Source organism: Triturus cristatus, chromosome 5_1 (genome assembly GCF_964204655.1).
Source record: "Triturus cristatus chromosome 5_1, aTriCri1.1, whole genome shotgun sequence".
Classification (NCBI taxonomy): Eukaryota; Metazoa; Chordata; class Amphibia; order Caudata; family Salamandridae; genus Triturus; species Triturus cristatus.
In genome coordinates, this window is record NC_140587.1 from 534421292 (window position 1) to 534565470 (window position 144179).

Consider the following 144179-nt stretch of genomic DNA (forward strand, 5'->3'; position numbering starts at 1 on the left):
ATATTGGTTTATTTGAAGTGAAGGGCAGGGGTATAAAGCATACATGCCAACCACCCTTCAGGTTCAGGCAGGAGATTACTGGTTTTAAGGCTAGTTTCCTGCCCAGGCCCGGACTGGCCGTAGCGGGCACCGGGCAATCCCCCGGTGCGCCGCACGGGTGGGGGCCGGGTTTGGGCCTGTAACCAAATCGGCCGAAAACCGGCCCTGGCAAAGAGCTTGGCGGCACCCCCAAGCCAGGGGGGAAGGGGGGGGGAGGGGAGGGGGGAAGGCGGCCGAGCACTTTGCTAGGGCCGGTTTTAGTTCCCAGTCCGGCCCTGTTCCCGCCTCCCTATTTCTGCATGCAAAAACCCTATTCCTCTGCGGGCTTCAGTTGGCATGGGCTAGTCTTGTGTTACTCGGATTATGCACTGCCAGTAACCTGCTCCTGCAAGCAACTGCACAAGATTGTTGTCACGCTTTCTCTGCCTGCCATAGCGATTTCTCTGTGCCCTTGTCAGGTATGGAAAAAACTTTATTTGAATTTCTGATATATGATCCTGCAGCAGCACACTTGCAAGTCCCATATATGCCAATAGACCTGATGCAGGCCCCAATAGAAGTCAATGTGCGAAACAGATTTTCGCTATTAATATTATTTTTTAAATCTCCCACTTTCCTCCTCCAAAATGTTGGCATGTGTTATAAAGGGGAAACAACCTTTACAACGCAACTTTTACAACGCTATGCTATTACAACGCATTTTTTACAACGCAAAAGCTTTTACAACGCATGCATTTACAACGCATGCTGTTATATAGTAAGTACTTTTACAACGCATATACCATTACAACGCATACTTTGCAAAAGCCTTTACAACGCATGCATTTACAACGCATGCATTTACAACGCATGCTGTTATATGGTAAGTACTTTTACAACGTATATACTATTACAACGCTTTTTTTTTTTAATATTGAGTTTTGTATAAAATTTAAAAAATATTGTATAATTTAAAATAATTACTATATTTGTTAAATATGATAGAGTAATTATTGAGTATAATTTATTTTTTAATTTTGAAAAAATTAAAAATGTGAGTAGTTTATCAAAAGATTAATACTTGAGTATTTTTCAAATTTCAAAGAGTATTTTTTAAGGTAAATTAAATAAATATGTGATTAATACTTGAGTATTTTTCTAATTTCAAAGAGTATATTTTAAGTTAAAATAAATAAATATAAGATTAATACTTGAGTATTTTTCTAATTTCAAAGAGTATTTTTTAAGTTAAATTAAAAAAATATAAATGTAATAATAAATGATTTGTCTTATGAGAAATTAATACTTGAGTATTTTTTATTTTATTATAATATGTTAATAATTTAAAAATAGATTTATTATAAATTATTTATACTAGAGCTTTATTAAAAATTAGTATTATGAAAGATTCATACTTGAGTATTTTTAAAAAATCAAAGAGTATTTTTTAAGTTAATTAAAATAAATATAATTTTATTAATAAATGAATTGTATTATGAGAAATTAATAATTGAGTAATTTTAATTTTAATTAAATATGTAATAAAAATAAAAATTAGAATTATTATAAATTATTAATACTAGAGCATTTATTAAAAATTAATATCAATAAAAAAATAAATTAATATTAGTATTATGAAAGATTAATACTTGAGTATTTTTAACCTTTTTATATAAAGTGTAATGTTAGTAAAAAAAAAATAAAAAAAAGTAAGAGTACATTTGGAGTATTATAATATAAAATTAGAGAAATGTTAAAAAAAAAAAAGATAAAAAACTAAAAATATTTATAATATTAAAAGAGTAATTAGAAATGTATTTAAAAAATAATTAAACCGAAAGAAAATAGAGCAAAGAAAATATAACTTACTTTAAAAAAAAGTTCCCACGCTTTTGCATTGAAGTCTATGAGCTTATTTGTCCTTCATTTATTTTGGCAGCTTCAGAATATACAACCCGCGGAACAAGAAAAGAAGGATCAGAAAGAGAAGAATGTGCAAGTTTGGAAGGAAAAAGAAAATAGAGTCGAGGTAAGGAACATATTTAGTAAATTTACATTTAAAAAATAACATTTTACATGATTAAATTACAATTTTTAAAAATAATAACAGTAAACAAATAATGTTTATAAAATATTTCTTTATTGAAACAAACTTTAAAAATAAACCATATTTTTATTGATTTTTGGAAAATAATGTACATTTTTAAGAAAACATATAAATAATTTAATTACATTTTTAAACATTTATTTACAGATTAGTTAAATAAAGTAGTCCGTTATAAACATTGAAGCGCGCGATGACGTAATGACGTGAGCGTCGACGTAATGCGCCATTTTGAAGAGCATCGGAGGAGGAAGCAGCAGGAAGCTGATCTGCGTCCAGGTAGGAAATATTTTCACTTTTAATTATAGATTAAACCTTTAATAGTGATACATATATAGTAAGAAAAGAATAAGGAGAGGTTGCGGAAAAACTAATTGATGTTTTAAATGTTTTAAAACATGTCCACATTTATGTCATTAATGTATGCCTATGTCGGGTCGCCCAAAGGTATTGGTTCATTTCAAAAATGTATGTAACTGTAAAATTATTTAAAGTTACTGTTCACAAAGTTTATTTCTTAACTAAAAATAGTGATTTTGATCTTCATTTCTAAGAGAAAAATAATAGCGTATTCGTAAATTTTGGAAAATAATGATTGAATATAAATTGGTGTTTATGCAGCAATGTGCATTTTGGATAATGGCTTGACATGTACAATTTTGATTAGTTTGTTTTTTGGTGAATTTTTAGGCCGGTAATTAATAAAGAAGTTTTCAGTAATTAAACTAATGGCGTTTGCTTGTTGAAAAATTGGTCCAATACTATGGAACAGTAGATTTGATCACATTGGTAGTTTTGCTAGAAATGAAGATTTGAAAAAAAAAAAAAAAAAGGACCCGACTTGTAAGTTTGAATTTTTTTTTAGAAAAAACATTGTATGCCAATTGTCATTTAAAAATATTTAAATTTGAAGCAAAGCAAGAAAGTAAGTACAAAACTAATTTTAGAAAGAAAGAATGTTAGAAAGATTTTCCAGGTAGTCTATAGCCACACACAACGAAAATTGTTGTACAATAGCCAATAGCCAATAGTCTCTCAGACATTTCCTTTGTTTTGACAGTTACTCGTGGGTTTAGACTACCTGCAAGTGTTTGGGCTATTCTATTCTCATTTCTTGAAAACTTTGCTTCTTCTTCAAAGTTTCCAAGAAAGAGTAGAAGTTTGGATGAGGTTTGCCAATTGTGTGGTTGAAGGAGTTATGCCATCCCTCAATGGCATTGTTTGTTTTTGCTTCTCCCTCTAAACAACTCGTGTAGCAGTTCCACCACTCCACATGGAATCGTGGCTTCCTCCTGCGACCCGATCTGCTTAGGTGTCCAATCCATGTGTCCTCGAAATAATTTAGAATGGGTGCCAATTTTTCTTCGTTACTTGTATAATAAACAGATTCTATAATTGCAGTGTAGTACTCGTCCACACTATCGGGAGCAACAAAACAAAGTGCTGTTAATTTTTTTAGTTCAAATTGTAGTTTGCTATCACGAGAATATTCTGCAACTAGGGATGTTTTCTGTAATTTACGCCAAAATGCCTGGGAAAAATGAAAAAAACATCCCTGAATTTGGGTATCCGTGTACGTTTTATTGATCACATTGATCATGCTCAATTCAAAATCAATAATTATTTTCCTAGGACTTTGAGATGTTTTACTTTTAATCACTGATAAAAGTTCAGTGTATGTTGCAGAAGTCTTATCAGGTAGCAAACTATATACTAAGGGGATTACACTATTGTTAATTTTGGCATGTATAGTGTAAATTTGAGTGAAAGGATGGGGTGTACTTTTAAACGTCCCATCCATCATCCAAATTTCACTACTTTCTAACTTTGCAAGGTTACGTGGGGTACTAAAAATGAGAATTCGTTTCTGAGGGTTTTCGTTGTCATGCAGAAGGAAAGGTTCATCAGAAAAAGAAATAGAAAGATCATGTGGAATTCTAATGTCAGAGAAAGAATGTGGTGTAGATAATTGAATGTTACTTGCCTGCTTTTGTCTTTGAATAATTCTTCTCAAATTAGGAATTATAGGCATGTTACTAGCAACATGACTGGGGACATGCTGTGCAACCTCTCTTAACCCCTTCGGTGCTCATGACGGAACGGTTCCGTCATGAGCGTCGGTTGAGCTGTGCTCATGACGGAACCGTTCCGTCATGACCACGCCCGCGCAAGCAGCGCTCAGCACAGCGGGGGAATCCGCCCCGCATGGAAGGGGTTAAAATGGATCCTGTAGAATCATTGGAGGTGCTTGCAATAGCTTTCATTTCGTTAACTGTTTCTCTTATTTCTACCTCCATTGCAGAGGCAGAGTGGTTATGTTCTGTTGTTTTCACAACTAAATTATCAAGAGTAACCGCTCTGCCACTGCAATGGGTAGTGTAGTATTGCACACACCTCCAATGATTTCTAGTTAAACTTATTCTTTCCTTACTATGGTGCCAATTCCGATCCGGTAAAAAAATTCCCCGTCCGACTCGTATCCGGATTTTTTTCCGTCCGAATCGTCAAAGTAGCGTACAAACTGCCAAGTACGATTCGAACGGAAAAAAGTCCATACGAATCGCATTGGGAAGATTTCCCCACACGTCCTCGGGTCGGGAAAAGTCACCGACACGTCCCCGGTCGAAAAACCCACCGTGCGGAAAAATAAAGTCCGACAGCGCAAGTACGATCCCTCCCGTCCTCCCCATTTCACAACCGTACGCAAAAAACACCGTCCGAACCGAACTCCCATAGCAACCATGGAGACATGTGCCCGCATACGCGCCGAACACCCCACCACCCCCCGCCCGCGTATGTACGCACCGAACCCCCACCCGTGTATGTACGCACCAAACCCCCACCCGTGTATGTACGCACCGAACCCCCCCCCAGCCGTGTATGTATGCACCGAACCCCCCCCAGCCGTGTATGTACGCACCGAACCACCACCCGTGTATGTACGCACCAAACCCCCCCCCAGCCGTGTATGTACGCCCCCGAACCCCCACCCGTGTATGTACGCACCAAACCCCCACCCGTGTATGTACGCCCCGAACCCCCCCCAGCCGTGTATGTACGCACCGAACCACCACCCGTGTATGTACGCACCAAACCCCCCCCAGCCGTGTATGTACGCCCCCGAACCCCCACCCGTGTATGTACGCACCCGAACCCCCACCCGTGTATGTACGCCCCGAACCCCCCCCCCAGCCGTGTATGTACGCCCCGAACCCCCCCCCAGCCGTGTATGTACGCACCGAACCCCCACCCGTGTATGTACGCACCGAACCACCACCCAGCCGTGTATGTACGCCCCGAACCCCCCCCCAGCCGTGTATGTACGCACCAAACCCCCACCGTGTATGTACGCACCGAACCACCACCCGTGTATGTACGCACCGAACCCCCCCAGCCGTGTATGTACGCCCCCGAACCCCCACCCGTGTATGTACGCACCGAACCACCACCCGTGTATGTACGCACCAAACCCCCACCCGTGTATGTACGCACCGAACCCCCCCCAGCCGTGTATGTACGCCCCCGAACCCCCACCCGTGTATGTACGCACCGAACCACCACCCGTGTATGTACGCACCAAACCCCCACCCGTGTATGTACGCACCGAACCCCCCCCAGCCGTGTATGTACGCACTGAACCCCCCCCCCAGCCGTGTATGTACGCACCGAACCACCACCCGTGTATGTACGCACCAAACCCCCCCCAGCTGTGTATGTACGCCCCCGAACCCCCACCCGTGTATGTACGCACCGAACCACCACCCGTGTATGTACGCACCAAACCCCCCCCAGCCGTGTATGTACGCACCGAACCCCCACCCATGTATGTACGCACCCAACCACCACCCGTGTATGTACGCCCCCGAACCCCCACCCGTGTATGTACGCACCGAACCACCACCCGTGTATGTACGCACCAAACCCCCCCCAGCCGTGTATGTACGCACCGAACCCCCACCCGTGTATGTACGGTCATACCCACACCCCACCAGGGAATGTACGGACCGTACCCCCACCAGTGCATGTACGGACCGTACTGACGCCAAAAACACACGTACTGAACCAGGACAAACCATATTTACACAAGGAGAGTCAATTAGAGTTTCCCCACACCACCAAACATGCCCAACAACCCCACAAACATCACATACACTCACCTGCAACTGCCAAACTGCCAAACAGAGGCCCAAAACTCTATCACTCCTCATAACACACCCACACAAATTTCAAACACAGCCACACCCACAAATGGACCAATAAAAATGGACCACACACACAAACCATGAGCCTTTGCAACAGACCCACTGCTGCCAGAGCCCACAGACGACCCACACCACCATACTTGAACCTCACACTTGCATACCTTGACACAACCACCTACACAAACACCCCCTCATCACATTCACACACACACCTCCACTACCACACCCACACACCCACAACCATCCACACCCACACCCCCACAACCATCCACACCCACACCCCCACAACCATCCACACCCACACCCCACGCCATGTCCACCACCAAGAATCCAAAGTTCACAAAGGAGGAGCTGGAGATCCTTGTCGACGAAATCCTCAGAGTCGAGCCACAGCTCTTCGGGACATTGGTCAGACAGACCAGCATATCCGAAAAAACCGCCATGTGGCAGAGGATTGTCGATTCTGTGAATGCTGTTGGGACCACCAGAAGGACCAGGCACGAGTGCCAATCCAGGTGGTACGATCTGCGGAGGACGGTCAAGAGGAAGATGACTGACAATCACAACCAGGGGAACATCACTGGAGGAGGGCCGCCCCCCAGACCGGTACAATACCATCCCTGGGAGGAGAAGGTGATGTCCACGCTGGCGGTGGAGGGACTACACGGACTGCCTGGACTCCCAGACCCTGGTGAGTACACAAACAACTCACCTCACATGGGGGGGATGCCATACACAATCAATCATGCATGCCACCCCCCCAAGCCACCACCGCACACAACAACACTCCACAAACACACACATGCCACTAGCGCCTCCATGCCCCATGCATCAATCAGGGCCATGCCAAGTCACAGGCCACACAAAACACCAACACAACACAGGATGTGGTCGATGCTGGGAGTGGGGGCATCAAAACTAACATTGAGCAACTCACAAGCACAAAACAATGCCCTCAGCCCATATGGCCCAGGGCACAGCCATACAAACTGTGTGTACCCACACAGTACTGTCTTGCCTGCAAATGGTGGCTGCCATGCAGGATGACATGGGTCTGAAGGCACAATTTGCACATTACAGCAGACAATGAAGATGCATCGCTCTGATAGAGTCTCAGCACACACCGCCACAGCAGCAGCCTACACTCAGACACACTGCCCAATGGGTGCCCGGAGAACAGGGACTAACTCACATGAACAAGCCAATGGCCATTCAAAGACCGGCTAACTGTGTGTGCCCAGGAAGCTGGCCTGAGGTGACAGAGAGTGACAAAGAGAGGGAGGGAGAGGGGGAATGAGAGGGAAGGAGACAGAGGGGGACACAGGGAGACAGACAGAGGGAGGGAGTAGGGTGACAGAGGGAGACCGACACAGGGAGGGAGGAGGGTGACAGAGGGAGGGAGGAAGGGAGACACAGGGAGACTAAATCACCCTTGGGTGGTGTGGCCATGTCCACTCGTCAGCCGGTGGACTGTGTGCATGCAGACCAGGTCTGGCAGTGCCTCAAACCCCCCCTTCCGTAGATGAAGACCGGTCCATGTGTCAATCTGTGCACGAGTCCATCCGTGCTGCAGGCACAGACCTAACCACACACCCAGTATACCCACCCACTGTGTCGGTAAGAACCCTGTCACAAATGCTTCAGTCCCCTACCTGCAACATCAAATTGCCTTGGCAAAACAACATTTGGCCACGTACAGTGCAACACGTAAGGCGCCTCTGCATGGCTCGCTACGCCCGCACACCACACTGCTGACTGTGTACCCAAATAGATGCATCAACTAAGATTGTGTCTCACACATGCGTAAAGCCCTGACAGCTGTGGCCAAGGGACATACCCATGCACAAGTGCACTGTGAGAGGAATGCAAGACAGATCCAACTACCCAGAGGAAGAGTGCCAAATCAGAAATGCATGAAACATGGATGCCACATGTGACACTGTTAACATTGTCTCTCTCACACACAGGTCAACGTCGACGAACACCCCCCAACACTGGGGGGGAAGTCTCACAGGACCAGGCTCCGCGGGATGAGGACCCCACCGCCAGCGATGACTCTCACCACTCCGTGGATGACCCAGACCAACCTGGCCCCTCTGGTGTCCAACCACCTGCAGCACCTGCGTCAGGTACAACTGTGCCAACCACCACCCCCATTCCTGCCACATCCCAGGAGACGTCCAGGAGCCCTGCCCGCACACGACCACCCAGCCAGTCTGCCCAGGAGGGACACGGTCCTCCGGGCACCCAGGAGGAGGCAGGCGGCAACGCAGATGCCATCCCTCAGGGGTCCCGGAGACCCGATGCACCCACAACGGCAGGCCAGGTGCATGTGGGCAGGGGTGGTGGGAGTGGAGGACGGCGGAGGCGCGAACCTGACCAGGCAGCTCAGGACCCGGTAGTGTCCCAGGTCAGCAACATCCTGGATACATGCCGGCGTGACACCAGGGGCATGGACCAGATTGCGTCCACCCTCAATGACATCAAGGGGACCCTCCAGGAGATGAAGACCCTGCAGGCCCAGCAACATGCCTGTCAACTGCAACACCAAGGAAGGATGGAGGATAGACAGGCTGAGCTCGTGGCGGTGCAAACCCAAATGACCGGTGTACTCCGTCGGATTGCCGACAACATGGGCAACCCTCCCTGTGGCACCAGGCGAAGGCCATTACCAGACACAGGGAGGGATCAGGAGGAGGAGGATTCATCCGACGGAGCATCACAGACATCGTCACGGCCTGCTTCCGAGGGTCCCCGCAGGAAGGTGGGTCGTCCACGAAAAAGACTGTGAGAGTCAGCAGAACATCACCATCTCCCAGGTCACCTGGCCTGGCACCTGGCCCTCTGGCCCAATAGCAGCACATGACATTCTCTGCCACATGGACTTGCTGGTCACTGTCTGACCTATGTTGACGAAGACTGTGGCATGGACTCTGACATTTTGCAACGGCAAGGATACCAACTCCCCCAGTGAACTTTGGATTCTACACTCCCGCTGTGCACCTCTTGTCATCCCCACAAACCCGTACCCCACCACAAATAAATTAATCACACTTACAAGATGATGCCGTGATTCTGCATTATTACAATACATGTGTGTGTCGTAAAGTCAAAGCATGCCTGATCTCAGAATTAACTCCAACCATCCAAACCGTGGGGTCTCAGTCTTGCCCAGGACACACATGGGTCCCAATGTATCATCTGATACAGACATGGAGTACCATACTCACCTGTGCTGGGCCCAACCAGCTGAGTGGTTCCCGCACAACTGTGGCTACAGACACATTCAGGGGAGCAACAGTCATGCGCAGAGGTCAGGGATCATGTGGAGTGACCTGGCTTGCCGCTCCCAGGTATGTCTAGACATGTGTCCCTACAATGTCCTGCATGCTTGCGTCAGGCGGATGTTGAGAATGGTGGCTAGCCCAAGGTTGGATGCATGGAGATGCCAGAATGCAGTTTTGGATCACAGTGCCACATGGTTGTGTTGGGGTTGTGGGCTGCATCATGAGTGTGGGCGTGGATCGAGAAGGTCATCCTGCAGCTGGCTGTGAAACATTCCCCCCATCCCGTTTGGACGTTGATGTGGCCTGGTTGCCCGACGCAGTAGCAGAGCTGTGCAGATGCACTCCGGATATGGACAAGTATCATGGGAGTCGTAAGGCACATGTCCGTAGACTGCAGGGTAGGATTCGACACGGATGTTGTAGTTGCCCTGGGGGATGGTCTCTCTTGCCTTGAGGTGGATGGAACTGTGCTTCTTGTGCATAATACAGTTCCCACTCCCTGACAAACCCCTAGCATCTTGTCACTCTACACATAGACACATATGCACCACCTCTGAAAACTATGCCAGACATGCCGCACGCACAGTGGCAACAGGCCACCATTGACAGGGAAGAGGCACCTTGGAGACAGAGGGACAAATTTATTAGTCATGTGTGTTGGAATGGCAATGATACTCTGTCAACACATACACAGGTCATGTGGATGAACATGTGGGAGCAACACTGGCACCCCCCATTGCAACACAGATGCTGGTATTCCATTGAACTGGCACACAAGTGACGGATAACAGCTAAACACCCCCTGCTGCCACGGAGAGGCCGCTATACACCATTGAGGCCCTGATGGGGCAATCACACACCATGTCAACCCGGTGCAACCTGTATGTTTCCGAGGTCAGTGTTACACACAATGATGGCCTCATTACAATCCCCAATCCCCTGCCACATGACAGTCACCAAGTCTGACCATGGCTCCAGGTGAAGCCTGCCCCATGTCATGTTCCCCATGTAGGATCAACATGTATGCAAATGGAACACACATGAACCGGAGAAGTGCACACAGACTACAAACAATTCACACACCCAAAACGCCGTGAGGCATCCCTTACCCTAAGGAGATTTCAAAACTTGCCCGTGCATGTGACGCTGAATCAGCACATGTTGCTGTGTTCATGAGGAGTAGCAGGAGCACAACAATGCCACCAGCAGACAGCATGCCCATGGACCTGTGGAAGAGAGACACACAAAGAGTCAGCCCAAAGGAGCACATCCGCAAGCATGTACTCAACACGTATCATGTTGTCAACATGACAGGTGACAATGATGACCCTCAGACAACATCCTTCCATTGCGCCATCACTCGAGTGACACTTCAATACACACCACTGACTCACTTGGCAGACATGCAGATGGACACACACATTGCAACACATGCCACACACAGCCCAATGCGTGCACACTCAGACACTGGAACTCACCACTAAGCAAAGAAGTTGCGTATGAGCCGACTCCGCATGTCCTCCACAGCCTCCTCCTCCTCCACATCACTTGCCCCGTCACCAAGGCCTTCATCCTCCACGGGTGGATGGTCCTGGTCATCTTGATCCAGTATGAGTGGAACAGCTTCCTCCACTGCCATGTTGTGCAGCATGCAGCAGACGATGATGATCTTGCACACCTTCACCGGGGCATATGGGAGTGCTCCGCCGGTCTTGTGGAGGCACCGGAATCGGCTCTTCAGAAGTCCAAACGTCCTCTCAATGACTCTCCTGGTCCGCCCATGGGCGTTGTTGTAGCGGTGCTCGGCAGCCGTGCTGGGGTTGCGGACAGGCGTCATCAGCCATGGCATGTTGGGATAGCCAGCGTCCCCTACAAGGAAACATCATGGACAGAAGTGTGTCAGCACAGGCAGTGAGATTGGAAGATGACGCCAAACACTGAACTGCCAGAGTCTACCCACCAACAATACATGCTCGCTCGTTCCGCAGCTGCAGCATCATTTCAGGCAGCCTGCTACGCCTCATGATGAAGGCATCGTGTGCTGATCCTGGAAAGCGAACACAGACATGTGAAATCACCATGTTGGACAGACACACCACAAGGGCATTAATAGAGTGATAATGTTTGCGATTCCTATACACCACCTCCTGTGCCTGTGGTGGTACCAACGCAACATGTGTCCCATCTATGGAACCAATGACATGGGGCATCCCTCCCAGGGCATAGAACTCACGCTTGACATCTGTCAACTGCTCACGAATTGGGAATTTAATGTACTCATCCAGGTGAACCAACATGGCCTCTAAGAAATCATGCAGAACACGGCTGAACATCGTCTGGGACATGCCCCCGACATCAGCAATGGTATGTTGGAACGTACCCGTGGCAAGGAAATGTAGGGCTGCCATCACCTTCAACTTGGGTGTCAGTGCACTGGGATACCTGTGGCGCGGGAGGAGTTGTGCTTCCAGCCGGCCAGTCAACTCATCAATCAACCGTTGGCTGAATCTGTAGCGGCGTATACAGTCCCGTTCATGCAGGGCAGCCATGTCTGGCATACGTCGAGGGAGAGGCGGAGCCCTGCAGTGAAATGGAAGGAACACCGAAGAGTGAGCACTGTACAACGACATTGTCAATGCACTGAGCACATGTTACACAGCCAATACACATATGCCACATTCTGAGTCAGGTCTGTGCCACATTTCCTGGACATGTACGCCAGTCAGGTGACACTCCTACCAAGGGACAGCCACTAACGGAGGGGGGCAAGATCACGATGACATGGCATGAGACTAGCTGTGGGCCAGTGTAAGTGAACATGCACACGCATCACAGGATTCACAGACATCCACACATGTGCAGAAGTAGTATGCGTATGGTACAGACAGGTTGTTGGATGCGATATGCACTGGTCACATGTCATAGGAATAGGACAGGCCACACACATTGCCTTGGAGGAGTACATGTCGAGACAGAACATACATAGAGAGCATGTGGATATGTACTTGTGTTGATACTCCGTGTAGTTGCATACATACACACCTCATGGCAAATCACATATGTGGGCTGGTGTGCGGAACAGTGTGCCATGGCCATCTACACACAGACACATGTTGGCAGCAGCAACTGCTGATGCATTGGACCACACACCTACAGCAAAATCATGGAAAGACATGCCACACACATGACATGGTTGCAGCGTGCAACGCAGCCATACACATGTCATGTGTAATATTCCGTGTACCTGGCATCAGGGGACAGGTGCGGGTGTCCGTGACTGGGACATGCAAGTGACTCATGGCTCCACTAGTGTGTACGACATGCACACATGTCAAAGGAGTGCAGGGGATGTGTGGTACAATGCGCACCATCACACACGACATGTGTACACAGCTCATTGTACATGTGCTTTGCCCACACCTCAGGGGTAAAGTGCCACATCACATCCTGACACACCTGTGTCACACACATGTGGTATTGCACAGACAATGCATTGGTGTCCACCCTTGGCAATACCTGACCGCTCCATTTCTGTCTGTGTGCCGCCTGTCACCACTGACAGTTGTGAAACGCACCGTACATACGCTCGGAGTGCGTGTATAGGGTCCCTGGGCCAATATTGCCGCTGGCGTATGCGTACGCCACAGTAGTACGGACCGTACGCGCGCTTGTACGGTCCGGATCACAATATGGGCGCTGGCGTATGCGTACGCCACAGTAGTACGGACCGTACACGCGCTTGTACGGTCCGGATCACAATATGGGCGCTGGCGTATGCGTACGCCACAGTAGTACGGACCGTACACGCGCTTGTACGGTCCGGATCACAATATGGGCGCTGGCGTATGCGTACGCCACAGTTGTACGGACCGTACAAGCGCTTGTACAGTCCGTACTACTGTGGCGTACGCATACGCCAGCGCCCATATTGTGATCCGGACCGTACAAGCGCGTGTACGGTCCGTACTACTGTGGCGTACGCATACGCCAGCGCCCATATCGTGATCCGGACCGTACAAGCGCGTGTACGGTCCGTATCACTGCTTGTGGGGTGCCCTAGGGCGTGGAACGCACCGTACCTGTGTGTAAATGTATGAAAACACATAGGGGACACATGAGGGACAAGTATAAGGGCCTAAATGCATGATGGTTGCCATGGAGACTGAGTTAGATTTTTGAATTTGAGCACCAGGTGCCCAGCAGAAGTCAGTTTGAAAGAATCTACATTGTTGCAATGTGGATGTTGACTTGACATCATCATCAAAACTGAAACCATGCAAAGCCACACACTGGGGTAGGTTTGAAGGGATTGGATGAAACGTAGGATGCAAATGTGACTGACCAATCAATCTGTACTCCTATACATGAACAGGCCAGCCAGGCATATATAAGGCAGCCAGGTCCCATGAGAGAGCACTTGCCTGCACATCCATTCATCCATGACCACTGCTGCTGATAGTGATTCCTCTGGCACCATGTCCAGGACTGTGGAGAGGTCACAGCCATTCACCCAGGAGGAGAACCTTGCCCTGATAGATGTGATCCTCCCACAGTTCCAGAGCCTGTATGGTCGACCAGGGGTTCAGGTGAGTGCAGACTCCACTAGCTTAGACTGTGCCCCTTTTGTGTGCCAGTGACTTCTGGCATTGTGTCCATGTGTGACAGACATGCACTGTTGCTTGGAGTGGGTCCCAGGGTGTGGAAGGCCTCATGTCACCCATGCAGAGCATGCTGTGTTTCCTGTGTGCACTCCTCACTTGCATAGTGCCTACTGTGACAATGAATGCAAGGTGCATGCCACATTCTGCCTGCATACTCCTCCTGGGGATGTTGTTTCCACAGTCCTGATGTGATCCTGTGTTCCCCCCAGTGTGACAGGTGTCAGTACCCATGGATGTGTGTTTGTTCAGTGTACCTGTGCTGTGAGTGTCCAAAGGCCGTGTTCGTCCCCTGCACATTGGTGTGTGTGTAAGTTCCCTGTCATGTGGGTGAGTGCATATGGGGAGTGTTGCACACAAGCAGCATGAGGGATGGATATAGCCTGGCCATCCGATGTGAGCAGGGAGCAGTGCTGTGTGCATGCCGTGCTGAGCCAGCCCCACACCTGTGACACCCCCCGTCTACTGGCACATGGGCAGAGTGAGGTGTGTACCCGCAGTTGGCAATGCCATGTGATTGTCCTGTACCTGTGTGTGTCTGTGTACTCTGCTGAGGTAGCAACAGTGTGCTGGGGCAGGTGACTGCTGTGAGGTGCTGTACATAATCCTGGTGTAGCCTGTGAGGCACAGTGTGATCCCTGGTCAGTGAGTGTGTGGTACCCCTCATGCCACCCGTGTACTTTCAATGGCACGTAGTGCATTTGGCCTTCCACAGTGGATAATGTCCCTATGACAAAGGTGCAATTAGTTGCATGCATACCATGGCCTGTTCATAAAGAGGATTGTTCTATATGTGTGTCTCTGTGTCTTTGCTCATGTGGATTAATGTATTCTCACTTTTGCATCCTCACAGGTAGGCGCCATTGCCAAGGGGGAGATCTGGAGGGAAGCCGTCAGTGCCGTGAGGGTTACAGAGGGTCGGAGGCGGAGCCTGTCTCAGGTGACGAAACGCTGGCAGGACATCCGGTGCTGGACGAGGAGGATTGCACGGCTCCTGCTGGGGGACTCACCTGAGAGCCGTAAGAACCGTGGGCGCCGTCGTCTGACCCACATCCAGAAGCGTGTGCTGGCGGTGGTCTTCCCCGATATGGACAGGCGCCTACAGGAGAAGCAGCAGCAGGAAGGGGGTAGGTACATGTGTGTCAGTTGTGTGTCCCCAGCCAATGTAAGTGCGCAGTTGCATGGATACACTGCCAGGGTTTGATTGTGCAGTGCGTCAACTTGTCCCCAAAGTAGCCCGGTGCTGTTCTCACTCCCTCCCTTCCCCTCCTTGCCATGTGTTCCCTGGTCTGTCTGTAGCCACTCTTGCACAAGGTTATTTAGGCAGGCAGTTCATGCAGGTGCCCTATGCCATCAGCATCATGTGTGGGGGTGATGTGCCACAGGTATGGGGACCTTGCGTGTGCCATGGCCAATTTCAGTCATTGTGGTGCCCATGTCACTTGGCACTGATTGTGAATCACGACATAGGGGTGTGTCTCCAAACTGTACAGCCTTCCAGCATGCATGTCCAATTGTGTGCCCTCTGACATGATGTGCCTGAGTGGGAGGCCTGCTAAGTGCAGGGACGGTTGCTTAATTTGCAGTCATGTCCATCCTGGACCATGGAGGAGTGTGGGCAGTACTGTGCCCTGGGGCACCTCTTCCTAGGTCTCATGTGCGTCATCCAACAATATGGCCATTCACTGTGTCTTCGCCATGGATTGGGTAGGGTGGCATTGTACCCTGGGCTCAACTGTTAGGACCTACAGGTTGCTACATGTGTCCACTGTACAGGGGGACCCATTTTGCTTGTGCATACTCACAGTGGGCATTACCTGTGTGTGTTGTTGAGACAATCTGATGATGTTTGCCTGTCAATGATGTGTGGACATGGCCACCAGGGGCTGTGTGTGTACAGTAATTAATTGGTGGAGGCCATGTGTTTTCATCCCAGAGTAAGAGGTGTACATACTTTCTCCGTCTCAATGAGATTGTCTCAGGTGTGGGTGGTTTGTGCGTACAAGGCCTACATGTCAGGAGCTTCATCCTCCTTGCTGGGTTTAGCCTGTGTGTGATGTTTGACTGGACATACGCTCAAGGTGCAGTGACCCAGTCATGTTTTGCCTGGTTTAATGTATTGCCTTTGCAGCATGCGGCAAGGGTAAATGTAGATCATTCATGCTCATCCCTTTTTGACGACGCAGTGTGGTGCAGGTGCTGTGCACATTTGTCCCCAGAGGCTGGCTCCTCTGTAAAATTTCAGGTGCAGTGATTTGCTGTTGTGTCATGCTCTACATTGTGTCTCAGTGGCATGGTGGGTCGAAAAACTGTGTGTTCCATGGCCTACATGTGTACATTGTTTTGTAGGTGTTACTCCTGTTGCTTTTCAGGCTATGCAATGTGACCTATGTATATTTGACTCATGTGACATATGTGTACAGGTGTCTAATTATCTCCTGTCTCTTCACTTTGCCCACAGCATCGCCGGGGGACACGGAAGGAGACACTAGCACGGACCGGGAGGAGGGATTGAGCACCAGTGCCAGCAGTGCTGTCCTGTCTGGCACATGGAGTGGCACGGAGGCCGAAGGGAGTGAGGCAGAGGACCTGTCGACTGCCAACACAGACTATGACGCAGACGGGTCCGAGGCTGAGCTCCAGGAGGTGGCGGAGTCTGCCCCCCCAGCTGATGGCAGCCCTCCACATCCCCCCGCCACCTCAGGTTCCATCACCGGCCTCCCACATGCTCGTGGCCCTTCCCTCCGTGCTCGGTCCCCACATGTCTCCTTCCTGCCAGGCACCGCACCCCCTGCCCCTGTCACCACTGCTGCGGTGAGTGCGGAGTCTGTGGACATCCTGAGGCAGTTGCAGGTTGGTCAGACTGCGATGCTAAATGTCCTCCATGCCCACACCCAGGTGCTGACCCAGATGGAGGCATACATGGAGGGCATGTCGGCTGCGCAGTCTGACCAACGGCAGTTGCTGAGGTCCATAGACTCCACACTGACTGCAGCACTGGATCTCCTGCAGCGCTGCGTACCCCCCCCTACCCCTGCCCCATCCACAATTCCCACTCCCGTGCCTGTCCCACGCACATCCAGACGTCAGCGTGCACGCACCCCAACAGACACAGGCACCACACCACCAGGGAAGTCGAAGCGCACACCTCCTGTCACGCACACACAGGGTGAGGAAGGCACACCCACTGGGTCGGGGGGGAAACGTAGAACACGCAGCCACAGTGGGAGTCCGCATTCCACACAACCCACTCCCTCCAAATCCACTCCCCTTAGCTCTCCTGGCCAACAGTCGGTGACAGCATCATCCACTGCGAGTGTGCCCCCCAGCCCCAGGATGACACCACCCCGCAAGCGGTGGAGGCGGGACCCGGCCAGGGGAGTTGAGTCCCCCACCCTGTCCACACCCTCCCCCAGTGGCGCTGCGACCCATCCCTTTGCCCCCCCCCCTCCTTGGGGCCTGTGGTTGGATTGGGTGCGGGGGAGTCGCTGGGGGAACTTGCCGACGTGTGCAGCGCCATTCTGTCCTCCACCTTTGGCGCTGGCACCCCCCCTGTGGCAGAATCATCCCTCCCTGCACCCACAACACCTACCCTTTCCCCTCCTGTCCCTGCGGTGCCTGTTTCCACCCTCCCCCCTGATGCCCCCTCTTCTGTGGATGAAATGGACTTGTGAACTGTGCAGGAAAGCTAGGGGACACACGTCCCGATTTCCCCCCCCCCCGGACTTTGCTGCTGGGCTGGCCCATGGCCCTTGTACATAGTGGACATTTTCTCAGAGATATTTTCCTGCTGAATAAAGCATTTTCTTTTGGTTTTGCACACTGATGCTTTCCTGGACTTGCTGTTGGTGCTGGTGCTCCCTGCGTTGGGGTGGTGATAATGTGTTAGGGGTCTGTGAAATGTTGGAGTGTGCTGCTCATGGGGTGTACCCTGCCATCTGCGTGCCATCACAAAGGTCTCTGCCAATGGTATTTGGTCATGTTTGCTCTCACTGTATGGTGACATTGTCCCAAGGTGTGTTCCATCCTCTGTGGAGCAGGCCATTTTCCCTACAGGGTGTCTCCCAAATGCTGTGCTGTGCTGTGTCTACATTTCCTGGATGTGTGAGGGTTGCCGTTCAATATAGCCATGCTGGCTCAGCGATGGCTCCGCCTGCATCTGGGGTATCACCCTTGTTGGTCACTGAACTTGTTGATGGGGTATATTGTCCTATGTCTGGGCACTGCTGGGATGACTCTGCACCAACCCCTCCTGTGTCTGGGCACTGCTGGGAGGACTCTGCACCCACCCCTCCTGTGTCTGGGCACTGCTGGGAGGACTCTGCACCAACCCCTCCTGTGTCTGGGCACTGCTGGGAGGACTCTGAACCCACCCCTCCTGTGTCTGGGCACTGCTGGGAGGACTCTGCACCCACCCCTCCTGTGTCTGGGCACTGCTGGGAGGACTCTGCACCCACCCCTCCTGTGTCTGGGCACTGCTGGGAGGACTCTGCACCAACCCCTCCTGTGTCTGGGCACTGCTGGGAGGACTCTGCACTCACCCCTCCTATGTCTGGGCACTGCTGGGGGTGTTTGGCACACACCATTCTTATTGCAGGTTCGGTGCGTACATACACGGGTGGGGGTTCGGTGCGTACATACACGGGTGGGGGTTCGGTGCGTACATACACGGGTGGGGGTTCGGTGCGTACATACACGGGTGGGGGTTTGGTGCGTACATACACGGGTGGGGGTTCGGGGCGTACATACCAGGGTGGGGTGGGGGTTCGGTGCGTACATACACGGCTGGGGGTTCTGTGCGTACATACACGGGTGGGGGTTCGGGGCGTACATACACGGGTGGGGGTTCGGGGCGTACATACCAGGGTGGGGTGGGGGTTCGGTGCGTACATACACGGCTGGGGGTTCGGTGCGTACATACACGGGTGGGGGTTCTGTGCGTACATACACGGGTGGTGGTTCGGTGCGTACATTCACGGCTGGGGGGGGTTCAGTGCGTACATACACGGCTGGGGGGGGGGTTCGGTCCATTCATTCACGGGTGGGGGTTTGGTGCGTACATACACGGGTGGGGGTTTGGTGCATACATACACGGGTGGGGGTTTGATGCGTACATACACGGGTGGGGGTTTGGTGCGTACATACACGGGTGGGGGTTTGGTGCGTACATACACGGGTGGGGGTTTGGGGCGTACATACACGGGTGGGGGTTCGGTGCGTACATACACGGGTGGGGTTTGGTGCGTACATACACGGGTGGGGGTTCGGGGCGTACATACCAGGGTGGGGTGGGGGTTCGGTGCGTACATACACGGCTGGGGGTTCGGTGCGTACATACACGGGTGGGGGTTCGGGGCGTACATACATGGGTGGGGGTTCGGGGCGTACATACCAGGGTGGGGTGGGGGTTCGGTGCGTACATACACGGCTGGGGGTTTGGTGCGTACATACACGGGTGGGGGTTCGGTGCATACATACACGGCTGGGGGTTCGGTGCGTACATACACGGGTGGGGGTTCGGGGCGTACATACACGGGTGGGGGTTCGGGGCGTACATACCAGGGTGGGGTGGGGGTTCGGTGCGTACATACACGGCTGGGGGTTCGGTGCGTACATACACGGGTGGGGGTTCGGGGCGTACATACACGGGTGGGGGTTCGGTGTGTACATACACGGGTGGGGGTTCGGGGCGTACATACACGGGTGGGGGTTCGGGGCATACATACACGGGTGGTGCTTGGGTGCGTACATACACGGGTGGGGGTTCGGGGCGTACATGCACGGGTGGGGGTACGGTCCGTACATACCCCTACCCACGCTCTGCGTGCCTGGGTACGGGCCCTACCCATGCCTTTGGTGGGTGGGTACGGTGCGTCCCCCCATTGTTGCGGTGCCGTTGGGTCCGCACCGTACACAGGCCTTGGGGGCGTGGCTACGGGTCGTACCACGCGTACCCCTACATGACCCCAGCAATGCTGGTACGAGCCGTACCAAGGCATTTCTGACGTGGGTACGGGCCGTACCGCCATTGTTGGAGTGACGTAGGGGGACGCGTGGTACGTTCCGTACCCACGCTCTTGCGGCCTGGGTAGGGTACGTACCGGTTCGCGTGACCATCCACTTCCGTTGTGGCGGACGCTTGCGTTGCTGGCCTCGCCCCCACCCCCTGGAAGTGACCAGGCCCTGATGGTCAGGTATGTCCAGGCCATGTGTGATTTGGTACCATGTGTTGGTGTTGTGTGTCCTGCCCCTGCCCCCCCCTTTGCCCCTGGTTGTTGTGCTGACCTTCTGCGGCGTCTGCGTCGGTTCCTGTACGCCAGGTGGACTGCTAGGAGGGCAGGGATGGCACGTAGGTTCGGGTCCATGTCTGTTCGTCGCGTCCAGCTGCTCCTTGCGTGTGTCGTCCTGATTTCCCGGCAGTTTTTGGCAGCCGGTAAATATTTTCCGTGCGGGATGACGTCGGTTCGAATCGTACTTCCTGGTTCGTGAAACGTAGGCTGGATGCGTACCGACGTCACGTCGGCGCCTTTCAGGATCGGAATTGTGTTTTGTTTCTGTTCGGTCGGTGTTTTGTTCGATTCGTACGGAAATGGTGTTTCCGTATGAATCGTACTTGCATTTTCGGATGGATTTCGCACCGGGTACGAGTCGGACGGAGAAAAGGCTCCGTCCGACGGTTCGTACCCGGTTTTTACCGGATCGGAATTGGCACCTATATATGTATCCTCCATGGTTTAATACATTTTTTCCCTTCCTGGATTTAATGTACTTCGCAGCTTCAAGACTAGACATTATCTGAAAAGAGAAGAGAAGAAAAACAAATTAGGATGAAAAAGTAAATGCAATACCTCAAATGTTACCCTTACACCTTCCCACACTTTCCCTACTGTTGCACCTTCCTGGAGTAAGAATAGTATATTATACCCCAACACCATCCAACACTTTCCCTACTGTGCACCTTCCAGGAGTAAGAATAGTAAATTGTACCCCAACACCATCCAACACTTTCCCTACTGCTGCACCTTCCTGGAGTTGGAATAGTAAATTGTACCCCTACACCATCCAACACTTTCCCTACTGCAGCACCTTCCTGGAGTTAGAATAGTAAATTGCACCCCTACACCATGCAACACTTTCCCTACTGCTGCACCTTCCTGGAGTTGGAATAGTAAATTATACCCCTACACCATCCAACACTTTCCCTACTGCAGCACCTTCCTGGAGTAAGAATAGTAAATTGCACCCCAACACCATCCAACACTTTCCCTACTGCTGCACCTTCCTGGAGTTAGAATAGTAAATTATACCCCTACACCATCCAACACTTTCCCTACTGCAGCACCTTCCTGGAGTTAGAATAGTACATTATACCCCTACACCATCCAACACTTTCCCTACCGCTGCACCAACCTGGAGTTAGAAAAAAAAATTCTTTCAACTGCAACTCTTTTGTTAAATATTTTGGGATTATATTAACAATAAAAATTAAATGGTTTGTCTAACATATTGATGGTTTAAATACAATGCTGTATAACAATACCTTGTTTTTTTGGAATTGCTTTCCTTGGTGAGGCTTCTGAAGTGGAATTGGCCTGTTGGCTGGAGTTGTCACTTATGTGATGGACTGAATCGTACAGCAAAGATACACACAATTGTCTGGGAAAAAAAAAAGAGAAAATAAAATAACTTAACGTTGTTGACAAATGCAAATTTTGAATAACTTTTAAAAATTATGACATTGAATATAACTAATAGTACATAACACTATCCCAACTAATGCACCTTCCTGGAGTTAGAATAGAAAAATGTACCCCTACACCATCCAACACTTTCCCTACTGCTGCACCTTCCTGGAGTTAGAATAGTAAATTGTACCCCTACACTATCCATCACTTACCCTACTTCTGCACTTTACTGGAGTAACAATAGCAAAAGGAATGACTATTACATTGTGGAAATTATAACACTGAAAATATAAAATACCTTTTTCTGTTGTTGTTTGTTTTCGTGGCTTTTTGGTAATGCTGGCTGCAGGAATAAGTTATTTTTTAAATTTATTTAATCCACAAAGTTGCAACCGATTTACTGTGGAAATGAATTTTTTTTTTATAAATTAATGTTACTTAGCCAACGTTGGATAAAACAAAAAAAACAATTTATTGTAAATATGATATTTGACAAATGAGTATGAGTAACAATTGGTACAGCAAAACATAATACACTTTGAATGCATTATTAAATAAGAGTAATAATGGATACACCTACACCATCACTCAATTACTCTACTGCTGAACATTCTGGGACTTACAATAGTAATAGTTACCCCAGTAACATGAAACGCTTTTTCAAATGTAGTACCTAACTGAAGTCATATTAGTAATTGTTACCCCTGCACCATCGCATAATTTCGTTTACGATGTAGTGTGAATGAGTAAAAAATTAATATAATCCACTTTACCATACAACACTTTTGCTAATGCTAAAAATATATTTTTAAAGTAAAATAATTACAATTAAATAACATTTACCTTCACAATAGTAAAGGTGAGTCGATTACGTTGAGGTGATGCAAAATTAGGTACACGAATTCTTGATTTTGAAAAAATAGCAAGTTTCTGTTTTTGGAAAAGAAAGTAGTTGTTTTAAGTTGGTATATATTTTTAGTGATAACAAATTAGAAACAGTACATTTTAAAAGTTAATATAAAAATTTTAAAAACATATTTTGTATGGAAAGCAAACATATTTTACGCTAAAGCAAGGTGTTAAAATATTTTAGTGACTTACTAGTAGTTGCAAACTAATAATGCTTTTCCAAACGAATTCAGTGCTCTCTCAGAGGAGGTCGCAGTGGAGGTGACAGAGGGTCAGGTTTTGACGTCTGGTCTCTCTGGTAGTTGATAATCAACTGATTGCAAAATGGTGTCTTCCTGGTATTTATAATTTTTTTTCTGTCACTATTAATTTTTTTAAAAACTGCGTTTGTTGTGTTTTTTATTATACTTTATTTTACTGTGGAAAATGATAATTTAAAAAAGCATTTAAAAATGTATTGTTTTCATTCATTTGCTCCGTTTTGGCATCCATTTTGGAACATGTCTTTTGCTATTGTTTTCATAGAAAGTGTTGTAGGACAAGTTTTACAAGTGAGATGGATAAAATGGCGCCTATGTGTATGTGTCTTCTGTTTTACTCTGTTTACTTACTTTCCGATGTAATCATGATAAAAATGTGTATGTACTGTTGTTAATTTTTTCGTTATTTGTGTTAAACTTGGAAATGTGTGAAACCGGAATTTTAGGGGGGATTTTGAGTATTATTTTTAATACTCGAGCATTAATTTTAATACTCGAGTATTAATTTTGTAATGCATTTCAGTAGATTTACGTACAGTTTTTCTCCACATTTTAATACACTTCCCCACCCTAAAACCCCTAATTTCCCTGCATCCCGTGCCAGATTTTATTGTACTTTTTAGTAAAAAAAAAAAAATGTTCGCGTTGTAATGGTATGCGTTGTAATAGATTTCGTTGTAACAGCACTTTTAAGTATTTTAATAGGTTTTGCGTTGTAAAAGTATTCGTTGTAAAGTAAAGCGTTGTAGTAGTATTTGCGTTGTAAAAAATGCGTTGTAATGGTATGCGTTGTAATAGCATGCGTTGTAACGTCATACATCCGTTATAAAGTGTACGTCATGCTGTAGTGGAAATAATAAAACATATGGGCACTGGATTTACTCTGTCCGGTGCTGCTGCCTTGCGGGCCTACAGAGCCCAATAATTATTTCAAATTATATCATTGCAGAGTGTACTATCTCTCCATGCTCTTTGGGTATACCTCTGTAGAAACAACCGTTATAATACAGGCATTGGTAACGTCCAAACACTTTCTTTCTTAACCCAGATAAAACAAAACAAAACAGATTCATAAAAAACACAACACCCAATCACAAAGTTGCTGTATTTCTGTGATGGGATTGGATCCGTTTTTAAATTGTAGTGATGGCTTCCCCCACTAAGATTCTGAGACTCACTGGCTGTTGTAGGTAACAGAGTAAAATGTTGCTCGCTTTCCACTTCGTTGTTGGTTGGGCTCTCTGCTGGGACTTCTTCTGACAGTCCAACAAGCAAAACTCCTCTTCCAGCCATCGGTCCTCTGACTGCTGTTCTTCTGAACTATCCTCCACGCCTTCCTCTTGGATGGTTCCTCCTTTAGATCCCTGCCTAGCCAGAGAGCGTCAGAACTTCTTGAAGATTAAAATGTTCTGGGTGACAGTTTCCATTCCCTTCTTGTCAGTTATCATGTTAACTCAGATTTGGGTTACTTGCTATGGAGTAGGCTCAAAAAGTGAGTCAGAACTTGCTTCCCAGGTGTATGTCCTTTACAAGGACCCACTGCCCTACTACTAATTGCTTGGTATGAGCCCTGCACCGTACACTGACGTTCGCTTTCTTGCCTGGTGACTGTGGAGGGACCCGTCTTCTACACAGACCTACGTTTGCCCATTTTGGATAATGGGCAATCACGTCAGCTGCACTGTGACTCTGGTATATTGCAGTTGGGGTGATAGCAGTGTTCACATGAGAGGCTTGCCGATAGACCCCAGTAAGGAGTAGAAGGCCCATTTTAGATTTTGACTAGTAACTTGAGAGATTTGAAGAGTCTTTCCTAGGGTGCTTATAAAACTTTTGAATTCCCGATTTGCTTGTCGCCATCGGGGAATGATCTTGCAATGTTTGATGTCCAGGGATTGTAGATATTCAATCACCTGTTGACTATTGAATGAGGACCATTGTTCTTATAGAGTTTAGCAATGAGGCCATGTGGTGCCATGATTTTCTCCAGGTATTTTGAGCAGTTATCAATGAGAACTAACATGAATCGCCCATTCAGCAGACTCATAAAACTAGTGCTTCCTCAATGCCAAGGGACAAGTACGATCATTTCAGTTACAACAGGTGCTGTAAATTTAGGGTTCCCTGCTGCTTGGCATACTTTCCTAATCCGGTTCTTGGTCTTGACCATTCCTTCGTCTGACCTGTGAGGCAAGCTAACTACCCGCTGGGCTAGACTCTGAGGAATGACCAACCTTGGGTCTCCTTAGATAACTTGAGCTCATGTTTCATGAAGAGAAGCCAACACTTGTTTGGCTATGACAATTTGCCGTGATACGCAGTTGTCCATCTTAGGGGCCTCTCTTATTTCCTCTAGGGATATCAGCAAAAGTTTCAGTCTTTATACTACCATCCTCACATATTCCTTGGTGCCTAGGGTGAACTCTTCCTACTCTAAAGTGGCAGGTTGGGCATGGAAGGAAAGATAATCTTTGGGGTTTTGACTTCCAGGCATCTACTTGACATTGAGGTGGTACTCTTGAAGTTGCAAGATTCACTCCTCTATCCTCAGCGGGGGTTTGATGCTGAACCATGGGTTAGCAGGATTAGGGGCATGTGATCCGTGTGTGCGAATGGATGTCCATAGAGATACATATGGAAATGCCCACAACCTCAGGGAATGGCAATTGCTTCCTTCCTAATGTGAGAATACCGCTGTTTGGTGGGACTGAGGGCACAATTGGTATATCCCACAAAAAATCATAACAACACGGATCTGAGCTGGACCATCCTCGAGGTCATGAAGAAAAGCAAATTCGACCTCACTAGAGCCCTGCATGTTAGAGAGCAACGATGGGTCTACCGCCTACGATCCCATGAGAAAGGCCTCAATGATGACATCCCATGGCTGCAGCGAACGCCATGATAATTATCCACAAGTATGGCACCTGCTGTCTCCAGTACACTCAATACCCATTTTTACCCGAAAAGCATGCTCAGCATATATTGAGCAAAGGTAATAAGACATTGACACCACACGTTCGGAAACCAAATCTAGTTGACACACCTTTAATATTCTTAATTGAACCAGAGGTTTATAAACATACCCCCACAGTATATCCGTCTATTATACACATTCACCCATAGAATTTTCTCAGGACAGGCCTTACAAAGATGGCCAACAACACAAATACAGCGAGTTTTAGTTTCACTCTTCTTTTACTCGCACGGGTGTCAGAGTGTGTGCTGTTCAGAATGTTTTGGAGATCTTGCTCCACCAGTATGTCTGATGGAAACTATGGTTTTATGCTTTCTTTTGCAGAACTGACATAAACCGGATTTCTTTCCTCCCCTCTCCCCATGGGACAAGTAGTCCATAGAATTAGGGTAAGACTGATGGCAGCTTCGGCTGCCATCACCTCCGGAATTCTCACACATGTGTACACAAATAGAGTGTCACGTTGTCACGCACAATTTTTTTTTCACTTTTAGAAACCAATGCATGCATTGTTCTCTTTTCCTTTACAGGTATGGTTAACCCAACATGTTCGAAGTAACTATAATTTCTCAAATATTCTTCTTTTGTTTCAGGCTTCACCGTTGGAAGCCATCTAGGAAGTGGAGTGTGGCCTTTGCCACACCCACGCAGTGGTAACATCTTACCACCGATTGGTAAGAACGGAGCCCCCCTGATATCACTAGGTCCTGATGAATACCTTGGACCCATTTGGGCCGCTTTGGCAGAAACATGTTGACCACTCACAAGACGGTTAGGGGACACTAATTACCCCAATCACCGTCACATATATTTTTAATATCATATAGTTTTCAGTCACATTAAAAAACACTCCTGATTACTATAATGATTTTTAAATCCACTCACAGTATCACGGGCCCTCACTTAGTCATTTAGAAGTGCATCCTTGTCGTCAAGTGTATGCCCGCCCTCTATCAAACGAAGGTTTTAGAGGGCGAGGACTGGTCAATGATGAAGCATGACACCAGGTGGTGTGTGAGACCAGTCCGTAACTTTTTGTGAGATGCCCACACTCACGACGTTCTCGTAACTCGTTTGGGTTATCACACTAGGAGCAGCTCTTTTGTGGTAAACATATCCCACAAGGGGCCACTCCCCACAATCTTTTTTCTGCGATAGTTCTACCCCCAGTCCCGTGGGGCTGGTATCCATGGCTTGTTCGGATTCCTTTCGTGGATCAAAATACACCAGGGTGGTGTCTGCAGAGAAAGCCCTCTTGGTGTCATGGAATGCCCATTTCTAATCTGGTGCTCACGACCAGGTCATTGCTGCTATCGTGAGATCTCCAAGAGGAGGGGTGGTCAAACTAAGTATACAGTACCTGCAGTTATTGACCATACCTAAGTAACTGCAAACCCCAATGGCTAGGTCAGGCTCGGAGCAGATTGTATGTCTTTCTCCTTGGCGGGGTCGGGTGCTGTTCCTGCAGCTGAGAAGGGATAGCGGAACATGCTTTACTCTTCAATAACTCACACTTTTCTTTGCGGAGTGCTAGGCCACTTTCTTGGAGTCTTCAAAACACATCCTCATTACAAGTGCTCTTCCAGAACCGGGGCATGCAGTAGGAAGTAATCACTAATGTTGAGAAGTCCCAAAATCCATACCAATACCTCTCGTATGGTATCTTGAAACACTTCGACAGTGCTGGAGATGCAAAAGTTGAAGTACTTGTACCACTGGAAACCCAAGTAGGTGGAAAACATTCTGATGTAAAGTGACTCTGGGGCTTGTAGAAGTTGGTCATAACACGAGCGGCGGTCCATATTTTAGAGCCTGTTGGATCAAGTCACCTTACTGACAATGTTATCGACTGTTGGGGTCAGATGCCTTTCCCGCTTGCTGGCCAGATTTGGCATGAGCATGTCCACATGTATTCTCACTGCGCCTGGTCGTTTTGTTTTCCTACTTTCTACAATTGTAAATACCCATGGGGTGGGGCCTTCTCCTTTTTCCAGAATATCATCTGCTTCCATTTTCTTGAATTCCTCTTCCACTTTCGGTCAGAGATGAAATGCCACCCTCTGGTGTACAGCGTCACCAGCTGATTGGTCCGGTTGATGTGGAACCACACCATCTTCTGCTTCAGGTACCCAATTCAATGGAACAGAGACTGGAGCTTTTTGAACAGTGAATATAAACTAATTGTGAGTATGCAGAGGGTAAAGAGTATTAGTTGGAGTCTATCAGTTGCCTGATAACTGAGGAACAATCCTTTACCTTCCTTAGTGACATGTATTTTGGTGTGCTCAGAGTGCCCTCCATAACAGATGTGGGTTGCAAACATGCCATTTAGCAGGAAGTGTGTGGTGCTGCTTTATGCATTTACATTCACATGGGAAGCTTAAAGCTTGTGTTTCTTGTACAAAGTTTCGAAAAGCTCTTGCGCCATAATGTTATGGACACCCCAGTGTCAATGATGGCCGTCAGTGGTTGTCCTTTCACTTTTACTCGGCACTTTGGAGTCATCTTCGCTTGAGCCTCAAATGGTTTCACTGTCTGGACTATTTGCAGAGTACATTTTTATCACTGTGTTCTTTGTAGTCATCCTCCAGAGTGCTCAGTGGGGGTTCTATTGCATTTACCACTTTCTTCAAGTTGGATTTCGCTGCTGGGTTTGACTGGCCAAAACACCATCAGTAGGACTTCTCTGTGAGTTGTGCCTTAGCCTTTTCTCTTCTACCACTTGCCCCCTTTGGCGGATTTGCCCGTGCCCAACCCTAATTGACCTGGGCTCTGATTTCATCCATCTCGTCAGGGAGGGTACACGTGCTGGCCAACTCTCTGAGTTATGTCAAGAAGCCATATACCGACTTGTCTTGGTGCAGTAAGAAGCATACTAATTGGGGTTGGCCATAGGGTGAAGTAATTGCTGAGTGCAGTTTTTAGCAAGGCATACATGAAAAGGGGTCCTACCTCAGCAAAGGTTCTGAAAATGTTATAGATTTCCTCACAAACTAGGTGCAGCAGCAAGGGCCTCTTCCGGTCACCCTAATCTCCATGGTCACAAAATACAGTTACATTTGCTCAACCCCCAGCTTTCATCATGGGGCCTGTACTGATGGGGGTCCTGACATGACAAACAGCTCAGATGCTGGGAGCAATGCCGTTGTGACTGATGATACCTATCGCTTGATGAGCCTTTGATGTTTGGGCGCGTCTGTTTCCTCAACAGATGGACAAATGTCTTTGGTAGCCTGGATGGTGTGTGGGAGTCAATTTCCCCACAGTTATAGACTGGGCCACTCTGTTGCAAGCTTGGTTTCCAGGCACTGTGGCAGAGCAGCGCAGCTGGGCCGGGTGAAAGACCCACATGGAAACATAGACGGGCCTGTCCCTGCAAATTGGTCACACAAAGACATTGCACACTGGTTAATGATTTGAGCACTGTCCACTAGAGTCACTGTGTGCTATGCTGGCAGTCAGGCTGGCTGGGATCAAGGGGGTGGATGCTTGTGGCATCAATATAGCCTTGATGATTTACCTCCTTTATGGAGGTAACAGTAGATGTACGTGTTGTGCTGCACTGTAGCATCTTTTCCTGGCAGGTCGGGCAGCGAGCACAGACCAGCTGATGGGCCAGAAAGGTGAGGGCCACCAGAAATACAGGTATGAAATGGGTCACAATCAAGGATGAATTTTCCCTGACAGCACTGGAGCTACAACAGGAAGTATGAGGCCGCCTACCTCGTCGCCATCATGTAATGTGGTGGAAACAATAATACACATGAACACTCAATTTACGCTGTCAGTCACTGCCGCCACATGGGTCAACAGCGACCTCTTATTATTTCTGGGAATGTCACTGGCTAGTGTACTATCCCTCTACGCACCATGGGTATGCCTCTACAGATACACCCATCATAATCCAGGCATTGGAAATGTCCAAACACTGAAGTGTAATTGGGGTGGAGGGGGTAGGCTCTGTCTGAGAGGATCATTTAGTTTGCTCCTAGCAAACACAGACACACATCATGCTAGAAAAGATACAGGCCAAGATTTACCAATATGTCATGCAAGACAGTGAAGCAACAAACTGCTACCCTGCCCTGCATGAAGGTAAGAGAGAAAAAATATGCCATATCTAATAAGATATGGTGCATATTTTTCTCTCATCCGTTTCTGGCATGCTTTTGGCTGCCAAGCACCAATGTGCCATAGTGTGCCTTAGTGCAAGGGTGTTTGCATACTCTAAAGCATAGGTTTACTACTGGAAGGGCATATTTCCAGTAAAAACATGATCCTTTAAGACTTTTCCCACTTTGAGTGTGTGCTGTACTATGCAGCAAGAATGCAAAGTTGGAAGAATAAGTAGAAATGAAAACGTTTCTCCTACTAACACCTGGCTCAAGGAGGAATAAGGGTTTTGCGCAAATTCCTGTCTGTGAATATTAGTAGATAGATATTTGCATCAAAATCCATGGGTGGTTGTATGGGAACACCAATATTCCACCCACAGGAATGCCCATATACCACCCATGAAATGCCTTGAGCCAGTACTAGTTTCTTAGTCAAGAACTCATTACATTTTGGGACTTGTGGCTTAACTTGTAACATTTTATGGATGGGCTCAAACATTTCAACATGCAAAATGGTTTGACTAAAAAGTCAAGGTTGGCTGTAGGTGTCATCAACACCCCTTCTACAGAGATTTCAAACCATAAAGAATGCCTCAGCCAGACTCATCTTTGGCCTTCCCGGATAAACTCACTTCACACCACACCTCACCTCAGGTAACTCCACTGGCACCCCATACAGAAGAGATGCCAATTCAAGCTGCTCACCCATGCACACAAGGCTCTTCACAACCAAGGACCCACCTACATTAACCACTGCCTGTACTTCCACAAACCATCGAGAGGACTCTGCTCCACCTCACTTTCTCTTGCAGAAGTGGAGGACACTGCTTCTTCCACATCACGGCAAAGACCTGGAACTGCCTCCCTATGCACCTCTGGACCATCACCTCACTTACATAATTCTGAATGGCCCTCAAGACCTGGCTGTTCAAATAAGTCTCTGGGGCTTGCAAGTGCCTGGATACCCTATGGGGTGTTTAGCCACGCTTTTTAAATCCTGATTGATTGGTTGATTTATTATCTGAGACCAGCTGCCAGCTATTTATGAAATTGTGAAAAGAGAAAAGCAAGAATGAACATCCCGTTTTTGTCAAAAATTCTTTGATGCTCTCTAAAGTCCAGTATACGTTTTAGCTCTTTTTCTTACAATATTGTTTTCAATTCACATGTGGGATGTATAATAAGAGAAGGAAGATAGAGCATTGCTTTTTGACAATTCTGTTGGTATAACCCTTTTCCCTGCAATTTCACTTGAAAATGTTGGCTTGCTTCCTCTGGTTATTATTTTTACAATTATAACTATAATATTAATAATTATTATTATTATTATTAATTTATTGAGCACACACTTACGCAAAGGTGTCCTGGCGCTGAAGATGGTGAGCTAAAAGTCTGGCTTAGTTATTTAAACAGATGTGTTTTTAGAGCCTTCCAAAAGTTTAAATGGTTTGAGTCCATCCGTAGCACGATAGCCAGTTTATTCCAGGCCTGTGTAGTAACCACAGAGGAGGCACGACCTCCCAATCTAACTTTCCAAAATGTAGGCACAACAGGAAGATTAAGAGAACCAGAACGTAGGATTTTAGCAGGCGTGTATTTTTGTAAACAAATTGGTGATGTAATTAGCATGATGCGTTTAGAAAATGACTTTGTGATAGAGAAACAGGGCTTTAAATTCACATCTTTCCTGGACAGCAAGCCAATGGAGTTTCCTAACGCTCATAGAAATGTTATCAAATTTACCAAGATTACAAATCTGTCTAGCAGCTACATTCTGAATTCATTTCAGTTTTTGAATCAAATACTTTGGAAGACCAACATACAAAGCATTGCAATAGTCCAGTCTGCTCAGGATCATGGCTGGAACACGCGGTCAACTACTTTGATGAGAAATAAAAGGAAGAATCTTTTTTAGCTTCTACATAATTAAAAAGCACCTAGAAGTAAATTTCTTCACCTGAGGTTCTAAAGACAATTTGGAGTCATATACAACCCCAGTTTCCGAGCAGCGGTCATCTCCGTGGGACACAAACCCAATGATTGAGGCCACAAATCCGGAGACCAACAAGAAGCATTACCAAACAATAATATTTCAATGATATCGTAAATCAATAGGGGAGAATTGCTTTTATCCAGGTAGCCACTTGTATGAGACAATTTTTAAATTGATTTTGTAGGTGGTTCAGGTTTCCTTCCATTCTGATTATTATTTGGGTGTCTGGTTCTCCCTGCATATAGCTATTGTGAAACTTGAAAAGCACTATTGCAAGTCAGTTTTCTCTATATTTGTTAGAGTGTGTGCATCAGGCCTATTAACATTATTTAACTAGCTTACAGTATTTTATCATTTATAGAATAACTGCAAGAAAATGTTTGTTATTTTAGCTTGCACCCATATTATTTTACACAAAGTGGGCATGGCATTAAAATGTTTGAAGACCATGTTCTGCTTGGGTTTTCGGATCAGATAGAACCCGCTCATCAGAGCCTCACCAACCCAGCCAGAACGTTACCCCCTCCCTAGGGCCTATTTACAATAGTGCAACCACATATATCTACCACCTAAGGACAGGGAATTCCTACTATACATACCAAGACCTCTTATAATCGGCGGCCTCGCGATCCCATACGGATCCAGACCTCTCTGCCCATACGACAGTATCACAAGTGGCGGCCTCGCGATCCCATACGAATCCAGACCTCTCTACCCAGACGGCAGTCTCAGCACAATCGGCGGCCTCGCGATCCCATACGAATCCAGACCTCTCTGCCCATACGACAGTATCACAAGTGGCGGCCTCGCGATCCCATACGAATCCAGACCTCTCTGCCCAGACGGCAGTCTCAGCACAATCGGCGGCCTCGCGATCCCATACGAATCCAGACCTCTCTGCCCATACGACAGTATCACAAGTGGCGGCCTCGCGATCCCATACGAATCCAGACCTCTCTGCCCATACGACAGTATCACAAGTGGCGGCCTCGCGATCCCATACGAATCCAGACCTCTCTGCCCATACAACAGTATCACAAGTGGCGGCCTCGCGATCCCATACAAATCCAGACCTCTCTACCCAGACGGCAGTCTCAGCACAAGTGGCGGCCTCGCGATCCCATACGAATCCAGACCTCTCTGCCCATACGACAGTACCACAAGTGGCGGCCTCGCGATCCCATACGAATCCAGACCTCTCTGCCCATACGACAGTATCACAAGTGGCGGCCTCGCGATCCCATACGAATCCAGACCTCTCTGCCCATACGACAGTATCACAAGTGGCGGCCTCGCGATCCCATACGATTCCAGACCTCTCTACCCAGACGGCAGTCTCAGCACAATCGGCGGCCTCGCGATCCCATACGGATCCAGACCTCTCTACCCAGACGGCAGTCTCATACGACAGTTCATCCTATGATCACCATAACATACAAAAAGGGAATCAGTCTCACTATTCATCAGATCACACAAGGACTGCCAGTTCGAGCATAGCCTGTTCTCCGGTTCGAGAGGCTCCTCTTTCCCTTATTCAGTTACCACTTACCTGATCAGGGTTAACATCTGTTCATGTAGCCGCAGCTGACTAGAAGAATAGGCTACCCTCTCATACAAGAACACGCAGCACATGTTGATTGACTACAAACTGGGTACTTTATTACTCATTACATACGCAATCACATAACATTACAATATAACACATAACCTGCAAAGAAAAGTGAAAGATTAAGTTGTGTACTCTAATAAGAAAGGGTCGACATCACCTTAGTAGTATGTAGCCTGCACTCAGTGGTCATCTAGGTTCCCTTCTCGTCTGTGCCTCGGCTCGCCTGGAAGTCACACCTCCGCAGTCACGGATACATGTCTGCACCACTATGCGCTGTTCCCTTCACCCTTCTCCGAGTCACTGGGACCTCTTCCTTATCGGCTACTCTCTCCTCTCTGGCTATTCTGCTAGGAGAGTATGTGTCTCTCGGTTCTTCTCCGCCTTCAAGATGGCGTCTGTCTTCCCTGGAATAAGTAGTAGCTTTACTGCTAACGGCTAGATGCCGCCTACGGACTGAACATGTAACTGCCTCAGACTTTCACTAATATAGAGGTGCATTTCCTCATGGAAAATTCCGGCCCGTAACCTGCCGCCCACCAAATTCTTGTACCTCCCCGTACCAAGGACACGTTCCCAGCCGGCCGGCATGATGTAGTGTCTTCGGCATGAAGAAAAATACAATCCTTCGATAAGGGCCGGCCTGAACCGGTTCTCTCCAAGCGAATAACACCTCATAACTAAAACATTACATTTGACCTAGAAGCATCCCAAGCTGCCGGAGCAGAAAGAAAGATGGAGTCTCTCCCGTTTGAGGCCTACCAGGCCTGAATTCAGCACGGCTCCATGAAATACCCTCACTACAGGACAGGTTATCCCTAATACTAACAAATCTATCCCCTAGGCTATGTGTGCAAGCCCTGATCTATGGGGAAGAGCACAGGATCATGTCGAAGTGCCTAGTAAATAGGCTCCATTCACTACTCTAACCCTTAGACTTGAATGGTAAGAGACTGAAGTCACATTCAATCACCTTTCCTCACAAGAAGGCCGGGAAAATCGAGCAGAACATTTCACCCTTGACTTCAGTCTATTATACATTCATTAAACAGAACTAATATCTGTGGAAGAATAATATGAAACAAAACTAACTGATCTATGTCTAGTACCAGGTGTGCAGAATTGAAGTAGTGAAGGAATACACTGAATAAAGCAACAGATAGAAATCAAAATGCTGATAGTAATCAGAATACCTCCTAATATCTGACGTAACATATGCAAATCAGGTAACCAATTAAAGAGCCAGTCAAACCAGCCCTGGTCAATGTGTTTTCTAACTTCTTCTGTCAAGTCATGTAGTTTATCAATGTGAGCTTGAATGGATTTTGTATGATCAGACAAGTTAAAACAACAAAGACCCTCAAAATCAGAACAATCGTGTCCATGTTTAAGCAAAAGATAATCGATGGCCGCTCGATTTTGCAAGATAGCTCTACGTTCACCCTGGGCGTCTAATAGCATGTCAGACAGGAATGTAGAAGTATGATTAATGGATTTTACCATCCAGCAGGCCATTTTCCCAATAGATTTGGCATTATAAACTGCCAAAGCAGGAACACCAACAATTGAAATAGCCAGGCTAAGGTATTCAGACTTGGAATATAAATGCAAAGATGAGTCACAATCCTCCTGTAACCTCACTGTATCTCGAATCACACGAGAGTTGGCATTCGGATGTGATGAAAACATTAACAAGCTCAGTCTAGTAATGGCACAAGGGCCTCCAGAAATATTTGCGGGGATATATGGCCAGGAAGTATTACCACATGAGAAAAGCCATCCGGCAGGTAGTAACATTGTGCGATAATGACTGGGGGTAACTACCAAACTCTTGCAAGTCATGTTATTCTGAACAGAAGTACATGTTTTCGGTGTCCTTTGAAGGCACAAAGTTCGTTCATGAGCGGTGAATGAAGTGGCACCTTTCAATCTTAAACGCATACATTCAGAAATCGCACTAGGATCACAAGTAAGGAAAAAACACAAATCACCCTGTGTGATATTATAGGTAACTATTTGGGACTGGATGGGGGGTATCGGGTCTGACAGTACAGTACACAAGGGGCAATACTCATAGGTAGCAAAATCGCCCAGAAGAACATTGGGGCGAGCATTCGATATATTAAAAATATGAGTCAAAGTCTCCAATGAAGCAGGGACAGCAACTAAACAAGTCGCTAGAATGTCAGTCACCGATCTCATCGGTGTCAAGCAGAAATGAGGGGCTTTAGTCACTCGTTTGGCTAACGTAGTCCAAAAGTTCGACGACGAATCCCACGCAGCGAAGGAACGCGACACTCGGGTTCTCAACTCAGCCCGGGTTGATGGGATCCCTCCTCTCTCGTCGTACCAGCCCAAATGGAGTCCAACGCCAACACATCCTGCAGCAACAGTCCAAAGAATGATCTGAAAGAGAATCAAATACAGGCATTATTCATTCTCGTAAGTAACATTTGTCAGCCGGGACTGCTTCCCAGCTATCTTTCCCTGGTCTCATAACTAAAATGGTGTTGTCTTGACCGGTTGCAATGACTTCTGCTTGTTCAGGGGGATTCTTAGGCGACTGCACCCAAACTCTGGCCCCAGGATTATCTGTGGAGCCAAAACCTTTCTGGCCTCGTACAGTTAGCAACGTTGGGGCAGTGCCTTTTGTGATCTCACCACTGAAAACAGGCATTATTAGCAATTGAGCCACTCGGTCAGTTTGCTGTATCAGTAAGTCAACCTCACTGCTATTCAGCAGGAGCACCTTAATCTCTCCCTGATAATCACTGTCAATGATTCCTCCAAGCACCTGAACGCCTTTTACAGCCAGCCCCGATCTAGGGGCGATTAATCCGAAATTCCCAGTTGGTATATGAACACCAACACCAGTTTCAATGATGACTTGATTCTTACTTTTTATAACGGTGTCATCCATGGCATGCAAGTCTAAACCTGCCGACCCTGGGGTCGCTCGACATGGAGCCAAAGCTCCGGGAGTAATTTCCCAGTACATCACAGTCTCTCTGATTTCATTGGGCTTAGCATCAACATTCGGAGGAAACAAACGCATAAGTGGGGATTCAGCATTTAGAAAAGGACGGTTATTCAAAATCAATAACGCTTGAGGCAAAAAGTCTCGCCAATTCTTATACTTGTCATCTGTTAATTTACGTAACTGATCTTTCAGCAGGCCATTCAACCTCTCCACAAGACCCGAGGCCTGTGGATAATATGGTATATGAAACACCCATTCTATATTGTTTTCCACACAGAATTCCTGTACCAATCTTCCACGAAAATGGGATGCATTATCAGATTGAATTTGGAATGGCACACCATAATACATCATAATCAATTCCAATGTTTTAATAGTATTCAATTGGGTAGCTTGCTTACAGGGAAGGGCCACCAACAGGCCACTGTATGTATCAACAATAGTGCAAACATATTGACAATTCCTACTCATAGGAAGTGGACCGATGTAATCAATCTGCCAAATTTGAGCGGGCAATTTCCCGCGATGTAAATGACCTTTAACAATTTGGGGCACTTTGCGCTGCCTGATATGCTGACAAATGGGACAATGTAGAATAACATTTTTGATTAAATCTAGGGGAATATAAATTCCTCGATCAGCAGCCCACCTGCTAGTTGCTTTCTCTCCAAAGTGTCCTGCTTTCTGGTGGGCCCATTTCGCCAATCCCGCAATATCAGAATCTTGCCTGTCCACCACTGCCTCAGCAATTTTAGATTTCTCATCTGCAATGTTATGAAAGAATTTGTCAAGAGAGTCTATCGGGGTATGAGCATCCACATGGAAGATTGTAACAGTACTCTGTGGGAGCATTTCCCAAATCTCCTGCCATAATTCTTTTCCCCACAGTTCTTTTGAATGGATTTTCCAACTATGGGAATGCCAAGTCGGTAACCAAACTGCCAGTCCATTGGCAGTAGACCAAGAATCGGTGAAAATATGACATGTGCCAGGTAACTCTTGTTTCAGAACTTGATAAACAGCATAGAGTTCAGCAAATTGACTGCTCTTACCCTCACCAGTTGTACTCAGCAATTTTTGAGTGATCGGATTATAGGACACCGCCTTCCAATGCCGGTTCGTCCCTATGAACCTTGCTGAACCATCCGTAAACCAGACATGGTGTCTGTCCTCCGAGGACAAATCATCAAAAGGTCTGCCCCACTTAACAGGAGACTCCTGTACTAAAGGTACGGAACATTCATTCTCAGTCTCAGTCGATGGCGCCCGCGCCACCTGCTCATGCAAAGATGCAACTCCTTTTTGTCCCACACGTGCCCTGTCTTGTATATACCATTTCCATTTAATCACACTCGAATCTTGAGCGTGTCCAATTCGGTGAGTTTTCGGCGAACTCATAACCCACTGCATGATAGGAATTTCAGGTCGCAAGACTATATCATGTCCCAAAGTCAATTGCTCGGTATCCACCAGAGCCCAATAACATGCAAGTAACTGTTTCTCAAAAGGTGTATAACGCTCACCAGCATCAGGTAACTTTTTGGTCCAGAAACCTAACGGTACTCTACTCTTGCCTTGTTTCTGCCACAAACTCCAATTCGCATAAAGGCCTTGTACAGACACATTCAAATCCACATCACCATCACATACAGGCCATAAATCCAGAGCATGCTGAATTGCTTCTTTTGCCAGACTGAACGCATCTTGCTGTGGTTTATGCCATTCAAATGCATTCTTTTTACGAGTGACATGGTACAAAGGGGCCAATATTTGACTCAAATGAGGAATATGCTGGCGCCAAAAACCAAACAAACCAATGAAGCTTTGGGCTTCTTTCCTATTCCTCGGAACTGCAAAATCAAGAATTTTCTGTTTAACCTGAGGGATCACTTCTCGGTGCCCCTCATGCCAATTAATTCCCAAAAATTTCACAGCCTGGGACGGACCTTGTAATTTATCCGGGTTGATTTCCCAACCTTTCTCACGCAAGCACTCAATGACTCTGTCCAATTGGGTCTGAACTTCCTCTTGTGTTTCGCCTTGGATCAAAATATCATCAATATAGTGACATATCTGAATTTGCGGATGAACCGGTACCTCAGCCAAATGCTCTGCCACCAGCCGGTAACATATCGTAGGACTATGCACATAGCCCTGGGGAAGACTTCTAAACGTCATCTGACGCCCGTTCCACGTAAAACTGAATTGTTCCTGACACTCAGGGGCAATCGGAATCGAAAAGAAAGCATTAGCAATATCAATGGACGCATACCATGTACCTGGATGTTTTTGTATTCTTTCAATTAGGGTAATAACATCCGGTACTGCAACAGTCAAAGAGGGTGTGTGTCTATTCAATTCTCGATAATCAACAGTCATGCGCCAAGAATTATCACTCTTACGTACAGGCCAAACAGGATTATTCCAAGCAGAAGTAACTGGGGTTATAACTCCTGCATCCACCAACTCCTGAATAGTGGTACTAATCTCTTCATGACCACCTGGAATACGATACTGCTTCTGACGAACCACTTTTGTCGCCTGGGGAACTTTTATGGGGGGCATTCTTAAATGACCAACCCGTACAGGCCTGGACGATATATAATGTTTAGTTCCAAATCGGTAACATCCATCATCTAAGTGCAAAGTCATTCCTTTCAAAATATCAATTCCAATTATGAATTCTAAGAGTGGTACCACTAATACAGAGTATTCTTTTCTAGGAATTCTACCTATTCTCATTTCAAGTAAAGTTTGAACTGCGGGAGTTTCCTTTCCACCTAATCCGGTAATTGTAAAAGGCTGACCTTTAAACTTCTTTGATTTTCCATGAATAAGAGTGGCCTCCGCTCCTGTATCTACCAATGCTCGGGCCCTTTGGACATTACGATGTCTCCAATAAATATCAATATCTACATAGGGTCTATTATCTCTGTGAGCCCATCTGTGTACTGGAGCTTGACCTATTTCCTAGTCATTTTTACTGCGTTCTGTGTACCAGGATATATCAGGATAAAGACTCTCACGTTTCCCAGGTATCGATACCTCCTGTTCATATCCATCTCTATTACGAAATGGATTCCTGTCCTCTGCATTGTACTGCGGGTTTCGATCGGCCAATCTGTGTCAATCCTCTCTCCTTCTCAACTCAGGGGATTGATCCCTATCATCTCTACGTCTGCTGTTAACATAATCATCTCTCCCCCTTTCTCTTTCCCCCTCTCTCTCTCCGTCTCTCTCACGACGGGGGGACAAATCACGTACATAACGTCGATCATCACGACGATCAGAGCGCCCACGGCGGTCGTCATAACCGCTACCATCAGAAAAACCACGATCACACTTAGTCGTCCGAACACGCCGGGCACCCTCCTTTCGATCCAAGCCACGTTTGCGAAACATTTCCCACAAACGAGAAGTAGTCTCACCGTCAATGTCCTCCTTCCGCACACCATCGGCCATAAGACCAAAAAACATATCACGTCTAGTAAGTTTATTGTCACCAGGAGTACGAGTGTCAGGCCGGGACTGCCGTTCAGGTTTAAACCACTCACCCAACTCACCGAGTTGGCGTACCGATTCCAGCACCATAGATAATATGTTACCAGTCTGATTAATCAATAAAGTCATCATGACCTGCTTATAAGCAACAGGGGAAGAACGAATAATACGATTCCGCACAGAAGATGTCAACAAACCATCAAGCAACCTGTCAGCAGTATTCAGAAAAATTGCCGTTTTCATCACCTCCTCTTTGAGACGTTGTGCAGCATCGCGCAAAGTATACCACGGTTTGTCATTCACAGGCCAGTCAGACTCAGTAGGATATTTTTGATTACAACCCTCAGTCGCCAATTGAAGCAAAGTAATTTGACCACCACCATTAAAGTTACGAAAATGATCCTGTACAGTAGAATCCGAACTCAAGGAACAAAACTTCAAACAATCGCCAGCATCCAACATAATGCCAGCAGCTCCCAGTTCATAAAGGCGCACCATCCATGTGAGTAAGGTCTCACCAGCTCGCTGCCGAAATCGCTGCAAAATATCACTAATTTCTTGTTGAGTAAAATCCTCCAAAGAGTCTAAAGCAATACCATTCGGAGCACCGGGAGCCTGCTGCAACTTCCGCCGAAAAACTGGATGCACCGAGACCGCGGGACGAGCATCACAAGGAGCTCGACCAGTTCACATAGAGGAACAATCAGTGTAAGAAGCATCGACCCCACTCGAAGGACGAGCGCAATCACGGGGTGCACCATCAGAGGCGCAAGAAGCAGACTTACAATCACGGCCGGAGCGAGAGGACTCGCGCTTGGCAGACTCCTCACCCGAGGAAGGAGAATCACTCGAGTTCCAGATATTACCATCCCATTCATCAGGATTCCAATCCAGTCCGGCTTTCGCCACGACCAGACGCACCTTTCGCGTCGAAACCCGACCACGCCGATTCTTGTATTTATAACGAGCAATTCGCACAGCCGCCCTCTCGGCAATAGTTTGGTACGTCTCAAGTTTGTCAGCAAGCAACTTATTTTGACACCGCAACAAAGTATGAGCATTCTGAATCTCAACAAAGTTCGCTTCCACATCCTTATGCAATTTCTGTAACTTCAACAACCTCTCATGCAGAATCCTGTATGCAGACAGAACAATCCAACCTCTGCGCCCCAAAACGGGAAGCTCATCACCCTTAGATACCGGCGCCTTCTGTAAACAAGTAATCACATTAGCCGGCTCCGCCAGCTCCAAAAAAGAATTCCAATTCTCACTCAAACCAGTAGAATCAGCCCACTCACGGGCTAAGGCTTCATAAGGCGTTGAATCCCAGCCGGGAATATCAACGGGCAACTTAAAAGTAGATTTCGACTTTCTAGAAAACATCTCAGAAAAGAAAGAAAAAGAGAAAAAGAGAAAGAAGAAAGAGAAAAAAAAAAAACTACACACACAATTATATACAAATAATATACAAACGAAACTACGCACGCGCCGAAAGCAAACACGATACAACCACAACGCACACAGGTTTCGTAAACGGTTCGTGACGGCAAATGTTCTGCTTGGGTTTTCGGATCAGATAGAACCCGCTCATCAGAGCCTCACTAACCCAGCCAGAACGTGACCCCCTCCCTAGGGCCTATTTACAATAGTGCAACCACATATATCTACCACTTAAGGACAGGGAATTCCTACTATACATACCAAGACCTCTTATAATCGGCGGCCTCGCGATCCCATACGGATCCAGACCTCTCTGCCCATACGACAGTATCACAAGTGGCGGCCTCGCGATCCCATACGAATCCAGACCTCTCTACCCAGACGGCAGTCTCAGCACAATCGGCGGCCTCGCGATCCCATACGAATCCAGACCTCTCTGCCCATACGACAGTATCACAAGTGGCGGCCTCGCGATCCCATACGAATCCAGACCTCTCTGCCCATACAACAGTATCACAAGTGGCGGCCTCGCGATCCCATACGAATCCAGACCTCTCTACCCAGACGGCAGTCTCAGCACAAGTGGCGGCCTCGCGATCCCATACGAATCCAGACCTCTCTGCCCATACGACAGTATCACAAGTGGCGGCCTCGCGATCCCATACGAATCCAGACCTCTCTGCCCATACGACAGTATCACAAGTTGCGGCCTCGCGATCCCATACGAATCCAGACCTCTCTGCCCATACGACAGTATCACAAGTGGCGGCCTCGCGATCCCATACGAATCCAGACCTCTCTACCCAGACGGCAGTCTCAGCACAATCGGCGGCCTCGCGATCCCATACGGATCCAGACCTCTCTACCCAGACGGCAGTCTCATACGACAGTTCATCCTATGATCACCATAACATACAAAAAGGGAATCAGTCTCACTATTCATCAGATCACACAAGGACTGCCAGTTCGAGCATAGCCTGTTTTCCGGTTCGAGGGGCTCCTCTTTCCCTTATTCAGTTACCACTTACCTGATCAGGGTTAACATCTGTTCATGTAGCCGCAGCTGACTAGAAGAATAGGCTACCCTCTCATACAAGAACACGCAGCACATGTTGATTCACTACAAACTGGGTACTTTATTACTCATTACATACGCAATCACATAACATTACAATATAACACATAACCTGCAAAGAAAAGTGAAAGATTAAGTTGTGTACTCTAATAAGAAAGGGTCGACATCACCTTAGTAGTATGTAGCCTGCACTCAGTGGTCATCTAGGTTCCCTTCTCGTCTGTGCCTCGGCTCGCCTGGAAGTCACACCTCCGCAGTCACGGATACATGTCTGCACCACTATGCGCTGTTCCCTTCACCCTTCTCCGAGTCACTGGGACCTCTTCCTTATCGGCTACTCTCTCCTCTCTGGCTATTCTGCTAGGAGAGTATCTGTCTCTCGGTTCTTCTCCGCCTTCAAGATGGCGTCTGTCTTCCCTGGAATAAGTAGTAGCTTTACTGCTAACGGCTAGATGCCGCCTACGGACTGAACATGTAACTGCCTCAGACTTTCACTAATATAGAGGTGCATTTCCTCATGGAAAATTCCGGCCCGTAACCTGCCGCCCACCAAATTCTTGTACCTCCCCGTACCAAGGACACGTTCCCAGCCGGCCGGCCTGATGTAGTGTCTTCGGCATGAAGAAAAATACAATCCTTCGATAAGGGCCGGCCTGAACCGGTTCTCTCCAAGCGAATAACACCTCATAACTAAAACATTACATTTGACCTAGAAGCATCCCAAGCTGCCGGAGCAGAAAGAAAGATGGAGTCTCTCCCGTTTGAGGCGTACCATGCCTGAATTCATCACGGCTCCATGAAATACCCTCACTACAGGACAGGTTATCCCTAATACTAACGAATCTATCCCCTAGGCTATGTGTGCAAGCCCTGATCTATGGGGAAGAGCACAGGATCATGTCGAAGTGCCTAGTAAATAGGCTCCATTCACTACTCTAACCCTTAGACTTGAATGGTAAGAGACTGAAGTCACATTCAATCACCTTTCCTCACAAGAAGGCCGGGAAAATCGAGCAGAACAGACCATTGCTTTTAACTAGTCTGATGGGAACTGACCTCACTGTAATCAGTCCTGAAAAGAACTAGTGAGGGTGACAACATGGAAACTGCCTATAATGACTAAGGAAACCCATCCACTTTGATTTCACATCACGGAAACTCTTTTGACCAAGCAGTCTTGTCCCAGTTTGAGGATTTTATTATCAGAATAATCCACTGACAATCCATTTATTTTGTGGCTATCATGCTGTGAAATTGTTTCATCAGAAGATAATTTTCGAAGTGTAATTGGTGGCCAGCTCACTAAAATTATGGGGATAGTGAAAAATCCAAGTTCTTCTTATAGAGTGCACGAGTGCAGTCCATCGCTAATGGTGAGGGTGTCAGTCCTGCTTTTTGAGAATCATTTTTACAAATAAATGGCTAAAATGTGGTGTGGTATTGTAATATATACAGAGCACATTCTCAAGAGAAATGGCTGCTTTGTATGGTTGTATGTGAACCTGATGAAAATCCAACGTGTAGAAAATGCTTCTGACAAATTTATTATGTCAAACTGTTTTGATGAATTTGTCTTTTAGAATAGCTTTCACCACGTGGAGGAAATCAACCTGCTGAAAGCCATTGTTGAAGAAACTCCTGTTTCTCCATGTTTGGTTTGCATTTTGTGCCATTTGAAGGGGTCCCCCTTAATCTAATATCCATTTTTTTAGAGAACCCTCCTCTTTGCCTTCCCTTCCCTATCCCTCGTAATATATCCCCTTCCCCGCTACTTCTTTTTTAAAGATCTGCTACCTTCCTCTCCCACTTCATTCCTTTTTACAGACCCCTTTCGCCTAATATAATTCCGTTTTTTACATACCCCTTACTTTCCTACCTGCACTACTCCTTTTTTCCAAGCTCCTTACTCCCACTAATATAGTACTTCTTTTTTAAAATCTTACCCCCTCCTGCACTACTCTCATTTTTTTAACCCCTTGCTTCCATTTTGCTCCCTTTTTTCACACCCTTTCATATTTACTCGCTATTTTACAAATCACTTATTTCCTACTTTATTCATTTTTATAAAACCCATTACTTTCCTCCTGCTTTGCTTTTATTTTTTGCAAACATATCACTCCCAGTTTACCTCTTGTTTTTCAAATCAATGTACTGCCTTTACAGCTTTGCTACCTTTTTGCTTACAGACCAGTTACCCACAATCCTGCTTTCCTCCTTTTTATCAAACACATTACTTTGCTTCCAGGATAATACATTTTTCACACCATTTTCTCCCACTCCAGCCTGACTCCTAGTTTGTTTTCAAGCCACTTACTCCCAATCCTGCTGTACTTCATTCATTTTTCAAACACTCTTTCTTTTTCTGCTTTAATTCAGTCCTGTGTTTTCTCTCATTGTCCGTTTCAAACCCTTTTCCCCGTTCCACACTTTTTTCAAACCTGTTACTCCTAATTCCGCTTTCGTCCTCTTTTTACAAAACCCCTATTCTCCTTCCTGCTTTACTCCTATTTATTTATGCAATCCTCTTACTCCCACCCTCTCATCTTTTTTGTTGTATTTATTTTTTCACAAAACCCATACTTCCTTCCCATCTGCGCTACCTCTTGCCAATACACCCACCCCATTCCCTTCTTAGCTCGTAGGCATGCTGTCATATTCCATCTTTACATTTACCTTTTCCACGAAAACATTATATTTTCGTGGACATGTATTTAATCAATTTTGCTTTTGCCATAAAATGAAGTTTTGTCAGCCTGTTTTAATCGGGAAGCCTTTCTTCATTTAGGAAATCGTCAACATGAAATATTACTGTTTTGTACAACTGCACCATTAGAAACAACCACTAAAGAATAAACTCTGTTTTTTTTTTCCTTTGGGGTTTTAAATAGGGCGAACTTGCCTCAATGGTATCAGCTATCAGAGCGCATTACATGAGCACCAGTTGTGTTACACAAGGACACATTCATTTGTGTTTGTTTGTTAGGCACAGTGAGATTAAGTGATTTGCCCAGAATCACAGGATGTTGAGCGTTGCCAAGACTCGAATCCGGTTCCCCAGATTTGAGGTCTATCGCCCTTGCATTAGGTCACAGTTTTGATTGTGAAAGAGCAAGATCCATATGAATATGCATATTTTTTTTTTCATTTAACAATTTCCCAAATGCTCTTCATGTTCTATTCTTTTGCAGGTTCAAAACTTTCAAATGCCCAGTAGAAACATGGTTTGCCCACTTGGTTTAGCTTCAGAAATTGAACCATGCTGAAACATTGAACCACAGCAGAAGTAATGCTCAACAATAATATTGCATCAAATGAAATGACCATCAAGAATCCTGCTCTATTGTAAACTAAAAAGCACACACAGGACTATTGTGCTAGACAAATACTGATACCACAGATGCAGTGTGCCAATAGAAATCATTTCCTTTGTTATTGTGCTGCAACAGGTTAATTCATCTCAATACCACCTCATGAACAATGAAACTTTGGGGTATATTCACAAGAATGTGTGAGAACTACCGCAAGAGTAGCTTAACGCAACTCTCAACATAGCAGCCTATCGCGGAAAAAGTTTGCCGCGCAAACCAAGTATTCACAACACGGTGGTAGCATGCGGTATTCACCAGATAACGCGTCAAATGTCAGTGTAAAAATTAACCCAACGCCGCAAAAATGCAAAACGCGAATGCAAAAAATCATGCGATGAGGCCAATCGCGGTACAAAAATCAGCGAAAGCAGACACGGCCTGCAAATCCCACGTGTCTGGCGGGAAAATGCACTATAAAAGAAAGAAGAAAAAAACCAAAACCAATTCAAACTGTGTAGCACCATGGATACACCCGGACCAAGTGCAGAGGACAAGCCAAACCCCACAAGCCCCACAGAGGGCCAGCCAGGAACACCGTGTTCGGGGAAGGGCAAGGAGAAGACGAAGAGGAAGACGGGGTGCAGTCCGCAGGAAGACCGGATCATCGTCACAGAGGTGACAGAACACCATCAACAACTGTTCGGAACCTCCACTGCGGCACTGGTAACCCAAACGGAAATATGGCAGGCCATCGTCACCAACTTCAATGCAGTCAGAGTGTCGAGGAGGTCAAAGGAGGAGGTCAAGAGGAGCTGGCATGAAGTGCACAGCCAAACCAAAAAGAAACTCGCCGCCAACAGGAAGGCAGCAATGGCGACAGGAGGTGGGAGTCCTGTGACACAGGAGGAGCTGGATGAGTTGGAGGAAATGGTGGCCACAGTCAGCAGTGTGGAGACGGTGGCAGGATTTGGGGTCCTGGACACAGCTCGATTCGACCTGACCCAACAGCAACAGGGTGAGTAATGACCAGAGCCTGGGGGGACAGACGGAAATGGGCAAAATGGCACACATGCACAATTATGTGTAGCACACTGCACACCCACAATGATCGTGGAACATGTCCCTGATAGCCTTGGCACACTGCAGCACACATAGAAACACCAAGCAGGCCCCCGTCCACAATGTGCACTAAGGGCCCCCCCTCCCTATCACCAATATCACAACGGACCCATGCACATGTGCTGAATCCAGCAAAGCAGCGGCGCTGTGACCCACACTGACTATGCAAGTGACACTGCACGCCCGATAGCATGGCAGCAGCCATAAAACATGACATGGCCCACGATTCGACATGGAGGTGACTCAGTGCAGATGACATCCATAAAGGAGCAGGTCACACTCTGACATATCCACGTGCACCCACAACACATGCCATACAATACCTGCAGCAGACGAACAATGCACCAGGCCAAAAAATCTGTCAGAGAGCACATATAACCCAAGTCATAAACAAATCAGCCCTCGAAAAGCACACAATTCAAAGGCACCCAGCCTCAAAGAGAGAAGGTTACATGAAATCAGAGCTGCAGGGGCAACTCCCCCACAATGCAGCACACACACAAAGCAAGCACAGAACATCAGCAATGATGTCAATGTTGCACAAAGTGCAACACCAACACCTCAGGACAGGGCTCACAACAGGTTCTGCTCGTGCATAGTAACCATCCACTCACATCTGGCATTGCCTGACACTGTGTGATGACAAGGTACGGGTACTACCACACATCCGTCATGTAGTCGAAAAACACACTGGCTGCCATCAAATAGCCAGCTTCACCAAAACAATGTACATTGGCATGCAGTCTGAATGTAAACATCTGCAAATCTTCAACATACATGTGTAACTCTGTTAACCTGCATCTCCCCTTTACATTGCAGAGGGACAAATAACACCTCCCGCAGAGCACACCACACTTCCCATCATTGATGATGAAGAGGACGACCTGCACATATGTCAAGACACCCTCCAACGGATAATGGACAGCCTCCGCACCCCATCCCCAGGAGCAGGGCAGGCCAGCTGCCCCAAGGTGACCCCACCACCCGCACAGACCACACAGCAGGCAACACACACCACCACAGCTGTCTCCCAGGACCCCCCGACCAATACATGGAGTTCCAACAGCGTGTGTTGGCTTTCCAGGTGGAGTTGGCTATAAAGCTGCGGATGGGTTTCGAGCTTGTGGCAGCCAAACTCAATGCCATACATGTGTGTCTGAGTCCCATCAGGGACCACGTACAGTCCCTATCGGACAGTCCCTGTACACACCATGCTCCACCACAGACCTTGGCTGACCTCGCTGGGGCCATTAATCAAATACAAGTACTGTCTGGTCAGACAGGCACCAGCGATGACAGCACAGAGTTGGCACAGATGCAGAGATCAATGGAGACCATGGAGCAGATGCTGGGTGGAAGCATGGCTGCCACAGCTGGACACCAGCGAGTAGTAGCTGGGAACTTCAATGCCCTGCGGTTCGTCATATTGCCATTGCTGCCACTGAGCCTGTCCTAGATGACTGAAGCGGGAACATCAACACACATTTCCGACCCCTGAAGTGTCAGTGGCACACAGTGATGCTGCCCCATCACCTTCACAGTCTGATGTGTCAGTGGCACACAGTGATGCAGCCATAACCCCGCCAAACATACCGGACACACCGGACACAGAACCGGTATCAGGGGAGTAAGATGGGGATGGTAATTACTGTGAGAGGAAGGAGGCAGTAGCATCCATCACTGCCAAATGTCCAGTTCCTGCCTGGTTGTGCCCTATGCATCATGCCCTGGGACAATACCTCTCACTGACCCCCAGAACACTCTGCGACATTCCTCCGGACCCTGACACGGACTGCCATATCTTCACTGTTGGACAATTACACAGCAATCCTGCTGTGGACTGCACTCCCCCTCTTCCTAATCACTTTTCAATCCCCAAAGGACTCTGGTTGGCTCACCACTGGGCTTCCATGTAATGTGGGCTTGGATGGCTATATACAGCTCCAGCTCCGTCAATCACCTGTATCTGAATAAAACATTCTAAATCACACAGATGTGTCATGACTATGTTCACTCACGTATGGAAGTATGGCTGGATGTAGGGACAGTGATTGCTCATGAAGGTACACCCTGGTAACTGTGCGCATGTGTATTCCTGAGACACATGGACAATTGGGTGACTGTGAAGGTGAGTAGTAGCTGTGTCCCCATTGCACATCAACAACAATCTCACAACCCCCCAATGTAGGCACACGTCCATGTATTGAATAGGGCTGCATGTAGGAATGACCAAATTGGTAGCAGGCCAGGAGTGGTGTCCTACATCACATGTGACAACAAAACTTCACGTTGCATACCTACTCACACACATCTGTGTGGACACATTCTGTTATGATATATGACATTGCTCCACATGGTCAGAGGTTGGACACCATACTCACATTGTTGAAGTCACGTAAGTGCACAGGTTGGCCAGCTACTTTCCCAAAACAATGTCTGGATCACAGAGGTGGAGCTTGCAAAAGGGTGTCACCCCCATTGCACATGCGTCAGTCAGTTCCTCCCTGTGTAGGGACGATGCTCATTGTGGCACACGAGTGGACAATCTAAGCAACACACATCACAGTTAGACACCAGTGGAGTGGCATAGACTTTATTGGCATGTGCGTGTCAGTACGGCTGAGGCTAAGGCCACAACAGACAGGGACATGCTTAGGACACTTACACGCAGCATGGGAACATGGCGAGGTTCAGAAAATGGTCAAAAGTGGACAACAATCATCACGGATGGCAACGGTCTCAGCCCACCTTGCCTTGCTGGACGAGTCATGTGTTGTTTGACGTCTGCCCATTGCCCCGTGTGAGGGGGCAGGACTCACTGCCCATGAGATCTGCATAGTGCTCTGCCACCAGAATGCGCTGATTGTCTGCTCTGCTGACAGTGATCAGGTGAAAGGGTCCGACAGGTTCACATGTCATGCTACAGTGCCATGTGTGTACTCTCCCCCAGCAGTGTGTCTGAAGTGATAACGTTGCCAAACGATGTTGTGTTGCTCCGACCATGGACCTGCATCACCTTGCACAGGTGTGTGTACACATGCATACTTCCACGCATACCCATCCAGAGCCCTGACGAAGGCAGACAGGTCCTCTGTTGTGGTGGGATATGTCAGCATTCCCCACAATACAACAAGTTGTTGGGACCTGTGCTGTGGGTGACAATCCGATGTGGCTGCAGGAACATAGTTACTCGTCCATGAATGCCCGTGCAGCTTAATGTGCAATGTGTTCCAATAGTACGTTGTTGTCGTGTTCAAGGAACACCAGGGTGAGCCAATCCATTAACTGGTACGGGCAGGTGTGCTCAGCCCACGCCGTTTCACCAATCCGCAACACAGCCCAAAAGGGGAGCGCCTCGATGTGGTCACTGTGCATGAGGAATTGTGCAATCTCCCATGCGCAACTGCCAATACATTCGCAGTATGTCAAGGCATCCCATGCACGGCTGTCTCGGTTACACTCCTGTTCGTGATCCAACAGGGGGCGCAGACACAATTCATAATCAAATTTATCTATGATTGTGTTGGATAGGCACACATCCATGGGACACTCGAAAGTGCATGTTTGGCAGTGGAACCAGGGCTGGACGCAGGTGACGTAGGCAAGGCGGAAGCTCAGCCGGTAACTGATCCGCAGCACTGCCAGTAGCAGTGCACCCAGTAAATGCAGCATACATGCACGGTACTGTTCCACGTGACGGGGGTTGTGCATGTGACCGGGATGGTCTGCCATTGCTTTGGTGCATCTCGTGGAACCGGCACTCTTCTGGACTGCGGCAGTTGTGTGGAGGATATGCCACAGCTCTGAGCAATGATTTGAATGTGTTTGCAACATTGGGGAGAATGGGATGCTGTTTCCGTGAGTGTCAAGGGCATCCCATGCGGGGGTACCTCAGGCAGGGGCAGGGGCTTTTGTGTGTGGGGTGTGGATAAGTCAAATAGTTTATTGGCGCAATGCGTGGTGTGGGAGTCATCCCCATCTACCATGGCATCTCTCTCAGGGTGTTCCAGCGGCGTTCTGGACCAAGATCAGAGGTGCAGGTGTCCTCCCACCTTCTGCATTGGAACAATGGAGCTTTCATCCCAAGAATGTGGTGCAGCCTTGTGTTTCCCCCTACGATGGTGCTAAGTTTAACAACTTAGTGCCAACGCAGGCACCCTTGCACCAGAAGGATGTCTGTGTGCAGGGGAGGATTGGTTATGTGTGGGAAGGTGTCCCTTCCTGCACATAAACAATCCTAGATGCCATTTTGTAACTTTCATGTGTGCTGCTTCATGCAGCACACATGAAAGTTACAAAATGGCATTTTTAAGAAGGTTTGTATATGTATATGGCATTTTGCTTTTTCCATGTGTGCTGCACAAGGCAGCACACATGGAGAAAGCAAAAACAAGGAGAAATAATAAATTTCTCCTCGTTTCGCCACCTTAAGACTAAGGTTTTCCTGGTCTTAATTTTGGCGCTGCCTCCTATCTACGCCACCATTGTACATAGGGGGTAGCATCAAATACAATCAGTGTTGTGGTGGAATGCCCACCACAACACCCACTGCATGCCCCTTTCAACCTAAACATAGCGTGAAAGGGTGCCTTATGTACAAGGCAGCGTTAAGCCACGTGAATTAACGCTGCCTTGTACTTAAGGCAAGGCACCTATCGCCACGGGAACATCACAAAAAGTGACGTTCCCGTGGCCATAGGGGCTTGTACAAATGCCCCTTCATGGGATTGTTTATGGCACGTTCTCTTTGTGAACTGCTTCAGGTTTACCTGGAGGGGCTGCTAGACCTCTCCCACCCATTGTTCCAGCGCCAATGTCTCACTAGGCACCACTGCCATGCTGTATTCATTGGGTGAAACAGACTTACATACAAGTGTTGATATCAGAAGGTACAATGTTTACTTGTCACAAGCCCCATAATCTATGTCACCATCTTCAACAGGTAGGCCAATCTTTTTTTTTTTTATACTTTATTTTTATTGATCATCAAATTCGACATATCCATTATAGTCGTTATTGGTCACTGTAAGACAGACACATTGTTGTCATGTAAACATCACATTGATATAGAAGAAAACAGTAGACACTACCCGGTCTCAAAACAATGATCAAAGAGCATACATATTGGATGCATGAGGTTGGCTAATCATATGCCTGAAGGATCCCTCCAAGTCTATCGATGGAGCAGGCAGTGTCTGCAGGGCAAGTGTTGCCTCGATCCCATAGAAACATAAATATACTGAAGTGGTGTGTGAGCAGAAGGGGTAGATCCTGCAGTGCAAGATGATATCTAATATGACTCGTTTGTATGTGAATCAGTTGATCTATCCTACCTGTGGTTACTACACCCGAACTGGACTGCGAAGTGGTGGAGTTGCGAAGGGTGTCAATGTATATCTTATATGGGCCCCAGATATCCTTGGGGCATGCTGTGCTAGGTAACGTGCTGGAGTATATCTCGCTATTTGTGCTGCAGTGGGCTAAGCTGTTCAACCAATCTAGTAATGTGGGAGAAACCTTGCTGCCCCAGCGTAATGCGATCTCTCGCTTTGCCAACAGGAGGCTAAGGGATGCAAGTTTCCGGACTGCTTTAGGAAAATTCCCCGTGTAACCCAGGAGCACCACTTCTGGAATAGGAACAAGGGTAAGCCCAAGAATGTCCCCCAAAGTTTAGAGTACTAGCTCCCAGTAGGGGCGTATGTAGGGGCAAGTCCAGGTCTGGTGGGCAAAATCAGCGTTCTGGGCGCTGCATTTCCAGCAGGTATGCGGTCTACTGGGGTCGATTTTATGCATCTTGGCTGGCGTCATGTAAATTCTTCGCAGAAACTTGTAGTATAGTAATTTATGGCGACTATTCAATGAGATGTCCTATGTAGCTATACAGCAGACGGCCCACTGGTCATCTGTGATCGGATGTTCCAAATCAGTCTCCCATTCCGTACGAAGCTTGCCATCCAGGATAGGGAGTTGCGCGATGCAGTTTGTTGAGTTTGGAAACAATGTGCACTCCGCTCTCGTTCTCAATAATGAGGAACAGTGGAGCGAATGAGTGAGGTTCTAATGGAAAGCCATTGAGCGTGGCTCGCAACGCTGAGTATAGTCGTTTGAGAATGAATTTTCCCATGAACTTGGCCTCTTGGAAACAAGCCTCCTTGGTGGCCGAAAAGACGTGGCTGCCTGGGTAGAAGTCACCTATCGTTAAAATGTTAAACTTAGTCAACGTGCGTTGCACAAGTTTCTCTCCTGAAATGGAGAGCCAGTGGGCATTAGGAAGCGGAAGGGCTGACAAATTAAAACCGAAGTGCCAGTGTAGCGATGGAGCCTGCTCCATGCCCAGCTTGTGGTCGAGACTGTCTGTATGTCGACAGGATCCCTAGGTTCACCCTTGGGCAAGACGACAGCAAGCAGTTCAGGGAGGTTTTGAAACATACACAACAGCGGCAATAGAACAAATAAATTCTCAGCAATACAGCGGTAGGCATTGCAACAAGAGAAACAGAAGCAGTGCTTAGCACTGAGAGGAGTTAAAGAAGTAGCATGTGTGCAATTGGTGGGGTGCAAAGCAATGTTCGATAGGCCAAAGAGGCCTGTTTATGCTCGGCCACTATGCTAGTAACTTAGGGGAGGCGATATAACTGGGAGGGGAGACGGGAGTGGTGCAGTGGCATTGGCGATGAGTGGAGCTCTGTCTTGAAAGTGATATACGGTATGGGTCGTCGAGTCGTGAAGGTTGCTATCTTGATTGAGGGTGGAGCGCCTGCTGTAGGACTGTGGGGGTGCAAATTAGGTTGGGGAATAGGATGGCAGGGTTTGGAAGGGGGTGGAGAATGCAGATGTAAGCAGGTGCGTAAAATAATGGCCAAGAGTGCTAGCAGTGCAGGCAAGAATGTTATCATAGAGGCATATCATTGTTGCTCACTTTCTGCTGAAAATCCCTGAGGAGGGTGGCCCAATAGGCAAAAATGGGGTGCTTACGAAGGTGCCAGACCTCCTCATAGTGGAGGGTTTCTTCCTTGTCTGTGCCCCACTTGCGCAGTGCGACTTGCCACACCTCCACCGGCAGGGGTGTTGAGCAGTGCCAGTGTAGTGTGAGTGTGCGCTAGGTGAGGAAGAGTGCTAGGGCTGCACAGCGGGTCTCCTCCTGCTCTTGAAGAAACCCAAGAAACATGTCTTCCATGTGTGAATGTCTGTGAGCTCCGTGATCTCTTGGAAGGTAGTGTGTATTCCACGCCAATAACCTCGCAACACTACTCCATAGCATGTGCTGAAGGTCAGCATCTGGGGTGCGACAATGGGGTAGGTAGCATGTGCATCAGGGTAATAGCCATTTAGCTGGTCAGGTGTAAGGTGCGCTCAATGCAACATAAAGAATTGGATGTTCTTGAAGTGAGACTTCGATGAGACCTGCTGGGACTGCTCTAGCGCCTATTCCCACTCCTTATTATGTAGGGTTCTCCAGAAATCATCCACGCATTTACTTCTCAATGCGGTTAGGGGGGCATCCAAGAGGTCACAAAGGCCTTATATAGCCAGGTGATGAGATGTTGGCATGAGCCCATTGTGACTATTGCCTGTAGGACTGAATGGATGGTCGGTTCTGATTTCAAGGTGCCCCAAAAGGGTCCGGTAGGTGTTGCACAGTTGTCTATATATAAGGAACTGACCCAGAGGGAGATCATGATTCGCTGTCAGCTGGTCAAGGGAGAGGAGTTTTCTCTCAGAATAGATGTCGCCGACCAAGGGAAGGTTAGGGGCTCATGCCGGTTTGCCGTAAGATATGTGAAGCATTTGAAGCATACATGAGCGTGCAACCATCACTTGTAGGGGCGAAGGTGAGGGGGGCAATACCTTTGGGAGGAGACTATTACGTACTGTATCAGGTGAAAGAACTCCGCGGGGTCGTTTTTCTTATCCATATGTCACCTTGCAGTCCATCGCCATTGTAATTGTGTGGCTAGATAGTATTATTCAAAGGAGAGGGCACCCAATCCCCCCAGATCCACAGGGAGTTCCAACATCTTAAGAGCCACTGTACCCATTTGGAGCCCCAAACAAGGATACATAGAAAGGAGTCTAGCTTAGTGAAGCCGAGGTAAAATAATTATCTTCACTAAGGCATCTTTGCCAACTGGGGAAATGGGCAGGGATTGCCAGAAGCTGACTTGAGATTGGATGCCTGCCAGGACTCTGCGTAGATTCCCTTCATACATGCAAGAGGAGCGTGATACAGTCCGACTCTCAGGTAGAAGATCGCCTCTTGGCACCAACTAATTTTTGCCTCTCCAAAGTCTATGGTGCGTGGTGGGTGGCTGGGACAAAGCGGATAGATCGCCGTTTTGGTCCAACTAACCCACAGTCCAGAAGCTTTGACAAAGCTGGAGAAAGTGTCATGGAGTGAATTGAGATCCGTTGTCACGTCTTTGAGATATAGTAGCAAGTGGTCCGGAGATAATGATATGGCATGCATATGGTCTGCTAAAGGAATGCCTGATATTTTTGCCTCCCTTCGAAGACGGATGGCCAGCGGCTTCATTGCCAGTGTGAAGAGTGGAGGGAGACTGGCCACCCTTGTTGAGTTCCTCAACTGACCGAAAAAGAGGCAGAGATGAGGGGGCATAGCTGAATTTTGGATGTTGGATTCCTATGAAGCAGTAGAGTGTAGGCAAGTAGGTTTTTTCCAACGCCCATATGGGTGAGCACCTGAAAAAGATAATCCCGGGAGAGCATATTAAACACTTTCTCTAGATCCAGTATGAGACAATCAGCATTCTGAAAGCGGTTTTGGATCTGGTTCTGTATATGGAAGAGGCGCCGTATGTTTTGGGATGCATTTCGGCCTGGGAAAAACCCATTCTGGTATACGTGTATAAGCTCCAGGACAACCTGACAGTAACTGCTAGCAAGAATTGTACCCAATATTTCATAATAGGTGCCTAAGGGTCTTTATGATCCCGAGTGGGTGGTATCCTGGTTTAGGAGCAGAGACCAAGAGATATTCATATTCCCAAAGCGATTTGGGTAGCTCTCCAGAACGGTGTGCGGCTCCATACATCTGTTAGGTGGGGTATAGGATTGTACAGAAAGTGGTATAGTATTCCAGGGGTAGGCCATCAAAACAGCAGGACTTGTAATGCGCCAGTTCATGAATGCCCCATGTCTCCTCCTGCAATGACATCGGGTCATCTAGGGTCATTCTAGTGGAGGCAGGGGTAAGTAGAAGAGCTATATCTGCCAGGAAATCTATTGTGATGGTTGGTGAGGTATCTAGGGGAGCCTGGTAGAGAGCAGAATAATAAGTTTGGAACTCCTGCAGAGCTTGTCCTGGGAACGCAACACTGCACCCGAGTGCAATTGGGTTTCTTTGATGGGGTTGGTGGAAGCATCCTGTCTGATGAGACAGGCAAGAAAGCACTCTGATTTGTCTCCTTCTCGGTGGATCTTGGCCTAATGGGCTGTGAAGTTAAAACATCTGAGACGTTCTAGGAGGGCAGCATAGGTAGTTTTTTGCGTCTGTTTAGGCTGAGGCGACGGTTTGGTCATGGTCTGCCTTTTCCCAAAATCAGCAAGACGACTCTTAGCTTCACTTATCTCCCTTTCTAGGGTCCTGTGGACTCCGGTTATCTCCTGTTTATACATACCCCTGATCACTACTTTAAATGCATCACATTCAAGGTTTCTGGTGGTGGCTGTATTGTGGTTCTCTGCAAAATATTGACAGATGTATGTCTCTTGTGACGTGCAGGAGACTGTGTCTTCCAGGCTGCCACTGGGAAGGTGCAATGCCGGTGTTGGAGAGCAGCCATCTCAGGTCTGCAAAGTGAGGGTTGTGGTCAGTAAAAATAATCTGAGTGCCATATGAGAGGTATCACAGACCTGTGTAATGTGTTTTATGGGCTTCTGTGTGGGGTGACTGTTTTATTGCTTAGAGTTTGGTTTATGTCTATAGGAAAAGGCTTGCTGGTTCCCTCAGGGACCGATGTACATCGTAGACTTGTGGATCGGTCTTCCAAAATGCTTCCCGCTGAGAGTGCACTGACCAGCGCATGCAATGCAGAACGATGCAGGTGTGGTCAGTGGGATCAAAGGGGGGCCTCCAGGCCCAGTCAGGGTTCTGCATAGAAATCTCTCCCTGAAGGCCAGCTCCGGTCAGCTCTCTCCCCACGGGTTGCAGTCACTCCGATTGGGCACGGTGTGGGTCCCACCTTGTGTGCGGTTAGCCCCGGGGCCCGGACTCCGGTAGCAACAGCTCCGTGAGGTGACTTGCACTCATAGAGCGGGTGGGCAGCATGGACACTTGAGGCTCTCCCTTGTCAAGCACTCTGGTGGCTGTTGTGCCCTAGAGCAGACTGGTCAGCAGGAGGCCACATGCGGGGCAGGAAGCCGCCCAGATGATGTTGATTCCATACGACTTGGCCATACCCCCAAATTATTCTCATTTCCACAATTATCAGGAGCAATAAATGATTGTGGTAATCTCTCCCTATTGCCAGAAAGAAACTTGCAAATAAAATAAAATAATTCCCATTCAAAAATTGCATTTGCTCAGATATACTGGGGCTTGACTGGGACGTTAGGGCGTTGTCCTCTCACTGTGGGCTATCACATGCCAGAGACATTTTATTCTTGCTTCAGTGTTTAATTTTAAGTACAGTTTTTGGCTCAACTTCAATTTGACTTCCCTTTGGGACAGGAGAGTGGCACTCGCTGTTGGTGTTCCTCTGGTGTAAGGGAGTGCATGGTCAATTAGTCTGATTGGCAGAGGTGAGTTGACGAGGGACTAAAGTGACGTGCACATGTCAGCCTGACATGCACACCTGAGCCCCCTGCAGCCCTTGCTATGTCAGATAGCCAGGGCAAGCACAGGCCCAGTCCCCCTAGCCTCCAATGGTGTCCTGGGTTTGTAAGGCTATCCAATGCTGAAATTCTCTGATACTAATTACTATTATGAACAGTCACAGAGCAATGTCTGGATTGACTAATATTGGTGGGTCGCAGTCCCTACAGGATTGCATACATCATGAAAGACAAGCAGTATAGAGCAAGATTACAAATCTTGGTCAGTTTCTATGTGGCATTGTGTTAAATCCAGAAAGTGATTGGCCATATTTCTGACTCTTGGCTTGGTGGCATGTTCTTACCTTAATGCACATTGCAAGGAATATGCATCAGAGTGTGAAATTGAGAGCAGTGGTTAGCCAGCTGTGCCTTCTTATCACTGGCAAACTGTGCATATATGCATGCCATTCCTGAGGAATTCTTTGCTCTCTATTGTGTTTTGTATTTGCACTGCAGCTATAACTTTGAAGCAGCTTTATGAAAACATCCTGCCAGTCATATGGTGGTGCTTTTAACACATGAGGGGAGAGGGGAAGGTATGGCAACCGTCCATTCTCCCTAGTTAGTTACTCAATCACAAATAGGTTAAGGTAGTTTCAAAAGGAGAGAAGGTTGACTGTCTCCCTATTTCGGAACTCACATCAAATGCCAAAGTAGGGACGTCACAGAATTACTGTCAGGAAGACCATTCTTATGGAAGAGAAAGCCTCACACAATCCCCACCCTGGTAGGACAGTACCACCAGGGAGGACGCAAACTACGCACTGACCACTTAATTCTCCTCATGACTGATGGGTTCAGTCTTTTTATGTGCCTTTGAAAAGTGTAATGAGCAGAAGTGTAAAACACAAACATTTCCAAACAGAGGCACAAGCCCTCTTCAGCCAAGCTAGCTTGAATTCAGTGGCAAAGTGAGTAAGGGACCCACGTCTGGGCATACCCTTCCTGTCTGAAGCCCAAAACCGGTCCCTGGATGCTTGTTTCTGGTCCAGGGAAGACATAGCTTGGCAGTTCGGGCTGGAATGTACTCATGAGGCACAGGGTCAAGACTGATTTGCATATAGCTGTGTCTGAACTGGGGTGGCAAAATGAGCTAAAGAATTATGATGGTTTAAACCCAGCTCTGTGACTGGGGGTGAGTGTTTCAAAAGTTTCAGCACTCCGTCCATCATCTCCTTTTGTTTGCTTGGTTCGCCCACAGTTGGCAGGGTATGCCCAGACATGGGTCCCTTGCTCACTTTGCCACTGGATTCAAGCTAGCATGGCTGAAGAGGGCTGTTAGCCCGAAACCGGTCCCAGGATGCTTGTTTCCAGTCCAGGGAAGATATAGCTTGGTAGTTCGGGCTTGGCTGTTCCCGTGAGTCACAGGGTCGAGACTGATTTGCATATAGCTGTGTCTGAACTGGGGTGGCAAAGTGAGCTAAAGAATGATGATGGATTAAACCCAGATGTGTGACTGGGGGTGAGTGTTAGAAAAATGTCAACACTCCGTCCATCATCTCCTTGTGTTTGCTTTGTTCGTCCACAGTTGGCAGGGTATGCCCAGACATGGGTCCCTTGCTCACTTTGCCACTGGATTCAAGCTAGCCTGGCTGAAGAGGGCTTTTAGCCCAAAACCGTTCCCAGGATGCTTGTTCCCGGTCCAGGGAAGACATGGCTTGGCAGTTCGGGTTGGACTGTTCCCATGAGGAACAGGGTCCAGACTGATTTGCATATAGCTGTGTCTGAACTGGGGTGGCAAAGTGAGCTAACGAATGATGATGGATTAAACCTAGATCTCTGACTGGGGGTGAGTGTTTGAAAAGTTTCAGCACTCCGTCCATCATCTCCTTGTGCTTGCTTAGTTCGCCCACAGTTGGCAGCGTATGCCCAGACATGGGTCCCTTGCTCACTTTGCCACTGGATTCAAGCTAGCCTGGCTGAAGAGGGCTTTTAGCCAGAAAACGGTCCCAGGATGCTTGTTCCCGGTCCAGGAAAGACATGGCCTGGCAGTTCGGGCTGGACTGCTCGCATGAGACACAGGGTTGAGACTGATTTGCATATAGCTGCGTCTGAACTGGGGTGGCAAAGTGAGCTAAAGAATGATGATGGATTAAACCCAGATCTGTGACTGGGGGTGAGTGTTAGAAAAGTTTTAGCACTCCGTCCATCATCTCCTTGTGTTTGCTTTGTTCGCCCACAGTTGGCAGGGTATGCCCATACCTGCGTCCCTTGCTCACTTTGCCATTGGATTCAAGCTAGCCTGGCTGAAGAGGGCTGTTAGCCCGAAACCATTCCCAGGATCCTTGTTCCCAGTACAGGGAAGACATGGCTTGGCAGTTCGGGCTGGACTGTTCCCATGAGGCACAGGGTCAAGACTGATGTGCATATAGCTGGGTCTGAACTTAGGTGGCAAAATGAGCTAAAGAATTATGATGGTTTAAAACCCAGATCTGTGACTGGGGGTGAGTGTTTCAAAAGTTTCAGCACTCCGTCCATCATCTCCTTTTGTTTGCTTGGTTCGCCCACAGTTGGCAGGGTATGCCCAGACATGGGTCCCTTGCTCACTTTGCCACTGGATTCAAGCTAGCATGGCTGAAGCCTGTTAGCCCGAAACCGGTCCCAGGATGCTTGTTTCCAGTCCAGGGAAGACATAGCTTGGTAGTTCGGGCTGGGCTGTTCCCGTGAGGCACAGGGTCGAGACTGATTTGCATATAGCTGTGTCTGAACTGGGGTGGCAAAGTGAGCTAAAGAATGATGATGGATTAAACCCAGATGTGTGACTGGGGGTGAGTGTTAGAAAAATTTCAGCACTCCGTCCATCATCTCCTTGTGTTTGCTTTGTTCGTCCACAGTTGGCAGGGTATGCCCAGACATGGGTCCCTTGCTCACTTTGCCACTGGATTCAAGCTAGCCTGGCTGAAGAGGGCTTTTAGCCCAAAACCGTTCCCAGGATGCTTGTTCCCAGTCCAGGGAAGACATGGCTTGGCAGTTCGGGTTGGACTGTTCCCATGAGGAACAGGGTCCAGACTGATTTGCATATAGCTGTGTCTGAACTGGGGTGGCAAAGTGAGCTAACGAATGATGATGGATTAAACCTAGATCTCTGACTGGGGGTGAGTGTTTGAAAAGTTTCAGCACTCCGTCCATCATCTCCTTGTGCTTGCTTTGTTCGCCCACAGTTGGCAGCGTATGCCCAGACATGGGTCCCTTGCTCACTTTGCCACTGGATTCAAGCTAGCCTGGCTGAAGAGGGCTTTTAGCCAGAAAACGGTCCCAGGATGCTTGTTCCCGGTCCAGGGAAGACATGGCTTGGCAGTTCGGGCTGGACTGCTCCCATGAGACACAGGGTTGAGACTGATTTGCATATAGCTGCGTCTGAACTGGGGTGGCAAAGTGAGCTAAAGAATGATGATGGATTAAACCCAGATCTGTGACTGGGGGTGAGTGTTAGAAAAGTTTTAGCACTCCGTCCATCATCTCCTTGTGTTTGCTTTGTTCGCCCACAGTTGGCAGGGTATGCCCATACCTGCGTCCCTTGCTCACTTTGCCATTGGATTCAAGCTAGCCTGGCTGAAGAGGGCTGTTAGCCCGAAACCATTCCCAGGATCCTTGTTCCCAGTACAGGGAAGACATGGCTTGGCAGTTCGGGCTGGACTGTTCCCATGAGGCACAGGGTCGAGACTGATTTACATATAGCTGTGTCTGAACTGGGGTGGCAAAGTGAGCTAAAGAATGATGATGGATTAAACCCAGATCTGTGACTGGGGTTGAGTGTTTGAAAAGTTTCAGCACTCCGTCCATCATCTCCTTGTGTTTGCTTTGTTCGTCCACTGTTGGCAGGGTATGTCCAGACCTGGGTCCCTTGCTCACTTTGCCACGGTATTCAAGCTAGCCTGGCTGAAAAGGGCTGTTAGCCCAAAACCGGTCCCAGGATGCTTTTTTCCAGTCCATGGAAGACATGGCTTGACAGTTTGGACTGGACTGTTCCGTTCAGGCACAGGGTCAAGACTGATTTGCATACAGCTGTGTCTGAACTTGGGTAGCAAAGTGAGCTAAAGAATGATGATGGATTAAACCCAGATCTGTGACTGGGGGTGAGTGTAAGAAAAGTGTCAGCACTCTGCCCATCATTTCCTTGTGTTTGCTTTGTTCGCCCACAGTTGGCAGGGTATGACCAGACTTGGGTCCCTTGCTCAGTTTGCCACTGGATTCAAGCTAGCATGGCTGAAGAGGGCTGAAAGCCCTAAACCGGTCCCAGGATGCTTATTTCCGGTCCAGGGAAGACATGGCTTGGCAGTTCAGGCTGGGCTGTTCCCATGAGGCACAGGGTCGAGACTGATTTGCATATAGCTGTGTCTGAACTGGGGTGGCAAAGTGAGCTAAAGAATGATGATGGATTAATCCCAGATCTGTGACTGGGGTCGAGTGTTAGAAAAGTTTCAGCAATCCGTCCATCATATCCTTGTGTTTGAAATTATTGAAGAGCCCCGACAAAGAGTGTTATATCCTGGTGCACTGTTAGGGCATCATTTACTATGCTTTAAAAGCTAATACAATTGAGAAATACGTTGTAGAATGTACATTTAGGCCTATTAAAAAACAAATTGCGGAGGAGACCCCCCCAGCTTTCTTTGTAGTGGGCAGGCTTGCCTGCTGACTTGCTTGCTTTGCACCCTATGTGCACCGGTCTGACAATATTTGCCAAGGCTGCTTTGGGCTCCCAGTTTGGCCCTGATTCCTCTTGGTGCTTCTGTTCTTCCCCCACCACATCCTAGGCTTGCATACAGTTCACAAACAAAAGTGTATCCTAATGGCCGTTGCATTTGTATTTTTAGGTCTCGCCTAGCACAGCGCACATGTGCTACCCTAGGATGACCTTTTGGAATCACTCCAGCTTTTCAACAAACTCGTGCGTGTGGCTTTTTTTTTTGCACAAATTGTATTGGCCATGGCGTGTGTCTTTTAAAAATGAAAGCACTCAATTGGCCAAAGGCGGGTGCATGTCCCACCTTTCCCAGTAAATGTTTCCTCCCACAGCCTATAGTTGTCAGGAGCGAGCAGCAGCACGCAGTGTGCCATCTGTTCTGGGTCATATTACAAAGGTCACTTTGGGCCGCGTGGGCGCGCTTGCTCTGTTTCTGTTTCTACCTGTCCTTGGCCCAGTGGCCATGGCACACACTGCTTCTCTGTTCGAGCAGCGGTTTTGCGCTTCCCGCTTGTGCTGTTTCCCTGCTCACAGTTGCCCACGCCCACTGGGGCTCACTCGGGTTTGGCTGTGCCTGTAATGGCAGTCTTCACCGTGTTTAGAAAATCTCAATGCTTTCACAGACACGCCGGCCTGTTTCCTTGCTTACCTTAACACTGACCTGAAATGCAGCGGTCAGTTTATAGGAGGCATAAAATCATCAAGCCAGGCTTGGGAGAGAAAGCATAAGGTGTGCGGTACCACTATGGGCATGGGAACAGAGACACTTGTCATCTCCTTGTCCCCACCCATGCACCGTATGAAGTGATGTTAGATGACCCGACCTCCGACCACGCACTTATGTATTTTTCACCATTACCGAGGCTTGTGGCACTTGAAACGTGGGTACGAATGGTTGCTTTTCAAAAACAAAGCAGCAATGTGATATATAGGGCGAATGCGTGGGCTGCGTGTACAACATGATGCAAACCAGAGCAAGAATACCATACAATATAGATCTAATATCATTCATAGGATTAAAAAAATATTAGATAATACCATGAGTCACAAGTCTCGGCAGTAACAGGACGTGCTCATCTCTCGTTGGTTAAAAAAAAATTGATGCGCGGCAAATCATAGCTTGGTGTAATGTTTATTTTGTTTTGGCAGGCAGTGGTATCGGTTCCGCCAGAATCGTTTCAATACTTGAGGAAATCGAGCGCCTACTTTGATGTTGGCAAGGCAGATATTTTACTATTGGTGGTAACATTACAATGCAAGTTAGCTGTATAAAGCTGTGGGTATGGCAGAAAACGTATCTAGAAACAAAACAACAATGAATACAAAAATTTTTCCTAAATGTGATCTTTGCACTGTCCCAAAATGCTTTGAAACTTATTGCTTGCAAATCATATAGTGTAAAACGTTTGATACTGGTAAAAATAAAAAGGATCCTCTACCTCCACTCCCATCCTCCACCTCTACCCCCTCCACCTCCACTCCCCTTTCCCTTCCCTTCACCTCCACTCCCCCCTCTCCACCTCCGCTCCCACCACCACCTCCAACCCCCACCACCTCCATTTCCCCCTCCCTCCCTGCACCTTTACTCCCACCTCCACCTCCACTCCCTCCACCCTCCCTGCACCTTCTCTCCCCCTTCCTCCACTCCCACCTCCACTCCCTCCTCCCTCTACCCCCTCCACCTCCACTTCCCTTTCCATTCCCTCCACCTCCAATCCCTTTCTCCATCTCCACTCCTACCACCACCTCCACTCACCCCTCCCTTCCTGCACCTTTACTCCCACCTCCACCTCCATTCCCTCCTCCCTCCCTGCACCTCCTCTCCTTCTCCCTCCACTTCCACTCCCACCTCCCTCCACCTCCACTCCCTATTCCCTCCACCTCCACTCTCCCATTTTCCCTCCCACCTTCCCTACCCCCTCACTCCCTCCACCTCCTCTCCCACCTTCCTTCCCCCCTTACTCCCTCCACCTCCTTCACTCACCCCCTCCCTCCCCCTCCTCTCCCCCCCACCTCTCCCTCCCTGCAAATCCACTCCCCCTCCTCCCACCCCTCACTCCCTGCACCTCCACTCCACTCCTCACCTCCCTCACCCTCTCTGCACCTCCACTCTCACTTCCCCCCACTAAATGTATCTGCATTCCTGCAGGATGTTTTCTAGGTTATATATAAGATAACAAATGGTTATAACACATTTTTTTATTATAACATAACTTTTAAACATGGTGCACAACATTCACAATGCTCTGCAGCACATATTAAAAATGTTAACAACGCCAATAGCTCTCTCTAAACACTTATATGAACCCAAAGGCGAGACCTATTGGCTATACCAATGCTTGTTACTTTTTGCAATCATGAAAAATTTACCTACAGCTGCACTGCCTCATTTTCCTGACTGGATCTGCTCTCTCTACCAGAAAAACAAAAACACTTTTCAGTTGTTGTCTACCTTTCCATTGTGAGGCCATACAGATGCAGCTTCCGTAGTCCGTGTGATGCCTCCTATTGGATTCTAATTGCCATCAGAGTATGGTCTAAGATATTTGAATTCCCAAAACATATTCTTGACACGTATGAAAAGTAAGTGTCAATAAGTAAACCGCAGACGCGCACTGAGCTCACACGTCCTTGCGCGTGTGCATCCCCACCGCGCTGCTCCGTGTATGAAGACGCTCATGGTCTGTGATGGGCAGCATCAGGGACCTATCCGCACTATGAGCAGCTCAATTAACGATGCAAACAATCAGCTGCCAAGTGTTCCACAAGAGATGTCAAAGTCAATCAGCTTGGGCCCTAAGCGATTCTGATCGTAGACGTTCATTGGATGCCCTTGATTAGCATAGGAAAATGTAATTTATGCTGATTTTTTTTAATAACATGCACGAAGATTGAAAGAAATCCAAACTGAGAGAGTTCTCTATTGCGTTCTACAAAGCTGTATCCAGCAGAAATATAACTAAGTTAGACGTTTGAAACAATCACGTTAAAAACACAAATTCCATAAAATTGCAGAACAGGCAATCAAGGTTCTGAAAAAAATGTCCATGTAAACCAGTCCATATTTACACTTGTTAACAACATATACATGGCCAAGAAAAGTCAGGCAAAGATTTCTTTGGAAGCAGCAGATCATAGGTTTGAATCTTCATTTGGCACCTATGCCTTCACCCTTCCAAGGTCCATTAAATTTCAGGTTTGTGTTAAGTGTTTGTAATTTCCCTTCATGCAATTAAGTGAAATCTCTGTAAGGTTGCACAAAATTACGCTTAATTATGCAAAATACAAATCCATTTTTTTGTGCTATAGTTGACACAAAATGCATCCTCGCGTCAGATTTCAGGAATTTTGCATAACAAGCGTAATTCGAAATTCTCACAATTATGCAAATTCTGTGGGTGTAATTTACATTTCACCAAGGCCTAATATCATTAAATATTTTGAACATAGGTTATTTTCAGCTAAGAAGAATGATGGTGGCAGAGCTGGCCACTTAAAACATATATTAATCAGTTTATTATGGACTAGTTAAGAGCCTCACAAATATAACCAATCTTGAAACAATAAAATGGACATTTGGAAAAATAGAAAGAGAGGAGGCAGTTTCCCAAACAATTTTTTGAAGCAGTACGAAATGCATAAATGCATCAAAATGGAAGAAAAAGAGTTCTAGAAAAGCCTTAAATGCCAAAACCACACACTCCTGACTCTATCAACAATAAAATCATAAATATTTGTATGTAATCAGTTCTTATTTCATCTTTCCTTTGTAGAGTGCGATAGCCGACACTCCTAATAGTGTTCTGCACAGTATTGAAAGGGCAATGAAAACCCTATGTTTAAACAATTGAATGTGATTCAGTACACAGTATTGTATCAGAAAGTCAAGTCCAAATTGTTAGCACTCATAAAAATGTAAAAAAAACCTCCTAAATATGTATGGTTTTAAATCATTAGTGAAGGTAACTTAAAATTTGGAACTGCAGAAGCACATTCAAACTGACAAAAAATGGTGAGCATGCGTACTAATATAAATATAAATACATAAATATGACTCCAGTTCAAAATGCCCACCAAACTTTTGCCATTATCATTTCAAACAAAGTTGCAGTGAGTCGGTGATTGCTAATTAAACAATATAAGGGACTGTGAGACAGTGAGCCTGGCAACTGTCCAGTGACTATGAAAGTAGGGGTGCGGGAAGAGCTCTAGCATCCCCAATAAACTTGGAGTCTAGATGGAGAATTTACAATAAAGAGGCACTCCAAATGCTGTTATGTTTTGAAAGACAGACTATGACATACCCTCTGTACCTTTAGTAAGGTAAGGGAATGGGCCAGTATTCCCAGTCTAAAAATGATTCCAGCTACATTGCCACATGACAAGTCTCTATAAGCCAAATCTGAACACAGCTACTTCAGTGGATGCATCTGTGCAAAAAACATTATCGGGCATATTATCAAGAACGGCGTTAAAATTATCGCCGCTATAGCGGCAGGAAACTGCCGCTAAAGCGGCGATAATGGGCTTGATAATATGCCCTTAAGAATTCCAATAGAAGCCCATGTTCACACCAGAACATGGGCTTCTATTGGAATTCTCAAGGGCATATTATCAAGCCCATTATCGCCGCTTTAGCGGCCGTTTCCTGCTGCTAAAACGGCGATAAGTTTAACGCCGTTCTTGATAATATGCCCCCAAAATCGCAAGTTATAAACTCAGGTAACATGTCACCTTAAAACGCAATTGTGCCTCACGTAGGCTTCTCAGTCAAGTCACCACTGTAGATAACATCCCAGGTACAAAAGGTCACATACCACAAAAGTGGCAAACTAGTTCATTTTAACCATCAACTAAGGGGCTTCCAAGTGCAAATCTCTAAAAGCTGGAGAATTATACAAAAAATTATCAACACAAGGAAACATTTACGTGCCAACTGGAACATCAGGCACAGCTGAAATGTACACAAATGTGTTGCTTAATTCTTACAGAGAGAGCTTGTGCATATGGAGGCAGATGAAAAGCAGCTGGATGTGTAGCTGCTATTCACCCTCTTATTGCTTGCACACTACACCGACCAGAGTTTTTTCTAAGAATGTTATGTTATACAGATTTGCAGAGCACAGTTTCCCCTGGGAGGGTACCCTGGCACTGAACAGGTGTAATCTAGGCAAACCTATGGCCTAGTGGGACTATTCAAAAAGCCAAGTCTTCAATTTCTTGTGGGATTCAAGAAGTGAGGAGGAGACTTTCATGTGTAGTAGCAGGTCGTTCCACACTTCAGGACCTATGTAGGAGAAGACTTGACTGCCCAATCTGGTTTTCAATATGCATGGTATGTGTGCAAGTAGAAATCTGTATGAGCACAGGTGTCAGGAAGATTTGTGAAAGCAGATGCAATTGATAAAGTATGCTGGGCTAGTGTTATGTAGTACCTTGAAACTGTGGGTTAGAAGTGTGAATTTATTTATTTGCTTATTTATTTAATGCAATTTTTTATAGCGCAAACTTTACCCGAAGATGTCAGGGCACTTTACAAAAGGACCAGTTACATTACATAAGGATTTCAGAGTACATGAGTTACTTAAAAGGTACAAACAGAAAAACTCCAAAGTCACATAAGAATGGTAGTAAGTAAAAAAGTCTACCACAGATACTAGTGGTTAGTTACATATATACAAGATGCTGCGCCCCCTTTAGCAGAATCTTTCATGTATGAAAGCATGAGGCAGTGACAGCATTGACCTAGGTGGTCATGTTGCGTTTACTGTCAATGACAATCCAGAGGTTCTTGGTTTTGTCGTTCCTAACTCAGTTGGCTACCAAGTGGAGTCCCATGGTGAAGTAGTCTTCATGAAGATCACAATTTCAGTCTTGTTGGTGTGCAGCTTCAGACAGTTGGCCTTCATCCAGTGTGTGATTTAAGTCATGCAGACATTGAACTTGATACATGTACTGGGAGTTTTTTACATTCGGAAATGTAATTCTACATAGGATGAAGTCACACATACCTATGAAGTGTACCCATGGTTCCATATTTCATGTCTGCAACTCTTCTGTGACAATTATTGGCATGTAACTGGACTTTTCGGCAGTCTGCAGAAGACAAGTGTCCATTTCCATGGACTTACAATTTTTCTGATGTAAAAACCCATCACCCATTTGCACATCACTCACTTCCTGCCCATGGCACCTTGCTCTCTTCTCCCTCCAATAACCTACCGAAGGTTCACCCAAGGCAAGCCTGTCTGCACTCCTATTTGCATGGACTGCACTCAGTGGCAGGAACCCTGCTCCTCCCCCCACCCACAGCTACTTTGCTGTGCTCCTCCTTGCTCTCAACCCTGGACACCACTTGCTGTACTACTGCCACACCCCACCCCACAGCTTGAAAAGAAGTGTTCACATGCATCTCCTCCAACTTCCAATGTACTCTCCCACAACCCACACCCACAATACCACACCACACATCAACAGCTCCCAGCACTACAGTCTGTATATCTGTTTCCATCTCCTCGTAGCTCTAGTTGGCATGAAATGACTGGTGTGTCAATTGGTTTAGTGATGTTAGGTGCCATTCACTAATATCAATGTAATTGTAGCAGCAATTGTAACTCATTTGCCTGTTTTAGCTACCATAAGTTGGGATGGTTGTTTGAATATGAATTTGTAAATGTACATACAAATTAAGTAGTTGTACCAGGACACAGGGGAAAAATAAAAATATTGACTTGTAGACTGGATATGGTTATTGTTTAAAAAAAAATAGTTTTATGGAAAGTGCAAATGATCAAAACAATTATAAGAAAAATTGCCCCTGCAATAAAACTAGAGGCTATAATATAAGGTAATTCTAGAGCAATACAGCCAGAATATTCCAAGCCCTAAAATAATGAGTGACACATACAATCGTAGGTATGAAGAAACATGCATTAACCAATACTGAAACGTAGACAAATAGGAAAAACATGTAGACCTAATTAAAAGATTTCCATTGGAAATATAAATGAGATTATTTCTGAGTCACACAGTTTAAAAGATGAGGTATGCAATATGAAATGATAATGGAATTCAACTGTGGCTTGTTGACATACTCATTCAGAAGGATGTGGTGCAAAGGTGCTTCCTTGAATTTTGATGTTAAGTGAACTCTACTCTTCTCTTATTGTCAAACTATGTGTCTTTTTGTTTTGGTATTGCGAAAGAACAAGAAGCCAAAGACATTTGAATGTTGCTGGGTGACATGGGGAGGCCTCCACACCCCACATTTGAAGGAAGAGTTGTGAATCATCTGCATGGTGCATGGGTGAGAGTTGGCTGGTCCCAAGGAGACATCTCAGAGGTGATAGCTATCCATTAAAGAGAGAGGTGAGGATGAGGGAACCCACAAGTAACAAGCATAGGCAATGCCAATGGGCCTGATTTTAAAGGAACGTTGCATGGTAAAGTAAAACATTACTAATAAATAGTATAATAGATTTGTATTTCTGTGGAAGCAAAGAACTGTAGAATAATATTTGGTGTAGATTAAAAGGTCAGGTGGCAGTTGCAGTAACTTAGAAGCTTTAGTAGCATTCTAATGTCTTATGAGTGACCCTGCAATTTCAAGTTTAGACAGCTGGATACATAAACAAAATTATCACAACTGCCTGGAGGGCAAGCACATTTTTGTGGAAGCATACAACTTATGCCAATAAAAACATGTACTCCTGGCTCCCAATATGTAGCCAGAGGCAAAGCCCCTCTCTAGTGATGATCAAATAATTGTCTGGTGAGAGCTGCACTATCAAGCCACACCCTAAGACCCTCTGACCCAGCACCCTCTCTTATGACTCTCATTCACAGCTAAATGAGACTATTTTGCATTGCCTTCAATACTGCTTATTCAATTGTGAAAAACCATCACTAAGATGGCATGACCTATTGTATTAAGTTTGGCAGTAGGAAAAGTGCTACCACTTGGCCAGCAGGAATGTGAAAAGGAGGGAGGGGGGTGTCATCAAGTGAGACACTTCCCCCTCATTTTCACATCCTCTTGGTGAAACCTCTTATCTTGTTCCCTTTTAACCTGTCATCAAATGGTCTTTCCATCCTTTGTGTCCATGTGCTCCTTCCCAGGATGATCATTCACTGCTAAATTCTTCTAGTTATGCAGACCGCTTTGAAGGTGTCCTAGAGCATTCCTGCTCCCCCTGAGGGATCAAGTTTGTCTTATCTATTTCTCTGGTTGATTGAAATGTTGGTGGAGCAGAGGCAAGCCTCCTTATTGCCTAGGATTCTTTGCTTACCATATCATTCCACTGTAGTTCTAGCTGAGGCGGCAGCACTTGTTGTGCGGTGTGTGTACCTATTGAAATTTAGTTGCAGTGTGCTGGCATATCTTATGCATCCTCCGATAATCTGTTCAAAACATAACTTTTAAAGTATGTTCTTCGAACTGAAGTTCAACTCCTCTTGTCTTCAAAGAAACCCTCTTAATGACTGCAGTTTATATGCCAATGTGTAACATGAATGAACCAATCACGAACTATAGTCATTTATGCTTGCATAACATCCATAAACATGGAGATTTACAAATATTTTTAATAACATCACAAAGATAAAAGAGCTTCTTTTACAAACTGTTAATGGGATTCATGTAACAGATTGTTGGGAGTTTGGGTCTGATGTGGAATGTACTAAGTGTACATTGGAATTAACAAAATACAAATTGTAGCTCCTTAACAATTGGTAGGGAAGGCTCATGAAATGGGCAGCTCCCATAGTTATTTGCAATGTGATGCACCACTGTATTGTGTGCACAATTAAAATTACAAATCAGGGATTGGACAATGACTCTTAAAAGGGGGTGGTATCCATTTACAGGTGACAAACAGTTTCCACTTTGTTAATGTCTGCAATTATGATCACAAACTATTGAGTGGATACCAACTCCTGAAAGGGTTGGTATACATTTGCAAGGTGAGGGACAGCTTTCACTTTGTGAATTTCGACTGTGTTCATTGGAGACATCTGCACTACAGCACTTAATTAAATAGCTCTGCAGCTGTTTTTAGGGAAATGCCTGTCAGCAGGCTGGGAAGGGGAGCATGGGTGCGGGGGGGGCAAGATATTTTGTTGACCACCAATGTAAAGCACGAGTGATAACTGTTTCTTTGTGCCACAACAGTTACAGTCCATAATGGCTAGCCTGTTCCTCTTGCTGACAATGATCTCCCATTGGTCCCTGCCAAAGTGAAACTCCAGTGGTAGCTTATCAAGTGAAGTTAGACTATGAGAAGGAAAAACCTTCCTTTGATCCAACCCATGCTCCTTCACAGCCATCTTGATCTTGTACACTGTGACCTGGACCATTACTACCAGATACGTGTGAGTGAAGCATTGTGCTTTTTGCTACCAGTTTTCTCCTAGAACTTTAAAAATGCATACCTCTGGTTCTACTGATTGGATTTGTGTCATGTTGGTGGCATTTTACTTGTTGAATATTACTGTATGTCTTTAAATTAGAATTTTTCATGTGTTGTGTTTTCACTTTATTTCTCTTTGAGTGGTGTTTACATACTTTACACATTGCCTCTAAGTTAAGCCTGACTGCTTTGGTGCCAAGTCACCTGAGGCGTAAGCGCAGGTTGATATAGTGACGATTGTGGTTTACCCTGACAAGGATTGTGTTAAATATTTGGGTAGGGCTTCCAGACTCTCAAGTAATAACACAATTTCTTACCAAGTGGACTACCACACTCCCCATGTGATTATCCTCTTTATCACACTTACCTTCATGATAATGTGGCTGTTGATACTATAACAGTTTGTAAAGAAGCTTCTTATCTTTGTGCTGTTATTAACAGTAATTTTAAATCCACCATGTTTAGGAACATTTTGCAAGAATAAATGACAATAGTTCCTGATTGGAAGAATCGGGGTTACCTTCTATGCACACCAATTACACTTTTTGAGTTCCTACATGGAACTTGGTTTGCAAATAGTTTGGGAATCCGATCCCAGAATTTTCTGAAAAGCTTCAGCAAAACTGTATCAACAACAACAATATTTTAAACATATCCCATAAATTATTTTCCATCGTACTTGTTGGACAGTCACACAGAACACCATTGTTTCTTGAAAGATCTTTCTCTCATCTCAAATAATGGAGACTTTAAATTGACCTCTTCAAACACTTTGCTCTACTCATGCAAATACAGCTATATGTTACCAAAATCACCTGTTGTGTGACCTCAGTGCAGAATGAGGATTTCATTACCAGTTTTTTATTGAAATGTTTGTCTGTAGTCATACAAGTTGAATGACATTTCATAAAATAAACATATCAGGTCTATGTGATTTTACTTTCTTTTACTTTGGAACACAATTATTTTAATTTGCATTCTTTCTCTTCTTCTTCTTCTTAGCATTACTATCATTACAATACTCCTTTTATTTGCCCTGTCAGTATATCTGTTGATCGTTTTTTTTTTTGTTGAAGGCTCACAGTAGATACAGTACCTATACAGACTATACTGAAATTGACAAAACATAAAATTGCAGAAAATTGTGCATGTTCTCTTCTCCTCTACCACTGAAAGGCTAGTCTAATATTTTCATTGTTCGTCTTACAATAATGCCTTTCATCTTTAGATGCCTATTTAATTAAAGCGACGATCGGGTGAATGATGTAAAAGTATGTTTAAAAAATCACGCATCTGTCATTGTTGGAGAGGGAACCACATTTAAACTTTTAATGACATGAGAAACCAATTATGACACTTCTGAGATAAAAGTAATAAATCTAGATGCTATTATTCGTGTAAATAGTATAGACTTGTGATTTACTAATTGACAAAGTAGAAATGTGTGAATGGTGAGCTCTCATGTAATGGAGTTTACCTCTAATCATTCTTTATTATCATTTATATGTGTATATAACTAATGAGAATTAATCAAATATTATGATTAAACCTGATTATGACGGTGAATTTTATTAAAATGTATCCTTTGTGTGAGGAAAGTGTGCACCAAAATGACTTGTAATTAACGGTGCATCCGTGAGACTTTCAGAGGTTGTATTTCACATGTGCACTAAGGTTACACACGTAAAATAATATTCTGATTTTATATGTTTTGAAATATATTTACAAGTTGGTACATTCGAAAAGTAGTAGTGAACCATAGTGACATATGTTATTTGTAACCATACTTTGGCGCATATGCATCAAGCATTTTTGCCTTCGCAAATGGACAGATTCTGCAAATCGGCCCGTTTGTGAACACAAATAATGCTTTTCAGATGCAGCAAACCCCAAATTGAGATTCAGTAACCTGTTACCGAATCGCATAATGGGTTTGCAATTTGGTATTTGGCAGGAGCGTGTTTAGGGCATCCCTTCCAAATACCGAATCCTAACGGTATGCATGAATGTTTTGTGACTGTGACTGCGGTCGCAAAACATTTGCATATTACCACCTACTTCAAGTAGGAGGTAACCTATTCGCAAATGGGAAGGGGTCCCCAAGCGACCCCTTTCCTTTGTGAATGGTTGTAAAAGCATTTTTAAGAACAGGCATTGGCCCCATTGACCACTGCCTTGTCTTAAAAAATGAAAATAAATCTTTTCATTTTACTTTCTGTAAAGAATCTTGTTTTCCTTTTAGGAAAAAGGGCTGCTTTACTTAAAAAATATTGCTTTATTTAAAGGCAATCATGGACATGGTGGTCTGCTGACCTCAGCAGGCCACCATCTCCATGATTTTTGAGATTCTCAGGGGGTCGCAAATTGCGATTTACCTAATTAATATTAATGAGGTAGAGAGATTTGCGACCCCCTAGGTATCGCAATCTGAAACTCTTTGAGTTTCATGCATTGTAAATTGCGATTCCCTAATGCGATTCTCAGGAATTCGCAATTAGGTATTTGTGATTTACAATTTTGATGCATGTGCCCCTAAATGATTTCAAGTGCGTCAGAGTTATACTAGAATCATGATGTCTTTATATTCCCTATGAATTTATGTTTAAAAATTATATATATATTTTACGTTATATTAGCTCAATTTAATGTCGTCCTGAATGCATACTTGAAGTTTCTTGATTTGCTAAATCCACAACTCATGAGAGAATTTCTCAATATCACCAATAGCATGAAACAGTGTTTTCTTTCCTGAGCTCTTATGTACTGTACAAGATACTTCGCTAAAGTTTTTGTTACAGTCCGGAACATCTGCCTAGGAAACTGTCCTCTTGAACTCGCTTATGTGCTCTTGCTAAAGGAGCATTGTTCCGACGTTTCATGTATTGGAGTGCTTAAGGACTGCGTAAATGTCCCACCTATTTCTCTACATTTTGTGTTTTTTTTATGTCGCCTGACAATCATCCTATGAGATCTGATCAATGAACTGAGTGGTCTAATCCGAGGAGGTGATTCCAGAAGGTGTCACCCCTGGAACTTTAAGAATATAATATTGCCCGATCTAACTGAGAGTTGCGCTGGATGGTGACAGATGGGCTGCTGGCGATTTTCATACTTTCGGAGTTCTGCTGACTCAAGTGAATTGTGTTGTGAAGACTTTGCAGAACATTCTTGTCACTCTTGACTTGCCTGATGCGGACGTACCTGGCTTCCTTTCCGAACTGACGCATACGCCATATGCACTTAGTGGTCTCTTTCTTCCTGGCAGACTGCTTGAACTGGCATGTTTCATGTTCCTTTCTGAACCCTTTAGCTTTGGTATATGGTTAGAATTTGACTAATTTGTCTTATTACCTGATGCAAATTTACTGATACATTTATCGCTCTTTAAATTTGATACACCATACTAAAATTACCATATTGACTCAGTCATCATGATTAATTTCCATCCAATTGAATGTGCATTCTTAATTTGGGTTTACCAATGATCAGGAGAGATCATATTAGAAAAATCTCATAGCTTCAAATACTAATGCTATTATTTTGTATAGCTTCAACTGAGCTCTTGGTGCGTATGATTTTGGCTCCCAAGTTTCTTTTGGAGATATGGGCTTTCTGTGATAATCATAAGTCTTTATAGCATTGTTCTGAGGGTAATTTACACAAATCTGTTTCTAGTTTGTAGTCAAATTATCCAATTTGTGTTCCTCATTGGATGACTGTTGGACCCTTTATATACGACCCCTCTTGGCACAAAACAAGATCCATCGGAGGACCAAGAGAGTGGTACAAATAAAAGAAAGAAGAAAAATGTATGGGCCCAGTAACGCTACAACATCATGAAACAAAGCAACAAGCTATTGCGCTTATTGTTTGAGATTTGTTTGTGATGTGGGGATGGGTAAAGAGAACAAGGTTATCCTTTTAGTAAAAGGTTCCTTTAAACTGATTGCACAGGTTCTCCAGGTCCATATTTGTAGTAGGTGACTTTAAAGTAAAATTGTATATATGGCCTTTCTGCGAGACCTTCCATATCACACTGTAAGCAAACAAATCACAATTTCTTGGTGATTGCAGAATAGTAAAGTTTGTCCATCAGTGGGAGCATTCCCAAAGTATGCCCTCTACTCAAGGGCATTTGAGCTGCAACCACGTATTTCACAACGTGGGTGCAAGGCATCTTTGCAGAGAGTGTTTCAGCTGCAGAATGCCAAAAAGATAGTTGGGCATATCATCAACGAGGCGATAAAACATTATCGCCGCTTTTGCGTCTGTTTTCCTGGCGAAAAGCGGCGATAATTTTATCGCCTAATCAGCAAGGTTACTCTATCGCGTGAAACCTTGCATTAGCACCTGAAATCTGAACGCCCAGCTTTGCATCTCTAATGAGAAGCAAAGTGGGCGTTTCTGCCCTGACATGACTGGAGAAATGTCGCTAAGCGACATTTCTCCTATCATCAAGCCCCACGCTATGAAGCATAGCGGCAAGAAAATTAGCGATAACCCCTGTTATCGCTACTTTCCTTTCGCCTGCTTCAAGACTGACTTAGCCATGATATCCTATGATGTGCCCCAGTGATAGCTAGTTATATATCTAGACATGCCAATATGCAAATAGGAGAATCTTATTTGCTCCTGAACATATTTCCATTTGTTAGTCCTATGTAAGGAAATGGAAACATGAAAGGGACGAAATGGAAGTTCAGCTGCAGAATGCCAAAAAGATAGTTGGGCATATCATCAACGAGGCGATAAAACATTATCGCCGCTTTTGCGTCCGTTTTCCTGGCGAAAAGCGGCGATAATTTTATCGCCTAATCAGCAAGGTTACTCTATCGCGTGAAACCTTGAATTAGCGCCTGAAATCTGAACGCCCAGCTTTGCATCTCTAATGAGATGCAAAGTGGGCGTTCCTGCCCTGACATGACTGGAGAAATGTCGCTAAGCGACATTTCTCCTATCATCAAGCCCCGCGCTATGAAGCATAGCGGCAAGAAAATTAGCGATAACCCCTGTTATCGCTACTTTCCTTACGCCTGCTTCAAGACTGACTTAGCCATGATATCCTATGATATGCCCCAGTGATAGCTAGTTTTATATCTAGACATGCCAATATGCAAATAGGAGAATCTTATTTGCTCCTGAACATATTTCTATTTGTTAGTCCTATGTAAGGAAATGGAAACATGAAAGGGACAAATGGAAGTTCGCCAACAATGAGTTGAGTATTTTTACTACACGTGAGGACAGATGGGATAGGAGGAAAAGGGCAAAATCAGGAAAGCCTATTAAACAGTCTCAAACTACACCCCCTAGTAGCGTGGGGTCGCTGTCTGCCCCCTTCCAAAGGCTGGATAAAAGTGCACATGTACACAACCTGCTTCTGGCATCACACTAACAGAATATTGGATTGTGCACCCTGCACTTTGGACATTCAATGGGTAGAATAGGGTTATGCATTGTGATTTTAACCCCCTCTTTGGCCAACTCTGCAACACAGATTTCCTATGCAGGATATGAGACGACAAATTCAATACTATGTGCTTGTTCAGTAATCTGGAAATTGGTACTGATGTGCACATAGCTTTACCAAGTTGCATGAACACGTGTACACCGGCACTGTATGAACGATTGCACAGCATGTCTATTTGATGGTTCAGTCTTATATCCAAAAGACAATTAAACGAATTGTAAATATTAAGTATAACTGTAGAAGAGCTATATCCATGTTCTAAACACATACATTGGTCTCTATCATTGTGTCCGTATTCTCAAGCGCTGCAAAGTTTCTGTACATTGTGAAGTTAAATAGCAAACCGTGGAAGCTTTTTTCACTGAAGAGTTCTTATACTCTCCGTCAATGAGTTGCTGACATCTAAGTGATGTGGGCCAAATTTGCAATGCATGAATAGCTTTGATCTACTCACCAGTAAACTAATCTCACAAATTAAAAAAAGGGGGTTCTTTACAGTGACCAAGAGTAGCAAATGCAAATAATGCAACGAAAAGGGAAAAATTACAATTTAGGGTTGATTTTTTAAAAACAGAAGGAGAAGACATACTTCTGTTTTTCACTATGGGGCATATCAGCAAGGCGAGGCGATAGAATTATCGCCGCTTTTGCGGCCGTTTTCGGCCGAAAAGCGGCGATAATTTTATCGCCTAATTAGCAAGCTCACGCTAACGCGTGAAAACTTGCGTTAGCGTAGGAATTCCTAACGCCCAGCTTTGCATCTCTAATGAGATGCAAAGTGGGCGTTCCTGACCTGACATGATAGGAGAAATGTCGCTAAGCGACATTTCTCCTATCATCAAGCCCCACGCTATGAAGCATAGCGGCAAGAAAAGTAGCGATAACCCCTGTTATCGCTACTTTCCTTACTCCTGCTTCAGGACAGACTTAGCCATGATATCCTATGGAAGGAGGATATCATGGCTAAGTTTGTGAGTCCCTATCATCAAGATAACGCCACATTGTGTGAGATTATCGCTGGGTTTCCAGCGATAATCTCACGTTAGGCAGTTAGCGTGAGGATTTTTATCGCTTTTGAGATAAGCATTTCTAATAGCACGCTATCTCAGCGATAAAAATCCACGCTAGCCGGCGATAATTATCCTAGCGCTAACTGCGCTTAGCGATAATTATCACCGCTTGTTGCTGATATGCCCCTATTTTCTTAAATTTCAGCTGGTTATCAGTCAGGAATTCAGCCTGCTTGCCTACATGAAGCTGTGGTGGATGTGTTCAATATTTTTCGTAAAGCGGACTGTTTGCGACGTTTAAACCACCCACATTTAAAACAAAATGAAAAAGACATTTTCACTTCAAATTGTGAAAAGTGAAAACTGATATTTCCTCTTCAATTACAAATGAGGAGGTCTTTTTTTAATTAGTTTTTACTGGCATTTCTCAAATAGCAAAGAGCACATTTGCCATAAAGAGAAGATGAGATATATCATGTCCATTTTAGCTGAAAGCATGTGACATATCAATGGCAAATACACAACCATTCTCTAAAAAAAAAAAAAAGCAACAACAATGCAGGGTTCCATGAGTGTAAAATCCCGATGTGTGTGGGTTACCATATATGCCAGTAGTGAATTTCGTGAGAAGAGTGCTAAAGCCTTTCAGTCTGTGAGTTCAGGGTGTGATAACAGATAGGCACGGAGTGGTTGCCAAATGTTTTTGGGTCGGGAGGCGAGAGGTATCAGTGTTGCATAAACATCACTAGTGGTATCGCAATACATCAGGTCTCTCAACCACTCCTTCACAGTTGGGGGCGTAAGAACTCCCCAGTGCAGGGACACCCGTCTTTTGGCCAGGAATAAGGCAATAGCAGTAAAGCAGCGCATTCCAGTCCCCAGAGGGTGGACATATCCCAACAATGCCAACAGTGGGGAGAGTGATAGTTTGGAGTCCACCATATGTGCTGGCTGATCAAAGATTGCTTCCCAGAACGCCGGGACCGTGGGCCAGTTCCACGCTAGATGGATGAAGTCAGTCTGTGGTGCCGCACACCTCCTACAGTTGTCCGGCCTAGTTCCATTTTAGTAGACTAAAAAACAGAAGTTCCCTATATCATAATGTATGAAAGGGTGAATACCTCTATCTAGGCCAGATATTTTGTGAAGATGATAAACAATTCTGAAGGTATTTTACTCCTCAGTGGGTGCCTCTATCTAAAAGAACTTTTCACTATCTATTGTATACAATAGCACAGTACAGCATACAGTTTCCCAGAAATACTATTCTATTCAATCATGAATATATTAAAAAAGCAGTTTATTACGGAAAAAAACAGTATTATATTACATATTCGATGATAGATCATATTATGATCTTCCTCCCACTATAGGTTACAGTCTAATCATATAAAAGGCATTAAAAACATTAAAAGTCGACGCAGCGTTTTGGTGTTTGTTCGATATTTTCACCTTCTTCAGGAAATAAAAATTTTCATAAAATCTAAACATAAAAGATATTAGTTTAGAGACCTAACATGTACTGTGTTCCCTAAGAGACATTCTTTTACCCTCACATTTCTTACTATCTACCTTCTGTTTTTTAGTCTACTAATATACCCCGTCCCTGTGTACTACATAGGGGTACCTCCCTTCCTTGTTTAACTAGTTTCATTTTAGCCAGAAGCTTGGGGGTGATATAGGCCCTATGTATGTATTTAAAGTGGAGCAACTTATGCCTGTAGTTGTTGGAAATATAGCTAGTTTGCTCGCAGCAAAATGTCCACATTTTGTCTGTCAGTGGATACACCAGATCCGCCTCCCAAGCCGCTCGTGCCCCCCGCCCACCTCAGGGCGAAGAGTCTGCACCAAGATGGTGCAGCCAGGAGACCAAGTGTATGCCATCGGACAATATAACTATTGTGGATAAGGGAGGAAACAAATGATGAGGTCTTTAAATAAAGCGAGATCACTTTTTTGAGGAAATGCTCCTAAAATATTCCAGATAATATTAACTGTGAATGTGCAGGCTGTAAAGACGTGCAGCAGGATCTCTTGTTCTGTATTTGTTGTGACTTACCTAAGTTTACATGCACATGAGCTGAATGTCCTCATGTAATCAAATGCATTCCCAAAGTTGCAGGAATTACTCAATATTTCAGGAACCTTTGTAAATTGGTGTGCATTGAGGTTGAAAGCCTATGACTTTTATTGACCTTGACAGGTGACACAATATAAATGTTTATGTCGGAACTTTAATTCCAGAGCCAGTGTGCATTTAAACTGCTGTACATTCAAACTGCTGTCCTCTGAACTACCTGAAACCACTAACCAGTATAAAGTTACAGTAATTCTAAAGCATGGTGGCAGTGAGATAACCAGGTACAAACTGAAAGACAACCAGGAAATATAATAATTCTAATAGAACTTTACTAATATGATAGAGCTAATAGAATCCTTCTAGTACAGGTTATCTAGACCTTCATTTTATGGAATGGATATAGTAGACATGATTTATACACACAACTTGCCTTAAACACCAAATGCCCCTTGAAGGGTTAACAATTCTTCCATTCTGTTAGAGATGCCAAAGTCATGGGTGTCTCGTCCACCTCTTCAATGACAAGCTTGCTCGTCCACTGCCACCAGCGTCCTGTTCCATCAGGAGGGTATTGTGTAGGCGGGTTGATCCTGTATTAGATCTTGGTGGCAATTTCAGAAGATATTGTTACTGAGAGGAACCCTCTAATCAGTTCTCGTTAATGTGAGATTTGGGTAGTCTTACAAGACTTCGGAAATCTTGTTGCCCATTTTCACAGCCATGACCATAAAGGGGGCCACACACTGAACATAACCGATTGTTTTCAGAGCTTGATGAGGTGGCATTTGACAAAGAAATCGAGGACTGCAATATAAATCAGGAGAACATGTTTAGCTTCCCACTTACAAATTGATATTTAAGCACAAGTACAAATTCCACCCACATAGGACCCTTTGAAATCTCTAGTCAAGTTAACAGAAACCGCCTTATTAGCAGTCACCGAAGATACTAGAAGGATTCTGGACCAAGGAGGATCAGTGGCAGTGATCCTCCTTGATCTAAGTGCCGCATTCGATACGGTCAGCTACTCCACCTTGCTGGACCGTCTCCATAACATCGGAGTTTCAGGTGACGCTTTAAGGTGGCTGGAATCCTTTCTGTCTGGGAGGTCGTTTCAGATCTTCGACGGTGTAACAGTATCCTCAAGCAAACCCCTGAGCTGCGGAGTACCACAGGGCTCTTCCCTGAGCCCTGTGCTGTTTAACGTCTACATGAGGCCGCTGGCAAGTGTCGTCGAACCGCATGGCATCAAAATCGTGTCATACGCCGACGACACCCAGCTGGTGGTCTCGCTGGCCACCGAGAACAGCAAGTGCTCCCCTGCCGATCTGCTACACTGCCTAGAGGACATAAAGGGTTGGATGACCAACTCCTCCCTTAAATTAAATGGAGATAAGACGGAGCTCATGCTCCTAGGCCCACCTTCTCCAGTCCCATTCACCTCCCTGTGGCCTAATGCACTGGGTCCCCCCCCCACCCCAAAGGAAAGCGTGAAGAGCCTGGGAGTGTGGTTGGACAGCAAACTCTCCTTCTCCACCCAGGCCACAAAACTATCTGCCACATGCTTTGGCCTTCTAAGAACCTTGAGGAAGGTTCTTCCGCTGCTGCCACTAGAAGCCAAAAAGGTTGCGGTCCAAGGGCTAATCCAGTCTTGCCTTGACTCGAACAATGCCCTATACATGGGGGCACCTGAGTTTACACTTCGAAAACTGCAGGTTGTTCAAAACTGTGCAGCTCGTTCCTTGCTAGAAATCCCGCGCACTCAGTCTGCTAAACCTGCTCTAAAAATTCTCCACTGGCTGCCAGTGAGGCAGAGGATAGCCTTCAAAGCACTGTGCCTGGCGCACCGCACCTTCTGGAACACAAGCCCAGCGATCAACAGAAATCTTGTCACCCCCTATCATCCCAACAGGAACCTACGATCAAAGGAGGCCTTCCTTGCCGTCATTCCCAGAGTAAAGCGAGCCAGAGCAGGGGGAAGAATGTTCTCGCTGAATACCGCCAGGCTCTGGAACGACCTTCCCCTCTCACTCCGGTCCAACTCAAATCTTCTATCATTCCGCAAAAACTTAAAAACATGGCTGTTTGACAAACCCACTGTACCATAGCACCTCCTCCGTCACTTTCTGGTCAGCTTAGCGCTTGGACGCCCACGGGCAGCAATCGCGCTCTACAAATACCATTACAATTACAATTACAATTACAATCCTGTGGCATATGTGTTGTCTTTTTTTGTACAATGAAGATTCGCTTTGTGTTCTATACGTCCTTTTAAAACTGGCCTCACTCACAACTTTATTTAGACTATTCCAAATCTTTGTACAAGGATTTCCCAAGTATCAAGTCAAATGTACTAAAGATTCTTGCTGTGGAGCGATTGTCTATGGTTTTTATTAGCGATGGCGGCTGGCACAGGTAAACGCAGTGAGGCGGGGGCAGGGCGGGGTGGGACTGGAGGGATGTTGACAGACGATGGAATTGGTATAATTAAATAAATAAATAACACCTATTCCGTCATCTGTCGGCATCCCCCCTGCCCCACCTCACCGCCTCACCACGCTTATCTGTGCTGGCTGTCGCTGCCTATTAGTCTGGAATAGCTATGGGGTGAAAAATGTTCATGGAAGCCATGTGCTCCTAAGTTGCTGCAACAATATTATTCCTTGCATTCCATCAAACCATGACAGTGCATGTAAGCTGTGCCAAAAGGAGGTGGTCTAATGTGACAGCCATCCTCTAATGTCCATCTCACATGTTAACTATTGTTAGCGTCCTGTTCCATCAAGAAGGCATTGTGTGGGTGTGCTCATCTTGTCTACTGATTTTGGTTCAAAATATTATACACAAAAACAGACCAAGTGGATATGCTATATTGACCTGCACATCATCCTAGGTTCTAAGGCATGGTTCATCACAAATGGTGTAAGAGATATTAAGTATTGGGTGCAAAACAGTGTTTGATTCTTATCCACCTCAAGTATCCCAAATATTGAGATCACAATTAACTCTCAATAATTAATTCAAAACCAAGAACACTGTAGCACACCACAAGAGGTTATTGATTTAGTATCATCAAGTTCATTTGATTCACATTGAGTTGTTACTAGTTGCCATTTCCAATTCACAGCCAGCCGACGCGCGTTTCGCCCAACGAGCTTCCTCAAGACTCCAACACGGGATAGTTCTACATCTATTGTCTCTCATCAAGTATCCAATTCCTGCTAAATTTTATCGTGATAATTCTTGTCAGTTCTGAATATTTAGTCCCATCTGTTGTCCAACTTAAATATGCGTGTGAATTTGAAAAAGTTCTTGTCATAATTGATGTGTTTACATCATTCTTGGGACCATAGTACGTCCAAACCGTTGTCCAGAGTTGCGACCGTATATCGTCAGAGCTTGCAAGATGGCTGTTTTTATATGAATTTGGAATAAAAGCCAACTAGTAACAACTCAACGTGAATCAAATGAACTTGATGATACTAAATCAATAACCTCTTGTGGTGTGCTACAGTGTTCTGGTTTTGGTTCAAAATATGTTGTTACCAAAAGGGATGCACTATTCATTTCTCATGCAAGCAAGATTTGGGAAGTCAGAGATTTCAGAAACCTTGTCTGCTACTTTGATAATCGCGACTATAAAAGGTCCAATTCTGCTTGTTATGTTGGTGGTTTTTAAAGTTGGAGGAAGTGGAGACAGCTGTTCTCTATTACTGTTGCTTTGATTGTTGGTTTTGCGTGACTTTACAAATCTGGTAGAACAATTCTTGTTTGCATACCATACTGAAAGGATACAGAGTCATCCTGCCATCTGTAATTCATGTTTAAGTACAAAGTGTGTAAAGAGGGCTGTCATGTTCCGAGTGGGGGGCCCCCAGTGATCCCAAAACCAGAAAAGTGAGAGAAATAGTGCAACATTTCACTGTTTTTTGTTGAAAAGGCACTGTGAGAAAGTAGATTATTAGTGAGAGTAGATGGTAGTCCACCCCAAGTAATAATGTCACTAACCTCGTTAAGTCCAGTAAAGGTTTCAGAAATGGTAGCTATGGCACAGAGCAGACAAGCTTAACTTAAGAAAATGTGTAAAGAATTTAGAAGTCAAAAACACGCCACAATAAAAATTCCAATATGATTTATATAAATAGAGAATATTTTAATCAACAAAAGGATAAAAAGACCATATGTGTCCCAGTCAGAAGTTTTAAATTCAATGAAAGTCAAGCATTAGTGGGACAAGACAGCAGGCTGGCTCTGAGATGAGTTCCACAAAGTCGGATATCCTTCATATCAGGTTCCGGGGAAGCCGTTGACCTGTTGTGGGAAAGCTCCCACGCCAGACAGATACCTTTGGTGCCTTTGCACAGTGAAGATTTCCACTTTTGAACTTTCATCACTTTTGTGGAGCTTGGATTCCTTCAGAGGGCAAGACTGCAAGCTATGGCTATACAGGGATCCAAGATGCCAGATACCTTCTCCACAACTTCTAGCTGAAAGGGATTGCTGATGCAGAAAGGCTCCTACCTGGAACAATCTGTATCTTTGACCCAGCAGCAATGCACCTGTGTCGGATTGACTTAGCAGGTCTGTCCTGGTCCTCCGGAGGTCTTTGGAGCCAAACAATTTGTAAGATCCATGTTTCTTAGGGTGACAGAAGGTGTCAAGGGTCCCAGGACCTATGGAACAGCATTTAGGGATCAAGACTCACTCCAGCAAAAGTCATCAGTCAGGTTGAGGGCATGTCCAGTTTGAAATGGTCAGTTGGGCTCTTCAGCAAAGAAGCTTCTAGTAGCTGCTGGGTCCCTGTAACTTAAAAGGTCGGCCAACTGACCCTTGGAGTCCACTTCTTTGACCTGTTTACAAGTGGGTCTAGCTTTTCAGGTCTCCTTGCATGCCTCAACAGCAAGTGCAGTTCTCCTTCTCACTTCCTCAGGTCCAGTAGTGTTCTGAAGAGAGTGCCCATATTTGCCACATTTATGCCTGCCATCTAGCATGTGAGAGGGGTTGACTCCTGGTCTCTCCCTAACTAATAGGGAAAAAATCCCTGGGGTAACCCTATCCCCATTTTTAGCAGTTCCTATATGCTCTACTCAAAACAATCCTACAGTGACCCTCTCTACCTTAATCCAAAAATGGCAGAACCTTTCTTCCCTTGTGCAGAGTGCCTCTGTGCCCACCCTAGAAGTGTGGCTGGGCAAATAAGCAACCCCTCATCTGTGTTCACTCAAAATTGATTCTAGGGGCAGCTCCTGTCTCACTGGGATTAGAGCTTGGCTGGCTGGGTGGACAAAGTAGGGCACTGCCCAGATGTTAGCTAACATTTGCCTGTGAGTGACAGGGTACATTTTTCGAAGTTAATCACATTCCTCGGCACATTCAAGAAGGTCATCCTTCTAGAGGAACAGAAGACCTCCCGATACTGAAGGCCCCTGTTCCAGTTCTATGAACAAGTTCACACCTCATCAAGTGGGCAATTTAGTTGCCACTTATGGGCAGTAATGCCTTATTAGGGTTGATCTATTAATATTCAAAAGGAGTGCTGAGGCCTGTTAAAAGGGGTTATTTGGAAGATTGAATTTGCAGTTGTAAAACTGCACAGGCAGGCCACGGTGGTAGACCCGCAGTCCTGTTTGTACTGTCTATGTAGTGGTTGGAACAATTAGTGCTCCAGTCTGTTATATCCTCATAGTGATATTTATTACTACCCAGCCCAGCTGTCTCCTAGCTGCTCAGCCAGAGTGAGAGATGGTAACGGAATATTGGTGTGACTGTGATGAATGGAATGCCTGGGTGCCAGTGTGGATGAGTGGTGACAGTTGGAGATGGGCTGAGCAGCAGGGAGGCTGTTCCTGGTGGGGCTGGAAACTGTGCTTATGTATTAACTGGAACAAATAAATAAGTCAATGAAACTCTACCTGGCTTCCTGTGTCTACCTGTGTAAGGGTACAACACAGGCCACTAGTGACATTTAAATTACAGGCCCTGGGTACACGTTATGCCCTATATTAGGGACTTATAGGTAAGTTAAATATCCCAATTTGGAATATACCTGATTTTGACATGTTTTAGGGGGTCAGAGTTCATGCACTAGAGCCAGCTTAGTAGAGTTCCAGTGCACAGAGTTGAAAAAACACCAGTATCAGTCTGAAAAAAATTGGGGTGATCATGAAAAAGGGGCATTTTCCTTCAATAATACTACCTGTGCACATAAATCCTTCACAATTGCAGCTGCTCTTGGGAGTGTTGGAGCCCTGTTCCCTGCTCCAAGAGATGGAGGCACGGGTGTAGCTGCCGATATCACACCAGGTGCAATGGTATCAGGCACAGGAATCTGAGGGCCTCTATGGACATCAATTATGCCTGTCTTGTACTGCCAAACTGTTGATAGGTGGAGGAGAGTAGGATCTGCACTTATGTTCCCCCCTTTTTTTCTGATGTTTACACTGGTTTCTGGCTATAGTCTGGCTGGGACTCTGCTAATCAGGGCCCCATCCTCTCTGTTCTCTCTAAACAACTTGGAGTGCATATTAGATGCACTAGTGATTGGATACTGTGGTACCTTATGAGCCCCTAGTATATGGTACCTTAGGTACCAAGGGCATAGGTACTTCACAGGCCTACCAGGGGCTGAAGCATGTATTATGCCACCCCTGGGAAGCAGACTAAATCTGACACCACAGGCCTGCTACTGCAGCCTGGGTGAGGTAGTGTTAGCACTCCTCACTGAGATATAGGTACCCTATATCTCTACCTGCACACACTTATAAACCTATCAGTCACCCCTAAGGAAGGCCCTATCAATCCTGAGGGCAGGGTGCTTGGTTTCCATGTGAGGGGGTGCCTCTGCCTAAGCAGGGCCCCTCTGCAGCTCTCAGAGTCTATTCTCTGTGGCTGTTTGTGGATGCGGTTAAACCATATACTCTTAAGTGCATTATAACCTAGCGGTAAATGCTAACTTTGGGATCCCTGCATCAAAACATGTCGTGTTTGGTGTCAAACGCTTTGGAATCATACCCCCACACCAGTAACTGGTGTGGGAGTATGATCCCACCCTTCTAGAGGGATAGACATATACCCACTGTGGAAACACGGTAAAATCCTGACGAGCCCTGGCATCACAAAATGGATGCCACCAGCACAGCCACTGGGCTGCCCTCCTGCTGCTGACCGAAACTCGCAGTGGAGGAGGCCCAACAATAGGCATCCTGTCACAGGGAGGTGTAACCACCTTCCAGACAGGATTTAGTGTATTGGGGCTGCGTGGGTGCACTTCTAGAGTGCTTTGAAGTCCTTCACTGGGGGAGCAGTAGGCTCCTCTGTGCATATGCCAGCTCAAACCGGTTCAGGGGCTACCTGCTCCTGCTCTGGCGTGAAACTGGACAAAGGGAAGTGGGTGTAGCCACCCACTCCCCTGACCCTCCCATAGGAGGGATCATAGAGCTAGTCCCTCCCTTCCTTGTAGTATAAGTTAGGGAACCCTTGCCATTGCAAACTAGATATCCCTGGACAAAGCTCTGAAGAAGAATCCTGGACCTTCGACGTTCCACTACCTCTGGAAGACTGCAGAATCTGCCTTGGAGTCAAGGAGTGACTCCTTTGCTTGGCAGGCACCAAAACTTTGAATCAACGGTCGCAAACTTTCCCGCTCCCGTCAGAGTCTGAAGTCTCTGCAGCCCCAGAAGTGGATTTCCTGACTTCTCCAATGCCATTGTGAGTCTCCAGTGAAGCTGAGGCAAGTGGAACCCACGAGTGATGATCAACTGCAATACCTGGGTACCGGACACTACTTTCAAGTGCAACCCCTTCATGTTATGTTATGTTATGTTAAGTGTTGCTTGTAAAGCGCACTGACACCGAAGCTTCCTGGCGCTGGTAGACAGAACAGAGTGAGGAGGAGGTAGAGGCAACAGAATCTACGTGGGGGTAGGGAAAAGATAAGTTTTTAGCATTTTCCTAAAGTTGAGGAAAGAGGAGCAGGATTTGATAGAAAGAGGGAGGGTGTTCCAGAGTCCAGGGGCCAACTGGGAGAACCGGCGTCCGCCGAATCTCTTAGTTTTGCCCCTGGGGATGATCAACAAGTCAAGGTAGGCGGATCGAAGATGGCGTATAGGACAGTAAGGGTGGATGGTAGATTTCAGGAAAGCAGGGGAAGGGCAGTGAAGTGCCTTGAAGGTAAGACAAGCCACCTTGAAGGCAGCCCTTCGCTCGACCGGGAGCCAGTGCAAATTCACAAGCAAAGGTTTAGCTGATTGCCATCTGGGTGTTCCATGGATCAAGCGGGCAGCCTGGTTCTGGACGATTTGGAGGCGTTGAGTCAGGTATTGTGGTAGACCGTGATAGATGGCGTTGGAAAAATCCAGACGGGAAAGTACCAGCGAGATAACAGTTTGGGTGAGTGCTGCCGGGGGAAGAAAGTGGCGGATTTTGCGGATCCTCCGAAGTTGAAACATACAGGAGGAAACCACCGCTCCCACCTGAGCCCTGAGAGAAAGCTCGGTGTCAATGATGACACCTAGACTTTTTACTGTATTTGCAGGGACGGGGGAGGAGCCGAACTCTGGAGGCCAGAACTGTGGACCCCAGTAGGTGGAACTGAGTCCAGGAAGTAGGAGCTCAGTTTTACCGGGGTTCAGCTTCAATTGGTTCTGGTTCATCCAGAGTTGGATATGAGTCATGGCTCCATGAAAAGTTTTGATGGCATTTGGTGAGTTGAGGGGGAAGATGATCTGGAGATCGTCAGCGTAGTTATAAGTGACGATGTCCCATTTCAGAAGTGATTGAATAAGTGGTCGGAGGTAAAGATTAAAGAGGAGCGGGGAAAGGGAAGAGCCTTGGGGAACACCACAGGATGTGAGAGTTTTTTTAGCAGTGTAGGGGCCAAGGCGGACCGCCTGTGTTCTCCCCGTAAGAAAGGACCTGACCCACTCAAAAGCAACGCCCTGGATGCCCGCCTGCCCGACACGGTGGAGAAGGATGTCATGATCCACCGTGTCGAACGCGGCCGACAGATCCAGTAGGACGAGGGCTTGGGGTTTTCCCGCGTCCGCGTTGCCTCTGAGTGTGTCAAGGACTGCCAGAATAACGGCTTCAGTAGAATGGGCGGGTCTGAAGCCGGCCTGAGTTGGTACAAGGTAGCCAGAGGATTCTATAAACCTGGACAGGCAGCGAGTGACGTGAGCCTCCATAAGTTTAGAGAAATAAGGGAGAAGGGAAATGGGGCGGTAGTTCGATGGCTCCAACATGTCGGCGCCAGGTTTTTTTAGTAAGGGTACCAGGATGGCTTCCTTGAAGGAAGTGGGGCAGATGCCGCTACTGAGGGAGCTATTAAAGAGATGTAGAATACTGTCAGGTAAATTGAGACATATGCTCCGCAAAACGGACGGTGGGCAGCAGTCATTTGGGGAGCCGGATTTTACACGAGTGGCTAGTTCCGCCAGAGAAGAAGAGTCTAGAGCCGGGAAAGAAGTGAAGGACAATGGGTTGTTAAGGGATGTATCCGATAGTGACAGTTGGGGGAGTGAAGGAATGGATTTTTTAATTGTGGAAATTTTTTCTAAAAAGAACGAGTTCAGGGTGTCACAGGCCTCCTGAGTAGGGGTCTGGGCTGGTAGGGTCCTGTCGTCTGTGGTTAACTCGTTCAAAACTCTGAACACCTCCTTAGATTTGTTAGCTGCCAGAGAGATCCTACTGGCGAAGTGTTCGGTTTTTGCTGAACGGATAGCTGTCTTAAATTCTTTACGGGCAGTCAGGTAAGATTGTTTGGCTAGGTCAGAATAATCATGTCTCCAGATGCGTTCCAACTGGCGAGTTTTGAGTTTCCGGGCTTTGAGGTCGTCGGAAAACCATCTGTGAGAGTTCCTATGTCTGGTACAGGCATGACGTTCTACGAACTTGTGCATTGGATCACGTGTGGTCCAGACCTCCAGCAGGATTTCCTCTGAAGATCAGAGGCCTACCTCATCCCGAGTGACCGTGAGCTCCTGGTGAGTGAATCCTCCCAAGGCGTCTTTGCAATTCCTTGCCGGCTGGCTTGTGGGTCCCCTGAAGACTTTTCTACCAAACCAAAGGGCTCCCCTGGTTGCCCCAGGCCTGCCCTGACTTACCTTTGCTGGGTGAGTCCCTCAGATCTTGTTGGTCTGCAACACTGACTTTTTACACTTTCCACAAAACTTGCTGTTGCCAAGGCTTGTTGGCTCCAATCTGGTCGCTGACACCACAGTAAGCTGCAAACTTTGTGAGACACGCCGAATCCAGCTCCTGGTCATCGGTGATGCCTCCTGGAACTCGTGGCTGAAGAGTCAAAAGCACCTGAAATCACCCGACGACTGTGGGCATCCAGCTTCCTTGCCCCGGGTCACTGCCAAGTGACTTTGAACACTGTCTCCTCTGCTTTCAGGTCTTCTTTCTTCTGAATCCAGCCTTTTATTCCACCAGACACTTCTCCTGTCTTCACCAGCAGCAAGTCTTCTTTGGCTCCCATTGAAAACGACGCCGCAACCCAACACCAAAAGACACCTATGCACCCGGCTTCCCTGGGTGAGGTACCTCCTGCACTACAGTGCTCCTGTGTGTGTTGGCTCTAGAACTACATACCCTGTAAGTGACTTGCTTGTAGACTCCCGAAGTATCCTAAAACTTTAAAATTCCAACCGTGACTTGCTCCATTGAAGTCTATTGGGATCCGCGGCTGTGTTCTCACACTGCATGCATCTCCCGTGGGTCCTTTACTTACCTGCCTTGGGTGGATTAGTGAGGCCTCAGCGCTTCTGAAGGCCCTAGGCCTTGTCTCTTCTCAAGTCGATATTCCTAAACATCTTTTTTAGTATATGGTCTGGTACGCCCCTAGGGCCCCAGCCATATTTGTGCTTAACTTGTTGTGAAACGTTGATTTGTGCATGTGTTCCTGGCTTCTAATCTCATAAAGAGATTAGTAGAGTGTGTCTAGTAATAAATACATATATATTTTATGTATATACCTGTGTGGTGTCCTTTCATTTAAGTAATTCAAGAGATTGTAAGGTAAAACAAGCTGCTTTACATTCCTCTAAAGACTTAGCCTGAAGGCTGCTCTCCACAGCTACCACTAGGATAGCTTTCTTTAAAAGGTTGTCTTAACCCTATCTACCATAAGAGTCGAATTGTACTGGTGCAAGGTGGCCACTTTAACTAGTGGCCAGTACATACCAGGCCAACTTCTCACAATAGGGGACCCACTTTGAAAGCTTGCGCAAGGGCCCACGGGATCCTCGCTGCACCTCTGTGTGGTGGTGCTCTTTTCTGCTGTAATTGTAAGCACAAGCACTGATTATGAGTTCTGAAACCTTGATGTTGTTAGTAGGGATGCTGTTGTATCCACTGCCAAGTGCAGGTCCAGGAGTGTGGACATATTCATGAATTTAAATAGAGCTTATCAACACAAACAATGGGTAACATGAAATAATGGGAACTACTTCCTCATGAACATGCTTTGCACTTGCCCTTTTTAGCACACTGAGAAGACTGTTTCTTCAAGATGCCATTAAAGTGTGCACAACCCTAGACCCCTGAGACTAGCTCAGGTATCGCGGTTAACAGAAGTGGTGGCACTACGGGGATGTATTTGCATTGGTAACACATCAAATCCAACAGGCAGCCATACAAGAAAGCTTGTCACACTTAGGCATGGCCATGAGCTAGGACTGGAGGCCTGAAATGCAGACATACACACAATTTTGCAGCTTCTAAAAAGAGACTCCTCTTCCCACATAACAGATATAAGTAGCATCGTACTGGGAACTAAACGCAGTGCTTGAAAAAATGTTCAAACCACCCCCCGCTAAAATGTTCAAACCAACTCTACTGGATTGATGTTTCTTTCCTTCCTACATCTTGCTTTACAATCACTATCTCACCCGCTATCTCTGTCTTTCTATCTCTCTCTCTTCCTAGCTGCTCTTCATGCTGCCATGAACCCCAGAGAACTGGAGACAATCGCAACTCCCGTCAACCTTTAGACACCTCCCTCCATCGGCTTCAGACGCTCACCCGAGGAACTGACCGATGGAATAAATGACCAACCCGGCCCTGGATATAAGTAGGGAGAGGGCCTTTGCCGACTGTGAACCTACATCATCATTAAAGCTCCCTTCCTCTGTCCTCCATATTGCAATCACCAGCTGCACAATCGCTGTGCTGAACCACTAACGTGGCTGGACACCAAGGCATCTCCTTGCTGAGTATTTTGATACTCGCAGGTCACGTGTCATTGATGTGGCATTCACTCAGACGATGACATGTTATGATCACTTTCCCTGCCCCAGAAAATGATCGCTAAATGCCAGGTAGAAACGTTTCCAACTGCATGCACAGGGACCCTATCTGCCCCTGTTTCAGTATTTTTGTGTTCTCCATGCATGCACCACTCAGATTATGTGGTTGTTATAGTGCCGCCGGGGCGGGTTTCAGCTATCTCTTGTTATTTTAGGATTCATTAGAACTAGCCCCACTCACTAGTCACATCTAGATGTTCACCTAGCAAACAATAAAACAGTCCCTTTTCTCTGAAATCCTCATTTAATTTTACTGTAAATACTGAGCGCAGGTATATGTTTGAAAATTCAGTTTTTCAGATCTCTGCAAACTCCCCTCTATATCTTCCTGTTGGGTTGCAATACTTAAAGATGTGGACAGGCTACAATAGGAGATTAGACCTTCACAGGGGCCATATGCGACATGAAACACTTTAGGGTACCTGCGAAACATCACCAAATATTGACATTGGAAATCACTTACAGAGTCACCAGGTCACATCAGTGCTAATGTGTGCTAATGCAGAAGCCTCCTGTAACTTGGCAGCCATGCTTGTGCTTTCCATTCTGGAGTAATGTGATCATTTGTATAGTGCAAATTACGCTGTCACTGGGGCTGATGTGTAAAAATTGTAAAAAATAATTAGTTCAACTCTTTGGAACTATTGTTCCCTGTATAAATGGCAACCTTAATTCTACCTAAAGGCAGTGTCAGCTTATGGGAGGACATTTTCAATTAGATAAGGCCAATTGCAGAACACAAATATGTTGGCCTCCCTAACTAATCTCCAAGGTTATCTGTAAGATGTACAATTCTATAGAAGTAATTCGATCACCTTGAGTCTGTACAGCAGTTCATCCCTGGGCCTTTCCCACAGCAGGTAGAACAGTGATTTATAGGTAAGAGTTTTGCATGGTAGATCAAGTTCACTAGGGAATTAAGCAAGTCTTTAAAACGAATTCCTTTTCCATCTTGGGCTGACTTGAGGGATTGTCCTAAGTAATTCATCTGCTTCGTTCAAAACACCTTTATCTTTTCACGGTAATCTGCGAGAAAATAAATATGGTTGCTTAATTGTGTTTATAATAACCCTGCAGGTATTTGCACTTTAGGAGATTAGTAGAGTTAAGCACACACACGGAAAGCTGCAGACTGCTGAACAGGAGTGCAAGATGGGGTTAAGCACTTCTGTTTGACAAATCACTGCCAGTTTAATTGTTTTCATTTGCTCAGAAACAGGTAATGATTTTATGTGCAAATTAGCCATTAGTATAAATGAGTTATAATAGGCTGTTTTTCTGAGTTATGGTCTACGTTCCAGATCCGCGTTTAAACAGAAAAACAGCACTGGGAAGCATTTCAGGCAAATTAGAGTAAACCTGCATAATGATAGTGTTCAAGAGACTCATTTTGCAAACTAAGATATGCAGATCTCGGTGTCGAGTGCTGCGCCCAATCAGCTTGTTTTAGGGTCGGCATTACTCATACATGTGCGAGTTTTGACAGATGTAAATGCGTGCTATTTGCATGAACACACACAAAGGGACCCGTCCCTGGGAGGAAGGACTACGTGTAGGCGGCGGCAGGCTTCCGGTCACAACCGGTATTTATACCTCCACGCCCGCACGTGAGCGCTCACTGAGAGAGTCGAGTAATAAGCAGAAACCGCGCCATTATTCATCGTAGCGCGTCAGAATGAACAAGGACGAACCTGCCCCACTTGAAGGAGCGCAAATTCCGGGAGACAATGATTCTACAACAATATTGCTAATAAGCACTTCTCACTTCAACAGTTTACAAACAACATTGAACGTCCAAATTGATATAGACAGCTATTGAAGTGGTGCAGGTAAAAAATGTGGTGTTACTTGCAATTCGAGCCACCTAAAATGGGCACAACCCAGAATCTCTAAATATATTTTCTTCCGTGTGATGTTTGGTTTGGGATTTTGTTTCACTTGTTAAAATTTACACAAAGTAGTCTTTCTTTGATGAGCTCTAATGAGGAAAAAAACTCTGGTAGGACTTTTCCTTCATATTTTACTGATCGAAAATTAGTAATACTTGGCTAGTAAAATCTTCCCTCTTTCTGGCTGGTGGGTGTGGTATTTTGCTTGTCCAGTGGTTCAAAACCTTTCTACAATTAAGGCAGATGGGGCATTGAAATATAAAGTGTGACTTGGTTGGATTAATGCGTTTCACTTAGAATGCTCTGTTCCTACCATGGGACGCATCATGTTCGCTATTTTTAGGGTTGAATGTTTATAACTAGTGCAGGTGGATCCAGAAAAAACTATAATCTCAGAAAGCACGTTTTGAAATAAATGGCATGGAGGGGGCGGAGCTTGACGCCGTTGGTGATGGTGGCTTCTTCCTGAGGCTCCGATGCTCGAAGCAAGGCCTGAGCTGTTCTTCGCACTGCCCCACTTACCTGGTTACTGTATGGTGCAGGATTCATCGACCGGATGGCTTGCTGACTCTACGGCAAGCCATTTTTAGGTCGAGCCTGAGCCAGCACAAACACTGCTCTGGCAATCTGCTGTAGTTTGAGTATGGAAGAGAAGCCCCATCCACTCTCTGCCCATATTTTTCATTGGCTTGTGTCTTTGTCCTTTGTAAATGCTGGCTTCTGATTCCTTAATAGGCTTGTTAGTCCCTCCTTAGTACAGCCTGGTCTTTGTCATGGCCGCCCGCACGCGGACAGACATCGGCAGGTCGCGGCGGCGCTTAGGGCCAATAAAGGGGGTGTATTGTGACTGGAACGCACTTCGCATTCTGTCACAGATCCCTGCCAAGCCCTACCCGCAGTCCCGAACTTCCCGGCACTCACCTGTCACTTTCCTCAGCTACGCAGAGACATCTTCGGCACATTCTCGGTGCTGCTTCTTGACCCTTTCCCTTCCGGGTCGCAGCTCTTCTTCCAGGGGCAGCAGCTGGTTTGGTGAATTCCTCGCCGGCTGCCTCAGTTTCTTTCGGTCATCTTCTAACCAGCTCTGTCTCTCTCTGCGCATGGTATATCCTATTTAGGAGGAGACAGAGAGAGTTTGCTGTAAGAATGCTGGTTCCCAGTTTGACCCTAGAATTAAATAACCTGAGATGTTTATAATGTTACTTATCTGATTCTCTGCATTTCACACAGTGTGGAGTTTATGATTCTCCATTTACTTTTTCTTCAGCTTTTATTTTCTTATGGTGTTGAATAAGAAAATGGCAATTAGTTATTCAATCAACCAATGTGGGGGCCCCGGAGTGGATTGACTTCATTGTCTGCAGTGTGTCTTCAGTGGTGAGGGCTGTCCATTTGTTAATCGTTGGCTTCAGGGTGTCGGGGTGGTTTGTGAGGGTTCAGGGTGTTGGTTGTCTTCTTGGAAGTTGTCGTAAATGTTCTTGATTTTGTGGTGGAAGAATGTGCTGAGTTTGTTGTAGAGGTCTTGTGAGGGAGGAATGTCAGTAGACTCGCTGGTGGGTTGGGCGCACTCCTTGATGATGCTGATGAGTTCTTTGCTGTTGTGCATGTGTGTGGAGATTCTGTCTTCGATTGCTTTTTCCTAATTTTTCTGATGAATTGGTGGTGGGCGATGGTGGTGGCTCTGAAGTTGTTGTAGGCTTCTGTGGATTTGGAGTTCCTCCAGGCCTTTTTGAGGCAGCGGCATGTGCGTCTGGACTCTCAAAGTTATTTATTTGTGTAAACTAAGGATAGTTCATCCTAACCAGACCCAGCACCCTTTGTGTAGCTTTGTTAAAAACTTTATCCTGTCTAGAAAAATAAATGCTTGGGTTCTTTCATAGTAATTGAGGATTAAGTTATTTTTGGGTCTAGTGGAGCCTGATGGTGGTCTTCATTAAGGTTACTACTGTTCACTCTTGTCATGATTAAATGCTTAACTCTGCAGAGCTAATGTTACTGTTTAGTACTTGTTCTTATAGACACCTCAACTGATTCAACATGTGGTAGGAGCTTCATGTCATGCTGGTTCTAAGGATCATTTTGCGACTCAAACCCTTGCTCGTGCTGTGTCTTCTTTCTGATCTGATCAGCCAAAATAAATTCAAGCAGTAATTAGATGCTTTGCAGTTTTGTTTTGCCGTATGGTCGCTGTGGTACTGTTATGGATACTTTATGCCCAGGCTGCAATGTTTCGGTCCGTTTATACTAGCTCCCTGCCTTCCGGTCACATTTGCTGTATTTCTACAGGGCCAACACCAAACCAGGGATGACTTAACTTCCCTGCAGGCATATACATAAGATTCAGTTTTGCCATTGTTACGCACTTGGGCCTCTGCTATTTAGTACAGCAACTCTAAAAACGTTTTTTCCATCTTTTGTGTGGGGCACTTTCTTTTTTTAGTACTACCCCTAGAAATTTGCAGATTGCTGCATCTTCAGTAGCAACCAGTAAGTGACAGCATAAGTTCCCTTCCCTTGTGATGGCTTAGACTAATTCCCCTTTAACATATTGTAGCTGCTTTCTGTCAAATGGCATGTGTAAGCACTGGGGGTCCACCCTGTCTTCATTTGACACCAGCATGAAAGAACACTCTTTATTTTTAACTTTTGGCAACTGTTTTGATTTCACCATACAACCACTACTGGTGCCTGTTTTCTATTTCCTGCATTTTTCCACTTCATGGGCCTTGGATGATGCTGTATAGGCATATGCTAATGTAAGTTTTTACTAAAAAACACAAAAGCAAGGCCAAACGCCCAAAAAAACATAACTAACAAACATTGTCATTTACAACGCCAATAACTCTAACTTTCACTAATGCAAGACTTATTGCATTGTAAATGTACTTTTGTTAAAATGGCAGCACACCGCACTTTAGCTTTAAACATCTTGAGCTAAAACGCGGGGTGCCGCCATTGCTACAGAAGTAAAGAAATATATTTAAAAAAAGCATTTCCAATGCAACAGGTCCCATATTACCAAATGTTTGAGCTTATGGCGTTGCAAATGATAACGTTTTTTTGGGGGATGAAAAATATCCCAGAAGTAGCCTAAGTAATTAAATTAAATCCACAAAGCAAAAAAAGGGTGCAATACCACAGGATGTTACCAGGTGTCCCTGTGGAGTTGCAGAGGGATCTCTATTCGCCACATAAGGTTCTGCACCATTACTTATGCTACTGCTAGGATATTTTTTAATAAAAAAACAAATCTACCAAGCATTATTAATTGCAACACAAATAGGTCAGATTTTCAGTAATTCAAGACCTATTGCATTTCAAATGCTTGTTTCCTTAATGGGGACGCACATTTCCTGTCATCCTGACTCCTTGTCTATGCCATGTTCTAGAGAGTCAAAGGACGATGCTCTGAACGGTCCACCACCCACGTGCTTGATGGAAGTAAGACGCCAATAAAGTCCTTTGGCCTACTGAAGTACCGGGGTTCATGTAATTAAGGGGAATTACTGATGAGCAGTAGCGGTCCGTGGAGGGAGTTCGGTGGGGCAGTGAGGCGGGGCGGGGGAGGGGCAGAGTGGGGAAATGTAAACACCGGAATATGGATGAACGGAGTTAAGTACACATTTAAATAAATAATTTGTTTTATTTATTTAAATGTGTACTTACCTCCGTTCAGTCATATTCTGGTGTTTACATTTCCCCACCCTGCCCCTCCCCCGCCCCGCCTCACTGCCCCACCAAACTCCCTCCACGGACCACTACTGCTGATGAGTGAATGTTCAGCGTATTGGAGCAGTCCCACCGGAGTCCTGCTACATTGATTTTTACTGTTCCTAGTCACACGCTTCTCTCTGCGTTCTCCTGGCATGTAAATCACAGTGAACTGGAAGGGAAGCTTGTCTCTTATTCCACTTTTGTTTCCACCACACCTCCATGGTATTTCAGTTCCTTTGTCCAGACTTAGGAGAAGCCAGCATGGTGCACACCTCCTGCTCCTAACTCATACAGCTGCTAAACATAACCTCTTCATCCTTCTACAATTGCAGTGCCTTCTAACACTGGATACTGCAATACTGTTGCTCTGTAATGATCAAGAGGGGAGGCATGGAGGAGTAGCACAGTAGACATTTGAGAGGTTTGTTGTATGAGAGGAGGGTGCCTCTTTTTTCTAGTTATTCTGTAAGAGAATAACTGTAAATAGAGGATTACTGCTGAAAGGCTGGAGACACTTTTATAACTCAGAAGAACTCACAAACATGGACTGCCTGGCCCTGTGAATGTTTATTCATCCTATCTTGGACTCCGTTTCTAATGGTCTCGCCGATAGTCCTGTTGCTCTGGAAATCTTCATTGCTGCAATTGTGTACCTAGTTCCATTTATAAAGGAAAAAGAGGGAAAAGAGGAAGAAAAAAAGGGAAACATATTTTCCTACTGGTGTCACTTCATATCAGTGAGAAAACATTCTCTCATTCTCCCAGCTATTTTCATTTCTATGTTGAAATTAAAGCATTTTTCTTAGTCAACTGTCCTATAGCGAAGATTTATCGAATACCTCAACCATTAGAAATTCTCCTTTTAACATAGCAGCCTCACAGGACATTCCTGCAACAGCAATAAATACTTAAAGAACTTCTGGACATTAAAAACTCAATGTCTTCGGTTGACAATGCGGAAGCTGCAAATACCCTAGAAGTACAGTCTCTTAGGAGGGAGGTTACCCAATTTCACTCAAGTAGGCAGCCAATGGTTGAATCCCAAATTGACAAACTTCTCGACCACAGCATAACATATGGTACGTTCAACAATAAACAATTGACAATTGACCTGGAAGATTGCAGTAGAAGGGACAACATCAGAATTATTGGTCTTCCAGAACAACTGGAGTAGAACGATATTTTGCAAGCAATGTCTTACTACTCTAATTCCAACTCTAATGAAGCTTACCTTTTCTCCAGAAGTTGAATTTCAGGACGCCCATAGAATTGGCTTAAAAAAACTCTACTTGGACATCTCAACCTCATCAAATTCTGGCCTGTTTCCTTCGTCATCAGCAGGCTCGACAAATCATAATGGAAGCAAGGAAATGTGGCCCATATACCTACAACACATCTTGAATTATAATCACCGCTGACTTTTCCACTCCTACTAACCTCAAAAGGAAACAATTCCTGGCACTATGCCCAATGATAAGGAAAATGTTGTCTCCTGGAACCAGTAACCATGATCATAACGTATCGAGGACAGACTAAGGAGTACTTTGACCCTCATGACCTGGAATCTTTCTTAAATGAGCTGGAAGAAAACGATTTAGAGATGGAACACAAGTCTAAACATTCTTCAGATACACACAACCCGGCCAGTAATATCTCTTCAGGCTCACATGATAATGGCAGATGGGAAACGGAGACTCATAAATGCCCTTATGGTGGTAAAGTTAAATCAGGGAGGGGTTCGCAAATGAGGGACAAATCAAGATCACCGCTGAAATCACAAACATGGTCACATTGCTTTCGTCTACAACTTTACAGTGTATTTCTTTTGTAAGATTTTTTTTCTCTTTTCCCTTTTTTATTAGTTTTTTTTCTTCCTCACTCACTACTTTTATCTTTTCTTATATCATATTTTTGATTACTCCTAGGTCGTACTTTGTAGTTATTCTATTTCACTGACCTTTTCCTTTTTCTGTTTATTGTGAAATGGCTCAATTATCTATTGCTTATACTTTATTTCTAACAGATATATTTCTGTAGCCCAGATTAAATATGGGGTATTGATATTTGATCTTCATAAGGCTGTTGTCCTCGTATACCTCTATTCCACGTCATCTATTACTCAGCTCCTCAGTTTATAGTTTGCAGTTTTAAAACTTGTTCATCGTTGTCTGAACATTTGTTTTTGTACACATAACTAATCACTTATAGTTTTGTAATCTCTATTATTACCAGATTGAATTTTCCACAAAGTACCTATTGGTGATTTATTTTGGTATTAGAAGTTATTGTCTCACACTTACATTATTATGACCTGTACAAATAATCTACTTCTTTTATACACGTTCTGGAACCCCTCATTAACATACTTTTGAAGCATCAATCTGATCTATGTAGTCAATTCACATAAAACTATTACAAATTATCTATTTGAATTTGCATGTAATGACTCACTTTATCAAAAGGAAAAAACACTTTTATAATAGGGGTATTAATATATTTTCCCACTGATTTTTTAAGTGGACTTTTTATCCCATCTAAGCATATTGCTGACATCCTTTGGGTCTTCATGAGTACTAGAAGACTGGGGACTGGAATGTTACCATATATCCATTTATTGACAGATTAGGCAAACCCAGTATACCAGATCACGATCTCATCGACATCTGCATAGATTTAGGGCTTTCACATTCCCTAAAACGTCCTTCGACACTTAATCTTTCCTCATATAAGACCCCTCAAGCAAAACTGCAATTATGCACATGTGTAGAACAATTTCTGAAGTATAATAAACACTCGATCCCCATTGCACATACATTATAGGGTGCCAGAAAAGCAGTATTGAGAGGTCTAATAATGAGGGACACAGCACTTAAAAACTGCCAGTCAAATATTGCAAGAATTAATCTTGAAATGGAAATCTCAACACCTTCAACCACCTACTCTCAAACACAATCATGGAATATACAGAGGAAATTGCTAGCTGCAACATTCAACCTTGATAACTGTTAGAAATGGGGTTCCTGGTTGGCTAGGTATTTACCTAAGCCAAGCAGAACCCGCCACTCTAGTCAAGGCAAGGGAGTTACACACTGAAGATAACCCCTGCTCACCCCCTTGGTAGATTGGCAGAGCAGTCAGACTTATCCCAGAGGCAATGATAAAGCATTTGCCAACACACTCACACAACAGTGACACACCAGGCACAAAACAAAAGAAACTCCACACACTGTTATATAAAAATATCCTTTGCATTATCCATAAAAACACATTAGATCAAAATCACATATATTACTGTGCCACTAGGCACTTGTCATGACTTCACAGGGATTATATAAATCACTTGGCCAATCGGGTCACGGTCATAAACCTCACGGTTAGGATGACCAGTAACTAATGGTAGGATTACAGTCAGCATAAAACTTAGTCTGGCCAGTGAACTCCGCTCCGCTTGTGGAGTTTGCAGTGTTTTCCGCACTCCGTGTTACCTGGAGTTGGCTAGTGCGAGCGTGGAAAATCATCCTCCCGGCAAGATTTCTCAACGCGGTTGGTTAGCTCCCCACGTCGCACAACACCACCTGAGCTCACTGCTGCCGCTTCTGCTGCAAGTCCGAGGCCCGCCTCCACCCGCAGGCTACCACCTGCGCCTCATCCCTGGTGGCCAGTGGTAGGCCGTAGAATTTCTGTGCGCTCGCTCTGCCCTTTATTTTCTCCTGTCTGCCCACTGTGTTTTGCTTCTGTTCTGCGCTGTAATTCTGTTCTTATTCCTCCTGTATTCCTTTTTGTACAATTTTGTGCCCTTCTACTAATTCCGCCTGCTCGGCTCTCCTGCCGCTGCGTCCCCTGCGGCCCAGCCCCCCCGATCGATAATTTGTCCCGCTCCCACCTCCCAGCTGCTCCTCCCTCCCACCTCCCCTTCTTATGGCGGCCGCTGCACGGCCTAAGGCAATGGTCTGGGTAATGCGTCTGTCCAATTCAAGGATGTGGAAGCCAGTATTTTCGCCAGTTTCAATTTAAGTGTGGTGTTATGTCTTTCCACTAGCCCTGCTGATTGTGGATGGAAAGCAGCATGACATTTTTGCTTAATTCCTATTCCCTTCAGGACATATTCGACAACTTGCCCAATAAAAATGGGGTCCGTTATCACTCCATAAAAGTTTACAAACACCAAATCTAGGGAAGAATTCCTTCAAAAGTACCTTTGCTGTAGTGAGAGATGTATTGTCCTTCGTAGGGTCTGCCTCTATCCATTTACTGAAGGCACATACCACTACCAAAACATACTTTAAGTTATTACAGTGCTCAAGCTGGATGTAATCCATTTGCAAAACTTCAAAAGGTGCGGTTGGCGTAGCAAACCCTCCTGTAGGAGTTCGTGTCTCTTTACCAGGATTATGCTGAAGACAAATCAGACAAGACTGCACTATCTTTTTAGCTGTACCGGCAATTTCTGGATGCTCCCAAACTTGCGTGAGCAATTTCATTATCGAGGAGGCTCCAACATGTGCCGGCCCATGTGCCATATGAATCATAGCTTGTAAATAGGCTGTAGGCAATCTCCACTTGCTCATCTCTTTATTCCTCCAACAGCCCTCATCGTCCAATGTTCCCTCCTTAGACCATTGCTCAATTTCTTCTGCAGAAGCAGATCTCTGCATATCTAGCACTTCCTGTCTGGTATCATGCCAGCATTCAGCCTGTGACTTCACTACGTACATAGACGTGGTGCTTCGCTGCATGGCATTTTCAGGGGCTGTTTGGTCTGCAAAAGCATTGCCTTGTCCTATCTAATCAATTACTTTCTTATGTGCGCTACATTTAACAATTGCTATTCTCTTCGGGTATGTTAAAGCAGTCAAGAGATTATGTACTAATTCTCCATGCATTATTTGCATCCCGTGGGATGTAAGAAAGCCCCTCTTCTTCCAGAGTAGCCCAAAATCATGAGACACTCCGAAAGCATAGCGGCTATCTGTAAAAATGTTCACAGATAAGTCAGTACTAAGTTCACATGCTCGTGTCAAAGCTATTAGCTCAGCTGCCTGAGCTGACTTCTGTGGAATACGAGCTGTCTCAACTACCGTCTGAAGTGTTGTAATTGCATATGCAGCTGACGTTGTACCATCTGGTAACTTCAAACAGGACCCATCAACCCATAGTTCCCCATCAACACTTGAAAGGGGCGTGTCTTGCAAATCGACACAATCCTTTGTCTGTTCCTCAGTAAGGAATGTTCAATCATGAGACTCCTGTGACTGAGACTGAGTCACCGGGTATGGCAACAAAGTGGCTGGGTTTAGTGTCATACATCTCTTCAGTGTAATGTGAGGGGCCAACAATGTTAATTTGTATCCTGTAAGACGAGCACTAGTTAAATGCTGCGTTTTCATCTGATTTAAAAGAGCATCAACCGCATGGGGTACTAGCACCAACAGCTTATGTGACAAAACTATCCCTTCACTCTGACGTATTGACGCAGCTGTTGCTGCAACTGAACGGAAGCATCCAAGTAACGCACGAGCAACAGGATCAAGTACTGCTGAAAAATATGCACAGGGACGCTGTTTGTCACCGTGTGTCTGCACTAAAACTGAAAATGCGCATCCATCTTTCTCATGTACATAGAGTGTAAAAGGCTTCGTATAATCTGGAGTACCTAACACTGGTGCTGAACAAAGAGCTTGTCGTAACTGTCGGAAAGCAGTCTCACATTCATCTGTCCATGGAAGGGGCATTGGAGTATCTTTAGTCAAAAGTGCTAGCAAGGGTTTAACAATGTGAGAAAACCCTACTATCCATTGCCTACAAAAAGAAGTAAGACCAATGAATGCACGGACATCTTTCTGAGTACAGGGTACTGGTGTGTCTAAAATAGCTTGAATGCGATCTGGTGTGAGTGCACGGCCCTCCTTAGACAGAAGGTGACCTAAGTAGGTTACCTTCGGTCTACAATATTGCAATTTCTTTCGTGACACTTTGTGATGATGGGAAGCAAGAAAAGAAAGCAAGGACAAAGTACATTTTTCACACTGTTCAGGGGTATCGGCTGCCAACAAGATGTCATCGACATATTGTATGAGAGCCACACCTTCAGGAAAAACGAAAGAATCAAGTTGTCTTTTTAATGCTTGACTGTAAATACTAGGACTCTCAGTATAGCCTTGAGGAACTCTACTAAATCTATACGATCGATTATTCAAAGTGAAACCAAACAAATATCAGCTATCAGGATGAATAGGGATCGAAAAGAAAGCATTCTTCAAGTCTATCACAGAGAATGTAGTTGCTGTCGGAGGAACCAAAGTAAGAAGTGTTGTTATGTCAGAAACCACTGTGTATTGTGGTACTACAATCTTGTTAACTTCTCGCAAATTAATAATGAATCGGTAAATCCTAGTGTCAGTATCTTTTTTCAGAATAGGAAGAATCGGACTGTTACAAACATTGTAAGGAACTTCCTCAACAACCCCCACTTCAATGAGATCATGGACAATACGTATGAGTGCTTCTTCGCCTTCCTGTGAAATTTTGTATTGAGGCAAACGTGGCAGCACAGCGCCCTCCTTGACACTAATATGTACTGGTGGAATAACCATTTGCCCTACATCAGTGTCTGAAGTAGCCCACAAAGTACTAGGGAATGAAGCTAATGCAATATCCTCTTTAACAAGACAAGCTCTCTCCGTCACAGAATGGTTGTCATTCAAGATAACATGTACACCTTCTGGAGAACATCGTATCGTAGCCCTGAAATACTTGAGCATATCAAGACCCACAATATTGTCTGGTGTATTCGGGGAAAGCAAAAATGAACATGGAGCAGTAAATTTATCCACATGGAATGCAAGTGGTTGTGACAGTGAGATAAGGGAAGGGGTTCCATTGAAACCTATCGATGTAATGGTTAAGCCAGACAGGGGAGCCCTTGGAACCAATTTTTTAGACAAGGCGCTACGAGTAGCTCCTGTATCAACCAGAAACTGATCAGTAGAACCCAAAACATGTGCTGTAACATAGGGACCCCTCTGATCTACTGGAACTTCAACTGATTCCTTACCCCATCCTAGGCAATCCTATGCATAAGCAGAATCTTGAAAATCAGACGGCACATAGTTGGACATTTGATATTGGTTCCTTCTATCAAAAGTGTTAAACCCATCCTGCCCACGTATATTCGCATCAAACCTAGCACGATCACCTGTGCTTCCTCTAGGCCCTGAATATCGTGAACAATTTATCATTTGTCCCCGACCACGTGGACACTGCTGAGCACGCAGTGCTGGACAATCGGAAGCCTAATGCCCAAATTTCTTACAGTACACGCACTGGTCAACAAACACATTTGAACGAGTATAAGAAGGGAAAGACGAACCATAAGATCCACGTCCACCTCTATCACTACCTCTAAAAGGCGGACCATAAGCCTAAGCCAACATAACCTTCGTTTTTACTTCTTTAGTCTTCTTATCCTCATTACCCTTTGCTTCTAATTCCTGGCGTTCATAATACTGAGCCATAGTCAAGAGAGAAACCGGAGAAGAGGTAGTCCATGAACGCTCACTGGCTTTTAGGTGACTAGCAATTCCTGGAAACAGGTTTGCGACATATTTATCGACAAACAGATGTCTGCCTGTGTCATCTGTCAATGACTGGCCACTGAAATCGTGGAAGGCTTCTTCAAAGCGTGTAAAGAAATCAGAGACCGATTCATCTGCCTTTTGCTTACAAGACTCTAAAACAGTCCAATCTATCTTTTTAGGGGGAATAATCGTTTTTAACTTAACTAATATAGCTGCGGGAAGATCTAAAATTAACTAACATGGCTTCTGTGCGGGTTCCCTTTCTACATCCATTTGTTCTAAGTCTTTCCATAACGCCCCAAAAGCTGCACGATCATCAATTTTACGAACATTTCTCCACATAACAGGCGGTAATATCAATCCGAAAAATAAATCAATATCAGGCAAAGTTATAGTACAAGAGCTAATAGCACCCTCAACTTCCTCATAAAAAGTGGCTGGATTTTTCCACGGATCAGGCAAGGCAGTTTTAAGTGCCATGACATCCGTCCTATTCCAAGGAGTGTAAACCCAATTATAAATAAAATAACCCTTTGCATCGATAGAAGCCTTATCATCACTTTCACCCTGTCCTTTAGGAGGAACACACAAAGGTGCGGCCTCCCGCATAGGTATTCGCATGAACTATCATAGTCTTATCTGTTCCGAAGATAGAAGCTTGTGCCATGCCGGTCTGAGATGTCTGTGCAGCTACGTCTGCAGCCTTTTTCTCCTCTCGCAAACGGACTGCATCAACATGCAGTTTAACCAAACGCCTGATTGTATCAGTCACCTGGGAGAAAACAAAAAGACCATCACGCATTTGCTTACAATTAACTGCTACATCGTCGGGCTCTAACTCCTCAGAATATTTCCTAAACAGCTCAAGGACCTCTGCGGCAAACACCTCAATAAAATACAGCTACTCCATTTCCTGCCACCCTTTCATACTATCTAAAAGTTCAGAGGCGGGGGCAGTGCTACGAACTGCTTTACGAGCAGCCGATCTAAGCTGGGGCGCACGCTCAGCGGGCAACATAGAACGAGTTTCTCGGGCCTTCTGGTGCTCTGAACTGGAGTCCTCATCTGACTCATGAGGGGCAGAAGGAACAGTATACGGAGGTGGCGGACGATCTAATATTAAGAAATTATCTTGTGGTTTATTAAGTATAGGATAAAGGGGCCGCCGAACAGCGTATTGGCCAGTTACCTGTAAATTGCGCTCCCTATCTTCTCTCTCTTTTAACTCTTTTATTTCTTTGTTTTTCAACTCTAATGCTTTCGCATAAATGTTCTTTCGCTGTTCTTTTTCAATCAAGGCTTGCTCACACTTCATTCGTTCACGTACTTCTTTCTCCCACATTCGTACACAGTCAAACATATCTTGCCTAGTCTTTCGCTTAAACATCCATTGTTCCACATACTCAATCTTTCGTAAATCAAATGATCCATGCATAGGCCAACACAACTCAGGATCCTTACGAGTGTATTTATTCCATAATGTGCTGTACATTATAGAAGAAAGACCATACTTAATATACATATCCCTATTAGGCGTCCCCTCCGGGGGGGCCGGTTGTGCTTCATCGAGTCTCAAACTGGTACCACTACAAAAGCAACACATCCATGCCAAAAATAGTGCAGAATATGCAGTATTATAATTAAGGCTCCCTGTTTTCCGTTTTTACGGATTTTTACAGATAAATACAGACAGAAAAACATTTATTTTCATGTCTGTATTTATTTTTAAATGTGGATAAAAACGGAAATTGGGTCGTTTTTGAGTGATTCTAAATACTGTCAATCATGACTGCCAGGCCAATAGCTTTGCGGATTGACAGGCAAGGGGATTAAAAAAATAAAGGATTTTAGTAAAGAGCCTTAAACAGCAGTAGATTTGCACAACCTTGATATTAAAATTCATGTATTTTCTTATAAGTGCATATTTTACCACCTGAGTGCGTATATATCATTAAAACTTGTTAGGCGTTCAGGCACGAGTGCACATTAACTAGTTAAATAAACACAGAAATATACACAATTCAGATGAATTTTTTCACAAAACCTTAAATAAATATGGATAAATACAGGTAAAATTTGCAAAAAATAAATATGGATAAATACAGACGGAAATGGTAAAAATATAAATACCATAAAACCGGGAGCCCTAATTATAATCAAAGTAGCACTTAAGGTACCTTTAGTACAATATGCCGTTCAAATCAATTCAGATAGAGAAAATTCTCCTCATTACTTGCCTATATAAATTGCAATTTATATATGGATCACATAGAAATCCAAGTTGGCCAATACAAATTCCAAAATACAAAAGCCGCAGTAAGTGTTACTAAACTACCTTACCAATCCCAGGCATAAAAACCAACAGCAAGCGCCGCAGAACGACTCTTACCAATCACTTGGTGTCCAGGTTCCAACTGCCAAGTTCTAAAATTTACCAAATGGTCACTGCACGGTGAATCAACAGAAGAGATCTCAGTCGAAGACCGGCACCACCTGGATGGTCAGATCAGAAAGAAAGGAAAAAAGCCGTGGTTGCCAAGACTTGGGTCTCATCGGGCAGCGATCGCATCCAGAGCGAGATTCCAATCCTTCGTCGCGACCAATCCTTTGGGCATCCGAGTCGCCGATGAGCCCCACTTGTCGGGTGCCAATTTGTAGAAGTGGACCTCAGCTAGGCCCACCAGTGCAAGGGGTTCGCCCTTCTCTCCACGGAGTCCTCAGACCAATAGGAAGAAGTTGGCACAGAAACTGGAATAGAAAATGCAAAGTTTAATAAACCTCATGAGGTGGAACTACATTCACACAGCACCCTTTGGTAATGCATGAAAGTAGCACACCGAACAGAAGGAGCATGGTCCTTTTATACCCACACAGGGTATCCAAAGAGGGCGGTACAAGTACAGGAGAAGGTTTTATGTACATATAAGGTCATATAGAAATGCACAGTCGACAAGTAGGAGGAGTTAACAGTTTGCCAATGCTAGTAAACACATCCTGACAGTTACATACTACTGACAGCTGCAAGGACAGCTGAAAACTCACTGGGCATGTGCAAAGGTGGAAGATGCTAAATGTAGTTAGTTTCTAGGCAGATTACAAGAGCAGTCAACACTGAGGGAGGACAAAGCACATGGTGAGCACGTTGCAGCACATGGCAAACAAAATGGCTGCCAGAAATACAAAATGGATTCCACAAAATGGACAAGGTAGCCTCTAAATACAAGATGGATTCTGCTAATGCTAACCCAATCGCTGCCAATTTACAACACCCAGACGTCGCCTTCCTGACAGAGACCTGGATGAACCCATCCTCGGCACCCGACATTGCCATAGCCATTCCTGACAGCTACAAGATCACCCGTAGGGACCGCACCAACGGAGCAGGAGGAGGAATCGCCATAGTCCACAGAAACACCCTCAGAATCTCGAGCAGCACCGGCGACACCCTCAGCGCCGCCGAACACCTGCACTTCCAGATCCACACCGACGCCAACACCACCCTCAGAGGAACCCTCATCTACAGACCCTCCGGCCACAGTTCAGTGACTCCATCGTCGACTTCGTCAGCACACATGCCCTTGCGTCCATGGACTACATCCTCCTCAGAGACCTGAACTTCCACCTCGAGAACACCAACGATAGCAACTCCACCATCGTGCTCAACAACCTCGCCAACCTCGGACTCAAATAGCTTGTCACGACTCCCACCCACTCTGCCGGACACACACTCGAGCCCATGTTCTCCGCCAGCAACCACGTCACCTTCAGCCACACCACCCAACTCCACGGGACCTACCACCGCTGCATCCACTTCACCTTCGAGAAGCCTACCATGCACTACCGCTCACAACGGACCCCCGCCGCAGCTGGAGCAAAGTCACCGAAGACCAGCTAGTAACCACCCTCACCCAAAACCCACCAACGGACACTAACGACATCGACTCCGCCGCCCGCAACCTAAAGCAATGGATTGACGACTGCACCAACACTCTCGCCCCGACCAAGAAACCCATGAACAGGCGCACCGACAGAAGAGCCATCTGGTTCACCGCCGACCTTCAGGCATTCAAGCAGGCCTGCCGTAGGCTCGAGAAGAAGTGGCAACACGAACAGACACCGTACATCAACACCTGCCTACAAGAGTGCCATCCGCAGACACCACCAACTGAGCCGAACCTCTAACAGGACCTCCTTCAAAGAGCGCATCGGAAACAACACACACAACAGCAAAGAGCTCTTCAACATCGTGAAGGAACTCTCCAACCCAGCTCCAACTCCAACGACATCCCGCCATCACAAGACCTCAGCGACTCCCTAGCCATCTTCTTCCACCACAAGATCGCAGACATCCACAACAGCTTCAACAACCAGGCCCCCTGACAGACACCGACACCTCAGACTCACCGTCCCCCCAGCCACATGGACCCCCTGCTTTCCTGGACCCACGTCAATGATGACGACACCATCAAAATCATGAACACCATCCATTCCGGCTCACCATCCGACCCCTGCCCGCACCACATCTTCAACAAAGCAAGCTCCACCAACGCACCCCATCTCCGCAAGATTATCAACAGCTCCTTCGAGACCGCCACCTTCCCGGAAAGTTGGAAGCACGCCAAGATCAACCCCTTACTCAAAAAACCCAAGGCAGACCCCAAGGACCTCAAGAACTTCCGGCCCATCTCCCCACTCCCGTTCCCGGCGAAAGTCATTGAGAAGATTGTCAACAGGCAACTGACCTCCTTCCTCGAAGAGAACAACATCCTGGTCCCGTCCCAATATGGATTCTGCAGCAACCACAGCACCAAAACAGCCCTCATCGCCACCACCGACGACATCAGGGTCATGTTGGACAACGGAGAAACCACGGCCCTCTTCCTCCTGGACCTTTCGGCTGCATTCAACACCGTCTGCCACTACACCCATCGCCGAATGGATGATGAACAGCCGCCTGAAACTGAACTCGGACAAGATGGAGGTCCTCATCATTGGATCCACCCCCTCAGCCCTGGATGACTCATGGTGGCTGCCCACACTGGGAGCAGCTTCGACCCCCACTGACCACGCACACAACCTGGGGGTCTTTCTGGACTCAGCGTTGGCAATGACCCAGCAAGTAAATGCCATCTCCTCCTCCTGCTTCAACACCCTCCGCATGCTCTGCAAGATCTACAGATGGATCCCCACTAGAACCAGAAGGACGGTTATCCAGGCCCACTTCAGCAGCAGGCTGGACTATGGCAACACTCTACGCAGGAACCTCAGCCAAACTCCAAAAACGGCTACAACGCATACAGATTGCGTCTGCACGCCTCATCCTCGACATCCCCCGCCACAGCCACATCACAGCCCACCTGAAAGACCAGCACTGGCTCCCCGTCAACAAGAGGATCACCTTCAAGCTCCTCACCCACGCTCACAAAGCACTCCACAACACCAAACCAGCGTACCTCAACGGACAACTCACCTTCCACACCCCGAACCGCCAGCTTCGCTCCTCTGCCCTCGCCCTCGCCACCGTCCCCCGCATCTGGCGAGCGACCGCCAGGAGCAGATCATTCTCCCACCTCAACGCAAAAACATGGAACACCCTCCGCATCCACCTGCGACAGACACAGGACCTGCTGGTCTTCAGAAGACTCCTCAAAACCTGGCTGTTCGAGCAGTAGCAGCACCCCCACCCCCCCAGCGCCTTGAGACCCTCACGGGTGAGAAGTGCGCTCTACAAATGGATTGATTGATTGATTTCCTATTGTGAGTGGACACATGTGCTCACGACCCCTCGCGTGGAGAAGCTGCAGCTCGAGTAAAAATCTACTTGAGCGGCAGAAAGGAAGCAGCACCCGCTTGTGCTGTGCATGGTGCCATTCGCGATGATTGCACAGTGCGGACAAGCACCTGGCACTGAAAATCACCGCAAACAGCACTTATTTAGCTTTCCCAAAAACTGCCCTTCACATAGCACAGTGGAGCTTTTTTTTGCACTTTGCAGAGTTCCCCGTAGTGGAACTCTGCAAACTCCACCCAGGCGTACATAAAACATTATGCATAAACATCCCAGCTGTGCACTATAGTAACTACTAGTAGCGTGCACACCTTATAAAAAAATCATGCCCACATTAGGCATACGACCATTACTGCACTGTACCTAGGGTGCAATTCCAGCAATGGGTTATTACAACTACAAGTCTCTTTACTGCGGGTGAATGTTTTGATTTATTCTGCATTCCGTCCATCAATTCTGTGTCTTTTACTACAACTAAGAGCAGCACCTGCGCCCCTGCTACCCGTTATGAAGCAACTGTCTTTTCCCTGCGTAGGCTCCTGGGCAACCTGCCCGCCTGCCACAGGGAATGGGGTAATGTTGCGGAGGTCCCTTCCTCCACCAGGGCTCGGGGCCTCTGTTGAGGTTTACACCAAGCTACCAAAAACCCAATAATGCCTTTCCTAAAAGTAAGGGCTCTGAGGTTATGTGTCACTCCTGCAACTGCCCGTGATCATGTGGTGCAGCTGTTGACAATCACTTTGCGCATTCCCTGCATGAGCAAGGGTGCCCCAAAGCCAATCAGGCCTAATGTTGGGGCAATCCCCCTCATTTGTGACCTTCCCCTAGCTCCAGGTTCCACTGACCTGGCATCCCAACAATCGTCCCACGGGCTTCCTCTTGAGGGGCACTACCTTCGCTGAGGCAGAGCCTTATGCTTGGGCCCCCCGGGCTCCATGAATGCCAGCTGCCTGTACCCATGCTGCGGTATCGCCATGGCAGGTCGGAAAGGGGGATGACAGCCGGCCACACCCGGAGCGAAGTCTCCATTTACTTTGTTCTCTTTGGCCCTTTGCAGCTGGGGCAGCTGATAATGCCGACACATCCTCAGCCGTTGGTGCTCACATTGGTTGCCTGGCAACGCCTTCCGGGCAGCTCCCTCCTGCCGGACCTCGGATCTGTTGCTTCTCCTCATGGTGCGATTGCACACCCCTGCGCCCGCGGCATTTGGAGAGTGAGCCCACGTCTCAGGCTCAGATAACAAAATCAAAGCGCTCACTGCACACTAATTCATGGTGATCTCTCACATATTTTACTGCATACATTTGGGCCACCAGCAAATAGCTTCCCACATGCTCTGCAACAATAGGGTGGGAAAACACAGCACTCACAATGCCCTGTGTCAAAATTACTCAGAGCAAGTTACAAAGCCCTGGGGGATCACTGGGGAGAGATCAGGGCCCAGGCAGGACAGCATGCCGGGTCCCCTAGCAGAGTGTAAGTCCCTTCAGCCACCCAGCAGGCAGCAGGGAGTCCCAGACGGCAGCTCCTCCTGGCACACATCAGTCCTCTGGGAGTCCACACAGTATCTTCTCCTCAACATGGGGTCACAGCCCCTGTACTTATAGCGCAATTTCTTTTTTCTGGGGAGCAGTTAAAACACTATGGAAGTACACAACACCCTAATTCACATTTTTAGCCCAGGCCCCAGACACATCAGATGGGGTGGGGCCCGCTTTGTGGATGGCCGGCACAGCCTCATTCAGGTGCACGTGCAACTCCTCCCACCACTTAAAATGCTGACCTGGCCAATTCAGTTGTAAGAGAAACTCCTCCCGCTACTCTAAATCCATCCATGGCTATTCAGCCTAGTGCTGAGTCACCCAGGAAAGGCAGGGCACACCTCAACCCCCCAGGGACTGGCGGGAGTGAATGCACATTCCCTCTCCCCTGTCAGTCAGACCCAGCTGGTCAGTACACATCCAGGCAGGGCACAAAGACACATAAGCACACAGAAATACCCACTTCTAAAAGTGGCATTTCTAAAATAGTAATCATAACTCAGCTTTCCCCAATAAGCAGGATTTATCACTACTATTCCAAACATACCAAACATGGTCACACTACCCCTCTCAGATCAGAAATTACCACTGAAGCACATATCATGGAATCCCCAATGCAACCCTACGAGAGGGCAGTCTCACAGCAGTGAGAAACCAAATAGGCTGCCACAAAGTTAAGGCACATGTCCTACCTTTTACCTACAAAGCACCCTGCCCATAGGGCTAGCTAGGTCCCACCTTATATATGACTTATATGTAGTAAAGGGGGAGTTACAGATGTGGCAACCACTTTACGTGCCATGTCACAGCAGTAGTAAACTACGCACATAGTCCCTGCAGTAAAAGAGGCCTGAGAAGGTTTTAAAGGCTATTTCTGTGGGTGGCCCAAGCAGCGCTGCAAGCCCACCAGTAGCCTTTAATTTACCGTCCTAGGGTATACATGAGAACAATGTACAAGGGACTTAAATGTAAATTAAATGTGCCCAACAGGTGTAGACCAATCTTACCAAGTTTACAAGAGAGAGCACATGCACTTTACCACTGATCAACAGTTATAAAGTGCCCAGAGTCGTAAAGCCACCAACAACAGGTCAGAAAAATACAAGAGGAAGGCAAAACGTTCTGGGAAGACCCTACAAAAAGGGCCAAGTCTAACAATAACCTTTACACTTTTCATGCAGAGAATGTCTTTTATGTATCTGCCAATGACACTAAGAATTATGGAAAAAGCCAGGAGACTATTAACTTACCAATGACATCAGCCGGAATCTACCAGAGTAGTTCCGCTATTAGAAATCATAAAGGTGAACTACTTACACATTCCTCAGAAATTTTATCTCAGTTTCAAAACTATTATGAAATACTCTACACATCCATAAACTGCTTTGATAGGTCAGAAGAATATGCTTTTTGTTTTTCCAAACCTAACATTCCTAAATTACTACAGAGACAGAAAGAGGAGCTTGAAGGAGAAACCACAAGTGATTAGTTACTAAAGGCGATTGCTTGGCCACTGGTAAAGCCCCTGAGAAAGACTGCTTTCCTACTGAATTTTACAAGATTACAAAAAATTATACTGTCCCAATCATAAAGTCAGTTTTCAACGAGGCATTACTTTTGGGACATCTACAAACTGACTTCTTAAGGACCCCTGTTACGGTTATTCCTAAACAAGGCAGAGATCTTTAAGAATGTTCTAGTTATAGACCAAATTTATTAATAAAATCAGATGTTAAAATTCTATCCAACATTATAGCCAATTGCCTTAACTCAGTTATTACCTCCCTAATATACCCGTCTCAAGTAGGGTTTGTTCCTGGCCGATCCTCCATTAATCATCTTCGAACTATTTCACACCTACTATGGCAATTGCAAAATGATAAGGAAGAGAAAGTCTCTCCTTAAATACGAAAAAAGCATTTGATACAGTAGAATGGGGCTAATTGTTTCACACTATGGAGAAAATGGGATTTGGTAAAGATTTTATTACATTGACTAGCGGCATGTATCATTCACCCACAGCGGCTCTTACCTGTGGTGGAGTAACATCTCTCCCTTTTTTCAACATTTATCGTGGTACCAGGCAAGGTTGTCCACTCTCACTACTAATATTTCTCTTACCTTTAGAGCTGCTAGCTATTGCAATATGGTCTTACGCCGATATTAAGGGCATTGACACATCCACTGAGGAATCAAAGCCTTTTATTATGCAGTCAATATTCTTTTGACTCTTTCACATCCAAAAGTGACTGCAACCTCTTTAATCCCTCAACTAAATACATTTTCAGATTTCTCTGGTTACAAATTAACTGGACTAAATGCGAAGTCCTATCAATGACTGCAATCAATACTGTAGCCTCTATTAACGGTCTTCCTTTTAAATGGCTCCATGCAAAGCTAACATATCCAAAAATATATCTTAAAAGCTGTCTGAACGTTATAATTACAGATAATTTAAATCCTATAGTTAACATACCAAAAGAGATTTTCAACGAAGGTTGCTTCTAAATGTATCACTGTGGGGCAGGGTACAGATTATAAAAATTAACACAATTCCAAAATTCAACTATTTATTTGGAATGATTCCCCTCTCTATCTCAAAATCTTTTTTCAAAACAATGTTCTCCACTTTATCCCAGTTCATATGGGGTGGCAATAAAGATAATTTCAGTGGCACAAAGGTACATTCCTCCTCGGCAAAAGGGGGCTTACGTCTTCCTTATTTAGAACACTACTGGATTGAACAAGAACTCACTCACTGTATTTACATGTTACACACTCATGGGAATACTGCACTTTCGAATGAACTTGAGCAGTCCCTACTCCAATCTCACATGTATTTGGCAATGTATTACCCTAAACACCAGCAGTTTACAAACTCAACTAATCCTATCAATTACTTCTCTCAGCTAGCTTGGTAGAAGGCACACACACTTACAAAATCTCATATTTGATTACATTCTCAAGTCCAGCTGTGGAACAATGCAGATATCACATATAAAGGGGTCAAACTCATTCAGACTACTTGGGCTAATCATAAAATACACTGTATTGCTGATGTATTCACACAGCAACATTCTCTAAAAACATTCATGAGCTTACAATAAGAATTCAATCCACCTTCATCAGAGTTTACTAGCTATACTCATCTTTCATCTGGCCTTGCTTGAAGCATGACAAAAACTCATGATAGTACAAGGCATTCCCCCAATGGCTCAATATATTAACACCTGGAAAAACTTCAAGAGTACTGTTTCTGGTATTTATGCTATTCAAATTGATTTTTCCTTCTCTTCTAAAACTTGTAATAATTTAAGGTTGTGGAGGTCCTCACAATTGAACTCCGAGTTTAAGTATGAAGACTAGGATCGTTTACTGGAAAATTATAACAAGGGGCTTAGAGATTTCTGCCTTAAATGTAATTATTTCAAAATACTACACTGTTGACACTGGTCCCCTGCCAAGTAACACTTTGCATAACTTAGTCCAGATTCTCTCTGTTGGATATGTAGTGCACCAGACTGTGATATAATTCACATATTGTGAGATTGCCAAACATTCACATGTTTTGGCTTTAGATTTAAGAATACTTAAAGTAACATTCCTCTATTACTTTCTCTTTCACAAAGCTTGTATCACTTTTACACAATACCACAGAAATGCCTTCTATGTCCATTCATTTATTTAAATGGCTTTTACTGCTCTCCGTTTAGCCAAAGTTAATATATTCAATTTATGAGGACAGGTTTTATTACAAACATTCATTCATGGCGTAATGATATGTTTGAAGTGGCTAGCTTTGAAAAAATAATTTATAAATTAAATGACAACTTACATAATTTTGATCACATTTGGGTCCCATTTTTCGGTTCATGTTGATTCAATCTTTTTTTATCCAGTTACTATAGATGGGTTTATATTAGGCCTGGGCAAAAATTTCGTTCCGTTCGCGGAAATTGCGATAATTTGACATTTTTGCGTTCCGCGGAGAGCGCGAAAATGTCAAAAATTCCGGTTTCCGCAGCTTGGCGATAATTTGTTTCTTGCTCGCGCTGTAAAATAATACATTCTCGCGCGCGCGCGATCGCCTTACCTGAATCCCTGCGTTCGCCGACAAGTTTTCTTGATCCGGTCGCGTTCTCCATGAGATGTTGTATTGTTTTTAGCCATTTGCGCTGTCTCGCGACAGTTCGCGCCCGCAGTGACGTCATGCGTCACGCGATCACGTCTTTCTTCTCGCGATCATGCACCGCGAGAACAACTCAAAACAAGATGGCCGCGCCCGCAAGCAACCACATGAGTAAGTTGGCGACCCGCAACCATGCAGAAAATCTCGCGAACATGCCGGAAAAAAACTTCCGCATCTTCGCGATATTTCTGCTTGTTTGCGATAATTTTAAACATTCTCGCGATAATTTGCGAAGGTTAATTCCGCAAATTCCGCTCACCCCTAGTTTATATCTATTTAAAGTTTAACGTTTATATATTCTCTTTTGTTTTGTTGCCTACATCTATATAGTGTTGAGATGACTGATCTTTTATGTATGTACCTATGGTACTTGGAGAATTTTTCTTCTGTTTCTGTTTAAAAAGAAGAAGGTAACTGGGATTAAGATTAGAAATGCTCAGGCTACTGAGCATTCTGCTTCTGAATGAGGAAAAGCAGTGCTGATGCATGATAGCGCAGCAGATGTCAAAATAGTATACCAGACCCTGATGGATTATCTGGCGGTAGCAGTGCTGAGTGAGCATATCACTGTAGAAACACTTTATACAAGGGTAAGTGTCCCACATCGTTTATGCAAAAAAAATGCTTCAAATGGAGGGGGACATACTTAGGAAGGTAAAAGGTCTCTTTTGGGAGAACCTGACCTATGATTACAATCTTCTTTTGGCCAAAAAAGATTGGCCACCTGATTTCGTAATGGATTGCCCTATGGGGGAAGAAGTTATTTTACCTACTTTCTCAGACCTCGTACCAGAGTCAGTTAAACAGTAATAAGCGCAGGAGTGGGCGTTAGCGCTAGCTCCCGCACATTATCGCAATCATGTTGGGTGGGATGATGATCACGAAATCCCATTAAAATTGATTCCTCAACCACAGAGGCAATATCCAATATAGCATGAAGCAAAGAAAGAAGTCAGAGAGATGATAAAGAATTGCACCTCATTTATGAATAATACCTTGTTCCCAGAAATGAAACCAGATAATTCATATTGTTTGGTGTTAGATTACAGACATTTAAACGCATCCACAGGCACATTTGCAGTACTAAACACACATAGTGCAGCACTAATGAATAACGTTGTGCGGAAAAAATGAAAAACAACACTAGGCATCTCAAATGGATTTTTCTGCCAAAATATAGCACCTGGGAGCTGATACTTGGTAGGATTCTTGGTGCTAGTCTCTTAAAGCCAATTTTATCAATTACCATAAGGGTACAAGAACAGTCCCGGACTGTTTTTAGCCAGGATAACAGAGTTGCCTACCTCAGTGTCTTATTTTTAGGGTACAAATGGTCAAGTGAAGGCAAAAGCCTGGCGGCACAGTTTTTAGAAAAATGTGCACTGCTCCAACCTCCAACGACTCAGAAAAGAGTACAATCCACTTTAGGATTTTTGAATTTTGCCAGGACATACATTTAGGATTATGCAGAATAGATAAAACCTTTCTATGACTTAATTAGACCTGATTTTGCAGTACATCATTGGACAAGGGAACATACGGATACCTTTAGTTCCATACAAGCTGACTTGATAGCTTCCAAACATTTACACACGTGTTTTAACAGAACCAATCTGGTGATCTGCATAGATGCTGGTCCAACTGGGTACATGTTAGAAATGGGGGTCTCTAGTTGGCATATGTAGGTATCTTTGTCCAAGTAGGGACCCTTCTTCCCAGTTAGGGTAAGGAAGATACATTCCTAAAATAACCCTTGCTCACCCCCTTGGTAGCTTCGAACAAGCAGTCAAGCTTATCTCAGAGGAAGTGTGTAAAGCATTTGTACATAACCAACTGTAATACAGTGAAAGCACTACAAAAGGACGCCACATCAGTTTAGAAAAATATCAAATATTTTTTATATCCAAAACAAGACCAAAACGATAAGAATCCAGAATACAGTATTTAAAAATATATACTTTGCAAGATACCCTAAAAAACACACTTTGTATGAGTTGGTAGCTCTGTCCGGGGCTACCTTGATGTTGAAAACAACTGAGTCTGACAGTTCCAGCTAACCGCGTCGGTATGTGCTAGCGAAAGCATGGACAGACTCGGTAACAGTACCTTTCTCATTGTGGCTGGCACGTTTGAGTGAGACGGTCACGGCAACCATAGCAGTTGTGTTGCAAAATGGAAGTGGTGCAGGATGTGGTGCCCTCTCGTTGGGGTGCAGGCAGCTGCTCGGTGATGATCATCCAGACGGTGCAGGTGAGACCAAGGCTTATGGTGCAGGGTGAGGCAGGGCAAGGCAGTGCTTGATGCGGTGCTGGCAGGTTGTGGTACAAGTGACAGAGTCCGTCAGCAGGGGCTCGTGCCACTCGGCCCAGATGGCTGCTTGGAATGAGGCGGTGCGTCGTGAAACTTACGAGCGTTGTCTCCAGCCACGATGCGGTCACGCGTGTCAAAGTCAGCAGCAGCGATGGCATAGGTGAAACCAGGATGGCGACGTGAAGCAAGGCAGTGCGGAGTGCAGTGTCCACAGGTCATGGTGCAATCAAAGGCTTGGTCGCGGCAGAGTCAGTCGGTAGTCGTCAGTGAGACCAGGGTTGTGGTGCAATATGCGGACGGTGCCTTCTGCGGTGCCTTCATGACACAGAACCAGCGACAGAGTCGGTGACAGAGTAGGTTGCGTTTCCCTTCTCTGTTACAACTGAAACAGCGGTTCCAGAAGTAGTACCCAGAGGTTGGTGAAATCTTTGCAGTCCCTGATACTTCAGAACAGGAGGGAAGCTCTACTTCAGGCCCTTGGAGATACTCAGCACAAGTAAAGAAAGTTTGGTTCAGTCCTCTCACTGCCCAAGGAAGAAGGAGAAACTGCAGGCCAACACAACAAAGCAACAACACAGCAAAGGGGTAGTACACCTCCTGGCAGCTCTTCTAGCTCTTCTTCTTTGTAGGGTCCTTGATTCCAGCGAGTTCTAAAATTCTGGGGTCTGGGCCCCAATATTTATACCCAGTTTCTCTTTGTTCTCTCAGGCAGAGAGTGTCTGTGCTTAGTCAAAACCAGTTCTGTCCTCTCTGACCCAGCTTCCTTGGACAGCATTGTCGAAGGCAGACAGGGCAAGGGAAATCTTCTCCCCCACTCTAAATGCAGACCAAGCCTATTCATGTGCTAGTGAAAACTTTCAGGTGCTAGTGAGAACTCCTCCCACTACTCTGAATGCAGCACAGGTCTACACACATCACCCCCCCCCCCGGTGTCTGTCAGACAGAATGCACCTCCAGAGCCCCAGTCACTCCAAAGCCTGAAAGTTAATCCACAAACCCAGCGCAGACACACAGGATGGCTAAGCAAGAAAATACCTACTTTCTAAAAGTGGTATTTTCAAACACAGAACATAAAAATCATCTTTACTAAAAGTTGCATTTTTGCATTCTGAGTCCAGGCATACTAAACTAAATTCTTCCAACTTGTCCCAATGGGAAGTTATATTTAAAATGATGTTATAAATAAACTATATATATATTTTTAAGAATACTGAATACCTGTAAGTGGGACTCTGACTATTTGTTAATGTGCCTGGATGTAACGTCGTTATACACAAGTATCCACCACCAAGATGGAATCAGAGCAAAAGAACATTATCTATTCTATTCTATTCTATTCTATAGTTTTGGTAGAGCGCAAACAGCTGCCCCAGCAATGAGGCGTCCCGGCACTAAGAACCAAGGTCCTAGCCTGAGCGAAAAGGGATGAAAAGGGATATTACGGGAGGGGGAATAGATAAGTTTTTACTGCTTTCCACAAAGCTGGTAGGCTATCTATGGTGCGGATGTGTTGCGGCAGCTCATTCCAAAGTTTGGCTCCAAGGAACCTGAAGGAGCGGCCGCCCATGTGGCAGAGTTTTATGCGCGGGACGCGTAGAAGGTTTTGGTTAGAAGATCTTAGGTTCCGTGACGGCGCATAGGGAGTGAGAAGTGGCCGTAGCAGAGGGGGGGTATGGAGTTTGAGGATTTTGAAGGTCATGATGAGGGTCTTGAATTTGATTCTGGAATCCACGGGTAGCCAGTGTAGTTTTTTGATGGTAGCTCTGGCTGAGCACCTGCAGGGGAGGCCGACCAGAGTTCTAGCCGCAGAGTTTTGTACGCGTTGGAGTCGTGCTACCTCACTTTTGTTGGCACCAAGAAGGAGTACATTGGCGTAGTCAAGACGCGAGAGGATGGTGGCTTGAATAATAAGTTGGCGAGTTTTGGAGTCGAAAAAGCCTAGTATGTGGCTGAGGCTCCTCAGCAGGCCAATACAGGTGCCAGCAACTTTTTTGGTGTGGGCCTGAAAGTTGAGTGAGGCATCCATCCAAACGCCTAGATTTTTCACTAGGGATTTGGGAGCGGGGATGGTGCCCAGGGAGGACGGCCACCAGTGCTCATTCCAGAGGCTGGTGTTTTTGCCAAGGAGTAGCACCTCCGTTTTACCAGCGTTGAGTTGAAGACAATTCATTGTCATCCATTGGGCAACCGCGGAGAGGCCGTTATTGAAGCTAGAGGAAGAGTTAGAAGGACCTTCTGAAAGAGCGATGGCCAGCTGTGTGTCGTCGGCATACGACACTAATGTCAGGCCCCACTCTTTGGCCACTGCCGCCAAAGGCTGGACATAGAGATTAAAGAGGGATGGGCTCAATGCAGAGCCCTGCGGAACTCCCTGTGCGATGGGGTGGGGTTTGGATAAGAAGGGAGGGGCAGAGACTCGAAAGGATCTGTTTTCGAGAAATGATCGGAACCAATCTAAAGCATGGCCAGATACTCCAAAAGTCTCCAAACGATTGAGAAGGATGTCATGGGATATCGTGTCAAAGGCCGCGCTGAGGTCTAGAAGAATCAGCGCAGCACTTTGACCGGCGTCTAAAATCGTTTGGAGGTGCTCTGTGGTGGCCAGGAGAGCAGACTCAGTACTATGGCCTGGTCTGAACCCATTTTGAGATGGGTACAGAATGATGTTTTTGACCATGTGCTGGGATAGAGTACTGTTCACATGCGCTTCAGCGAGTTTAGACAGCCATGGGAGAAGGGAGATCGGTCGAAAATTCTCCGGTTTTGATGGGTCTAGGGTGGGTTTCTTGATGATGGGTGAAACCCACGCTTGTTTCCAGGCAGATGGTACACACGCTGAAGTGAAGGAGAGGTTCAGATTAAAGGTAATTGCCGGTAGGAAAAAGTTGAGTGACTCTAAGAATTGAGCCGGGCGCATGGGGTCAGCCGGGGAACCAGATTTGACTTTTTTGCATGTTTTGATGAGGTTATCACCGGAGATTTCCGGGATGTCAGTCAGGGTAGAGTAGTTGGGGGGAGGAGAAGGGATGCTGGTAGGGCTAGGGGAGTGCTGAGGAAAAGAAGTATAGATTTTCTGTACCTTGTCAACAAAGAACCTAGCAAGATCTTCGCATTGTTGCGCAGAGGAGATATTAGGGAGGGGAGATTTGCTGCTCTGAAGTTCTTGCACGAGTTTAAAGACTTCTTTAGCAGGGGTGGGACTAGATTTGATTTTGTCAGCATAGAAAGCAGTCCGCGCAGCACGGATGGCTTTGTGGTACGTCTTTTGTAGAAGTAGGTAGTTTGATTTTTCTTCCATGTTATATTCCCTTCGCCAAAGACGTTCGCCCTTTTGCAATCTTTGCGTAAGGTTTTGAGGGTATCGTTATACCAGGGGTTGGATGGAGAGTTACGTCCTTTTGACCATTTTGCTGGAATGAGGATGTCTAGCCCTCCCGTGATCCACTCATGAAACGCACTGTAATTGGCGTTGATGTCCGAATTGGTGTCATGGTGGAATTCCCCAAGGGTGGTGTGGAGGTCATTGCGAGACAATTTGTGCCATGGTCTTTTTAGACGGCGGGTCGAGGCGATATTGTGCCTACTTTTGTTGACCCGAATGGCCAATTTAATGAGGAAGTGATCAGTCCATACCATCGGTAAGGGTGACTCTGAAGTAAGTTTTTCCAAGTTTGAAAAAACTGGGTCTAGGATGTGGCCAGCTAGGTGCGTTGGAGTGGAAATAACAGGATAGAGTTGCAGTGCGGAGAGATCCGCGAAGAGGTTTTTGATCATAGCGTCGTTTAACAGGTCAAAGTGAAGATTGAGATCTCCTAGAATCGTAAAGTTTGAATTTTTTGTGATTAAAGAGGTTGTTGTCTCAAGGAGAGCCTCAATAAATTTTAAAGCGGGGCCAGGCGGGCGATAGATGTAGAGACCCGACACAGTGAAATTGGGATTTATAGTGATCTTAAAGTGGGCGCTTTCACAGTCTGGCATTTCTTCCTTTGCGAATGAGCAAGAAAACATTTTCTTGTAGATTGTAGCGATACCGCCTCCTCTTCCGTCTCTATTAATGGTCGACATAAGGTAGTCGTCTGGTAACGTAAGGTTGGGAATGGTAGAGGTGTCATCCCGTAGCCATGTTTCACAGAGGAAGAGGATGTCAGGGTTTTCTTCCAGAATGAGGGTATTGACCTCAAGGTGGTGTTTGGCTAGCGACCTCACGTTGAGATGGAGGATCGTGATGGAGGTGGTGTTATCAGGTTCTAGTAGCTGTCGAATAGAATGGGGGTTAGCGGTAGTAAAATCGCAGGTTTGACATTGTAGGCAAGTGAGACCAGGCCTACCTGTAATGTTAGTGCAGGACCGTCCAGGGTTCCAGGCAAGTAGTTGCTCTTTATCGTAGTGGAGGGGTGGTGACGGAGAAAGGCCAGGGGGACTGGCGAGAGGCGATGACTTGGCGAGGACGGGCGAAGACGGGCTTGCCTTTGGCGCGCCTTTGGCGCGCAAACGGCGCGCCCGCTGCGCCCGTCCGCTGCACGTACGGTACTGACACATCCCTTATGGCCAGCTCCAGACCATTGAATCTATGCCATCATAATAGAATGTTGATTGCTATGATATCCTATTGTCTTAGAAATAACTATTTATTGTTCTTTAATCAGGTTTTCCAACAAATAAGAGGAGTAGCTATGGGGGCTTGTTTTTCCCCTATCTACTCCTGCCTCCAAATGGGTTGGTGGGAGGAAATGATTCTGAGCCGAGAACATAAAACAATGGTAGATGGTCATGTAAAGATGTGGTCACGTTACATTGATGACTTGTTCGTAATATATGGCAAGATCAATCAAAACAACATCAACCTCCATTTTATGGCCAATATAAGTAGTACTCGTGTATACTTTTTAGATGTGAAGGTTTATCTAAAAGATCAAAGAATCCAAGCCAAACTATACCGCAAACCAACTGCTGGTAATAGCTTACTGCATGCGACGAGTCATCATCCTCAGCATCTCATACAAAGTATACCATGCAGTGAGATGCTGAGGATACATCGTGCATGCAGTAATGAGCTTGACCTCATAGAGGCCAAACAATTGAGTAACAACAGATTTTTGGAACGTGGCTATAATGAGAAAACAATAAATATTGCCATTATAAAAGCCAATGAGAATGACAGAAACAAGCTATTAAAAAAAAGCCCACAAATACTAAATGAAACTAACTGTGTTGATCTGGAAGCTAGGCTTATTTTAACTTACAGCCGCCAACAAAATGTGTTACGCAAAATTTTCAACAAAACTTGGCCGGTTGTAAAAAGTGATCCTATTATTGGTAGATTGCTGCCAAAAAATCCAAGTATTGTGTTTAGAAAATCAAAATCCATGCGTGACTCATTAGTCAAAAGTTGTCCGGAAGTCACTAAAACAAACAATTGGCTCACTGTCCACAAAGGATTTGTAAAATGCAATAATTGTCGGGCATGTAAATATGGAACGAATAAGACTACATACAAAACTCCGTTCTCAGAGGAATCCATAAAAATCACCAAATTCCTCACATGCGGTACTGAGTATGTTGTGAATGTGTTGGTTTGCTCTTGTGGGTTGCAGTACGTGGGCAGTACTAAGTTACAGACCCACAAGCGGATACTGCAACACATGAGAGCAATCACCAACAACGACCCAACGTATCCTATAGCAAGGCATTTTAAAGAAATGCATGACAGTGATCTCAATCAGGTTTCCTATTTTCTAATAGACTCCATTCGAGTAACATGCCACAAGTCCTACAAAGGATATATGAATGCTTTTCATCATGCAAAAGGAACTGAACCCACTAAGGGAATAGTAAGGACTCCATGTCCCAGCATGCCACTCTATACATATGGGGACCAACTGATGGTTGTTATATAATTAAAAATGCTGTTGCCATGAAAATAAAAGAAGGATTGGCTGTTCCTTTTGTTCTAATGAAGCAAGCCCCTGACGAATAGGAGCATTTCCTTGAAACACGTTGGGCAGCAAGTGAAAACAGCGTGACACAAAGGCAAGTCTTACTTGAGACCGAATGGTGGGAAATGTGCAGAGTGCCCTCCTGAAAGGCTTTTGGGCAATATGTTGAAGAAAAATATATATGTATATATATATATCTCAGCTCCAGAAACACCAGAGCGAAGCACTCGTAGGCGGGTGCTTTCAATGCGGCGGTGCACCCGCAAATCAATTGCCGCCCCACTTCTCTTTTACATCCTTCAGGAAAAAAGGCACTCCCGGGGGACGTTTGAGTCTTTATTGACACAAAAAAAACACAGCAACAAACAGACGCGTTTCGGTATAAACATAGAAGAAGGTTTATACCGAAACGCGTCTGTTTGTTGCTGTGTTTGTTTTGTGTCAATAAAGACTCAAACGACCCCCGGGAGTGCCTTTTTTCCTGAAGGATGTAAAGGAGAAGTGGAGCGGCAAATATACATATATTCATATGCATGTAGGTTGATGGGAGGAGCAGGTCCTCAAACGCACATTTCAAGAGGAATACCGCACCTATGTAATTCAGTGGTGGCGGTATATTGACGATGTTCTCATTATTTGGAGAGGGGATGAATTAAGCGCAAAGAATTTCATTGACAAGATTAACAGTAACATCTACAACCTCAAATTCACATCTCAGTTGAGCACGACGCAAATAGACTTTTTAGATGTTAAAATCTATGTAAAAAACAATCAGCTGGCCACTTCCCTTCACAGGAAAACAACAGCAGGGAACACTACTTTACACGCCAGCAGTGCACATCCCCACCACACCATCAGAAGTATACCTCTAGGTGAGCTAACACGCCTAAAACGTATCTGTAGTACAACAGAGGATTACGAAATCTGTAAACAAGAGGCACTAACCAGATTTCGTATCAGAGGTTATAAAGAATCTATCCTTAATGAGGCAATTTCCAAAGTTGATTTAAAATCCAGGACTACGCTTTTATCCTCCAACAACCGATTAGCAGCCAATGATAATTCGAATAATACTCCTAGACTCATTACGGCGTATAACAGACAGGAAAGACAGATTAGGTCGATTGTCAAGCGCAATTGGCCAATCGTTATGACAGATGGTGTCTTAGCTCCCATGTTACCATCACAACCAACGATTGCTCATAGGAAGGGCCCTTCCATGAAAACTCAGATCGTGAAACCTTTTCCGGAGCTAGCGGTTGCAAAACAATGGTTACAACCCAAGCAGGGGTTCGTAAAATGTTCCTCCTGCAGAGCATGCAAATTCGGAGTGAACACTGACACATACTCTACTCCCTTTAGCCCCAACATGGTCAAAATTCAGGGTAGATTTAACTGCAAAACAGAATTTGCAGTGTATGTTCTGACGTGCACCTGTGGCCTCAGATATGTGGGAAGCACCAAGCTGCATGTGCACGTCAGAATTCTGCAACACCTACGTGCCATAGTCAATAATGATTCCTCTTACCCACTGGCTAGGCACTTTAAGTTGATGCATAATAATGACCTGAATTGTTTTAAATATTTTGTAGTGGCGAATGTACCCAAATTACGACGTGGGGGTAATAGGGAAAAAAGATGAAGACAACTTGAATCCAAAATGATTGTAGAATTAGATAGTAAGACCCCTAATGGTTTAAATAACACAGATGAGATGTATCATTTTCTGTAAATATCATAATAACATACATTTGGTCTTACTCACGTCACAGGATGTCTTGGGAACAACTGTCAGTAAATGTTTTTAAGTGTCGGTATATAGCCTTTTGATCTTTCAGTATAGGCAAATGTGATTTCTCTTCCGCTTCCCATACACACATAGAAACATCAGATGGTTTTAGTCAGGTTTTAGCCCGAATTTTAACTTCGTTGAATAAGGGTTTTAACCGTCTTTTACCTTTATGTTTTTAGCTGTGTATATGCATATAAATTATTATTTATTATATATTTCTTTATTGCACTAGCACTTTAAGGATCAGATTGTTAGCACGTTTATTCAGGTGTGAAACACTGCATAGATTTGTCTGTCAGTATAAGATTCGGATGAGAAGTTAAAAAACAGCATTTAGGCTGATATAGGAAACATGTTTGGATGGGTGTACGATCATAAGAGTAATATATCTCTGACCATTTGAATCTTTGCATTGATTTTTATTTAAAAAAATCTTTTGCTTAGTTAACTATGTATACAATAATTAAAAAACGGTTTTTTATATAAATTTTATAAAAATTCTATTTATTAGTATATTTATAGGCTTTCAGGACAATTTTATGTATTATTAGCACTGTTTGGTCGTAACATGTAATGAATCGGTCACCCTATAAGCATTTAAGCAGTTATGAGTAACCACTTGTTGAGAAAACAGACCTATCGCAACATTAACGTTTTGCAGTGTTTTATCTATTTTCTATGTCTATGCATCACGTGGTGTCAGCACTCCAATCACTGTGAAGTATTTAAAAATGATGACGAACCTGTTTCAGACTGACTTGTGAGCAAGGGCTTCCAAAGCCCGAAACGCGTCAGGTTCGAGGTTCAGAAAAATAAAGAACTCCATTTAACCTCATTTCGCTGGGTTCGCGTCTCTGTTCGCCATTGCTGTGGAGGTGCAGAGAAATCATCGCTTTTATATATATATATATATATATATATATATATATATATATATATATATATATATATATATATATATATATATATATATATAAAAACACAAGAGTTGCCTCCCAATGATGAAGCCTCACACAGCATGCTTTTGACCTTTTAATCCAAGGATATAATCCGCTCGGAGCTTCAGGACACAAATAAAACAACCAGACGCGTTTCAGGCATCAACTGCCCTTGATCACTGGTAAGTGGAAAGCAGCAGCAAAGCGGAACCACTAACGCAACTTAAATGTCCCGCCCATGTGGGCGTGTGCGCACTTGAATGCTGGTATACGTAGTTCGCCAAAATAAAACCCAAGTGGGTGCTGCCACGCCACAAAATGAAAGTCTTACCCCAGTGGGTGTGTACAGAGTCAGTCACGGATTTAAATAACATCCTCAGAATGGGCACGCTGTTCCTTGCAGTGTCTTTTGATTCTTGGCACTAAGGACCCGCTCTGTACGCAGTGGGGCTCCATCGCGGCTAGGCTAGCCGCTATACACAAAAACACAAGAGTTGCCTCCCAATGATGAAGCCTCACACAGCATGCTTTTGACCTTTTAATCCAAGGATATAATCCGCTCGGAGCTTCAGGACACAAATAAAACAACCAGACGCGTTTCAGGCATCAACTGCCCTTGATCACTGGTAAGTGGAAAGCAGCAGCAAAGCGGAACCACTCACGCAACTTAAATGTCCCGCCCATGTGGGCGTGTGCGCACTTGAATGCTGGTATACGTAGTTCGCCAAAATAAAACCCAAGTGGGTGCTGCCACGCCACAAAATGAAAGTCTTACCCCAGTGGGTGTGTACAGAGTCAGTCACGGATTTAAATAACATCCTCAGAATGGGCACGCTGTTCCTTGCAGTGTCTTTTGATTCTTGGCACTAAGGACCCGCTCTGTACGCAGTGGGGCTCCATCGCGGCTAGGCTAGCCGCTATACACAAAAACACAAGAGTTGCCTCCCAATGATGAAGCCTCACACAGCATGCTTTTGACCTTTTAATCCAAGGATATAATCCGCTCGGAGCTTCAGGACACAAATAAAACAACCAGACGCGTTTCAGGCATCAACTGCCCTTGATCACTGGTAAGTGGAAAGCAGCAGCAAAGCGGAACCACTCACGCAACTTAAATGTCCCGCCCATGTGGGCGTGTGCGCACTTGAATGCTGGTATACGTAGTTCGCCAAAATAAAACCCAAGTGGGTGCTGCCACGCCACAAAATGAAAGTCTTACCCCAGTGGGTGTGTACAGAGTCAGTCACGGATTTAAATAACATCCTCAGAATGGGCACGCTGTTCCTTGCAGTGTCATTTGATTCTTGGCACTAAGGACCCGCTCTGTACGCAGTGGGGCTCCATCGCGGCTAGGCTAGCCGCTATACACAAAAACACAAGAGTTGCCTCCCAATGATGAAGCCTCACACAGCATGCTTTTGACCTTTTAATCCAAGGATATAATCCGCTCGGAGCTTCAGGACACAAATAAAACAACCAGACGCGTTTCAGGCATCAACTGCCCTTGATCACTGGTAAGTGGAAAGCAGCAGCAAAGCGGAACCACTCACGCAACTTAAATGTCCCGCCCATGTGGGCGTGTGCGCACTTGAATGCTGGTATACGTAGTTCGCCAAAATAAAACCCAAGTGGGTGCAGCCACGCCACAAAATGAAAGTCTTACCCCAGTGGGTGTGTACAGAGTCAGTCACGGATTTAAATAACATCCTCAGAATGGGCACGCTGTTCCTTGCAGTGTCTTTTGATTCTTGGCACTAAGGACCCGCTCTGTACGCAGTGGGGCTCCATCGCGGCTAGGCTAGCCGCTATACACAAAAACACAAGAGTTGCCTCCCAATGATGAAGCCTCACACAGCATGCTTTTGACCTTTTAATCCAAGGATATAATCCGCTCGGAGCTTCAGAACACAAATAAAACAACCAGACGCGTTTCAGGCATCAACTGCCCTTGATCACTGGTAAGTGGAAAGCAGCAGCAAAGCGGAACCACTCACGCAACTTAAATGTCCCGCCCATGTGGGCGTGTGTGCGTATGCTCTGCCTCACGCTGTTGTCGCTGTGCTGTTCTTTAAACTCGGTGAAACTCCACGTTTCTCCATGCGCGTCGGTATCGTACCTTCGCAGGACCCGCACTTCAGCAGGGAGGGGTTCTCCGCGACCTGGGTAGGCCGCCCATATTCCAAATGCAAGACACCCACAATTGGAGACCCACTCGTAGCGTACCCAATGAGGAAATATTTTTACTGAGTAAAGATCAAACAGCAGCGGTACCTACGAGAGGTTTGAATTTGCATAAGACTCAGACTACCATGAAGCACTGGGCTGACACGCCCATGGGGCGGAACCTAAAAACACTATAATTACCTACCTTTCGCTGCCGATCGCAAGATGCCATTCCCGTGACAAAGGGCAACAGGATGCCAGAAACGCGTAGGGAGAAGAAAGTGGCTGAACTTTGCTGTGCTCACTAAGTTGTTTGCGAAGCTGCTTGGTGTAATAAAGATGTTAACCACGCTACGAGTGGGTCTCCAATTGTGGGTGTCTTGCATTTGGAATATATATATATATATATATATATATATATATATATATATATATATATATATATATATATATGTATATATCCTCAAACATTGTGTCCCCTGCATTAGAGACGCACTCAATGAGGAAGCAGGGCCCCGTTCTTTGTAACATAGTCCTTTATTGAAGCGCAAAGCCGGCATGCCTTTCCAAATTCGATCCAAAAGCCCTATGCATTTCGCAGCTTCCTGCCGCTTGTTCACGGTCTGGCACACAGATTCAGGCAGATTTACGAGAGTGCCTGCAAAGAGATCCATTAAATACCAAGTTACCGCCCCCTGGTGGGCGTGCTCCAGTGCATACATCGCAATGACATCTGTATAAATGTATATATATAGAATCTACATGGAATGTCTCGCAAACATTATTGTACCAATAAAACCTTTCCTTCGCAATGAATTTCTTATCAAATGGGTAGCAAGGAATCCGCCCAAAAAATGTCCAAAAAATGCCCTTCAGGAACCGTCAATATGAAAATCCGTACATAAGGTCTTGAGTACATTAAAGAATTAATAAAACTTTTTTGTGCTCCTAATTCTGTGTGAGCAGCAAGCACAACCACTATTGTTTCAATAAACGTTCTTGCTGCCAGTTTTAGAAAACACGCACTACAGCCAGCTACCCGACCTGGAAGTGAAGACAGCCACCGTGTTCAGCGGTCTAGTCGCTCACTCCAACGAGGAAGCTTCAACACACGCGGTTAAATAGGAAACTGACTCGCGGCTCCAGTGACGTCAGAGCCTCGAGCGAGTACAGTCAGGTTTGCCGAGAGGGAGAAGCCTTGATGGAGTAAGTAAATGCGCTTTAACCTGCATTCTGATAGCGATCGTTCATATTCGTTTTGGCAGCATTTTGTATAGTAATTTTCTGCCTCCCGAATTTTCCCAAACTGCTTTTTGGCACTATAGATGCATGGATATGGTGTATTGCCACCATCACAACCACAGGATCACCAATGATGTTTAACCATTGTAGACCAGAGGGTCTTACATTTTTTTTTAACCTTTTCCTTTATCTTCATACCTCTGCAGGATTTTTGATATTAGACACAGACCAATTAGGTGCTGTTTATTTGTTTTTTTATTTTTGTTCATTACTGCTATTATGTTGACAGCAAAATTAGGAGAGGGAGGATCATTTCTCCTTCAACGTCCTGACGAAAAGCCTTGGGGTAGGGCTTGAAACTCGTTGACCTACCAGGGAAACAGTAGGTAATTTTGCCTAGAGTCTTTTTTTCCCGCTTATTCCCAGATTTTAGTATATCATTTGAGGGGTAGGAAGTTAAGTTGTTTTTGTCCCACTAATTTCGTATTTTTAATTTTTCAAACTTTGAAATAAACCCACTCCATCTTCATTTAAAGACCACATAGGTGTATAGGTGTATAGGGACACCCTTATTTTCTATCAAGTGCTCCCGCATATTCGTTGGTAGCACACCCCTGTCTGTAGAGGGCGGTGATGGACTCTATGATGAAGCATGCCACCAAGGGGTAACCCGGATGGGGGAGTGTTATCTGAAAGAAATTTGTTTTTGCTCTAAAGTTCCTAGGAGTGCATTTTCTTTTCTGGTACAGAAGGGACCCTTTTTTGGTGATTTGTTATAAATAAACTCCCATCCTTTCCTATGGGACAGATGGCCTTTCCATAGTGAAAAAAACCAAATGCACTGGTATTCACTACCAGGACATGCCACACACACCAGTACATGTCCTACATTTAACAGACACAGCTCCCTGCCAACAGGGGTACCTTGGGCCTACCTTAGGGGTGTCTTACATGTAAGAAAAAGGAAGATTAGGGACTGGCAAGTGGGTGCACTTGCCAGGTCGACATTGCAGTTACAAACTGCACGCAGACCTTGCAGTGGCAGGTCTGAGTTACATTTACAGGCTGCTCATGTAGGAGGCACAATCCAGTGCTGCAGGCCCACTAGCAGCAGTTGATTTACAGGCCCTGGCACTCCCAGTGCACCTTACTATGGACTTATTAGTAAATCAAATATGCCGATCATGGAAACACCAATCCATAACACAATTTACACAGAGAGCCTATGCACTTTAGCACTGATCAGCAGTGGTAAAGTGCCCAAGAGTCCTTAAACCAACAAAAACAGGTTTGGAAAAAACCGAAGGAAGAAGCAAAAAGTTTGGGAATAACCCAGCAAAAAGGGCCACTTCTAACAGTACACATACAGCACGTTCAACGAAGGTGATACAGTCCCTATAGCATACAAATCACATTTGTACATGAACGCTGAAATGCTTGAGTCGTGGTTCTTATACCACTTTATTAGTATATGGTTTGGTCCTCCCCGGGGCCCACTGTGTATTATGTGCTATTTACTGTATTGCTATGCAGAGTATTGTGTGCATTGTGTTTATCTCTGGGTAGGAGATATCTAAACATGTTACAGAGTATTATATAATAAATACATATTTTTATAAATCCCTTGTGTGGTTTTCACATAATCTATACTATAAGATTGCATTCTGGTAAAACAAGCTGTCTTACACTCATTCTGGACTAAGCCTGAAGGCTTCTCACCACACCTACCACTCAGAGAGCTTTCTAAGGTTATCTCAGACCTCTTAAATCACCGTGAGGGTTGTCAGCACTGTTGCAGGGTTCCCACCTACATTATTGGACATCATATTGTTGCAGGGATTCTGCTTATACACAGAACTATGCGTAGAACCCCAGGACCTCAGTGAGTTGTGGTGTACCAGAAACTCACCTCAGAACCCAGAACCCAGTATCCGGCTAGCATAAGTGTCCCATTCGTTATCCGAGATTTAGCTCGGCGGTCCCAATGAAAAGACAACCCAGAACAAGCGACTCAGTATACTCTCAGTAATGGTGGGAATCAGAAATAACTGTTCGTATATTATTCTCACATCAGTCCACAACAAGGATCAACAGAGACACGGTGAAAATAAAAAGAGTTTATTTTTATAGACCACGTGTCCTAAGATGCAGTACTTTGGCTAATACAAGCAGACAAATGATTAAAATCAAAACCATCAACATAGTTACAATTCCATAGAATATAAAAGGGGTGATCATGTTATAATGACAGTGGATACTACCACCTTCCCTTTACTAAGAAGCTAATATTATTATTAGACTAACAGAAGGTCTCTTAGGCTGGAATAGGGGACCCCATACCTCAAAGATCAGCTTAGTGAAATCACATCACAGGAGCATCAGGAGTCTTCTCGCAGGAAGGCTCGTCTTCGGTCTGAATAATAAACATGATGTCTGTGATATTAAAAGCACCAACTTTCAGGTATTTGCAGCTGCTCGTGTGTTATGACTAAATAGTGGGTCGATCAACCTAGAGTGGAAAACATGCATTGTCTAACAACTCAGACTGTTTGTCACATCGTGTGCAGACCAAGGTCGCTGCGCAGAGCTCGGAATGGTAACAACAGATTGCTCTCGTGTGAGGCAAAACTCGAGTCAGCAGTTTGTTTAAGCAATAACATGTGAACGCAGTGTCGTGTGCAAAAGCAGCAAGATGGCTTTCTAACCTCTAACGTGGTTATGCTAACTTAACAATGTATGTACGTATTAAGGGAGTCCTTACTACATGCCCCCTTGATCGAAGCACTACTTAGTATGCAAGAAAAGAGAGAACGCAGAGTTCGAGCGCGACAGAGCAGAACAAGGCGTATCCAATTTAAAAAACACTGGTCAGTTCAGGCAAAGTCCGAATAGGGAAAAACCAAAAGTGGAAAGAAAAAACAAAAAACCTCAAACGTGCCGTGGGGGGTGAAAAAATGAAAAAACGCCTCACCGGGCAGAAGTGCAGACGTACAGGGACAGATCAAGACACGTGAGGAAAACACAGTGGACGATAGTTCACTCAATCCATGAAAGTATATGCAGCATATGTGGCCACTGCTTCCAGCAGAAAATCATTGGCACGGCCACTGAAGGTTTCAGCCATCCAGTTAATCAAAGAAAAGGAACATACATGTTCTTCCATTAGCGGAGCCTCTAGCACCATCAGAGGGCAACCAGCGTGTACTTCCAAATAACTCATATCCAAGAAGTCATATGCTGCTCTCGCGATGTCCCAATTACCCAGGATACCATGCGCCGCACCGCAGGCCATAATCCGAACACCAGAACAGGCGGACTCGTGAGACACTAAGGGCCTCATCAGTCGATCATAATCCGGGTCCGGAGACACCATGTTGGTTAAGCACAAATCCATAGGCCATTCAAAGGGACAATCTAGGCAGTGGAAGACAGGTTGCACGCAGGTGAAGTAGGAATACCGGAAGGATAATCCATATGCCAGGCTCAAAGTCGCCAACGGCAGGACACCATAGTAATCAAGCATCCTGTCACGAAGAAGCTGCAGACGGGACAGGCTGTCGTGTGGCACAGAAAGAGCAGCCATTCCGCAAGATGAAAAGTAAAAGTAGCACACCTGCCACTAGCGCCAGAATTAAAGGGACACCACCAAAGACGCTCGAGAAAATAGAATGAAAAAATGCCGGAATCACACCAAAAATAGTTTGGAAAGAGGTCACGAGGCCCGAGCCCACAAGCTTAAAAACAATGAGCCAGGCCAGTCGTGGACGAGGCATTGAAAATTGTTTGGATCAAAGCTCCAAAATGCAGGGGGAGGTCAGTATTCAAAAGCGCCTGTACCTCAGTGCGCGTATTTGCAACGTGAAGGACAAATGTTTCCCGGGAGGAAGTCAATGGCACCTCCTTTTGGGACAATAGCGCTCTTATTCTGCTCATCTTGTTGAACTCTGCTTTCAAGGTTGGAATCGAAGGCCAGATGGAAGCATCCAGCCTCCCATGCGGGGGAGGAAACAGAACGTTATTGCAGCAGACAACCCTCTGCGATACAGTTACTATATATGGGATCCCCACTAACATCCCGCAGCAAGCTTCATTGTTTAAAATTAAATAACTACCGTTTGCAAGCAGCGTGAAAGATGGCGTAATCACTGGTACCGGGATACCTTTGAGGACGCAGGCCAAATTCGGGGCGTGTACATTGCAAGCTCCGTGCAACTGAATGTGCCTACATACAACAGAATGATCAGGTGACGTTGTACATTCTTCACCCTTCAGATAAACCTCAGTACCGTCCCTTGTACATCTATACGTAAAGGGGAGGGACCAAACTTCATGTATGAAAGCGGTACCCAGCTGTTCATATCTACCCAGAGCATAGTGTTTCATACAAGAGGTAAACTTAAAAAGTGCGAACGGGAGAGTTATCAATCCGTGTAAGAGCCACACTGCGGAATCTACTTCCGCTACAGAGAAAGGTAACGGCTCCAATTTTTCAATATGTAGCAAGGAATATGAAGCATCCTTCATGGACATGAACTGCTGTTTGTCAGTAAGGTTAAAGGGAAGAAACAACGATGTTGTATTCAGATAGTCCCAAGGGACCTTCCCTGCCTTCAATGTTTGTAATGTCCATGCAAACTGCATAACAGAACGCAACTGGTTTTGACCATGATACAACACAGACACATCATCCTGCACAATATCCACAATTGAAGAAACAATATTATCTAATGTATAAATGCGAGAAGAAAGAGTGTTAATGCTGTTATCAATAACTGCTAATACTTTTTCCATATTAGCCTGATCAATAGCTCTCAATCTTGAAGCTGCCTCAATTTGCGACAGTTTCCATACTTCGTTGCAAATAGCATACGCCCATCTCCTGGATCTGCCACCCACAGGACCTTTAACAAAATCATTCAAATCTATTTTGTCATGTAATTTTGATAAATGAACTTTGACAGATGCCAAGGTAGAATGTCGCAGCCAGGACTGACATAATTTCCCTACAGAGTATGTAGTCACTGTATGTGACGACTCAAACCGGGGGTCTACGCGATCTTGAGTATACCCCGGTTTCAGCCCTAGAAAACGACGTTGACAGGTATCAGAACTGCTTTGCCAAATTAACCATCCCTCATTACTAAATTTCGAAATATTGAAAGATGAATTAGAAACTAATAACTGCAAAGCAGGAAGGGACAGATCTGTGTGGTTATTCCAATTTGGGTAAGCACCCAGATCCGGCACAGAAGGCGAATTTAGTTTTTTAGAAGTGGCCAATCCGAAACAGGTGGTTTGGAAGATGGTTGCATTTAAAAACAACATATGATTTGGTACTAGACAGGCACGGTGTAAAGCTTCAGGTCCCTGAACCTGCCACGGTTTGGAACCCCAAACCGACTTAAGATCAATAGTAGCCTTCCATAGATCATAACCTTTGATTGACAACTCATCCATAAAGGACTTAGAATATAGCAATTTGGTGTGTGTCAGTCTAACCTTGGAGGCAGACTCAGGCTTAACTTTAAAATAAAAGGATGCCGGGGCTGAAACACTGAAATCAGTAAAATAAGTAAACTTATCAACTAATGTATGTGAACTGCCAAACGAGGGGGTGGGACAGTGTTCCCACTGGGTAAAATTTACAAAATTTCTAAACGTATTCGCTTTATGCAGGAAGTGATTGCCATAATGTTGAAAACAATACTGTTCTGCATAATTAGCCGCATTTTCATACAAATCCTCAGCATCAAAAGCGGCATAATATTTCAAATCTGAAAACAGTGCCTCAATGGCGTGTACATCCCAATCATCAGAACGTATGTTCTGTTTAACTACATCACCCATAGAAACACGAAATACATTAGGCACATTAATGACCTCTGTAGGCCCATGAATTTGAAATTTAACTGCATCCCATGCGATTCCATCCATGACGGGCCAGGCAGTAATATTCACAAAAGTCTGGTCCCTTTTCATGATGTGGGATGAGGAGTGGGGGGCCAAAGTTCCATTGATAAGTCTAATTGTCGATCTCTCTTTGAGATAATGGCCATCCACCAAACGGAAAAAAACTACAACAAATCCAATGGACATGAACAAAAAAATACTGAAAAGCAGCAACCAGATGTATGTCCAAGGGGCTATCAAAAAATGTCTCTTAAACCAACTTACAAAAACAGCAATGTTCGATGGGGGAGTTGAGGGCAAAGAGTTAGTGTCAAAGGAAAAACGGGACTGGCCAAGCGCTGTAGATTGTAAAACAGGCGAGGGTCCACGTGTAGGATAAGCATACTCAGTCTCTTCGGGCAAACCACCAGCCGGTGGTATCAGCAAGGGATCAGTAACTGAATGCATCTCGATGGCAACATCAGACAAGGTGGTAGAAGCAGGAACCAACATTGAATTTCTTTGCATTGTCTGGCATGAAACTGCCGGAGTCATACTAAGAAGTATCGGCCACTCGCTGAAGTTTGACATTGTCAATAGAGATGTACCTGTTTTCTTTGCGACCAGGAAGTGGAGGTAAAATGACTGTTCTTGTACCCTGCACTCCAAGCACTGGAACCGGTGCACGATAAGAGGGGCCAAACTCCTTCTTGTTCTCCACCTTCTCACGGACCAGATCTCCAACTCGGGGTAGCCAGCCGACTACCGGAATCTGAACCTCAGCTTCAGATGTGGAGGGCAAATGTTCTTTCGAAAGAGAGTCTCTGGCTTCTTGTAGAGTCTGCAAAACAGCACAGTGATCATCTACGTCAAAGGGTGCGGTCGACGCCGCAATGTCTAGACCATCAAGGTCTGGAACAAACATTCTGATTCCGAAGAGCATCATGTACGGGGTCCGCCCACCCAGAGACCTTCTAGGGAGATTATTAAGTGCACTTTGGACGTTATACAAATGGGCTAGCCAGTTCCGGCCTGTGCCTAAAACACGTGCTGTCAATGATTGCTTTAAGTCACGGTTCATTCGCTCCACCACACTATTACCCTCAGGTCGGTAGGGGGACGAAAATTTGACTAGGACCCCCAAATTTCTCATAGCCTCCTTGTAAGCCTTAGAGGCGAACGCAGGGCCCTGATCAGAATGGAAGGTACCACACGCAAAAGTTCCCACAAAGACACGCAAATCCCTGATGACAGTCCGCGAGTCAGCACTCCTTTGTGGCCATACCCAAAGAAAACGTGTGCACGAATCCACTGCAACCAAGATTTACTTGTACGCAGTATCAGAAGAAAAAGGACCGCAGTGATCTAAATAAACACAACCAAATGGCTTATTAGAGATGTACAGCTGTGTCTGTGGTGGGCGCGCAACAGTAGAAGGTTTAATCTGTTGGCAAATGTCACAATCAAGAACATATGCGCGCGCTTGTTTATATAAACCAAACCACCAGTAACGTTGTTGTAGCAGAGATATTGTAGCTGACACACCGGCGTGGGCTGACGCCAACCCCTCGTGTGCAGCTAGGATCAGTGCTGGTCTGCAGTCCGCGTTGGGAATATTTCTGTCACCAACGTCGTTAATCCTCACTAATGGGACGTTATCAGGACTTAAATGATAAATATAACGAGAGGGAAAACCCTTCGGGTAATCACCTCTCTTCTCTGTAGCAGCAATAGCTGCCAAGATGTCATCATCAATCTTACTTTTGGATCTTGTAACTGCTGCCACTAAGTATGTAGCCACTGCTGTTTTCGCTGCCTCGTCAGCTAAGCTGTTGCCGACAGCATGGACACCAAGCCGCTGGTGACCAAGAGTGTGAATAACACTCACGAGAGGGAGACGTTCTTTAAAGTCTGCCACTCGAACCCAAAGCGTTTTATGCTTAATTGTGCTACCTTTAGTGTCTCGATAATCATTCTGAGACCAGAAGTGTAAATTGTCATTGTAGGACTGGACACAGTAGAAGGAGTCACTCACTATAAGAGTAGTGACTCGGGGATCAGCAAACTCCAGTGCAAGCACCAGAGCCCGGAGCCCCGCCAATTGCGCGGTACAATCACCCAATGACTGCGTATGCACTGCATCAGATTGGAATTCACCATTTACGAATGTACCTACGACAATTGCGCAAGCCGCTGAATAAGCGTGCTTCGATCCAATTGCGGGTTGCGCAGACCCGTCAGTGTATATGACACAATGGTATTCTTCGAGCGGGCGCAAAGACAGAGGTGCCGGATGAACGAATTCATACTGCAAGTACTCTTGAGTCTGTAATGAGGCATCAAAGATGTAAGTGACATCTGGCGACGTCAGTGTTGTGGCCCATTGTATCCACCGTGGATGCAAAGCTTTAGAATTTGGTACACTTGCTTTAGTCACTGCCTCTAAAGCAGGATATGGTGTTACAACCAGAATCTGTTTCCCATGCGACAGTGCGCGTTCCTTGAGGATCACCATCTGCACAGCAGTCAGAACTTTTTCGACCGTGGAAAAACGTAATTCAGCAGAGGTGTACAAGTGGGATTTGTACGCAATGGGGACTGTGTCGCCCTCATTAAACGTCAAATACGTGAACCCCACGGCGCCTGGTACTATTCTAATTACCAGGTTAGTGCGGTTATCACGTGTCAGCAAGTATTGTGAAGCAAGAAGGTCAGCCTGTAAAGACTGTAAAATTGCAGAGTGTTCTAGCTGCCAGCTAGACTTCGAAAACGAAGGTTGTACCAAGGCGTAAAGCGGCTTGATACGCTGGGCATAATCAGGAATGTACGTACGGCCAAAATTCAGAAAACCCAGAAGAGATTGTAATTTCTTCAGTGTCGTAGGAGCACTTAAGCGTGCACACTTCTCCAGAAAGTGGGGGGCTAACCCCTTACCTTCATTGTTGAGCTCGTAGCCCAAAAACAACACCGTATATTCTGCGATGTGTGACTTTGCAAAATTGAATTTGTAGCCATAGTCAGCAAAACTCACGATAATATTGTCGACTCGAGACAGATGTGGCATCAGCTCATCATCCGTAAGATAGATATCGTCAACATAGGAGTATGCGTCGGGGTCTATTCTTTCTAAGAGAGAAACCACGCGAGCAGAAAAGACGCCAGGGCTATTTTTGTAACCCATGGCCAATCTTGTAAACTGTTTTTGTTTGCCGCCCGAAGTAAACGCCGTCCACTGGCTACTCAGTGTGGACAGGTTGTGGCTAAAAAAGCCATTGGAAATGTCAAGTGTCGTTTTAAACCTTTTACGCACGAGACTGTCGACCAAAGCCGAGCTATGTGTATTTTGTACCGCGCAGGTCCGGCAATGGGAGTTTAGGTGCCGGTAATCTAAAACTAAACGGTACGAGCCGTCAGGCTTCGTTACAGTGAATAAAGGGTTATTCATAGGGGACACACATGTTTCAATAACACCCTGATATTCCAATTCTTCAAGGATTGCCGCGACGTGGGGTCTCGCTTCACGACGCATAGGATATTGAGGTTGAGGCTGGGGCATAGACCGCAATGGAATCTCATGGCAGGGGGACAATCTGTCCCATCCCACCTGAGTACGATACACCCCCGGCGCAAGCGCAAGCGCCCACTCCCCAGCATACACTTCAGCTTGGTCCTTAGGCACTGTGTGCGCAAAGGACGGGAGGATTACTTCCTCCCCTCTAGGAGCCTCTAAAATGAAAGCTGGGGGCCAATCTGCCTCCGCTAGGAGGATATCATAGGTGGTGGTCAGATTATCCCAAAAAATCCCTTTTATTGTACGTTGTATGTCACCCTCAATTAATAAGACTATTTCATAAAGTCTGTCAGGGGGAGCCACTCTGGTGTCAGCTGTTTCAACAGTAACCGATATATCAGTTGCTGTCACCGCCAGAAATGGACGCAGAGCTTGACGGACTATGGTAATTTCCGCTGCGCTGTCCAGGAGCGTCAGCGCCCATGTCCGGTTCCGAAGCTGTGTCCGCACTATCTGAGGCATACCTTGCCGTCAGAGCCGCCACTTTCTTCTTCTGAAACGGGGGTCTTTGTCGTGCAAATTCGTCCTGCTTGCCTTTACCCTCAGTCTGTCGGGGTTGGTCACGCTGTTGTGGAGCACCCCGACCTTTGCCACCGCCTCCGCCACCGGACTGTGTAGCCGATGTTTCCTGTGAAGAACGAGGAGAGCGCTGTTCAGAAACCTGAAATCTATCAGGAGACTTTATAGTAGCACGATCGCACAGATCATAAGTGCGTTCACTACTTGACTGTACGGGAGAGGCAGGCCGAGAGCCCTGTTTCTGCTGCTGCTGCTTTCCCTGTTGTTTAAACCGCCAATTTTGTTTTGGAAAACTTGGTCGGTCGTCCTTACCAGAGGTTTCTGCCTTACCCTGCTGTTTTAGATCGGGATTCTTTATTACAGGTTTAACTCCTAAAGAGCTACGACCCAAATCCTGATATGCCTCTGCGATTATTTTCGCAAATTCCTGCGGTTTGTCCTCCTCAGCAACTCGCTTCAGTTCATTACGAACCTGGAAATGCAAAGCATCACCCTTAAGGTTTCCCATTATCATGGTAGCCACCAGGTCAAATTGACCGAGGAGCCGCATCCCTAATTCTATCGCAGACTCCGCACCATGGTTCTCTTGAACTCGTTTGATAACGGAGGGCAGCTGCAACATAGACGGAGTGCCAAAGCACTGCGCGTATGTCGCTGCAAAGACCTTGCCCCAATTTACACAATCATCTATGTGGGGGACCAAGTCTTTAGGCAAACTAATGGTGAGGATCCTGTGTTTCTCCACAGGAGAAGTATTCGGGTAAACCGCTTCTATTTGGTCAAATTTTTCAGCAAGCCAAAAGGGGAAATCATCCCTAGTTTGGGGGCGCTTGCCCATAACAGAATTAACCATAACAGGACTAATGACCACCGCGTGGTGATCAGTAGGCTGCCCCGCAACAGCAGGTGCCCCCGCCTGCACATTGCGCGACACGTACTGCACCAACGCCCTGTATACCGTAATTAGGGCAGTGTGCAGTACACGCAACTCAGCCACCGTCACCGTGAGGTAACGGGGATGAGGCGTAAATCCGGCTAGTACCGGCCAAGTGGCCCCTGCAATCGATAAAGGGCCCATTCTTGGTGGTATAACCACATGGGGAAGGGCGCCATTAAACCCAATAAGATGCTGCCAAGCAGATATTGGTACTTCTTGTGTTTTATACGGCGTATAGTTCGCTGGCACGGCAGCGGCTGTGTAAGAATCAAAGGTATTATCATCCTCACTTACCGCCGGCATCGTCACCCAAGAGTAGAACAACTCATAGGGATGAGCCGCATCGGCTCCCACCACAAAGATGACGTTCATACCAGTGTCCGGCACCCCATACTGCGTCAAATGACGTTTCAGAGCTGCACGGCTATGCGCCGCAATATCCACCGACATTAGGACAACACACACTTGAAACTATCAGTAGCACAAGGGTTCAATAACCTTTTTAATGATCAAGCTTGAAGGAACCTATATCAATAGACCTAGGTAGGTTTAAATCCGTCAGACTTGTTATCCGGAAACAAGAATGAGGGTGTCGTGGACAAATGCGAGCACTACTAAGGCGTTTCAACTCATAGACCAAACGTTAGGTGCGCCATGTTGCAGGGATTCTGCTTATACACAGAACTATGCGTAGAACCCCAGGACCTCAGTGAGTTGTGGTGTACCAGAAACTCACCTCAGAACCCAGAACCCAGTATCCGGCTAGCATAAGTGTCCCATTCGTTATCCGAGATTTAGCTCGGCGGTCCCAATGAAAAGACAACCCAGAACAAGCGACTCAGTATACTCTCAGTAATGGTGGGAATCAGAAATACCTGTTCGTATATTATTCTCACATCAGTCCACAACAAGGATCAACAGAGACACGGTGAAAATAAAAAGAGTTTATTTTTATAGACCACGTGTCCTAAGATGCAGTACTTTGGCTAATACAAGCAGACAAATGATTAAAATCAAAACCATCAACATAGTTACAATTCCATAGAATATAAAAGGGGTGATCATGTTATAATGACAGTGGATACTACCACCTTCCCTTTACTAAGAAGCTAATATTATTATTAGACTAACAGAAGGTCACTTAGGCTTGAA